Source organism: Juglans microcarpa x Juglans regia, chromosome 2S, assembly GCF_004785595.1.
Source record: "Juglans microcarpa x Juglans regia isolate MS1-56 chromosome 2S, Jm3101_v1.0, whole genome shotgun sequence".
NCBI classification, from domain to species: domain Eukaryota; kingdom Viridiplantae; phylum Streptophyta; class Magnoliopsida; order Fagales; family Juglandaceae; genus Juglans; species Juglans microcarpa x Juglans regia.
The window spans coordinates 9,818,573-9,950,330 of NC_054597.1; the positions used below are offsets into that span (position 1 = coordinate 9,818,573).

At 37.2% G+C, this 131,758-nt stretch overlaps 7 protein-coding genes across 12 annotated transcripts; 2 read left to right on the top strand and 5 right to left on the bottom strand.

Annotated features, from left to right (window-relative positions):
- Positions 1–19,138: 19,138 nt before the first annotated feature.
- On the top strand, positions 19,139–21,058 carry LOC121252972 (peroxidase 17-like). Its single transcript, XM_041152831.1, has 3 exons — positions 19,139–19,380; positions 19,502–19,693; positions 20,339–21,058. Exons 1-3 carry the CDS (start codon positions 19,183–19,185, stop codon positions 20,993–20,995), a joined length of 1,047 nt encoding a protein of 348 aa, XP_041008765.1. The 5' UTR covers positions 19,139–19,182; the 3' UTR covers positions 20,996–21,058.
- Positions 21,059–35,462: 14,404 nt separating this feature from the next.
- Positions 35,463–47,608, bottom strand: LOC121253341 (40S ribosomal protein S6-like). Its single transcript, XM_041153368.1, has 5 exons — positions 47,460–47,608; positions 36,445–36,502; positions 36,249–36,357; positions 35,788–36,060; positions 35,463–35,701 (listed from the first exon to the last, which is right to left on the bottom strand). The coding sequence occupies exons 1-5, from the start codon at positions 47,606–47,608 to the stop codon at positions 35,463–35,465; spliced, it is 828 nt and encodes a 275-aa protein (XP_041009302.1).
- Positions 47,609–62,084: 14,476 nt separating this feature from the next.
- On the bottom strand, positions 62,085–65,958 carry LOC121252973 (serine/threonine-protein kinase SAPK1-like). 2 transcript variants are annotated; one of them, XM_041152832.1, is made up of 9 exons: positions 65,584–65,958; positions 65,403–65,477; positions 64,075–64,176; positions 63,617–63,670; positions 63,399–63,491; positions 63,199–63,291; positions 63,004–63,108; positions 62,775–62,873; positions 62,085–62,645 (listed from the first exon to the last, which is right to left on the bottom strand). In XM_041152832.1, exons 1-9 carry the CDS (start codon positions 65,707–65,709, stop codon positions 62,358–62,360), a joined length of 1,035 nt encoding a protein of 344 aa, XP_041008766.1. In that variant the 5' UTR covers positions 65,710–65,958; the 3' UTR covers positions 62,085–62,357. The 2 variants fall into 2 exon arrangements, with proteins under 2 accessions (XP_041008766.1, XP_041008767.1); XM_041152833.1 differs by lacking the exons at positions 65,403–65,477; positions 65,584–65,958 and adding an exon at positions 64,951–65,005.
- Positions 65,959–76,328: 10,370 nt separating this feature from the next.
- Positions 76,329–79,100, bottom strand: LOC121252976 (WEB family protein At4g27595, chloroplastic-like). Of its 2 annotated transcripts, XM_041152835.1 has the most exons (3): positions 78,828–79,021; positions 78,589–78,701; positions 76,329–78,351 (listed from the first exon to the last, which is right to left on the bottom strand). In XM_041152835.1, exon 3 carries the CDS (start codon positions 78,329–78,331, stop codon positions 76,514–76,516), a length of 1,818 nt encoding a protein of 605 aa, XP_041008769.1. In that variant the 5' UTR covers positions 78,332–78,351; positions 78,589–78,701; positions 78,828–79,021; the 3' UTR covers positions 76,329–76,513. The 2 variants fall into 2 exon arrangements, with proteins under 2 accessions (XP_041008769.1, XP_041008768.1); XM_041152834.1 differs by having other exon boundaries at positions 78,589–79,100.
- Positions 79,101–80,131: 1,031 nt separating this feature from the next.
- On the bottom strand, positions 80,132–81,996 carry LOC121252977 (histone H3.3). Of its 3 annotated transcripts, none has more exons than XM_041152838.1 (5): positions 81,850–81,996; positions 81,034–81,105; positions 80,861–80,937; positions 80,646–80,736; positions 80,132–80,565 (listed from the first exon to the last, which is right to left on the bottom strand). In XM_041152838.1, the coding sequence occupies exons 2-5, from the start codon at positions 81,103–81,105 to the stop codon at positions 80,395–80,397; spliced, it is 411 nt and encodes a 136-aa protein (XP_041008772.1). In that variant the 5' UTR covers positions 81,850–81,996; the 3' UTR covers positions 80,132–80,394. The 3 variants fall into 3 exon arrangements, with proteins under 3 accessions (XP_041008772.1, XP_041008773.1, XP_041008770.1); XM_041152839.1 differs by lacking the exon at positions 81,850–81,996 and adding an exon at positions 81,701–81,722; XM_041152836.1 differs by lacking the exon at positions 81,850–81,996 and having other exon boundaries at positions 81,034–81,127.
- A 225-nt stretch (positions 81,997–82,221) lies between these two features.
- LOC121253342 lies at positions 82,222–82,935 on the top strand. Its single transcript, XM_041153369.1, has 2 exons — positions 82,222–82,367; positions 82,529–82,935. Exons 1-2 carry the CDS (start codon positions 82,289–82,291, stop codon positions 82,933–82,935), a joined length of 486 nt encoding a protein of 161 aa, XP_041009303.1. The 5' UTR covers positions 82,222–82,288.
- A 7,980-nt stretch (positions 82,936–90,915) lies between these two features.
- LOC121252978 (protein SCAI-like) lies at positions 90,916–97,710 on the bottom strand. 2 transcript variants are annotated; one of them, XM_041152840.1, is made up of 9 exons: positions 96,828–97,707; positions 94,969–95,175; positions 94,607–94,849; positions 93,835–93,901; positions 93,555–93,749; positions 93,302–93,393; positions 92,355–92,537; positions 92,132–92,268; positions 90,916–91,739 (listed from the first exon to the last, which is right to left on the bottom strand). In XM_041152840.1, exons 1-9 carry the CDS (start codon positions 97,323–97,325, stop codon positions 91,553–91,555), a joined length of 1,809 nt encoding a protein of 602 aa, XP_041008774.1. In that variant the 5' UTR covers positions 97,326–97,707; the 3' UTR covers positions 90,916–91,552. The 2 variants fall into 2 exon arrangements, 1 of the variants encoding a protein (XP_041008774.1); XR_005938313.1 differs by lacking the exon at positions 90,916–91,739 and having other exon boundaries at positions 93,298–93,393; positions 96,828–97,710.
- Between the last annotated feature and the right edge of the window lie 34,048 nt (positions 97,711–131,758).

Here is a 131,758-nt window from a genome sequence, read left to right on the forward strand (position 1 = left end):
TACTACGTAGTACACTTTACTACTAAGAGGAAATGCTTGAGGTTTGCTAAACTGAATAAACTTGTGGAGCAACTTAGTAAGCTGTACTTGAGGTATTTTTCACTGTGTTTTCTAAGATTGGTATCAGAGCTATTTTTTAGTTGTTCCCAATTTATATTTTTTCTTGCATATGCTTGAATTTTGGGTGCCATTTTTTGTCCTCTAGTTTTTTTTTAAAAAAAAAGTCGTTCAGTGTGTGTGCACCAATGGTGTTGCCACAGTTTTTGAAAATCTGGGCTGAGCCACCATGAGCAGTGAAGTACTGCACGCACCACTGCGAGGTGCTACACGCACCAAACAAGGTGTTGCCGCACCACGCAAGGTGCAGCGCACACCAAGCAAGGTGTAGCGCCACCTTTGTTTTCTCTAAATAATGCCTTGTATGGGTGGCTCAAGATGAGGTAAACTGCGAATGCAGTTGTCCGCGATATTTTCTGTGGTTGAGATGGTGACAGCGATTGCATGTGGTAGCGGCAGCTGTCTTACTAGAAGGAGTGGCACTGTTCACTTGCCAAGAGGTTGAAGATGACTTTTAAGTCATTTGGGCTTGGCTGGGCTGGGCTTGGGCCCTCCAACCCATTAGTTTTTTTTTTAAAAAAAAAAACATTTGGGCTAGGCGATTTGGCCCTTCTATGTTAAAAAAAAACAAAAAGGTGGCTTGGGCCATTTTCACGGCACAGCACTGTAGAGCCCATTTTTTTTAACACAGAATAAAATTGAAAGGGATGAAAGTGGCACCCTTGGGATTTGAACCCATAATCACTGGCTAAACAAAGATAGCGCACACCACTGAATTGCGACTTTCCTTTGGTTTAAGTGGGGCTTTAAATGTGTTTATTATACATTTATTTTGTATTATAAAAACAAAAAATTGCATGATTTAATATATGCTTATATATATTATTATATTACATGTGATCTTTTATTTAATGTTTTAGATTAAATGTGATTACATGTATTTGTGAATTGAATATGTGGATATGCGATTATTATATCATTTATGTAAGTTAGGCTTGAATGTTTAGACATTAGCCTTGATTTCTTTTAGTGATAAAATAGATAGTTCCCACTAAGTAGTCTTAGTTAGTATTTTCAGTGTGAATAATATGCTGATAGAATTGCAGTGGCCTCAGTAAGAACTGTAAATGCACTGATGGAACAAGAAAAATGGATTATAATGGTCTTAAAAGAATCATCTTTGTAGATTGGCCCAACAGGTTGCTGTAATCTGAGTAGCTATCCTTGTAGACTGGCCCAACAGGTTGTTGTAGTCTAAGTAGCTGTCATTGTAGATTGACCCAAAAGGTTACTACAGTTTTGGTAGGTTATGACTTTACATGTGACTAGGGCTAAATAACTACTTAAGATAGTGGGAGTATGGTTGAGATTCAAGAGGATTTGATCTCCCATATTTGTTTTAAATTTGCGCGAGAATTAGGTTAGAAATTTAATAATTGGATATTGTGGCGCAAGAGACTATTATGAAGCCTAGCGATTTTTCGATCTTGCGACATGTCTAAATTATTTTTTTTTAGCTTGGATGGATATAGCAGATTTCTTAGGTGTGTGTGTAATATCCATTCTTTATGTATTGTAATAAAATAGCATCCAAGAGTATAATTGTTGATTTAAACAAATCGGAGAAATTGGATAGGGAGAACTACAACATTTGACATTGCAAGATCCAATATATCTTAGATGAACAAGAGGTCCGGAATGGGCTAAGAAGAACCAGTGCGCGCGCATAATCATGTTGAGCAGCATGCACAATGATCTCATGTGTAAGTTAGACACCTATGACACTGCCTAAAGCATGTGGCAAGCTTTGAAGATGAAGTTTAGGGGGAACTTCAGCCACGAGGTTACATGGATTAACCATAAGGTTTGACTCTTATAAGATGTGCTCTGAGCACACAATGAAGCAGTATCTTAGGGCTAAGTTGACCATGATTCTCTAACTTAGGATAGCAAGAAACAACCTAACTGATGAACAACTAGTTCAGACAGTGATATCATCACTACCAAATCCTTGAGAGAATATGAGCCAGAATCTGACGCATAATGAGAATATAAAAGACTTTGATGATGTCTCGCGTCACTTGGAGCTGGAGCTTGAGCGCCTAGAGGCTGCTTAGCCTAAACATTCGGCCTATATGACTGAGTCTGGTTCGCGCAAGGCATCTAAGCCAAAGCGCAAGAAGTCCAAGATATGGATAGCTACAGGATAAGTTAAGAAAGTGTCAGGAACTTCTCATGGCAGTAAGAGGGGCAAGCGTGGGAAGAACAAGTTAAAATTAGAGTACTTCAACTGCGAAAAGAAAGGCCACTTCGCTCGTGACTGCAATGAGCCGAAGAATGTACACTCTGACTTTTCTGCATTATTTTTCTAACTAGCTATGTAATGGTTGCTCATTCCTATCTTATGTGGACTGTTGATTAAGGAGTGACTGAACACATAGCACGAGATCGAATCAGTTTTGTGGAGTATCGTCAAATACCAGCTGGGAGTCGTGATATCAAGGTGGGGAATGGAGCTAGTGTGGAGGTACTGGGACTTGGTACTTACAAGCTGGACTTGCTGGGTGGCCGGACTCTATTTCTCCACGATGTGCTATGCGCTCCTGAAATCCGATGAAACTTACTTTCTGTAGTTACTTATTAAGACTTGATTTTCGGATTGTATTTGAAAACAATGGTGTTTCCTTTTATTTGGGCAATGTGTTTTATAGTTGTGTTTTTTTATCAGATGGTTTTATAATTTTGGATTTGGATTATTCAAATATGAATGAGTCTATTGCTTTTCTTTCTGCATCTAATAATTTGGATTCATATAAATAGCATGCTAGGATTGGCCATATAGGGCAAGATAGAATGACTTGGTAGCTAGAGAAGGTCTGATAGGCAATCTCACTAAAGTCATCTTGCTCACATGTGAACATTGTCTTATGAGAAATGTCAAGAGAAAACCATTTAGAAAAGCCACTAGGCCATCTTTTCCATTGCAAATAGTCCACTCAGACATCTGTGGTCCAATGAGTGTGAGGGCAAGACATAGAGGTGTCTACTTCAGCACATTTATAGATGATTTTTTACATTATGATCATGTCTACTTAATCTCTCATAAGTCTGAAGCATTGAAGTGTTTGAGGCGATATCTCAGAATGATTGAGAATCAGCTAGACAAGACCTTAAAAACTCTAAGAACTGACCGAGGACGAGAATATCTCTCTGAGAAATTTAAAAGACTCTATGATGAAAAAAGAATCAAAAAATAGTTGGTGATGCCAAGTACGCCACAGCAAGATAGAGTGGCAGAAAGGAGAAATCGAACATTATTTTAGATGGTTAGGTTAATGATGGCGCAAGCAAACTTACCAATTTCTTTTTGAGGGGATGAACATTTTACTGCTACCTATATTCTTAATCGAGTACCCTCCAAATCAGTATCTTCCACCCCATATGAACTATGGACCGACGAGAAATCCAATTTGAGTAACTTGCAGCCATGAGGTTCAACGGATTTTGTTCACGATGTTTCTCATAAATATGGAAAGTTAGGCCCTAGAGGAAACAAGTGTATCTTCATAAGGTACTCAGAACACTCAAAATGGTATGTGCTAATAGATGAACAATCTGATGGAACTATTATTGAAATTGAGTCACGAGATGTAGATTTCATTGAGGATGAGTTTCCAAGTAGGGGTGAGGTTGATAGGAGTTTGGAACTCCATAAGATTATGGGTTAAGAGGAAGGCACTCCAAGAAGTTTAGTTGAGAATGAAGAAAAAATTCATCAAGCTCCTACAAATTGTGGGAGTGACTTGTCTCCGAGTGGGAGCACACCACTTATTTATGAACCACAACAGCCTCGGCCGTGTAGAAGCACGCGTGAAAGTGTTTTCCGTCGTCGTTTTGAGATTTAAGGGAAAGCTTTTATGGTAGTTCCGCAAGATGATGATGAGCCTAGAACAATTCAAGAGCCTCTCTCGTCTTCTAATAAAGATGAGTGGATGAAAGCTCTAAAAGATGAGATAGAGTCTATGAGGACAAATCAGGTCTGGGATCTAGTAGATCTATCGTTAGCGAGCAAGGCTATTGGGAACAAATGAGTTCTAAAGGTCAAGTGCAAGTAGGATGGATCAATAGAAAGGTACAAAACTCGCTTAATAGCGAAAGGATATACCCAACAGAAGGGTATAGACTATGAGGAAACTTTTTCACTAGTGGTGAGATTTGCCTCAATTTGCCTGATTCTAGCTATAATAGCATACATGGATTTGGAACTCTACCAGATGGACGTTAAGAGATCATTTCTAAATAGAGAACTAGATGAAGAGATCTATATGGATCAACCCACAGGCTTTGTGATCAAAGGTTAAGAGCGCGAAGTGTGCAAGCTCAAAAGATCTATATATGACCTAAAGCAATCATCTAGACAATGGTATTTCAGATTCCATCAACCCATTCTCTCGAATAGGTTTACGACGATCACGGAGGACTATTGTGTCTATGTCAAAAGGTCCAAAAAACATTTCATTATGTTATCATTGTATGTTGACGACATACTATTGGCTAGAAATGATATTGGGTTGATAGTCGTCACAAAAGAGTGGTTATCCTTCAATTTTAAGATAAAAGATATGAGTGAGACAGAATACATTCTGAGAGTTAAGATCTATAAAGATCGCTTAAAGTGATTTTTGTATTTCTCCCAATAGACTTACATAAAGAAAGTTCTTGAGAACTTCCAAATGAGTAAATGTAAACCCATTAACACCCTTATTGCGAGAAGAGAGAACTTGTCCAAAGAGTTGTGTCCTAAGACTCAAAAAGAAATGGAAAAGATGGAAAACTAGTTGACATCGTATCTTCGATTGTATTTTCCGACGTCGAACTATGACGTTACACATTGGTAGCGACTAAAGTTATGAACTCATTGAAATGATTTGGAGGTAGTCAAGCATTGTTCTGAGTTTTTTGAACTCAAAATGATTCAAAAATGCTTGATCTGATGCGATCGAATGAGTCTACGACCTGACAAGACATATTAGGGATGTTACTATACTGGTCTTCACAGTGAGAGATTTGGTGTAGTACTCTCACCTTTCTTTTATAAATGTGCTTGGTGGTCGCACGACCTATTTACTAGTATGAACGAGATTGAGAATATTAGAGAGATGCAGACTTGTGGTCATGCCCACTATGTGCGAGTGTGAGATGTTAAATGGAGGGGCACCCACATGGGGCTGACCCCCTCCTCTTTTGTGTGTAACACATTTGCTTGTAACGCATGGCTTAAAGGGCATGCATTACTACCATTTAAATGGCAATTGAAGGCTTGCCTTTAAGGCCAGCAGTGTGGGGTGGACTATATATAGCCCCCTTCAATTGGTTTTTTGGATTAATTGAAAACACAAAGCTCTCTCTCCTTTTGTTCTCTCTTGAAATAGTATTTAGGCTGTGGATATGTTGAGAGTGTTACTCTAGTCTATACTATGTAGTATATTTCGCAACTAAGAGGAGACGCTTGAGATTTGCAAAACTAGATAAACTTGTTGAGCAACTTAGTAAACTGTGCTTGAGGTATTTTCTAACATATATATATATATATATATATGACTAAGGATGACATTTCTCAACTATAAAGTACTGACATTTGAATCCCAGTTTGATATTCATAAGTTACAATGTATCTCACTACCAGTAATGTTGCAATAATGCAACATTCTTCTTGACTTTATTTGGGAATATGGAAAAATAAAATAAAATAATTTTTTTCTTGACTTATTAACTTCAAAATTGTAGGATTTAGGAGTACTGTAATCAATAAAACAACAGACCAGCTTATTTCACGTGAGAAATTGATGTCACTTGTATGGAAAATGCAAGACTCATATTATAAGTACTACTCTATCATAATTGATTTATATATGATATGAAAGGATAATTGCCCTTGATTATATTATGAAAAAGTAATATTTTCCAAATACCTCAAATTATCGGTGTTAACGTTGTGTTTCTCACGTCTTTGGGCTAGGTTCAAGCAATTCAGGTCTTCAAAATTTGGGCCAGCAAAAATAGAGAAGAAGGCAACTGGGAAAGTGCGGCCTTAGGGCCAGGGAGTCTCTAATGATAAAGCCAGTAAATTCTTTTAGAAGTTTGTAAATAAGAGAAAATCTAGGGATCAGAGAGAGTTTCTCATACATGAGAGTTGCTATTTATACCGGGATTTAGGAAGAGAACAGATCGTGTCTGTCCCTATAGAGTTCATGCCTTCGTACTGTTCTTTTGTCAGAGTTCTTTAATGCGGTGTGGCTCTGCGATGACGTCTTTAATGTAGCGTGTAGCTCGAATAGTGGCGCCATTAATGCAGCGTGGTTCCCTGACCTTGCTTTATCTTCGATGGTCTTTCGATGTTCCTAAGTGAGAGGATCGAGGGTTCTCCGTATTTTCTGCTCTACCTTGTACAAGTTCCCATGATCGAAGTGTGGCCGAGCAATGTCAAGCATTTCTGTCCCATCAGCTGTAACACCCCGTATTTTAGTGTATTTTTACTGAATGATTATTTTTATTTATTCGAAAATTTATTCTCTTATTTTATAATTATTAAATTTTATTTGGGTTATTTTTATGATTTTTAATTTTGTGAAAATTATTTTGAAGTGCTTTCTTATTATTAATTATTGTTATGCGTTTAAAATCTCTTTATTCTAAATTAATTACTGTTGGATTTAATTATTTTAGTTTCACTTACCATTGCGTTTGAATTATTTTATTTAACTTAAGGTTTTGAAATCGTTTCCGTTGGATCATTTTTGTGACCCAAGTTATGAGGATTGGACCTCATTTCTTTTCCCTCTATTTTTCTTTCCTCATTTTCTTTTCTTCCTTATTTCTCCTTCAGCCCTCTCTCCCGCGCGAACTGCTCCCCCTCCCTCTCCCCCGTGCATTTTTTCGTCCGCCCAGCCTACCGTCGTCGCGCCGCCGTGACCGTCACCGCCCACCCCATTTGGTTCCCCAGCCGCCGGCGACCTTACCCCACCAACCTCACCTCCATTCGCGCTGCCGTTAACCACCAGTAGCCCTTCAAAGCCGCGGCGTCACTTTTGCTCCAGCACCGCCGTCGCACCACCATTGGCCACCATCTTCTCACCACTTCATCCTCGACCTCTTAGCAACCCATTGGACCCAACCCCACATCCGATCTGTCACCGGTGAAGCATTTTTAACAACATTTCCTTTTTGGGCTTTTTTGTCTTCTACCGCCACCCACGCCGCCACCCACGGCCAACCTTCACCACCACTAGCTTCACCGACCTCCTTAGGCCCTACCCTATCAATCTTGAGTCTTCGTTTGAACCCGTTGAAAAGTTGGTTATTGTGACCCACGGCCACAGTGTATTTTACACTGTGGTGTTGCTCAGACGTCGCCTTTTTCAACTTCGTGATCCTTCAGAAATTGCTATATAGCGCTGTAAGTATTTCTCCAAAGAACTTTCGTAATTTAAATGTATTTTTGCACTAACTCATTTCACTGTATTTATTTGGCATGCCGGACTGAGTCCGAGGAGTTCGGGGGTCGGATGGATTTGTGATTGGAGTTGTTTGGTTGGTTTGGTTTAATTGGTTTGGTTGTTGATGGGTTGTTTTGATTGGATTTGTTGGGATTGATTTTGATGGATGTTAGATCAGTGTTGGTGCATGTTCATACCATTATTTCATGCATGATCATGTTTGTAAAGAAAACTGGGTTTTCGTACATTGCATTCATGCTCATGTGTGATTTGAAAGGCTGTAATTTTATGTGATATTATTTTTGGGTGCGTGTGTATCACGACCCCAAGCCGAGATGGGGCATTAACTCGGTGGAGCTCCTCTGGTTATTCGGGAGCGGAATATACTGAGTAACGTCCCCTGGGTTGTCACCGGGCGACAATGGGATCAGACGAGATGGTCTCGTGCCCACTCCGTGGTCCTTCTGTTGGCGGGGACTAGAGGATGTCTGGCCACGTACGCGCTGGGCGCGGAACTGGGCATCGCTCGTTGCGTAGTGTGGGTGCTTGGCCATGTACGCGCCGGGCGCAGAACTGAGCACCGCTACGAAGCCAGGACGTGCGGATGGTCCATAGGGGAGGCCATGGTGCATATGGAATTAATGCATGGTGCATATGGAATTAATGCACTATTTTCTTGGAAAATAGTGCGAGTTGGATTTTTGGGTAAATCATTTTCTGGAAAAATGTTTTACGGATATTTTGAGCCAAAATGGGATTTTGGCGTGTGTTGAAATAATTATTTTCGGAGAAAATAATGTGTTGAGTAAAATGCATATTTTTCATGTGCATGCATGTTAATTGCATTTAATGCATTTTATATTACGTTGTTATTTTAGGTCATACTTACCTGCGATACCATTTTGTGGTAACGCAGATTTTGATGCAGATGAGGAGGAGGAGGGCGAGCCTGAGGAGACGGCTCCGCCTGAGGAGTGATCTGGGATCACTCGTTTGTTTATTTGAAAACTATTGTATTATATTTTTATGGATGACTGTATAACTGCTATTTAAATTTTTACTGATGTTTGATTGTAAATAAATTCTAGTACTTAGTTGACTATCCGCTGCGTTATTTTATTTGTACACTGTTGCATGTACACACACTGGCGCTTCGTTGGAATGTGTGACCGTGTTGTCACCATCCTGGCGTCTCGATCCCTGTGTATTTATATAAGTGGGATTGGGGGCGCCACATCAGCCACTCGATTATTTTTCCTTGTAAACCCCTTGCTTCATGGGTGATCTTGGACCCTCGGGCTAGGTATTGGGCCGAGGCCTAATGGACTTGTGAAGTGGGAAAAATACCCATACAGTTACCCTGCCAATTCCCTTGGACAGGTTAGAAGGGAATTCTTCCTTTGCTCCCCTGATTAACTAGCCTTTTGCACTAAAGACTACGCGACCTTTTTGTTTATTAAGCTTGTATTCAAGGCGATTCATGTCCTGCTTCCCATCCTTGCCTTCACTTTTGCACGCTTCAGCACACAACCCTTTTTCTTAAGTTCCAAAATTACCGTCCTATCTTCATGTTGCCCTCTTGTCATCACCTCCTCTAACAATTCCTCACGCCCATCCTCGATGGGCGAGCAGCTCCTAGCGGCATTTTGGCGGTTGTTGTCACCATACAACTCGATTAATTGCCTCATTACATCCCTGTTGATTTTTTAAAGGTAACCTCGGGCGTTATCGACACGTCGTAGTGATGGAGATCTTTGTCTACCGCTTCTACTGGAATATGATCTCATCGGGCTTTGGTTTGTTGCATCTCGCAACTCTTTGTCATACCTAACTGACTTTTGTTGTATGTTATTGTAATGAGCCGCTTTACATTGTAACTTGTTTCTTGTAACTCTGCGACTTTATGTTGTAACTTGTTCTTTGTAACTCTACGGTTTCATGTTCTAACTTGTTCTTTGTAACTATGTGGCTTCATGTTGTAGCTTATGATAGTTAATGATATCACCCTTTATGGATTGTGTCCAGCTATTTGTCTCTGCGTATTTTTCTATTGTTTTCTGCTTCCTTTTTTTTTGTCTAGCCTGAGGGGTTTTGCCACAGGAAATTACAAGCTCGGCATTAGGGGGGTGTTGTTGTCATTCAGGGCCTCACGGTCCACCCCGCAAGCGCCTAGCTTATTCTCGACGCCACAGACCGAAGGCTCTCTTGCCCGTATTGCTTTTGTCCGCCTTTGTTAGGTAGTCATTCCCACGAGGCTTTTTGCAACTTTGTTTGACGAGGTCAATGTCTTTCCGTCTTTTTCCTATGTCGATTTCTTCTTTTCACCGTCTGCCTTCTGAGCGTGCTTTACCCCGCCTAGTCCTTTTGTTCTTTCATTTTTATGTTGTTGTGCTTTACATTAGCAGGTAACTAAAAGGAAAGAACATAGGTGTTGTCAGTATTCGTTGGCCCTTGCCCACTGCCGCCAGCTTAGTGGGGATGAGAATCCTCCCCTAAGAGTTAAGGTGTGCCAAGGAGATTTCAGCTACCTCCCCGGGGGAAAGGCTAGCAGCGCTTTGCTAACCCGCCTCTATGCCCCTCCTAAGTGGCACCATGGCCGCAAAGTTGAATATAAGTAGATCGGGTTGCTCTCTGTCGCAATAAGAGCCTAGACAAGTTTTTTCAAGTAGCCATGGGGCTGTTCCCGCTCTCGACCGCTGGGAGACAAAGATGCCTCTGACTCGACTCGTCTCCTTGGTCCACAGAGAGGTAAGTTGTCTGGGTAGTTTGTAACTGGACCTGCTCTCATCCGTTAGCATTGTGTATCTATTCCTTGGTTGCAAGATAAGAATGCCATCATCATTTTATCCATTAGCTTTGTAGGAGTTAGGCTCCACAAACCTGGGCCTCCTGGCTGATGTTGCAACGTGCTTGTTGTTTTCTGCCATGTTGCTGAAGCCTGTGTTCTTTGGTGTAATATTCGAGCGGTCAAAGGACCTGGCCCACTCTCCATCGGGGAGGGGTCAGGACGCCTCATGCCGACCTGCCCCTTTTAACCCCCAAGGAGGTAATTTCTCTGGGCAGCCAAGGCCAGCTTGCTTGCTCTTTGTTGCGATAGGAGTCAGGGTAAGTGTTCGAGCAGCCGAAAGGCTAGGCCCACTCTCCTCTGTGGGAGGGTCGGAGTGGCCTCTTGCTCAACTCGCCCATGTTATCCCATTAGGAGGTAGTTTGTTCAGGCAGTTTGAGACTGAACCCACTTTCGCTCGTTGACATCGTGTAGTCCATTATTTGTCCTTCGAGGTGGTTCGTTCGTCACCTTGATGCTTTATCTTTGGAAACTTTGTTCACTTCGGGTAGTCGAAAGACTAAGCTCGTACTCCATTAGGGAGAGGTTGGGATACCTCAAGCCAAACCCACCCCTTTAGTTCCCTAAGGAGGTAACTTCTTCGGACGAACATAGGGCCGGTCTGCTCTCTCGCCGCAATGGCAGTCGGGGTAAGTGTTCGGGCAGCCGAAAGGCTGGACCCATTCTCCTTCACGAGAGCGTCCTAGCGGCCTCTGGCTCAACTCTTCCCTTTTACTCCACGAGAAGGTAATTCGTTCAGGCAATTTGAGACTAGACCCGTTCCCTCTCGTTCACATCGCAGGGAAATGTAAGATTTGGGTCAGCCTAGCACTAAACCCACTCTTCGTTCACAGCAAAGGTCAGGGTAAGTATTCGAACCATCCAGGGGGTTGGATCAACACTCCTCTGCGGGAGGGGTAAGGCAGCCTTTAGCATGACTCATCCCTTTAAATCACACAGAGAGGTAAGTTTTCGGGCAATTTGCAACTGGACCCGCCCCCGCCTGTTGACACTTACTAGGAAGGTAAGTCTTTCTGTCTTCGGGTAGCTGAGGATTGACCCACACTCCACCGCATGAGGGATAAGGTAATCTTTTGGCATACATTTCTCTTTGTTATACCGCGGGGGAGGTAATTTGGACAGCGTCATTTCTAGTTCGCTCTTCACTGCGATAAGGGTCAGGATAAGTTGTTTGGGCCACCGGACCGGCATGACCCGCTTTCCATCGTGGGAGGGGTAGAACTGCTTTCTGTCTATCTCTCCCCTTGAGATTGGACTCGCTCCGGCCCGTAGACATTGCAGGGAAGGTAAGCATTGGGTCAGGCTGGCACTGATCCCACTCTTCATTGCGGTGGAGGTAGGGGTAAGGTGTTCGAGCCGTCAGAGGGGCAAGACCTACTCTCCATTGCGAGAGGAGTACAGTGACTTTCAGCCTAGCTCTCCCATTTGATCCCACAAGAGGTACGTTGTTCAGGCCGTTTGAGACTAGACCCGCTTCTGCCTGTTGACGCTCTCAAGGAAGGTAAGTTTTTGTCTTCGAGCCATCGAGGGCTGACCCACACTCCACTGCAAGACGGATAAGGCAACATTTTGGCCTATCTTTCCCTTTGGTATCCTGCGGGGAGCTAACTTAAATGGATAGTGATGTGACTAGTCCACTCTTCGCTGCGATGGGGGTCGAGCTAAGTGGTTCAGGCAACCCGAGAGGGGAGGCATGTAACACCCCCTTCCCGTAGGCTAGGAGTGTCACGTACTTTTCAAAAAAATAAAATCCGGCAAGAGATCTCAAATTTCATAAATGAAATCAGTAATTTATTTTATAGAAAAGGTCTAATAAAAAGTCTTCTAAAAACATTAAATGAAATAAACTGAACGAAACTCATGTCATAAAAACATGTTTTATTTTAGAAAGTCTGAACTAAAATTTAATGCTCCTTCTACTCCTGGCCTGCCTGCTCGTATTCATCATCATCACCTGGGTGGTTTAAAACATGAAAATAAACAAAAATGAGTCGAGACTCAGCAAGGAATCCATCACAACGTAAACATACTAAATATAAGGTTTTCATAAAAACTTTCATGCTGAAAGTTTAAAATCATGACTATTCATACTGATGCTTGTGCTATGCATGACTGTTTAACTGAATTAACTGACTGATCTGACTGATTAATCTGACTGATCTGATTTATCTAACTGGCCAACACACTTAACCTTGTGTGCGAGGTTGTGCACCTGCCCCACATCCCGCTGCCGCAAGGGGAGCCGCTAATAGTATTCTGGCATACTATGGTGGACCACGACTGAGTTCGTGGCTTGCACATCCACCCTGAAACTGAACTGCATTGGTACCATGCATCTAGATGGTCATCTTATTAACTGATCTGATCTTATCTTTCACTTGAACTTAAGATGGCTTACGTGTTTTATACACATGAGATGCATGACATGATACATACATAATTATAATTTCTGAATCTGAACATGATGCGGAATGACATGATCGTATGCTATGCTGGATGACATGTTTGCATATGACATGAGTGATTCATAAATAATGGCTGTCAATGAACTAGCTTGAATAATACTAATATATAAGCTAAACTGTGATGATCCTAATTTATAATCAAATTACTTACCTCACTGCGTGTCTTCTTGAATATCACTTCGTAACTCGACACCTATACGCAATAATAACTATTACTAAATCCGTCTAGGAACAATATGTACTAATATCCTTAATTAAATTCACAATCTAAAAGATAGTCAAATAAATATTGTTTTTAACACCATAATCAATAAATCCTAGTATTTAAATTACTAAAAATTCTAATTACATATTATAATTTAGTAGAATACTTGAGCTATTTTAAAATAAATCATAAAACTTCAACTCTTAAAATAAGTTTCCTTTCTTAACATAATTATTAAATCTTATAAGAAATCTAATAAATAATAATATCATTTAAATATTCTTAACATACTTCTTAATTTCTATTTAAAATACAACTTAATAATTTTATTAAAATCTAGCTAAATAGACAAAGGAGAATATTAACTAAAATAATAAACTCAATAGTATACTTTAAAATACATTTCAAATTCTTTAAGCATTTTATAATAAAAATGAGTTTATGACTAATATCTTTATTTAAGAAGAAAAAACTCATCTTTGAAATATTAAGCCCAACTCAACTTTAAATAAAATCCATAATTAACATATACTTAAATGTAAGGTTATAAATGTAATTATCTTTAAACACTCGTTCAAGATACTCTGGGAAGTGATTAAAAAGGGCATAAAAGTAATCTCCTTTAAACACCGCACTTAGTGAATTAAACCTAAAAAGTATCTAATACATTATGTAGAGAAACAGAGGCAACGGGAGAGGCGTGCGAAGTAGAGGACTCATCGAGAGGAAGTATACGACGGAGATGGGCTGCGCGGCGGTTCTGACTACAAGCAGTGGTCACGGCAGCGCAACCAGCGGCTTCTCTGTGGTGGTGCGACACCGAGAGAGAGAGAGAGCGTGAGAGAGAGAAAGAGAACTGTTAGACCGAAATCAACCGAAAACTTCCGAGAGGGAGAGGAGGCTAGCGGCGGTCATGGGCTTACCGGAAGGGAGTGGGTACGACGGGGTTGGGCTGGTCGGCTCTTTTTGTGGTGGCCAGGAGGTGGTTCGACGTCCCTCTAGGTGGCTACAGTGGAATCAAAAAATAGAGGCTTCGGCCTTCACGTCCGCCGCTGCTGCGGCATGCTTTGGCGGCTGAAGGTGGTCCGATATCTTCTAAGGTGGCCGGTAGTGGCGTCGACGTGATCTGAAGGTGGTGGTGGTGCCGTGTGGGTTCGAAGCTGGGCTACTCTATTTGGTTTTCGGTGCAACGTTGCGGCAGCACCTATTTTGGGTGCTCTGTTTTGGAAGTGGAAAACAGAGGCAGTTGGTGCCGTTTACATGGGCTGCGGGTAGTGTTTCCGTCGTGAACGTGGTTTGCACAGTGGCCTTCGGTGGTCGTCACGGAGGAGGTCTTGGGCGGTCTGCTGGACGAACTGAGGGGAGGTGGGGCGCAAAGGCCGTGTGTGCTGGTTGGTGCTGTGTGGGTGAAGTGGGTAATGCATATATATAGAGAAACTGACAAAAACCCTAGAGAAACAAAAGGTAGAGAAACTGCATAATGTGAACGTATATCTCCCATGCAAGTTGTTGCCGTGAAAGTCATAGGGATAGGAAGAAACGAGATATAAATCCAAACCAAAAACTCTAGTAATCAGATAAAATCTAATAGTAATTATTAAAATCAATAAATGTAAAATCCGATAATAATAATAATAATAATAATAATAATAATATTTATAGTTATAAGAAAAAAGAATACATAAAACTTATCCTATGGTTTAATCTTAGGATCGGGTTGTTACAGGGCAGGATAGCCCTTCCCGTTGACCCCGCGGGAGGTCCATTGTTCGGACAGTTTGGGACTGAAACCACTTTTGCTCATTGACATTGCAAGAAAGGTAAGCATTAATTCGGTGATGATTTTGTCGTTTCAGATTTCGTTAATCGTAGATCATCTTGTTAGTGTTTTATTGATAACACGAAATTTTGAAATAGACGTGTTGTATTATCCTGGAAAATCAAGTTTTTTCATTAAATAGCAGGAATTTACAATAAATAAATGATACATTACAAAATAAAGGGAAACAGAGTTTTCAGCCGGGGAGCTTTCATTCGTTCTGTCTTTACCTCTGGGGTCATGCACCCTCCCACTCCCTTTCGAGCCCAGTAGGGCAAGTCATAGACTAAGGCCTGTCAGGGCTCTCCAAGCGGTGCATGGCCTACTCTCTCCTGGAGGTGCCGTCTAGAGTAATCCCAGCATCTTTCTACTTCAGCTCTTTGATGTAGCATTCTCTTGTCAAGATCTGTTCATCTCAAATTTCTCCCACTCCGCGGGGGGTCAGAAATTTCATCTTGAGCTGGTAGATCAACGTGACAGCCCGCAAGCTTTTAAAGTTGGGCCTCCTAATGATGGCGTTGTATGACGACATGGTCCTCACTATCAGAAAGTCAACTATGACTGAGGCCATGCAAGGGGCATTGCCTGCGAGAACCGACAGCGTGATGGTTCCCACAGGTTGAACCATACACCCGGAGAAGCCCTTCAAAGGCATGGGGGCTGGATGCAGCTGGGCATCATCTATTCTCATCCTGGTGAAGGCCTCCCAGAACAGGATGTCCGCAGAAATCCAGTTGCCAATGAGGATTCTGCAGGTGGTGAAGCTGGAAACCAACATAGTCACTACCAGTGCATCGTCGTAAGGGTACAGGACCCCTTCCTCGTCGGCATCTGTGAAAGTGATGGCCAGGGTAGGCTCACCCCTTCAATTCTAGGCAGGATGATACTCGGTCGAGTACACCTCGTGGTACCAGGCCCACCTGGAGTGTGCTTTTCTGCTTGAGGAGGAAGCGCCCCCACCCACGAATCCTTCCACTATGGTTCGGATTTTCTCGAGTGGAGGTCCCCTCCGGGTGGTGAACATGGATGATCTTGCTGCAGCCTCCGCGCTAGTGGTCATCGCCAGGGGCTTTCTTCCTTCTTGTGCTGGTAGACTCGGTCCGCGCTCCTTTCTCTCGACCTTCCCCTTCTTTCCTACTCCAGTCTCCAGGCCGAGGGATAGCATTGCCTTGTCTGCTCCACATGCTCCCTTCTCTCTTACTGGGAGAAACAATCATTAATGTTATGCGAGGTGCACTTATGGTATGTGCAATAGCGGCTTGCAATACCCCGGTCATCCTCTTCGTGGGTGGCCGAGGTCTCAGCCCCCTCGTCGGAGCTTCCTCCTTCCTCTTGTCTTGGGGACTCTTCTCCGGCTTCTCGTGGGCCTTAGCCCTAACTAAGGCCCTCGCCTTTCCTTCTACTCACTCCAGCTCTTTCCTTCTTGGCTCCGTCAGGGCCCGAAGAGTTTCTTCGGTTGATGAAATTGTCAGCATGATCCATGAACTCCTGCAACATCACAGGGGTCCTCCTCGCCAGTTCAGCCATGAACTGGGATCACAGCCAAACCCCTCCTAAAAGCGCCACCAAAGTTATTTTCTCGTCTTGGTCGCCAGTGGTCATGCGCTCCTTGTTGAACTGAGTTAGGTAGGACTTTGGGCTCTCTTCCTCCCCCTATTTGATGGTGAGGAGATGCACTGGTGGCCACTGCCTTCTCTGACTCAACATGAACTGAGTCAAAAATATCTGGCCAGGTTGCCAAAGCTGTCAACAGATCCGGGTGCTAGAGAACTAAACCATACTCATGCTGGCCCATTTAGGGTCAGCGGGAATGCTCTGCATGCTACCTCGCCCGGGAAGCCATGCAACGTCATGTGAGCCCTAAAAGTTTCCAGGTGCTCAAGGGGGTCCCTCCCTCCATCCTACATTTCCATGGTCGGGACCCTGAACTTTGGTGTTAAAGGCACGACCATCACCTCCTCCGTGTAGGGTAGTCAAGTGGTCATGAGCAGTTGGTCCATCGATGACGACGTACCCACCCTTCTTTCAATCTCCTCATACTTTCCTTTGAGACTGCGGAGCTCATCCTGCATGTTCTCTTGCTCCTCCTCTTTATTTGCTCCAACATGTGTGTTCCGGGACCCCATGAGCTCGCTATCACTGCGCTCTGCTTCCTCATCCTGCACCCGTTGAGGTTTTATGAGTTCCTCATTTTCCTTACGAAGCGTTTGCACCTCGTCGATCAGCTTCGTCACCCACTCCTCTATGGTTTTCAACCTTGCCTCCATAGCTTCCTCTATGTCTCTTCTGAGTTGTCCAGAACAGGTTGTCGCAGGCATACGAAGTACACGTAAGATCTATAACGATCTCACAGACGGCACCACTGTTAATGTCGTGTTACGCATGCCTTTGAGCCAGGTTCCAGCAACTCAGGTCTTCAGAACTTGGACATGTGAAAATAGAGAAGAAGGCAACTGGGAGAGGACAGCCTTGGGGCCGATGACTCTCCGATGCCAAAGTCAGTAAATTCTCTTAGAAGTTTGTAAATAAGTGAGAGAGACTAAGGATCAAAAAGAGTTTCTCATACCTAGGAGTTGTGATTTATACCGGGGTCTGGGAAGAGGACAGATCGTGTCTATCTATATGGAGTCCGTGCCCTTCGTACTGTTTATTTTGTCAAAGTCTTTTAATGCAGCGTGACTCTGCAATAACGTCATTAATGTGGCATGTAGCTCGGATAGTGATGTCATTAATGCGGAGTGATTACCTGACCTTACTTTATATTTAGTGGTCCGTCAATGTTTCCATGCCAGAGGATTGAGAGTTCTCTGTATTTCTTGCTCTTCCTTGTACAAGTTCCTATGATTGGAGTGTGGCCGAGCGATGTCAGGCATGTCCATCCCATCAGCCACTCGATTACTTTTCCTTGTAGGCATCTTGCTTCATGGATGATCTTGGAACCTGGGGTTGGGTATTGGGCTGAGACCCAGTGGGCTTATGAAGTGGAGAAAATCTCCTTACAGTCGGTAATGGTATGCACTTTTTTGCAATATGTCAAATATACATATATATAAATCCAAAATAAATTAAGCATGATCTAGACTAAAATAAAATCAGAGATAAAAAAATAAAAATAAAAATTTCTTCGATCCACCATAAACCTATAATTAAGATTGTTTGGAACATAGAATGAATTGAGTCTAATTTTAAACTGATTTTAACATCTAAATACTCAACTCTCAAATCACTAAACTCATATCAACTCAAAACCTATTTACACGTGGGACTCACAATCATTTCAACTCAACACCTCTTTACATGTGAGACCCACAACCTTTTTCAACATCCCATAAATATATCTAAACTCGTCTTAACATCCAAACACATTCAAACACATCTTAGGTGGGCCCTACAAAACATACTTTATCATCTCAACTCGCTACTATTAATAAAGAACTCAACTCATCTCAACTCAACTCAACATCCAAACGGTTTCATATGTCGTCATTTTGAATTTTTATCGACTTTCCATATTCCACTTCAATTAAATTGTCTATATTTCATATTAAAAATTGATTGCTTTCTATTTTAAAGTCTATACCAATATTAGTGTAAATTATCATCAAGAAAATCCGAACCTTTCATGATCCATCTAGACCTCAAAATAATATGAAATTAACTGATCACTTGGTATAGTAACAATTGTCTAACTGAGTAACCAGCTATTGACTCTAAGATGTGTTATATGCTTTTTAATGGGCTCATTAAATGAATTTGTAACGTGCTATTTCATCACATTAAATATGCAATTTTGAAAAGAGATAGATCGGGTCAATAATATTTAATGCTAGTCGTAAATGAATTTTACTTGAACATTTAATATTGTATCTATCTCTACGACAAGGGAGAAAACGCAACAAAGGGCATGATGAGCTTTTCCAAAAAGCACTAGGTGTGGCAATAGCATATAATTAAACTGGATCATAACCTACCATATCCACAAACAACTATATAATATATATATATATATATATATATATATATATATATATATATATTTATGTGATCTTTCAGTTTCTAATTTTCAGTCTCGAATTTTTCAAACGATTGGCTTCTGCTTCTTCCTTCTGTCAAAACAAAACAGGAGAAAAACTAATAATAATGGTAAGAGGAGGGACCCACAAACATTTAGCCCTTTAATATGACATCCATAACTTCCATCCATAGAAACAAGCATCCAAGTGGGTTATAAAAGGTTCAGATACCAAGTCATTAAATTGGAGCATTCTACACACCCACCAACTAGTACTGCACAAATGATGCCTTCTCCATTTCTTCTCCTCCTCTTGCTCATATCCTTGGCTGCCGCAGGCCAACTCCGGCCAAGTTTCTACTCGGAAACGTGCCCGGATGCCGAATTCACCGTTCGGGAAGTTATGAGGAAGGCCCTGATTAGAGAACCAAGGAGCGTTGCCTCGGTCATGCGCTTCCAATTCCATGATTGTTTTGTTAATGTAACTTCTCAGTGTTAACTCTTTACGATTGCCTCGGCCATCTATTTATTTTATTTCCTCTGTTAAGCTTTTGAAATCTAGATGTTATATATATACACTAAGAGTTTTTTCAATATTGAAGGGTTGTGATGCTTCTTTGCTGCTGGATGAAACTCCTACCATGCTTGGAGAGAAAGAAGCCCTTTCCAACATAAACTCTCTAAGATCTTTCGAAGTCATCGATGAAGCCAAGGATGCCTTGGAAAAGGTTTGTCCCGGAGTTGTTTCATGCGCTGATATCATAATTATGGCCGCCAGAGATGCCGTCGCTCTGGTATGTATTCTTATTTTACGCCTGCAATATCTTGGTATCTTCTGAAACAAAAACAAAGTTGGTATATATATATATATATAGAGAGAGAGAGAGAGAGAGAGAGAGAGAGAGAGAGAGAATTCTCGCAAGGTATATAGTATGATCGAGCCAATTGCAGTTCTGTCGCGGAATTCTCGGCCAAATAGGGTCTTTTTGTCTTGCTTTTTTCAACTAGCTAGGTCCCTTGCCAGCATTATAATATAAACCTGAATGATTTTAACCCTACCCAAAGGTTTTTTTTTTTTTTTTAAATAACCCTACCCAAAGTTATAATGACGGCGACATATGTAATAAGATAATCCCACAGGAGCATGTACTTTATTTTAGGTCGTTGATGAGTGATGGGGCACAGTGGCACACCAATTCTGTGTGTGATGAGAACCTCGATTTGCATAAATATAATTAGGGTTTTTTCTTTTGAATCTCATATATATACTAAACCTAATTTTCTTTTTCGAAAGTGTTCATCTTGAATAGCGAAATTTGATACACATGATTTAATTAGGACCGATTTGGCTAAATGATGAAGTGGTTGAGTCCTAGTACTGTGCCAATATTCCTTTTGTTATAGGATTCTGTCAAAAATGAAATGATTTCGTAAAACAGACTGGAGGACCTGATTGGGAGGTGAGGCTAGGAAGATTGGATAGCTTAACTGCAAAGCAAGAAGACTCGAATGAAATCATGCCAAGCCCAAGATCCAACGCCAGTTATCTCATCGACCTCTTTGCCAAATTCAATCTCTCTGTGAAAGACCTAGTTGCGCTTTCTGGGTCCCATTCTATTGGCCAAGGACGTTGTTTTTCCATCATGTTCCGGCTGTATAACCAATCCGGCACCGGTAAGGCTGACCCTGCCTTTGAGCCAAAGTACAGAGAAAAACTGTACAAGCTCTGCCCTTCGGAAGTGGACCAGAACGTTACAGGAGACCTTGATGCAACGCCCCGTGTATTTGATAATCAATACTTCAAGGACTTGGTCGCAGGGAGAGGGTTTCTCAACTCCGATCAAACTCTTTTCACGTTCACTCCGACCAGAAGGTTTGTGAAGCTGTTTAGCAAAGACCAGGCTGAGTTTTTCAAGGCCTTTGTGGAGGGAATGCTAAAGATGGGTGACTTGCAAGTTGAGCAACCGGGGGAGATCAGAAGGAATTGCAGGGTGGTTAATGATCATCGTCGACAGTGGGAGAGATATTCTTGGGGTAAAGATCATAGTTTGATTAATGGCAATATATTTTGGAAAATAGAAAGACCACCTGGCTAGCTAGCTAGCTTGACAATTCAAATAAATTAATGCTAAATGTTTGCAAGGATGATGATGTTCTTTGACCTATTGGTTTTGGTCGGAGTCTAACAGATATCTTTTAAAATTAAATTATATCACGTGAATTAATTGAATCTGATCACTACGTCTAAAATGAAAAAAAAAAACATATTGATATCCCTATCATGTCTATAGGATTTCTACATTATTTTGTTTCATTTAAATAGCTTTCCACAACCCTTATAAATGATTGATTTCTAGGCATATGTTGTTACTCTCCCAGTGGTGACAAAAGTAAGGGTACGTAGATTTACGACTTGTGTCAAAAAAAAAAAAAAAAATTGAAAAAAATTGAAGAGATCAGTCAAAGAAATATAGGGGACCATCCAAAGCATCTTTGGACGTTTCACATAATTCTAGTGCCAACTTGTAAGGAACTTTGAAATCAGACTGGAAAGTACTTTCAAGAGGCACAGAAGCTAGCATATAGCGGTGGTCCCTTCTTTTGTCCCCTATAGAATGTCGAATAATTGAGGCAAATGAGCGAAGACAATGACGTTGAGATTGAGAGTGTTGTTTTGTCTTTTAGCAAATGAAATTACAAGTTTATTTATTTTTATTAGCATTTATTATTATTTTTAAAATATTATTATTATTATTTATTTATTTATTATTACTATTTACTATTATTTAATATTTTATTAATTTTTTACTATTATTTATAAAATATTTGAGAATATCTCACTATTAAAAAAAAAAAAAAAAAACAACCTTAATTAACACTATTCTGACATGACAACAACGTTTATTACATCCTACTTCCACCGGAATGGCTCGTTTCTGGGCCGGGAAAAAATATTCCTAATGGACATCCCGGGCGGATCGATATGGTCGGTAGTTGTAAAAAAGTATAGAGACACGATGACATGAAATTTTAACCTTATATATAAAAACAAACGATGGCAATGCGTTTCGCACCATATTCAAGGCCGTTCACTTGCTTAACTTTGCAATCTGATTTAAAAAAAGAAGTTCAAAAAGTAGAGTTGAATCCACCACGGACACCACGATTTCATATAATACTCCATAGTACTGTTTATTCAGATTCCAGAAAATTTAGATATACTCGAATCGAAATTTAAATTTTAAGTTCGGGTCGAAATCCAGATCGATGTAAATTTTAAAAAATCTGGATTTTGAATTGAACTTAAATTTTTTTTATTTTTTGAAAAGTAATAGGTGGCCAAGTTAAAAAAAAAAAAACTAAAGTATAATTAGTATATAGAAAGCAGCATGTAGATTTAAAAAAAAAATAAAAAAATAAAAAAAGCACGTAGAAATGTAAAGTTGGCCTTGAAGCTCGGAACAGCTTTGAGAGTTGGATGGAGAAATTACGTAATAAAAAAATCTACATAATCTCTTATTATTCATATATTTTTTATATATTATATTTGTTTTATTTTTTTTATTAAAAATTTAATATATAAATAATGAATAAAAAAATTAAATTAGTTTAAAAAAAATTTAAAAAAATATTAAAAAATTTAAAATTTTAAAAAAATATGATATATAGAAGTGAGGATGTTACGAAGCAATCCTCGTTACAGAAGCCCCATCTCTATCTTCTGCTGCTGCACTGAGAAGGAATGGCAGAACCCAAAGCCACGTCTAAAAGGGAATTGCGTTCCGTTTGTTTGTGCGATCGAAGTCTCGTCAACTCCAACAGCAGATCTCGTCCCCTCTCTCTCTCTCTCTCTCTCTCTATATATATATATATAAATATATATAGCCAAGACTGACAAGGCTAGCCATGGCAGAAACTAGTCTTATCAACTGCAAGGTTTTTCTGCGCTTCTTCTTTGGCTTTGTAATTCTCACCCGATCCGCCCTGCTCTTTTTACCAAGATTCCTGGCATCATCGACGCTCTCCCTTCCGAACAAGAGCACGTTCTCTTGTGCACTGAAAAGGGGTTGAAGGAAGACGTAAGCACTTATCTCATATCTGCATTTCTATAGTATACATTTTAAAGTTATATTTAGATATTAAATTGAATTGAATTAAAATAATTTATATTTTATTATTATTTTAAAATTTAAAAAATTTAAATTATTTATTTTATTTAATGTTAAAATTTAAAAAAATTGTAATGATAAGTTTATATAGATTTAAGCCTCGTTTGTTTTTAAAAAACATCTCATCTCATCTCACTTCATCATTACAACTTTTTCAAATCTCCACATAAAATAAAATAAACAATTCAACTTTTTCAAATCTCAAAACAAAAATAATATTAAAAAATATATTCTAACAATATTTTATTCAACTTTTTAACTTTAATCTCATCTCATCTCATCTCATCTCTGAAAACAAACGAGCTTAATAATCAAATGTACCCTAAAACTCTACACATTTAAGTTTAGTTTGTTTTGAATACTAAAACTTACAATTTTATAAATTTTTCAATCATCATTATAATCTTTTTAAATTTTATATAAAATAAAACAAACAATTCAATTCTTTCAAATTTTAAAATAAAAATAGTATTAAAAAATATATTCTAACAATATTTTATTCAACTTTTTAACTTTAATCTCATCTCATCTCATCTCATCTCTGAAAACAAACGAGCTTAATAATCAAATGTACCCTAAAACTCTACACATTTAAGTTTAGTTTGTTTTGAATACTAAAACTTACAATTTTATAAATTTTTCAATCATCATTATAATCTTTTTAAATTTTATATAAAATAAAACAAACAATTCAATTCTTTCAAATTTTAAAATAAAAATAGTATTAAAAAATATATTCTAACAATATTTTATTCAACTTTTTAACTTTAATCTCATCTCATCTCATCTCATCTCTGAAAACAAACGACTATGCAAAACTCTAAATGCATTGGGATGTCCACATTGTGCTTTTCATTCCAGTAAGGATAGCTCCCGCCATCCTTGTTCGTCTCTCTTCTACAAAGGGGCTATGAATCCATTTGGATTACGGCAAAAACATTCCACTTGAAGGGTTTCTGATTGTTTCGTATATCTTCACCAGAGATCACCCTAAACATGTCGATCGAAGAAATAAATAATTATATGTAAATAGCTAGCCGGCGAATGTGCACGTGTTGATAAAGCTCTTCGTAATGAGTCTGAGAGGAACGGGCTGATTGAAGTTTGAATTCTGAGAGCGGATGAGAGATATGGGGTCGAGGGCGTGGAAGAGAGACTGAAGCATGAGATTCGGTTGAAGGGTCTGCAGCAAAGAGTCGTTGGTCTCTGCCATTGTTGATGAGCTTGAGGTTCCAATGAGAGGGGAGACGAAATCCTTTTATTAGCGTTGTAATGGAGGAAACAAACGACCTAAGTCGAGAGAAGGAAGACAAAAACATGTACATGGTTTCTGTGTTTGTTCAAATTTTGAACTAACACAAAAGGTCTAGAATTGCTTTCTGTTTTTGGTACCCGGCCCGAATGTACCCGGGTATTGTTGTGCACATACCGACCTTGATTTAATCCACACCGGGCTGGGAAAAAATCCGGCCGGGATGAACAGTCTTATGCAATACTGCACAGTTGAATAAAAGCTACCACTAGCTTTGTCCAAACTCTTGATATCCAAGTGTGTTACCCTATGTCTTCGCTCGGATCATATAGATCATGCAACGGAGCTTTTAGTTCTCCAAACCAAGAAAATTCACTTTCTTGACATAACAGATAAATCCCATTGGAGGGGACATTTAGACCCCTAAGCTTCGAGCCCATCTCTAAGGCCAAGCTCATCCTTAAGTCTAAGAAGGCTTATTGGAAGCTTAAAGCTAGGAGCCCCACAGACAGAGGGCTCGTAACCACAATCACAGGATAAGATAACCCCAAAGAACTAAGGATGAGGCCCACAATTAGACATAAATATCCTGAATAAGATAACTCTTACAAAATATGAGGTATCTTCTTCATTTAATAAGGGATCATGAAGGATAAGCACAAGGGATTGGTGACCAGAATTAGTCGCCATCACGCCACATCCTTCTATAAATAACTTGCTAGAGGTAACGAACATTATCATCTTCATTTTCATAAACAATTTATCTTTATATTGTTACTGACTTAAGAATCGAAGTTTATACCGGGCGACCAACGTCCTTCCTTCATCGTCGCAGGGTTATCCGTACAGTTGGTAGTGTGAAACACGTCCTTTACAATGGAGCTGTCTGTGGGATCTTCACAGACTTCAAAGTGATTTTTATATGACAACAGTCACACAATCACAAGTCAACCGAGATCCAGGACCGAGTATGACGGAGGCGAAAGGAAGGTTAGCAAAAGCGGAGGAAAGGTTGAAACAAGTGATGCCGGTTGTTGAACAATTGTAGAAGGAAAATGAGGAATTAAAACGACAGAGGGATAATCCCCCTTCCCAGAACGGGCAACCTGAAGGAGATGCACATAGTATGCGGGGCGGGGCGGGGCGGGGGGGGGGGGGGGGGGGGGGGTTAATAGTGAAGAAATGGAGAAAAAAAATATACATGATAAACTACGCAATTTGGTAGACAAGTACGAGGAGATGACGAAGAGGATGGGTGGCTCATCTTCCTTGGAGCAGCTCCTCACGTGCACGAACCTCCCTTACAGTGAGAAAGTCACGACAGTCCCTCTACTGGCTAAGTTCAAAGTGTTGTAGATCGATATGTACAATGGATCTAAAGATCCTATTGATCACCTCAACAACTTCAAAACTCACATGACTCTCCGTGGCTTCCCAGGAGAGGTGGCTTTCTGCGCCTTACCGTTGATGTTGAATGGAATAGCGCAGGGATGGTTTGGGACCCTTCGCCTCAGATCAATTAGCAGCTTTGAAGAGTTTGCTAAGCAATTTATTACACAGTTTACGGCAAGTAGGAGGCGCCGCAAGCCGGCATCCTATCTATTAACCATAAAACATAAGGAATGGGAGAATCTGAAGACTTACCTAACGCACTTCAATAAAGAGAGGCTCACCACTGACGATCAAGACGAGAAAATTACATTGGCAGCACTGCTAGGAGGAATTTGGCCACGAAGCCCGTTCATGGCCAAGCTGGCCAGACGAACTCCATCTATATTAAAAGAGTTCATGGATAGAGCGGATGACTTTGTCAATGCGGAGGAAACCTCGTAGGCCTTACTTGAACCCGTAAGCAGGAGGCAAAATCGGAGAATAAAAACCAAAATAGTTCTAAAGACAAAGACAGAAAGATGAACGGACGAAGCAACCATGATGAAAAGCGAGATCGATACACCAATTGCTAAACCAGGGGCGCCGATTGGTATACAACAACCACAATGTATAGGAAAATAGTAAAAACTCGAGGAAGGAAGAATTCTTGCCTACCAAAAGCCAACGCCATTGCACTTACCATCAAAGCTACTCTCATTGGACCGAGGATTGCATCACCCTAAAGAGGCAGACTGAAGAAATGACTGAAAGCGGAGAACTGGAAAGAATGTTGGCTGATTACATCAAACCACAAAGGGAGGAAAATCGTGAGAGACGAGGCAAAAACCCCAAGTGCCAAAAACAAGAGGAGCAAAGAAAGAATAATTCTCCACAACCCAAGAGGAACCAAGAACAGGCCCTCCTAGGAGAAATCCGTACCATAGCAGGCGGATTTGCTAGGGGCGGCGCCACAGCGTCTGGCAAGAAAGCCCACGCCCGCAGGGTAAGATATCACAAGGTATACATGGCAAACAAGTACCCAAGGCTAGAAACAACGCCAACCATCTCATTCGAGACGAAGATTGCGAGGGGGTCATGTACCCCCATGACGACGCCTTAGTCGTGACATTGATGATAGCCAACTACACAATCAAACGTATTTTGGTCGACAATAAGAGTTCGCCAAAGTCTTCTTCTGGAACGCATTCATTAGAAAGGGGTTTAGTATCGATAGGTTACGACCATCGCTTTCACCATTGAAGGGATTTTCGGGAGAAGCTGTCCAACCAATCAGCGCCATCGCACTCCCAGTAACAGTAAGGCAAGGCGCCCACACAGTCACCATCATGACGAACTTCTTAGTAGTAAAAGCTATGTCGTCCTACAATGCTATAATAGGGCACCCAACCCTTAATAACCTCAAGGAGGTTACCTCTACATACCACCTTAAAGTGAAATTCCCAACAGAAGCAAGAGTCGACAAAATCTTAGGTGAACGGACATTGGCTCAAGAATGTTATGTCCAAGAATTGAAGATAGGGACGCTGGCAGTATGTATAACAGGCAGTCCAGGGGGCGTCCGCCACCACCCGTAAGTGAAGAACCGAACATGAAAGTTAAGGATGAAAATGATTTGTTACAAGCTGAAGCGAACGAGCCTTTAGAGATAGTGCAGTTGCACCCAAACTACCCAACCGCCACAACCAGGGTTGGTATGAACCTCCCACCTGGGTATCGACAAGCCTTGAAGTAGTTATTGATTGAACATAGAGATGTATTTGCCTGGAGCCACGAGGATATGCCCGAGACTGATAATTCAATCATAGAGCACAACCTCTGCGTTGATCCAGAGGCTAAGAAAGTGCGGCAGAAAAGGAGGTCGTTCAGCACAGAGAAATGCACAGCCATAGCAAAGGGAATAGATCAACTTTTAGCAGTAAGCTTCATACAGGAGGCACATTATCCGGAATGGCTCTCCAACATGATACCAGTCAAAAATGCCAATGAAAAATGGAGGATGTGTGTGGACTTCACTGACATTAACAAACCTTATCCCAAGGACAGTTTTTCACTCCCCCGAATTGACATCATCATGGACGCCACAGCCAGACACCAATTTATTGAGCTTTATGGATGCCCACTCAGGTACAATTAGATCAAGATGAACAAGATAGATGAGGAAAAGACAGCGTTCATAACCGACAGAGGACTTTACTACTATCGGGTAATGCCTTTAGAACTGAAGAATGTCGGGGCAACATACCAAGGCTAGTTAACTGGATGTTCAAGCACCAGATTGGGAAAACTATGGAGGTTTACGTATACGACCTACTAGTAAAAAGTAAAGAGGTCACTCAACACTTAACAGACCTTAAAGAGTCCTTCGTGGTGTTGCGAAAATACAGGATGAAATTGAACCCAGCCAAATGCACGTTCGGAGTAAACTCAGGCAAGTTCTTGGGATTTATAGTCTCGCAAAGAGAAATAAAAGCCAACACAGAAAACATAGAAACAATTTTGAAAATGGCGCCGCCCCGAACCATCACTCAGCGCCTAGCAGGAAAAATAGCAGCCTTGAACAGGTTCATGTCGCAATCAACAGATAAATGCCTCCTTTTTCTCGATAACTAAAACAGGTACACTCTTGGAATGAAAAGTGTGACCAAGCCTTTGAAGAACTAAAGAAGAATTTGGCTAGCCCACCCCTATTAAAGCAACCCAATCAAGGGGAGATTTTGTACGTATACTTGGCAGTATCCCCCAAGCCATAGCAGTCGTCTTAGTAAAAGAAGAAGAAGGAACTCAAACGTCCGTGTATTACACAAGCCGCACTTTCTGAGGCACTGAAGTTAGATACCCACAAATGAAGATACTGGCATTTGCACTAGTAGCCGCCACCAAAAGGTTACGACCATACTTCCAGGCCCACCCCATAAAAGTTCTGACAGAAAATCATCTTGGAAGAGTACTACAAAAGCTAGACTCCTCTGGGTGTCCGTTCGCATGGTCAATAGAAGTCAGCGAGTTCGAAATCAGCTATGCGCCTAAAAACACAGTTAAAGGCCAAGCCCTCGAATATTTTGTGGCCGAATTCAATGGGTTCCCTGCAGAGATTACGACACCCCCCTAGGCCAACCCTGGACAGTCTTTGTCAATGGTTCAACATGCCGAGCAGAGAGCGGCATAGGGGTACACATCGTCACAAAAGCAAAATATGAGCATTATTATATGGCAACGCTCATCTTTAGGACCACCAATAACGAAGCAGAATATCAAGTCTTAATAGCGGGATTATCCGCCGCCAAGGCATTAGGCGTCAAGTAGGTAGAGGTGAAAGCAGATTCCCAAATAGTGGTAAACCAGGTCACAGGGGCCTACGCCACTAAAGGAGAAAGGCTTAAGAAATACCTCAAGTTGGTACTAGCACTACCCAACCAATTCAAATACTTCTCTATAATGCAAATTCCAAGAGCGGACAACTCAATGGTGGATAGGCTGACAAAGGCGGCGTCGGCCAAGGATGAGGTAGAGTTACCGTGGGAAGTGCAGAGGAGGTTGATCGAAGTACCAGCCATCGAGATCGAGGTAGCACAGATAGGATCTGGGACACCAGAATGGGCCATTAAAATATAAGACTATCTTGAGACAAGGAAGCTCTTCGAAGGAAAAAAGGCGACAAGAAAGATTAAAAGGAAGGCGGCGCGGTTTGTCAAGATCAACGAGGTGTCCTATTCAAAAAGAGTTTCGCAACACCCATACTAAGGTGCATCTCACCAGAGGAAGCACAATATGTACTCACAGAGATACACAAAGGTGTATGTGGTAACCATTCCGGCAGGAAGGCTTTAGCAAGAAAAGCCCTAAGGATAGGGTGGCCCAACGCCCTTAGGGACACCAAACAGCTTGCCACGAGATGCGCCCAGTGCCAGGCATATGCCCCAGTTCTGCACTGCCCACCAAAAAAATTATCATCTGTCATCTCCCATGGCCCTTCGCCTAGTGAGGAGTTGACTTGGTCCAACCGTTCCCACCTAGAAAGGGAGGAGTAAAATACATGATAGTAGCAGTTGACTACTTTACAAAGTGGGCAGAAGCAAAAGCCTTAGCTACCATAACGGCTAAAGTCGTAACTAGGTTTTTGTGGAAGAACATCGTGTGCATATTTGGATTCCGAATGCCATAATCTCAGATAACATGAAGCAGTTTGAGTCTGAGCATTACAGGGCGTGGTGCTAGGAACTCGGGATAAAAGTGAAATATTCGTCACCAGGTCACCCGCAAGCAAACGGACAAGCAGAATCAACAAACAAATCCCTACTCGGGATCTTGAAGAAGAAATTAGGTGACTGGAAGGGCGAGTGGGCAGAAGAGCTACTAGGAGTCTTATGGGCTTTCAGGACCTCGGTGAAAACCCTGACAAGGGAGACGCCTTTCACTTTAGCATTAGGAAGCGAAACGGTCACCCCAACAGAAGTCGGTTTGCCAACTTACCTGACCAACCACTTTGAACAGGCAAAGAACGATCAAGCTCTTGCCGAGCAACTAGACCTCCTTAAAGAAGTGAGAGAAGAAGCGGAGATCCAGAACATCCTCAGTAAGAGGAAAGTTGAGCAGTACTTCAACAAACGAATCAAGCCAAGGTCATTTAAGGTCGACGACCTGGTCTTGAGAGAGGCGAGAGTCACTACCCAAAATGAAGGGAAACTCGGTCCACATTGGGAAGGGCCATACATAGTAACCGCCACCAACCACTCAGGATCATATCAGCTTAAAGACAGTGAGAGAAGAGAACTATAACATCCATGGAAAGCCGAGCACCTAAAAAAGTCTTATCCTTAGAAAGCTTATCTCATTATGCATTTACATTTATTTATATCATAAATAATTTTCTGCTTTTTGGAATGTACATTTTTCGAGACTCAAGGAAATAGAAACGTGTAAGTATTTGATCAATTACTACGTGAAACGGGCGCGGAGGTCAGAAGACCCCACGACCCTCTCCAATGTTAGCCACCGGAAGTCAAGTCACACACTCGCAATGCAATCGAACAGGCATGGAGGTCAAAAGACCACACGACCCTTTCCAATGTTAGCCACCGGAAGCCAAGTGACATACTTGCAGTGCAATCGAACAGGTGTGGAGATCATAAGACTACACGACCCTCTCCAATGTTAGCCACCGAAAGCCAAGTAACACTCATGCAATGCAATCGAACGGGCGTGGAGGTCAAAAAACCACAAGACCCTCTCCAATGTTAGCCAATGAAAGTCGAGTTACACACTCGAGGTACAGTCGAACGGGCGTGGAGGTTAGAAGACCACACGACCCTCTCCAATGTTAGCCACCAGAATTTGAGTGACACACTTGCAGTGCAATCAAACGAGCGTGGAGGTCAGAACACCACACGACCCTCTCCATTGTTAGCCACCGAAAGTCAAGTTACACACTCGTGATGCAGTCGAACGAGCGTGGAGGTCAGAATACCACACGACCCTTTCCAACGTTAGCCACCGAAAGCTGAGTGACACACTAGCTGTGCAAACGAATAGGCATGGAGGTTAGAAGACCACATGACCCTCTCCAAAGTTAGCAAACGAATGGGCATGGATGTCAGAAAACCACACGATCCTCTCCAAAGTTAGCCACCGAAAGTTAAGTTACACACTCGCGATGCAATCAAACGGGCATGAAGGTCAAAAGACCACACGACCCTCTCTAAAGTTAGCCACCAAAAGCCGAGTGACACACTCGCGTTGCAAATGAATGGGCTTGAAGGTCAGAAGACCACACGACCCTCTCCAAAGTTGGCCACCAGAAGTTGAGTTACACACTCGCGGTGCAGTCGAACGAGCATGGAGGTCAGAAGACCACACGACCCTCTCCAATGTTAGCAGCCGAAAGGTAAGTTGAATATTCGCAACACAGCCAGAGCAAGCACAAAGGGTGAAAAGGCCTTGGTAAACACACTCCTAGTGCAATCAATGAAAGGATGGAGGTCAGAAGACTCCCAAGTTCACAGACAACCACCCAATGGAGTCCAGAAGACCCCATGACTCCCAAGTTCACAGACAACCACCCACTAAACCCAAGTACAAAGGCAAGCCCGCAGGCGTGAAGGACTAAACAGTGAATAATACCGCCAAAGGAGAAGAACAAAAACACGAAAAGGAGTAAAGGAGCAAAACAGTATAAATCAACAACCCAAATGTTTAAAAGAAGTGCAGGATTTACAAAAGCCCAAAACAGGGGCCCAACAACCAAAATGTCTAGAAAAAAAAGTGCAGGATTTACAAGTGCCCAAAAACAGGGGCCTAATAATCAATACACATCAAAGCAAATTTTTGACACCTGAGGAGAGGGATGGGGAAAGGCGTCTGGCATCACGTCCTGACCCATAGAATCTGCATATTGACAAGTAGCTGCATCAGGCTTGAAATCTTCCAAGTTTAGACTTCTCAAGTCGGTCTGAGGGTTGGCCAACAGGTGCATCTTCAGGCGCGCCAATCCCGCGCCATACCCTTATCCAAAAGCTTTGTCTCAAATAGCTCTAGCGGCAGCTAGCTGAGGGTGCAATCGAAGAATTTCATTGTTCGTGGCAATTAGCTGAGACTCCAACCTTCCTTGCGCCTCCCGCAACTCATTCACCTCTCTAGCCAACCTTACCAGACTATCCAACGATCCAAGATGCCAAGGCCACTACATTTTGCACAAGAATAAAAAGCTAGATAAAATCTCATTGAAGCACCAAAAGGCACCTATATACAAAAATGAATAAAAAAGGAAAGAATGAGCCTTACTAGAGCTAACATTCTCCTCAGGCATCTGGTCAGTTCCACTACTACGTCTAACGGAGGCGCAGAAGCACGAGGGCCAACATCCTCCACCCGACTGTCATCCCTCATCGCATTGGCCTCAGCTCGCACTGGCCACCCCAAGCTAAGGTCTGGGGCCACAGTAACTTCAGGAGTGGGCGCAGACAAGACATCTTCAACACGGGTGCCAACTTGTTCCCACACTGATTCATCTTGGCAAACTCTGACTCGCCCACCAACCCGATCTTCAAGGGCATTGCTGCCCTCACGAGGGGTGATGTCCCCATCCCCGCCAAATGATGAAGGAGTTGGCGAAGGGATGGACACCCTATCCTGATCTGTGGGCAGAGTCTTGTTGCTCGAAATAGTTGTAGGCAGGGAGTGCAGAGAAGAATCTAGCCCCTCTCGGGAGGTTGCGCTGCCACCTACAGCTTCAGTCGTAGTGTCACAAACCGCGAGACAGGCACATCAAGCACCCATTCCCCATATACGCCCAAATCAAAGGCAGCGTATTTGTCGTTTAAATCACTCTCGCCGCCAGATGCGGGGTCCACAACAGGGACCGATGAGGATTCAAGGGAGGCGTTCACAAAATCATCCCCTAAAGGGGGTCCAAGATCATAGGCTAACGAGAGGTCCTTGATGGCCTGCTTCAAAGCACCCAGGTCGTCAAGACATGGGCATGCTGACGGGGAGGCTTTAACAGGGGATGTTGCCTGCGTAGCCTCGCCAGGAACAGTCACATCCACGTCCACCCCCTGCGCCAATTTCCCAGGAGAACCAAAAGCACTAACAGGCATCGTGCCCTCGCTACGAGGGCGTTTCATTTTTGGCCCCCCAGTCTGGGGAGCACTTCTTTTCTTTGGAAGGGGAACCGGTTTGAGTTTTTTCCCCATGACATGGGCACAACTAGGCACCGTCAAGAATCTATCAATACTTGAAGCAGAAAGAAGGTCTTCTAACCACAAACCATTGCAATCGTGGTCCTTCGCCCATTCACGAACAAGGTTCACACGATTTTGTTGACTATCAGTCAACTCCAATAACATGTGTTTATCATAAGGGATACGCCCCAGTTGGCAGAAACGAGGTAATCCCTTATGAGCATCTCATCGGCGGAATACTCCCAACCACTACCGGAAATCAAGAAAACCTTACTAGTCCATTCTTTGGCATTAGAATAACGCCCTTCAAAGGCCGCTAAGCGTTGCCCGCGAACATGGAAGCTACAAATATTCCCCGACAAGGACATCACCTCATAAAAAGAAACAAATTATTTCGCCGTAAGGTCGGAGTACCTCTCCCCAAGGGGCTCCAAAAAGTGGCGGAAGACAACGAAGGCGCACATCAGCACGCGCCATGCTTTACTTTGAAGATGGGCAGGAACAAGCTTCAAGAAATACCGGACATCATGCACTAGGCAGATGAAAGGAAGACGTAGCCCATGGGCTAGGGCACAAACTGTTAGGGCTACATCCCCGCCATAGCCCTCTTCCTTGATACACCCCATTTTCAGAATGTTCATATCTACCAACTCAGGGATGCAGAATAACTCCCTCAGTTCGACGAGGTCTTCCACGTCTAGAACTGAACGCCACGAATACCCATCAAAGGAAGTGGGTTGATGGGCGAGAGAAGATTCAGGCTTTTGTTTGAGGGATTTCTTGGCAGAGCTGCGACTAGCCATTGAAAATATCTTGAAGAATGAGATGTAAGGAAAAACGGAGAGGAGTACGAAGGAATCCAAAGAGAAAGGAAGAATGAAGAAATGGGAAGAAAACAAAGGGAAATATGAGGAAGATGAAAGAGCAAAGAAGAGTAAAGAAAAAGGTTACAGAAAGTAAATGGCGTGTAAAGCACATCCGAGAAAGGTAATAATGAGGTTTCTTGGGAATCTGAAAGGTTGGTTGCACCGGAAGTTACACTTCATTTTAAAAATCATTAAATTAGTGGGAATAGTTATGGCTGATGCAAGCCACGTCTTTCCTAGAAAAGAAAGGGTGGAGGCTGGTGCACACCACCTTGCATGGACTATAGCCAAAAGAAGGAAAAGAATAAATAAATGCTTATAGACTAGCGGGATAAGTAATAGATTAAAAAAAAAAGTTGTTTAATTTCCCATGGCAGGGTAACTAGAGGGGACATTTAGACCCTTGGGCTTCGAACCCATCTCTAAGGTCAAGCCCATCCGTAAGTCTAAGAAGGCTTATTGGAAGCTTAAAGCTAGGAGCCCCACAGACAGAGGGCTCATAACCACAATCACGAGATAAGATAACCATGAAGAACTAAGGATGAGGCCCACAGTTGGACATAAATATTCTGAGTAAGATAACTCCTACAAAACAGGAGGTATCTTCTCCAGTTAATAAGGGATCGTGAAGGATAAGCACAAGAAACTGACTGGTGACTAGAGTTAGTCGCCATCACACCACATCCTTTTATAAATAACTTGCTAGATGTAACAAATATTATCATCTTCATTTTCATATACATTTTATCTTTACATTGTTATTGACTTAAGTATCAAGATTTTCCTTCATCGATGCAAGGTTATCCATACGGTTGGTAGTGTGAAACACGTCATTTACACCCATGATCCCTCTTTGCGGAGAAGATTTACTAAAGTGTATTAATTGAACACCACCAGAAAAGGTATGCATCATTGACTAGTACTGTCGCATTATCAGAAATGAACGGAAACCATTGGGCAAAATATTTGGAAGTCAAGGCTCATGGTGCACAAAGCACAATTGATGGCAAAAAATAAAAAAAGGAAAATCCTCACAAAAAAATATCCAGATCCTCAACACTATAAAAGCGAACAAAACTTCAAAGGTAATTCACATTAGGAGCAACAGGACGTCCAATGACATCTCGCAATCTACAAACACTCGTATTAACCTCAGCTATCTATCATCCAGACAAGACTAAATCGACAAAAGTATAAAATATTGCACCTTAGTGATCTACAGATGGCTTAGAAGCTCCAGAGAGCTTGGATCTCCTTTTTGCCAAGCTCTCACTACGACGTTCACGCTGCTCCTTCAAACGAGTGGCAAGAAGCTTCTGATATTCAGCTGCTTCCGCCTTGGCCTTTGCAATTCTCTTCTTTTTCTCAGCAATTTTTCCCCGCTTCCTCTGTAAAGTCAAAGGAGTCACCAGCCTCTGAATCTTGGGAGCTTTACTGCACTTCTTGCCTGCAAATAAGTTTAACAAGTTTTTCAATAGCTTCTAACCAACTACTGAAACAAGGCATAATTAATAGGCTAATGAGAAAACTCACCAGACTTGGTCGTGAAGGTTCTGCGGTATGTGTTAACATACTTCCGAACATCATCATCCTTTGAAAGGTTGAACAGTTTGCGGATCTTTGATGCCCGCTTTGGACCTCTCATTCTAGGCTTTTCAACATCAGTCAGACCAGGAAGGTCTTCCTCACCTTTCTTCACAATAACAAGGTTTAGAACTGAGAGGTCTGGACTAACAATACATCCCCGGACAGACTTCCTTCTGCGCTCTCCATTCCTCCTGCCATAACCACGGAAACAAGTGGTTCCTGTACAAAAATAAAGGGGAAAAAAAAAATCCAAACCAGCTTGCATCACCACAAAAAAACTGCAACAACAAGAAGTTGCGCAACCAGCAATCCAGATATGGAAAACAACCACAAGGAATCCAAAACTTATGCACTTGGATACTTCCACTAAAAAACACGAGCATAAGACTGACACACAATAAACAAACCTCTGTGGAGCAACAGACGAACACGGCCTGGAGTCAGCACTCCTTGCTTCATTGGAAAACCTTGCTTATCACAGCCTCCCATTATCTTAAACACATAGCCTCTGAGCTCCTGCCAGAACATAGAAAAAACCTCCGTCCACATAACTTGGTACAAAAACATAGCAAAAGATTGAAAACAAAACTGGTAAAAGCATACATCACCCACTGCATCTCCACTGACTTCTTGGGAGATCCTATTGTCCCAAAATGCGCGGCTGAAATAGTAATCCAACAATATGCAATCATGGTTACTTCTCCATCAGAATAATTTTGGTAATGACGAGAAGAAAACAGAATGCTCGTAGTATAAATACGCAAGCAGACACATACACCGGACAAACTGCATGTATACACGTACTATATACAAACATGCATGTCAATCAAAATGTAATAATAAGTGTGGGTGGATGGGTGGGTGTATATGTCTATCCATATTCTTATAAAAAAAAAAAATGTCTATCCACATATCCACCATATAGACTGTAAGGCCCTGCCTCTTCATCAAAGTGGCCCGGATCAGTGCGTGAAAATGGCCCAGCCATTTTCGTGTTTAGTGAGAATCCTGAACGACGTCGTTTTTGAGGTGAGTGTTTTCTCCTTCAACTTCCGTTTCTTTCCGCATTTCTCTGTTTCAGTTTCAGTTTCTCCCGCATCTCTCTCGCGCACGTCTCTCTTTGCTTTTCGGTTTCATCTTTATTTCCTGTTGTTGGCATTAGTTTGAGTTTCTGAATCCCATGCCCTAGACCTCCTCACGTGGATTTCTGTTGCTGCGTTGCTTCTGGTTTCCCGAGTGTTGCCGTCTGCTATACTCTGTTTTTCCTCCATTTCTGCATTTTGGTTTCCGTCTGCAACTCACGGGCATCAATTCGCATCCCCTCCATTTTCGATTGGTAAGGGTTTCTTTCTCATCCAAGTATCGGTTTCTCCTTCTGTAACCGTGCGATTTCTGCTTCTTAGTTTTGGGTTTGGTTTATCTTCTTTTTGATGCAATATCTGTTTTGGCTGTGAGTTTGAGTAGTTTTTGTGAGTTTTTCTGGTTGTTGCGTGGTGAGTATTTCGGGTTGGTGTTTTGTCCTAGGTTTGGATTATTTGAAGTTTCATTGTAGTGGAATTGTTGGACTGGTGGTGGAGAAAATATTTGGAAGTGTTAGTTTATACTTTATGTTATGGAGTTGGGAATGGAAAGAAGAGTGCTTTGTGTAGTGTAAACTGGTTTTGTTGGCAAAATCTGCGTACTTCGCTCGAGCAGACTGTCGAGCGCGATTCGAGCGAACAGCCAAATGAGCATTGGCTTGAGCGGAGTGTCGAGCGAGACTCGAGCGAACCTCTCTGACTTGCATTCGCTCGAGCGGAGTGTCGAGCGAGACTTGAGCGAACCTCTCTGTCTTGCATTCGCTCGAGCGGAGTGTCGAGCGAGACTCGAGCGAACCTCTCTGTCTTGCTTTAGCTCGAGCGGAGTGTCGAGCGAGACTTGAGCGAACCTCTCTGACTTGCCTTCGCTCGAGCGAACTTGGCTCGAGCCAACTGTCGAGCCAACTTTCAGCAAACACTTTTTCAGTTCCGAATCAGTCTCCACTTATAGCCAACGTACTGAGTTTAGTATAGAATATTTTGGGTCGAAGTGTGGGCTGTCCGGATTGTTATTTGGCTAGTTAAGTTTGATTAAACTCGTTGAATTATAGTCTAGAGTTTGAGTTCTTGAGTTGTTTAAGACCAATTGTGTATTGTTGGACTTTAATATTTAGTTTATATTATCTTATAAATAGGTGGCGAGACGGATAGAGATCGTATTCAAGTCATAGATAATACGCTGCAGGAGTCAGGTAAGCGGGGTTCATATGCTAGGTTTTATACAAGTTAATAAGACTGAAGTTGATTTTCTGAAAACTTTGCATATTTTGTGTTGTGTTGGGAACTTGTGAAAATAAAGATCAACCTCGGTCACTCATCTGCATACTCATGAAATCTGTACGAAAAAGGAAAAATATGTTCTGGCATGCATTGTGTAGACATGAGCTAAATTCTGTCATGTGGTTTCTGAAATCTGAAAAATGAGCGATATTGAGAATATGAAAAGTTGTACATTTATTTAGAAAGATGTTCTGACTTTTGTGTTCAGTGTCGGTAAACTGTCTGATTCTGTTTCGGTACTCTGTATTATTTTGATATAACATTTGAAAACCTTTGGCATGGTGTACTGGTTTTCGTATCTGACTCTGTCTCTGCTTTGCTCTGCTCTGCTCTGTTATGCTCTGCTCTGTTTGGGTTGGTACCAACTTCTCTGTCTCTGAGTGCACCCACTTTGGAAACAAAGTGGTTTTATTGTGGTCTTTCCTGTGTGCACACTCGGGGCTCCGAGAAGAATAAAGGAAAGATTTCACCTCTGTCTCTGCCTGGTTTGGCCACCGGGGTTAGCACAACCCTACCACGGGGGTGAAACATGGTCTCTGCTCTGTTTGATGCTCTGTTTGATTTGATGATGATACTCAGTTTATATTATGCCAAAGTACCATGGGTTTTACTTGTTTTAAAACCATCGCTCTGTTATTTTGAAAATATGTTCTGTTCTGCATGATAACTCTGGAAAAATATTTTGTTCTGCATACTCTCCTTGATAAATGCTCATGTTTGCACGCTAGCATATGATTTCTGCTTACTGAGTTATTGATAACTCACCCCCTATCATTATAATATTTTTCAAATGATGTGGTGAGTCCAAATGAGGACCTGGATTAGAATGCTGTTTGTGTCTAAGCTGAGGAGATGTTGGTAGAAGAAGGACTTCTGGTGTTCTTAGTTTTAATATCTTTGAGTTTTATTTATGTCTTAAGTTTAGTAAGATTTATGAAAGATTTAGTTGGTTTGTTATGACTATCGGGAGGTTATGGACCCCTTAGATTTATTATTATAGCATTAAAGATTGTGTGGAGTTTGTAACGAGATTATTGAGAAGATTTGAGATTAATTTCATTTATGAAGTTTTTTTTTGAGTTTATTCTTTGGATGTGTTGGGAGATATGTTTATGAGTGACAAGTAGAAATTCTCCAAGTCACCCGGATTTGGGGCGTTACATTTGGTATCAGAGACAGGTTAGAATTCTGCATACTATAAACCTAGGAGGTTTAGATTTCTGTGGGTGCATAGGATTGAATATTGTTGAAGTGGGAAGTCTTAGAATTCGCAGGCTTTGCGAATAACTATGAAGTGTGGTATTTCATAGGTCTATGAACTAAATTCATGTTGATTAAGGTTTAGTTTAGTGGCGGAGCCTTCTTAAATACTCAGATGGAGTAAGATGTTAAATTTGGAGAGATTGACTATTACTACCGTTGTGCGTTCCTCTTTTGTCTCTGTTATAGATATTCCTATATTTTTGAATTCTAATATATATATACGTTTTGTTTTTACAAATACCACTAATTTTCTATGTTCTTATAAATTCTATTTTCGAAGCGATTTTTTTTAAAAATTCTAGTTATTTTGTCAGGATGCCACCTCGTCGTAGAGAACGAAGCATGTCGGATCTGAATGCGATCGAGAATGAAAGGGAAGCAAACCCGAGTGCTTCCGACGTGTTACGAGCAGCTGCACATCAGTTAATTGATGACCTTGTGCAAAATCCCACGGGTCGCCAGCGTAATTTCAATGAAGGGGGTTGTACTGTTGAGCAATTCAATCGTATGCACCCTCCTTTATTTGATGGGAGAGGCGATCCAACTTTGGCGGAGGATTGGGTTCAGGACATTGAGGAGATTTTGCGAGTCCTAACTTGTACTGAGGAGCAAAAAGTGGCGTACGCCACATTCAAGCTTACTGGGGAAGCGAAGAGGTGGTGGATCTCTGAAAGATCTATCAGGGAAGCTGAGGGGACAGAGATAGTCAGTTGGCTGCACTTCAAGCAGATCTTTCTTGAGCGCTTCTTCCCTAGCTCTTTCCGTGAGGACAAGGCTATGGAATTTGCCACCTTGGTTCAGGGAACCATGACGGTACATCAGTATGCTGCTAGATTTACTGAGTTATCCCGTTTTGCTACTTATTTGATTCCCGATGAGGAAAAGAAAGCACGCAAATTTGAGCAAGGACTGAATGAGAAACTGTACGTGCGTGTGGTGGGTTTCCAGATTCGGAACTTCTCAGAATTGGTGGATAAAGCAACAGTTTTTGAAAGAACCCTTCAAAGAAGCGCTGCAATGCATGAACAGAGAAAAAGGACTACTCCTACTGGGTATCAGTCTGGCATGGATCAGGGACTATGGAAAAAGAGGAATGAAGGTAGTAGTTCGGGAAAAAGGCTGGTTCAGAGTAATCAACAGCCCTACCAGTGTAGGACATGCAATCAAGTGCACTCCGGAGAGTGCAGAAAAGGGGCGGGATTGTGTTTTCGTTGTGGCAAAACAGGTCACTACATCAGGGATTGCCCAATGCAAAATAGGAACAACCAGACATTCATACCGCCACCTCAGAGGAATGAAGTATCAGCCCGGGGCAGCAATCAACGTCCTGCTGCGCCTGCTCGAGTCTTTGCACTAACACCTGGAGAAGTTGAGGGTAGGAATGACGTGATCACTGGTATGACTCTTTGGTTTTACTTCAAGGATTTATAGTTTCTATTATTTTCTTTTCTTTGATTGATTCTGGTTAAGACTTTGAATATTCTTGGTTCATGGATGAGTTTGAATGTGAATCACAGGTACTCTTTCTCTATTTTCTAGTAATGCTTTTGTGTTATTTGACTCGGGAGCGACACATTCTTTTGTTTCCACGGCGTACTCTAGATTTTGCACTTTAGATACTGAAAGGTTAAGGAACAAGTTAGTGATTGCGACCCCAACAGGAAATTTTGTAGTCTGTAGTGAGATTTTACCTGGATGCCCTCTTTCTATAGAGGGAAGACTGATGCCAGCAGATTTAATAGTTTTCCACATGGTTGGGTTTGATGTAATTTTGGGTATGGATTGGCTGGCTTCCTATCACGCCAGTATTGATTGTGCTAAAAAGGAAGTGGTTTTCAGACCCCCTGATGAAGGTGAATTTCGGTTCACAGGGTCAAAAGTGAGGTTGACTCCACCCATCATTTCTGCCATTCAGGTTGGAAAACTGTTGCATGATGGTTGTCAGGGATTCCTAGCCTGTGTGGTAGAAGCACCAAAGGGGGAAGTGATGTTGGAACAGATACCTGTTGTGAGAGATTATCCAGAGGTCTTCCCTGAAGATTTATCGGGACTTCCACCCGAGCGGGAGGTAGAGTTTGCTATTGAGTTAGTTCCAGGCACGGCACCCCTTTCGAAAGCACCTTATCGCATGGCGCCATCTGAATTAGCGGAACTCAAAGAGCAGTTGCAAGATTTGTTAGATAAGGGTTTCATCAGGCCCAGTGTTTCACCTTGGGGAGCTCCAATTCTTTTTGTGAAGAAGAAGGATGGATCGATGAGAATGTGTATCGATTATAGGGAACTTAATCGGGTGACCATAAAGAATAAGTACCCGCTACCCCGTATAGAAGATTTGTTTGATCAGCTTCAGGGTGCTCAAGTATTTTCGAAGATTGATCTTCGATCAGGTTACCACCAGTTGAAGATCAGAGCTGAAGACGTGGCTAAGACGGCGTTCAGAACCCGTTATGGCCATTATGAGTTTTTGGTCATGCCTTTTGGCCTGACTAACGCCCCAGCCGTATTTATGGACTTGATGAACAGGGTGTTCCATGAGTTTTTGGATAAGTTTGTGGTTGTCTTTATTGATGATATACTGATATACTCCAAAAGCGAGACCGAGCATGAAGAACATTTGAAGTTGGTACTTGGGACACTCAGAGACAAGCAGTTGTTTGCTAAGTTGAAGAAGTGTGAATTTTGGCTTGATTCAATCACGTTTCTGGGGCATGTAGTTTCGAAGGATGGTATTTCAGTGGACCCAGGAAAAGTGGAAGTCGTGGTTAATTGGTCGGCACCGAGGAATGTTCATGAGGTTAGAAGCTTTTTGGGATTGGCGGGGTATTACCGTCGATTCATTGATGGGTTTTCCAAGATAGCAGTCCCTCTCACTGCACTCACTAGAAAAAATAATAGGTTTGAATGGACAGCAAAGTGTGAAGAAAGCTTCCAAGAGTTGAAACAGAGATTAGTGTCAGCCCCAGTGTTAACAGTTCCCACAGCTAGAGGCGGATTTGTTGTCTATAGCGATGCTTCTAGGCTTGGTTTGGGGTGTGTATTGATGCAACATGGGAAGGTTATAGCTTATGCCTCACGCCAACTGAAAGTGTATGAGCAGAATTATCCCACTCATGATCTGGAACTCGCGGCAGTCATTTTTTGCACTTAAGCTTTGGAGACATTACTTGTATGGAGAAAAGTGCAAAATTTTTACGGATCACAAGAGTTTGAAGTATTTCTTTACCCAAAAAGAATTAAACATGAGACAAAGGAGGTGGCTTGAGTTGATCAAGGATTATGATTGCACCATTAATTATCACCCAGGCAAAGCTAATGTTGTAGCCGACGCTTTAAGTAGGAAGTCAGTGGGACCGACAATTGCAGCTATTACCACTCAGCATAGGTTGCTGATGTATTTAGAAATAGCCGGTATTGAAGTCTTTTCTAGTGATACAAGTGCTGTCATGGCCAGTTTAGTGGTTCAACCTGCTTTGATAGATAGAATCAAAGATGCTCAGAAAGTGGACTCAGAGTTGGTGAAGCTAAGGGAAGAGATCGGAAACGGGGACAAACCTGATTTTTGTATTTCCAAGGATGGAGTTTTGAGGTTTAGGAGTAGAGTATGCATACCTGCTGATGATGAACTAAAAAGGTTGATTCTTGAAGAGGCACACCGTTCTTTGTATACTGTTCACCCAGGGAGTACCAAGATGTATCGGGATTTGAGAGAGTCCTTTTGGTGGAATGGCATGAAAAGGGAAATTGCTAAATTCGTAGAACAATGCCTGACTTGCCAACAAGTGAAGGCGGAACATCAGAGACCTGCAGGATTATTACAGCCACTTCAGATTCCAGAGTGGAAATGGGAACATATCTCCATGGATTTTGTGACAGGTCTACCAAGGACCGTAAGCGGGCAAGATGCTATATGGGTGATCGTGGATCGCTTATCGAAGACCGCCCGTTTTGTGCCCATTAAAGTTTCTTATAAACTAGAGAAACTAGTTGAACTGTATGTGCGGGAGATAGTGAGGTTGCATGGAGTACCGGTATCCATTGTGTCGGATAGAGATCCTCGCTTTACCTCGAAGTTCTGGCGAAGCTTACAGGAGGCAATGGGTACTCAGCTAAGTTTCAGTACTGCTTTTCATCCTCAGACAGATGGACAGTCAGAAAGAACTATTCAGATTTTAGAAGACATGTTGAGGGCATGCTTGATGGATTTCAAGGGATCTTGGATGCAACATTTACCATTGGTTGAGTTTGCATATAATAATAGCTTCCAGGCTAGCATTGGGATGGCACCTTACGAGGTTTTGTATGGCAGGAGATGTAGGTCTCCATTGTATTGGGATGAAGTAGGTGAAAGGAAACTTCTAGGGCCAGAGATTATTCAGCAGACCACCGAAAAGATAGATATCATTCGGGCTAGAATGAAAGCAGCTCAAAGTCGACAGAAGAGCTATGCAGATAAACGCCGCCGTCAGTTAGAGTTTGCGATGGGAGATAAGGTTTTCGTGAGAATTTCCCCAATGAAAGGAGTTATGAGATTCGGAAAGAAAGGTAAGTTGAGTCCTAGATACATTGGGCCGTTTGAGATTCTTGATCGGTTTGGACCGGTGGCGTACAGGGTGGCTCTACCACCGGCGTTCTCGGGAGTGCATAACGTGTTCCATGTGTCCATGTTGAGGAAGTACATCCATGACCCCACTCACATCATATATCATGAACCCTTGCAGATTCAAGAGGACATGACCTACACCGAGGAACCATTGCGGATTCTGGACAGGAAAGAGCAAGTATTGCGGAATCGAACTATTTCTTTGGTTAAAGTATTGTGGAATAATCATGCTATCAATGAAGCATCTTGGGAATTCGAGGAAGAGATGCGAGTAAAGTATCCTCACTTGTTCGAAATAAATTATTATAGCTTGTAACGAATTCCGAGGACGGAATTCTTGTAAGGGGGGAGAATGTAAGGCCCTGCCTCTTCATCAAAGTGGCCCGGATCAGTGCGTGAAAATGGCCCAGCCATTTTCGTGTTTAGTGAGAATCCTGAACGACGTCGTTTTTGAGGTGAGTGTTTTCTCCTTCAACTTCCGTTTCTTTCCGCATTTCTCTGTTTCAGTTTCAGTTTCTCCCGCATCTCTCTCGCGCACGTCTCTCTTTGCTTTTCGGTTTCATCTTTATTTCCTGTTGTTGGCATTAGTTTGAGTTTCTGAATCCCATGCCCTAGACCTCCTCACGTGGATTTCTGTTGCTGCGTTGCTTCTGGTTTCCCGAGTGTTGCCGTCTGCTATACTCTGTTTTTCCTCCATTTCTGCATTTTGGTTTCCGTCTGCAACTCACGGGCATCAATTCGCATCCCCTCCATTTTCGATTGGTAAGGGTTTCTTTCTCATCCAAGTATCGGTTTCTCCTTCTGTAACCGTGCGATTTCTGCTTCTTAGTTTTGGGTTTGGTTTATCTTCTTTTTGATGCAATATCTGTTTTGGCTGTGAGTTTGAGTAGTTTTTGTGAGTTTTTCTGGTTGTTGCGTGGTGAGTATTTCGGGTTGGTGTTTTGTCCTAGGTTTGGATTATTTGAAGTTTCATTGTAGTGGAATTGTTGGACTGGTGGTGGAGAAAATATTTGGAAGTGTTAGTTTATACTTTATGTTATGGAGTTGGGAATGGAAAGAAGAGTGCTTTGTGTAGTGTAAACTGGTTTTGTTGGCAAAATCTGCGTACTTCGCTCGAGCAGACTGTCGAGCGCGATTCGAGCGAACAGCCAAATGAGCATTGGCTTGAGCGGAGTGTCGAGCGAGACTCGAGCGAACCTCTCTGACTTGCATTCGCTCGAGCGGAGTGTCGAGCGAGACTTGAGCGAACCTCTCTGTCTTGCATTCGCTCGAGCGGAGTGTCGAGCGAGACTCGAGCGAACCTCTCTGTCTTGCTTTAGCTCGAGCGGAGTGTCGAGCGAGACTTGAGCGAACCTCTCTGACTTGCCTTCGCTCGAGCGAACTTGGCTCGAGCCAACTGTCGAGCCAACTTTCAGCAAACACTTTTTCAGTTCCGAATCAGTCTCCACTTATAGCCAACGTACTGAGTTTAGTATAGAATATTTTGGGTCGAAGTGTGGGCTGTCCGGATTGTTATTTGGCTAGTTAAGTTTGATTAAACTCGTTGAATTATGGTCTAGAGTTTGAGTTCTTGAGTTGTTTAAGACCAATTGTGTATTGTTGGACTTTAATATTTAGTTTATATTATCTTATAAATAGGTGGCGAGACGGATAGAGATCGTATTCAAGTCATAGATAATACGCTGCAGGAGTCAGGTAAGCGGGGTTCCTATGCTAGGTTTTATACAAGTTAATAAGACTGAGGTTGATTTTCTGAAAACTTTGCATATTTTGTGTTGTGTTGGGAACTTGTGAAAATAAAGATCAACCTCGGTCACTCATCTGCATACTCATGAAATCTGTACGAAAAAGGAAAAATATGTTCTGGCATGCATTGTGTAGACATGAGCTAAATTCTGTCATGTGGTTTCTGAAATCTGAAAAATGAGCGATATTGAGAATATGAAAAGTTGTACATTTATTTAGAAAGATGTTCTGACTTTTGTGTTCAGTGTCGGTAAACTGTCTGATTCTGTTTCGGTACTCTGTATTATTTTGATATAACATTTGAAAACCTTTGGCATGGTGTACTGGTTTTCGTATCTGACTCTGTCTCTGCTTTGCTCTGCTCTGCTCTGTTATGCTCTGCTCTGTTTGGGTTGGTACCAACTTCTCTGTCTCTGAGTGCACCCACTTTGGAAACAAAGTGGTTTTATTGTGGTCTTTCCTGTGTGCACACTCGGGGCTCCGAGAAGAATAAAGGAAAGATTTCACCTCTGTCTCTGCCTGGTTTGGCCACCGGGGTTAGCACAACCCTACCACGGGGGTGAAACATGGTCTCTGCTCTGTTTGATGCTCTGTTTGATTTGATGATGATACTCAGTTTATATTATGCCAAAGTACCATGGGTTTTACTTGTTTTAAAACCATCGCTCTGTTATTTTGAAAATATGTTCTGTTCTGCATGATAACTCTGGAAAAATATTTTGTTCTGCATACTCTCCTTGATAAATGCTCATGTTTGCACGCTAGCATATGATTTCTGCTTACTGAGTTATTGATAACTCACCCCCTATCATTATAATATTTTTCAGATGATGTGGTGAGTCCAAATGAGGACCTGGATTAGAATGCTGTTTGTGTCTAAGCTGAGGAGATGTTGGTAGAAGAAGGACTTCTGGTGTTCTTAGTTTTAATATCTTTGAGTTTTATTTATGTCTTAAGTTTAGTAAGATTTATGAAAGATTTAGTTGGTTTGTTATGACTATCGGGAGGTTATGGACCCCTTAGATTTATTATTATAGCATTAAAGATTGTGTGGAGTTTGTAACGAGATTATTGAGAAGATTTGAGATTAATTTCATTTATGAAGTTTTTTTTTGAGTTTATTCTTTGGATGTGTTGGGAGATATGTTTATGAGTGACAAGTAGAAATTCTCCAAGTCACCCGGATTTGGGGCGTTACATAGACACAAACACACATAGATATATTTGTTATTCTATCTCTGTGCTTATATATAAGCTTCGAAAACAGTCTGCTGCACGCTTGTTAATTGTAATATATGATACAGGTTATCATAGACAAAATGGGCGATATGATGTACTGTCCATCGAAATGTGAGATATCATCTAAACTCAAAACTGTGAGGGATATGGTTTATTTGGAAGTTTGCATGGACTGTCACTAACAACAGTTTTACATACAAAAAATCGACTTCGATATTTTCCAAGGAACACCACGGCAACCAAACCCAAAATTCGGGAAATAAAGAAACAAATCCACAATCACAAGTACGAACGAAGGTATATATCGGATAAAAAAAAAGAAATCGATTCCAACACCATCCATAAAACTTAAAAAAGCAAAGGAAAATTGAGGTTCGAGAGAGAAAAAGAAACAGAGAGCATATGGTTCCTACAGCTTGGTATCGTCGTCTATCTCAAGCTTCTTCTGGCACCCAGTGGTTGGGTTTGCGATGTTGAATTGAAACAACAGAAAAACAAAGAAATTGAATAACAAAGAGGTGAGAGCTACGTTTCGGAGGAATAGAGAACGACCGGGTTTCATAGATGCGAACCTTCATTTCTGATGGACTCGCCGCTACGGCCGCCGATACGAAAAAATGCCGCCACTTGCTCTTCCTCCACTGGGGCGTCTGTTGTCAGGGTCGTGGGCGTGGGCGTGGAGAAGAGACTTCTATATTTACACAAGGGGACTCTTGGATGTTTTTACGATAGAGTGGTAATATCTGTGAGTGAATCTGATACTTGGATACTGTAAATCTGATACCGTATCCTTGGGGCCGCCATTTTAATTTTAATTAAGCGTCGTAGAAAGAAGATACGTTGCGAGTTAGTTTGGGCCCGATATCAATTTATTAAGGAAAATTGTACTCATATACTACACACTACATATGATTTTAAAAATTTTACTCATCAAGCTTAATGAAACGCAGTGTTTCATTATTAGAGGGAAAGTGAAATCTGCAACGAACAGCCCCCATCCCAGCTGGCTCATATATATTCGCACTGAATCTCCCCTTGATAGTTGTTGTCTTCTCTTCCCATCAAGCAAAACCGGCGATGCATTGCTTCTAGCATCTTCTGGTATCTGCCAAATACGACAATAAAGTAGCAAGAACCATGATCAATAGGTAAACTTTGTTAGGAATTTGAACCTACCAAATTCACCCCAGGATCCACTTTTTGGTGAAATATGAAGAAAACCAGAGAAATAATAACAACACAAAAATTTACGTAGAAACTCCCAAAAAACAGGAGAAAAACCACCAGACCCAGAGAAGAAAATATACTATGTGAAAAATTATTACAATCACACAATTTTTCTCCTCACCCCAAATGACACCCACAAAGCTTTCCCACTAGTAAAACTTTAACTCTCACCTCTTTCCTTTTTACAAGAAAAGGCTAATAGAGGACTTTTTTTAGAGTCACAAGTTACTAATTAAGCTTATGACTTGGTGTAATTAATTAGGAGGCCAAACACCCTATTTATAGGCCATGAGGCCTGCTCCTCAATTCTCTCCCACCGATGTGGGACTCCAAAGGAGCAAACCCAACAATCTTCACCTTGCGACTTTGGCTGGTCCCACAGTCACGCTCCACTGCAATGAAGATCTTCATAACTTTTGCTATCATGCTCCACCGTAAAAGCATACCCACTCAGAATAAATCAATTCCAAACATTTCAATTTCAGCCCATGTCGAAAATAACCTTGCTGAAAAATTATGGTGCAACTTCCACGTTTGGCTTTCCTGGAAGTTCATCAGTCATCGACATAAATTTCCACCACACACTCTGCATTAATGCCAAACCAATGCCTGTGTGCAAACTTGTGGACCCACTAACATTAACACATCCTCTATCATGGCAACATTGAGAATTAGCGACATGCCACGAGGATGTACATGTCCCTTTAACAGACATCGTCTTCCATGGAGAGAGACACAACGTTAGTTTCATTACCAGTATCTCCATTTACTGACTTGGAGCCACTTGCCGAACCTGCTCCTGCTCTTGGACAATTTTTCTTGACGTGCCCAGATTGTCCACACCCCCAGCAGACTACTTTCATCTTCATAGAGTTTTTCTTCTTCCCATTACCAGCTACTACTAATGCTAAGTTCCCAGGTGGACCATTTCTTCCACCGCCTAGTCTTCTCTCTTCAGAAAAGAGTTTACTGGTAACCTCTGAAAAAATTATTTTCTCCTTCCCATGTATCAAAATAGGCTTCATATGCTCATAGGAAGGTGGAAGAGACCAGATGAGTCTCAAGGCTTGATCCTCATCATCAATTTTAACTCCAATAGATTCTAGCTCAGAGACAATGCCATTGAGAACACTTAAATGATCTGAAATAGTTATACCTTCACTCATATGCAGTGTATGAAACTACTCCTTCAGGTACACCCGATTTGAGACGCCCTTCGTCTGATACAACTCTTCGAGATTTTCTCAAAGTTCCTTTGCCGTAGATATTCCATGCACATTTGCAAGAACATTCTTGGCCAGGCACAGACGTATCGCACTTGCTGCTCTCAAATCCAGATCCTCCCAATCTTCATCGCTCATTACAGATCTGCTCTTTGTTTCATCAGTCACGCTAGTATCACTGCTGACTTCAGGAATTGGTCTGCCCTTCAACGCCTTGTGTAATCCTGATTGAATCAAAATATCCTTGACTTGAACTTGCCACAAGCCAAAATTGATTCTCCCATCAAATTTCTCCACCTCATATCTGATAGAATTTGAAGCCTTACTTCCTGACATTGCTTCGATGAATTTTTACCGTAGAAATGAATAGTACTCACTAAGTAAGTTTCCAGGAAAGATTATTCTTTCCTAGACAGAACTTCAAGGTTCCCAAGAAAGATTGAAGGGTCTCACTGGACCACTTAAATACCAATCTCCTAGACAGAACCTCCTTAGACTATACGTATCCACACTACCACACTAAAGCTCCACCCACCAAAAAAGAACCTATTGGCCCTAATACCATTTGTTAGGAATTTGGACCTACCAATTTACCCCCAGGATCCACTTTTTGGTGAAATATGAAGAAAACCAGAGAAATAATAACAACACAAAAATTTACGTGGAAACTCCCAAAAAACAGGAGAAAAACCACCAGACCCAGAGAAGAAAATATACTATGTGAAAAATTATTACAATCACACAATTTTTCTCCTCACCCCAAATGACACCCACAAAGCTTTCCCACTAGTAAAACTTTAACTCTCACCTCTTTCCTTTTTACAAGAAAAGGCTAATAGAGGACTTTTCTTAGAGTCACAAGTTACTAATTAAGCTTATGACTTGGTGTAATTAACTAGGAGGCCAAACACCCTATTTATAGGCCATGAGGCCTGCTCCTCAATTCTCTCCCACCGATGTGGGACTCCAAAGGAGCAAACCCAACAATCTTCACCTTACGACTTTGGCTGGTCCCACAGTCACGCTCCACTGCAATGAAGATCTTCATAACTTTTGCTATCATGCTCCACCGTAAAAGCATACCCACTCAGAATAAACCAATTCCAAGCATTTCAATTTCGGCCCATGTCGAAAATAACCTTGCTGAAAAATTATGGTGCAACTTCCACGTTTGGCTTTCCAGGAAGTTCATCAGCCATCGACATAAATTTCCACCACACACTCTGCATTAATGCCAAACCACCTGTGTGCAAACTTGTGGACCCACTAACATTAACACATCCTCTATCATGTCAACTTTGGGAATTAGCGGCATGCCACGAGGATGTACATGTCCCTTTAACGGACATCGTCTTCCATGGAGAGAGACACAACGTTAGTTTCATTACCAGTATCTCCATTTACTGACTTGGAGCCACTTGCCGAACCTGCTCCTGCTCTTGGACAATTTTTCTTGACGTGCCCAGATTGTCCACACCCCCAGCAGACTACTTTCATCTTCATGGAGTTTTTCTTCCAGCTACTACCAATGCTAAGTTCCCAGGTGGACCATTTCTTCTACCACCTAGTCTTCTCTCTTCAGAAAAGAGTTTACTGGTAACCTCTGAAAAAATTATTTTCTCCTTCCCATGTATCAAAATAGGCTTCATATGCTCATAGGAAGGTGGAAGAGACCAGATGAGTCTCAAGGCTTGATCCTCATCATCAATTTTAACTCCAATAGATTCTAGCTCAGAGACAATGCCATTGAGAACACTTAAATGATTTGAAATAGTTGTACCTTCACTCATATGCAGTGTATGAAACTGCTCCTTCAGGTACACCCTATTTGAGACGCCCTTCGTCTGATACAACTCTTCGAGATTTTCCCAGAGTTCCTTTGCCGTAGATATTTCATGCACATTTGCAAGAACATTCTTGGCCAGGCACAGACGTATCGCACTTGCTGCTCTCAAATCCAGATCCTCTCAATCTTCATCGCTCATTACAGATCTGCTCTTTGTTTCATCAGTCACGCTAGTATCACTGCTGACTTCAGGAATTGGTCTGCCCTTCAACGCCTTGTGTAATCCTGATTGAATCAAAATATCCTTGACTTGAACTTGCCACAAGCCAAAATTGATTCTCCCATCAAATTTCTCCACCTCATATCTGATAGAATTTGAAGCCTTACTTCCTGACATTGCTTCGATGAATTTTTACCGTAGAAATGAATAGTACTCACTAAGTAAGTTCCCAGGAAATATTATTCTTTCCTAGACAGAACTTCAAGGTTCCCAAGAAAGATTGAAGGGTCACACTGGACCACTTAAATACCAATCTCCTAGACAGAACCTCCTTAGACTGTACGTATCCACACTACCACACCAAAGCTCCACCCACCAAAAAAGAATCTAGTGGCTCTAATACCACTTGTTAGGAATTTGGACCTACCAAATTCACCCCCAGGATCCACTTTTTGGTGAAATATGAAGAAAACCAGAGAAATAATAACAACACAAGAATTTACATGGAAACTCCCAAAAAACAGGAGAAAAACCACCAGACCCATAGAAGAAAATACACTATGTGAAAAATTATTACAATCACACAATTTTTCTCCTCACCCCAAATGACACCCACAAAGCTTTCCTACTAGTAAAATTTTAACTCTCACCTCTTTCTTTTTTACAAGAAAAGGCTAATAGAGGACTTTTCTTAGAGTCACAAGTTACTAATTAAGCTTATGACTTGGTGTAATTAACTAGGAGGCCAAGCACCCTATTTATAGGCTATGAGGCCTGCTCCTCAATTCTCTCCCACCGATGTGGGACTCCAAAACAGCAAACCCAACAAACTTTACTAGTGACATAAAAGATAGAACAGCAGTTGCTGTATCATACTTGAAGCAACTTCATGTGATGACATAATGGTTTTAGACTCAAAATAAAGTAGAAAGAGAGAAAATTTGGCATGAAACTAGTGCTTTCCTAGATACTTCTTTGAAGAACTTAAAGGCATTCAAAAGATGGATGACATCCAAGTACTACTTCACTGATAGGAATACGTACGAGTATAACGGAACTTTTTTTTACGTGTATGACACAAGTCAATGTGAATACAAGTAGCAGAACTGAGAATGCTTTGGATCATATGAGTGTTGATCAATACTCGAGAATTTTCCAAGCAATACAATTAAGCGCGCAGTTGAGGTTTTAAAGCAAATTTTTAGCAGAAGTTTTTTACAATCTTCTTTTTATGTTTTGTTGTTTGCTTCTTTTTTTTCAATGACAAGTTTACGAACTTAAGCTATATATAAGCTCTTCGGCCAAATTCGAATGGGTTTGATCCGAGAATTTTTGGAGAGGCAGTAGACTTGTTGAAATCGAACCATCCATCTTCACTAGAGACAATTATATATTGTGTCTAATATTTTGAACTTCCCATCAAATATCTTTGTCATCCCAATTGCACTCGACAAAATGGGATTAAGGATCTCCAAAACCCAGGTTCAAAAGAGGTTGCCAAATTGCCACTCCTACTAGAATATCTCGAGGTCTCATGATCACAAAAGAAGCCAAGGTTACATTTAAAGTTTAAGCCACTTTTACACGTAAAGCTAATTGTTTGTAGAAAAATATTAAGTCTTCACCATCAAGGCCATTGACCATTTGTGCTTCTTCCTCCTTTTCACAACCACTCAGTTTTTCTTATCAACAAGGGGCATTGCCAAAGTGATACTTGTGGGTTAGCATTCAAGAGAGCTTGGTGCACTACATCTATCTACTTCTTCGATCACCATCGAAAGGCCATTTTCGTGGGGTCAATGATGATCCAACACCCCAACATTTGTCGTTGATAGTGGAGGTGGTTGTTCCGTCGATGGTGGAGGAGATTGGGTTGTGGTGGTCGACGTCGAAGGTGAAGGAGATTGGATTGTGGGGTGCGCGGCAGAGAAAACAAAAATCTGCAATTTGTTTTGGCTTTAGGTTGCAGAAGAAAGAGGGGTAATGTAGTCAATTCAACCCTAAAAATGAGGACAATTTGATCATTTCATACTGGGATAGCAATACAGTCCTCTAAGGAGGACTGTATATAGCACTACTCTTTTTTATTTTTTATTTTCTTCCGTTACCAAATGTATGTTGTATGGAATCTATGAATAATGAGTAGAAGAATTCAATTAGCTTAGCAGGAATAAAACATAAAAAATAAAAATAAATATGGTGTATGATATGATGAATAGCAAAGCTCATTTATTAATAGTGTACTTTGAATTCCATCGTTCGGTATAAAGCAATGTGCCGACGAATGAAATCAAATTTTATCATTTTTTCTAAATCACTCTCATAATATAATTCTAACTTACAGTCTAATGCATGCAATGTATTTTAATAATACTAGATATAATCATGAGCTGTATAAATGTTGCACTCCTTTTAAAAATGGTAAGGTATACCATTAAAAAATTAATTTTTTTTATGGGTCCCATATTTATAGAGTGCACGACACTTGCGCACTCTATAACTGCAAATATCATTTCTCATATTTTAAACAGATGTCCAATTAAATGAAAAACAATAAAATCACTTAAAATATGTGTTACAAGTAGAGGTATCTCGATAAAATCTAAGATAAGAACATTACAAATATTGAGTATATATAAGGATTATGTGTTATATAAGCGTAAAGCTATATATCAATATATTTATAAAAATAATTTACCAGCCAATATGACCCTCCCTACTACAACAGCTTGATATAATATTATAAAGTGAGTTATGAATTTCTGACGGCGAGCAACCACATCAATGGAAAGTGACAGGAGATAGGGAAAGAAATGATATTTGAAATCTTGGAGTATCCATGTTGGCTTCTTCAAACAATATTTTATCTCTAAATTTAACTAATTTTATCAATAGTTAGCCCATATTAAATTAACTAAATACTTTTCATCTAAAATATTATTTACAGTAATTTTATCATTTTCTTCAAAGATGAAAAGAACTGTTTCACCTCCAAATACATTGTTTATTAATTTCAGCTCACTCTCTCGCGATTTCTTTCTCTTTCTTCTTCCCTCTTTCTCTCCCGCATTTCTTCTTCTCTTCTTCCCTCTTTCTCTCTCATGTCTCTTCCTCCGTTCTCTTCTTCTAGTTTTTTTTTTCTCTTATTTCTTTTCTTCTCTCTCCCGCGTCTCTTCCTTCTTTCTCTTCTTCTAGTTTCTTTTCTTTTCTTTCTCTTCCTCTTTCTCTTCTTCCCTCTTTCTCTCCCGCAACAACACTCCAACACGGCACCGCGGCAGTTTCTCTCCAGCACGACAAGCACACGGTAAGATTCGAAACCCTAGCGTTGATTTTACTTTTGATTTTTATTGTTTGGATTTTATTTTGTTGATGTTGTTTGGGTTTGATTCGAAACCCTAGCCTTGATTTTACTCTTGATTTTTATTGTTTGGGTTTTATTTTGTTGATGTTGTTTGGGTTTGATTCGAAACCCTAGCCTTGATTCGAACCATTGAGATTGAGGTGAGGATAAATAATACTGGAAAGTGTTGTAATGTTTCTCTAGAAATTCCAAAATTTGGTTTAAGGTACTGAGTTTCTTTAAGTTCCCCGAATGAATTTATATTTATTTGGAGTGTGATCAAGTCCAAAATGTTTGCACTTTCTATATGTGATGGGTATTAATTTGTTCTGCATCTGATTATAACATGCTTGAGTTTTTCATCTTTATACTCCAACAGGAATTTGACCTAAAGTTGCATTATGGTTTATTGTTTTCCAAGTAAATGTAAGGAAATTACAGAACACCTCCAAGCATTTATGGCAGGTTGCAGTTGAAATGATTGTTATGATGTTTGAAGTCTCACAATTCTTTTCCTATTACGAGAATGTTGGAGTCTGTAATTCATTTTGGGCTGTTATATATTGGTGAAATTCCTGTTTATAAATGTTGGAGTGTACAGTGTACTGTTTCTAAATAATTTATAGGGTACATCATTGAGTGTGCAGTGTTATATGATGCATATGTTGGAGTGTGTAGTGTACTGTTTCTAAATAATTTACAGGGTACATCATTGAGGGTTCCACAAGTTCATTGAACATGATTACAAATGCAAAACTTTTGGTGTTGGTTTTAATTTGTTGCCTAGATTAACCAAGGATTAAGAATGACTTGGCATCAATTTGAGTTTGTTTGATATTACTCTTTTTTTTTTCTTTTATTCTTTTTTTACTAGTCTTTTTTCTTTCTGGTTGGAGGCTTGCATGAGATTATGTGTGAATATGTCTAAATATGTGTGAATACTTGAGATTGTGGCTGATGTTCAGTAGCACTGTTTATTAGCCATGCTTGTAATGTTTAATAAACCTGTTTTTTTTTTTAAAGAAAGTATTGTCTTTAAGCAATGCAATATTAGACCTGCTTGCATGAGATTATATGTGAATACTTGAGATTGTGGCTGCTGTTCAGTAGTATTGTTTATGAGTCTAGTCCTATTTTTTACAATTATACTTGAATCAAGGATGGACACCACATTTGATGAAGATCTCTTCTTTACCATTCTATTGCAAAGTGGTGAACAAGGGAGATCCAATATCATAATGACTAGTAGCCATGATAATGTTGGACTCCAAGCAACACAATTGGAAGGTGAAAAAAGGCCACCTAGTAAGAAAACACAACGAGGTGTGTCTTTCACCTTAGAGGAGGACAATCTCCTCGTGTCGGCTCAATATTAGCATGGATGCTATACGGGGGAAGGATCAAAAATATTTTTAAATGTGGGAGAGAATCAGCAATTATTACAATGAGCATAAAAATACTAGCATGGAAAATCGTTCTGGGGGTCATTGACCAATCGATGGTCGGTGATCCAAAAATGCACAAATAAATTTTGTACTGCTGCAGCTCAAGTAGAATCTTTGCATCCAAGTGGTGCGATAGAGGAGGACAAGGTATGAGTTTCGAACTAAATTTCATTCTAAATTTTCTTGCTGAAATTCTATTCTCGCATTCTTGTTACATTCGCATATTTAGATTGAAAAAGCTAAAATCATGTATAGAGAGACTGAGAAGGACACATACAACATGGAACATTACTGGTGTCTATTGAGACACCAACCAAAATGATAACAGCATGTGTCCATGTTGTCTACAAGAAGGAAACCACATGGAAAACGCTCTGCTATGGTGGAGTCGACTCCCCTAGGAGACGACGCGATAGATAACAATGTAGAGGTCATTTTTTAGAGACCTCCAGGCAAGAAGGCTAAGAAAGAAAGGGAGAGAAAAATGAAGGCTGTAGAATCTTACGATTCAGAATTTGTTGAGGCCTTAAATTGCATGACAAATGATAGAGTTGTCTTCATGTCTGAAAGAAGACAAGCGACCAATAAATTAGATGCTGATAGGGCTCAATTACTAGTGGAGAAAAATAGGAGAAATGATACGGAGAATAGGAAGATCGATATGGAGATAATGAAGATGGATCTTGCTGGCATGAATGGAATGCAACGAGAGTATTTCCTAAATCTTCGAAAAAGAGGTTTTTGAGAAATCCAAGAAGCGATTTTCATCTCCATCTCTATCTTCATCTTTTGAAGGTGTAGCCTTTTGTTGGTGTAATGTTTTGGGGTTGTTTTATATATTGTGGTTGTATTCGTTTTGGGGTTGTAGCCCATGATTATTTTGTAGTTTTTTGTTATTTTGGATCACAAATATGGGTGTTTGAGAATGTGGACAGCAGCTAGGATGGCAGCCTCTAGGATGTTCTTAGTTTTATAGGTTGGTTACTACCCTATTCATTACTCTTATTTTACATTGGTTGTTATCAAAGCCTTGTATAGCCTTCAAATGATGGTAGCCAAGCATACTAGCAAAAACCATTTGTGAGCATCCTGTTTGTGAGATTTGCTTGCATGCAATCGACAATGAGATTTGTTTGCAACCTGCTTGCGAGCATAATCTTCTTTACATTGAGTGATGATGTTTGTGAAAATTGGTTTGGTTGCATTGAAGATCGATGTAATTGTTTTGATAATATTGATATCGTGTGATGAAATTTTGTTTATTGGATAGTAAAAATGAAAATGAATATGATTATTGGAGATTATAGGAGGTTATGAAAATAGAATTAATTATAAAATAAAAATTAATTATAAAAATATAAAAATAATAAATAATAATATTTTATTATTATAGAGAGTGTGATGACTAATCCAATGTAGATTTTAAGTTTTGAATGATTAGCTAAAAGTGAAAAAGTTACATATTAGTCAAAATTTAAAAAATAAAATAGCCAATCCAATGCCAATGCTCTTAGGATGCATAAGTTTCATGTATTTCATATGAAAAAATTATTTTATATATTAATGGTGGGTCTTATTTTTTTTCAAAAAAAATGCGCGAAACTTACACACTTTAAAACTGTATCTGATAGAAAATGCAAATGCCATAGATGAGTACGTAGCATTCCTCCTAATGTATCTATACTTCGCTTATAGCTAAGGGCTCACATGGATATGAAAGCATTGGTCATTCCAATCTTTAAAATTTAAAGAATATATAATTTTTTTAACTTTTAGCTAATCACTTAATACTTAAAATTTACATTGAATTAATTATCACATTCTCTACAATAAAAAAATATTATTATTTTTTATTATTTATATTTCTTTAATTAATTTTTTATTTTATTTTCATAATCTTCAATAACCTCCAACAATCATATTCATTTTCATTTTCACAATCCAACAATTTATAATATAATAATCTCATATATACATATTTGTGCATTATCACATATGTAAATAAAATTCTCATATGTACAATCTATAAAAATCTCATATCTATAATATAATAATCTCAAAATATAACAAAATAACATATGAGAAAATCACATGAAAAGAATGTGGATGATAGAATTGCTACAGTACATATTTCAAAAGAATGTGGATGATAATCTCAAAATATAATAAAAAAATACATTTAGTGTAAGACCCAACCCATTGTCAGGCCCAGGCCCGTGAAACACCTCCAGTTTTAACATCGCGTAGAATCACGTCCACCTTCCATTTTCTTGCATGCCGTTCATCCCTCTTCTCTCTAGGTTTTTACCATTTACTTCTTATAGCTTATATATATATGTTATGCATTCTTGACCTAGTTTCAATGCCACTAATATATCTTCATGCTCGCAGCCGCTCAACTGTCTGAGTCTCCACCTCTCACCGTGAATCTCAGCCAGACCGCATCGCGCGCACCAGCCATCACTCCCCCGTAAACACCAAACCAGTGAACTGCCACCACCAAGCCGATCCTCGTACTGCTGTCCCACCAAACGAAGCCTACGCTAGTACCTCAGTCGGAAATCATTCCCCAGTTGTGCGCCACCGTCTCTCTGACTTCCACGACCGGCTTCTCAGCTGCCTGTTAAGACTTCCCCTCCCCTGTTTTCACACCTAGAAACAGAGGGGTTTTCCTCCATCCGTGTGCCGCCAACCTGTCAATCCTCACCACCAACTGTCGTCGCACCACCCTCTGTCCACCGCGCGCCACCTCTACCCCTCGGTAAGCCACGGATACTCTCTCGCCATATCTCCCCCTCCACCTCTTCTCTCACTTTTGCTCTCTCTCTCTCGGTTTCAGCTCTATCTCTCTCTCTCCCCGTGCGACGCCGTCGAGGACATCACCACCACCTCAATCCAGCCTCCGTCGCACTCCCACGGTGCCACTGCCTTGGTTGGTCATGGGTAAGTTTCTGTCACAACCCTTGTTTGAGCCCCTGCAAGTTGTTTTTGGTAGTTGTGGTTAATTGTTTAAAAAGGGAAACAGATGATAGATAGATAGATAGATAGATAGATAGATATATATATATATATATATATATATATATATATATCGGTGAACCCAGTGGAAAGAAGAGTGTGTTTTGGGTATTAACCTTTCTACTTTTTTTAAAGGCATACTTTAATTTTCTAGAGAGGCCGTGAATGAACTACAAGACTTATACTGATAAGCTCAGTTTTATTTTTATTGGTGTTTAAATCTAGTGAGTTATTTTTTAGTAGTCTGGACTTAAGATTTATTTGATATTCATCATTTTGATAAACCCGTCTATTTTTATTAGACGTGATTTTCATTATGTTTGATAAACTGTTTTAAATCTTATTGGACTGAGATTTATTTTTTTAGCAAGCTAAAATTTCACTGTTATAGATATGAGTAGTTGGACTCAAATTCTTTTTTTTTTTTATCTAGTAGGAGATTTTATAGTTACACTTCAATAGTAAGTAAGTTTGATTTTTTTTTTTTTTTATTGTTTAGTCGAGGTATTAAAGGGACATCGAGGATTTTAGAAAGCGATGATATATTCTGAGATTATGAGAATTTTAAGTTTTGAGGAATTAAAATAAGTTATTCTAGAAGCTTAGGTTTAAATATTGAAATACATGTTCAATTGAAATTTACGGGAATTACGTGAATACCTTATAGGTGACGATCAATAATTGTTCGGCATTGGGAGGAAATTTTTTGGGAAAAGCTAAGAAGTCTAGGTAAGCGGGGTTCCTATGCTAGATTTGCATAAAAAAAAAAAAATGAACTGAGGTTGGTTTGTAAAAATGTGCATGTTGTTTTAAAAAGAAAAAGTGAAAAACAACCTCAGTATATGTTTTGCATTTACTCATGAGATACGTATGAAAGAGGAAAGAAATGTTTTTGACATGAAATGTATAGACATGAGCAATATTTGACATGTTTCTGAAATGTGCAAAAAAACGAATATGATATCATTGAGATTTTTTGTACATGTGATATGAAATATTTTGAAATTGTTATTGATTATGGGAATATGATATGAATATGTTTTGCACGTGTTTTGATATGATATGGATATGATAAACCTTTGGCATACTTATCTATTCTGAATCTGATTCTGAATATGGCTCTGATATGATGATACTAGTTCACGTGATATGGTTGGTACTAACATGATATGATATGATATGAGTGCACCCACTTTGGAAACAAAGTGGTCTTTTACGTGTTCTTTCCGGTGTGCACACTCGGGGCTACAAGATTGAAAAATGAGAAGTTTCACAACATGATACTGCCTGGTTTGGCCACCGGGGATAGCGCAACCCTACCACAGGGGTTAAACATAGTATATGACATGATATGATATAATAAGATGAAGATGTGCAGTTACGTTATGCCAAATCAGTTTTTTGTTTTAATATGAAATTGGTTTATGAGTATGAAAAGACTTTAAAAGTCGCTCATATTTTTCCTGACAATACGTTTTGAGATGTGCATATAAAAATGAAATGATTTATTTTCTGCATACCAAACTTCCTAAAATTGGCTCATGTTTACATACTAGTATATGTTCTCTGCTTACTGAGTTGTGGATAACTCACCCTCTTATCTTCATATATTTTCAGATGTCATTGATTACCCAGCCGGGGGTCAGGAATAGAAATTGAAGCTTGGCTAGATATGGATAGAAGGTTGGGTACCTAAGAGTACTATTGTTAGTACAAGGATTTTAACTTGAGTATTTGAAGTACTTTATGTTGTTTGGACATATTGAGACCTAAAGATGTATCGTTTAATTTCGTTGAGGTTATTGGGAGATTGTAGACCCTCCTTTGGTTTATGTTTTTGTAATGATGACTTATGGAGTTTGTATTATGATTATTTAGAAGATATGAGTTTGGGTGCTAATCATGAAGTCCTAAGAGTTTTGAGTGCTTGGAGAGACAGGTTTGTAAGTGACCGATAGTAATTCTCTGACCCTTCTGGATATGAGACGTTACATTTAGACTTGTTGTAATACATTTCATATTTGAAAAGAATTATAGAATTACTGTAGATGAAATCAATTTAACTAATTCAATATAGGTTAAATGTAGATGATATTAAATATAAAGATAGAAAAGTATTTGGCTAAGCAAATACCGATAATACGAGTAACCAGGGGAAGGGCATGGCATGGCATGATCCCTTCGGTTTGAAGATGTCATCGTTGATAACATCAATCATCCATGGTTGATGTGAACATGTCATCATCTTTTGTTGTTTCGTGCCTACTTTTGTTTTCTTTTCATTAAGTTTCAATAATAATAATAAAAGACGCATCCTACAAGTGATAACTACAGAGTGACGTACAATACTGCCCAAACCGATATGAAATTCAATGATTTCCATCACGTTCGTGGGAATTAAATTAGGCCAGCCAATCAGCAGCCTCCAAACAGCAACTAATTAAAACTTATACAACACGTTTCAACAATAAGTGGTTGACTTATGAAATGACTAAAATATATATATATATATATATATATATATATAAAGATAAAACATATAATTACTCTGTTATTATGAAAAAGAAAGTGTCATTTACTATCTCGGCAACAAGTTAGATACACTTTAAAAAAATTATTTATTTATAGTCTGTTATTTTCTATGAAAATAATTATTTTATATTTAAATAAGTCTGTTCTCATCTCAAATAATTATTATCGTTATAAATAATCCGTCACAAATATACATTTTTCTTGTAGTGATATACAGCTTATTAAACATAAGTACAAGAAAAACGCATAAAGAACAGATAATTTAAAGTAGCGACAAAATGTTAAAAAGCAAGATACCATGCATGCATGGCCTAACTACTTGATGCTCTTGATTACACAGAGATCATCAGAACAAGACAGCCAGCTTAATTCCGTGGACACAGGCAATCAACGATTCAACATCATGCACCCACCCACTAAACAAAAAAAAGTTGATTCCCCTTGAACATGAAAAGAATGCCTTTATATATATATGCGAACTTTGGCCTGCATCCATGCAAGCTAGCTAGCTAGCTAGCACTCACAATGCACAGACAAAATCCCCATTTGTCTCCATGTCGTCTGTGTCATCATCATCTGCTTCTATCTCGTCAAAATCCATGCTGCCTCCATCAAGAATATTATCATTCCCACCAAGTTTGGGTCCCTCACCTGGTTTCCTAGCCTCTTTAATTATGGACAGTATTTCTTCATTACTTTGGGACGAAATATCACCATTTTCCAAGCCACATAATTCATCTAATTCATTCTCGACTGTCAAGTCCTTCAAGAACCAGGGATGCTTCTTAATTTCTGGGATGCTTATTCTCTACATGATGACAACATGCACGCATGCAGCATGCATGAAACTTAAATCAATCACAAGGGATATGCTTAAATCTCAAGTTTGAAACGAAATTTGTACTAGCGTTTCTAATTCATGCATGCATGATCACACCTTTTCTGGGTCGGCTACAAAGATTCGAGATAAAAGATGTCTGCAATCCTTGGAAATACGAATATAGTCTGGAATTGAATAGTTGACGCTAAGAACCCTCTGCCATATATATATATTTGCAGTACTCAGCATAATCTTTAATTTTCCTTTTGAAAGCCATGCACGCACGACAAGGATATATGCATCTGGAATATGGCCAACTGGTTATATATACCCAAAATTAACTAACCTGAAGAGTTTCTTTGAAATTTCTTGGATTTTCTGGATCTTCAAAGGGATAAGACCCAACCAGCATCACATATAGGGTAACCCCACAAGACCAAACATCTGCGATCTTTAAAATTTTCGGGGACCAAAAAAGAAATGATTAAAGTGATAAGGAAAACCCATAAATTAAGAGAAAGAAGAAAGGAATATAAATTACTTTCCCATCATATTCTTTTTTTGACAAGACCTCCGGTGCAATATATGCCGGTGTTCCTACAGTGGATTTGGGCTGGGAATGTAACACAGATGACTGCAAAATAAGTCAGGATATATTATAACGAGAAGTGTTTTTATAAAAATAAATTAATATTTTATTGAATATTAAAACATGAATAATCAGTAAATTAATTTAACCACCTTGGAATAGCCAAAGTCACATATTTTAAGACGTGGTGCTAAGCTTCCGTCTAGAAGGGTGTTTTCCAGCTTCAGATCTCTATGGCAAATTTCCTGAAAAAATTAAAAGAAAAATAAAAGGAAATAATTAATAGATATAAGATAAACTATCCTTTTTACGATATTTTGCATATATATATATATATATATTTGAATTAAGAATAACGATATATATATACCATCGAATGGCAGTAACTAACACCAGAAATAAGTTGTTGGAAGAAATATCTTGCCTGCATGCATTATACAAACAAACATGAAGATCAATTAAATATGAGAGGAGAAGTAGCCCATGTTAATTTTTTTTCAATTGTATGCATGAAGATTCAATATTAGATAATAATTAGGTCCTAGCTACGTACTTTGATGTTAAAAAGTAAAAAAAACTTTGTCCATAAAATTTATAAATATTAAATGATCAAAAAATCCAACTCGATGAAAAGTTCAAGCTCCAGTAATATTGTTCGAACAAAAATTCATTAACGAAATTAAAGAGACTTGCTCACTCAAACTCGACTCGTTTATACCCTAGTATATATGCTCGCATGCCTCTCGATCAAGTCGTTACCATTACAATTAAATATGAAATTAATCTAATCGTCTCCTACAAATACAAACATTAATTTTGATTTAGTACCTCATCCTCGCTGAATCTGCCAGCATTGCATATTCTTTGAAATAGCTCTCCTCCGGCAGCATATTCCATGACCAAGGCTAGATGAGATGGTGTTAGCAGCACCTGCATGCATGCAATTCAAGACATGCCATGCCCCTCTGTTCTACTTAATATATATATATATATATATATATATATATATACATATATATATATATAATGCGTGTGTGTGTGTAAAACAATATCAATATTAATGCTGCAAGTGTGAACTACTACATCAATATTTATAACTGTAACTTGTTTTCGCTAATTATAGTGTAATATACGTATGTGAAGAACTACCTATCATCGATCGTGCCCCACGCATGAGCAAATTGATTGCAATGCATGGGCCAATAAATTTGATGCATGTGTGCCTAATTGACAACTCAATAATCACGTCAATTTAAAAGTCTTCATTTTGATTAGCACTCGGAATATTGTTTTATCAATTTAAAAGTGGTACTTAGCTAGTATAGAGTAAAAAACAAGCAATTAGCACACCAACATATATAATTAATAATTCTATCCAAAAAGATAAACTCCATGCAGCAAGGAATCTGATTCGTTTGAAGAATTCAACCTAAGTGGCACGCATGCATGCATGACCAATATCAAAATAAGTAAGCAAACAAAAGAATTAGTTAAAAGAATAATCTTTCTATGATTGATCATCACGTACGGCCTTGATTTCGACGAAGATAATTAATTTGGACAGAAAGCTTCAGCTCATGTTTGCTAGCTAGCTAGATTGTTCACATATATATATATATATATATATATATATATGAAAAATGATACATTCAATCGCCCGGAGTAAACGCAGCGGCTGATGTGGAAAAAAAAATAGAAACAAACCGTTTCACTCCATTGCCTTCCCTCAATTTTTTTTTTCCTCATTCTCTCCCTCTCTGCGTTTCCTATCTTCCTCATTCCCCCTCCTCAAGAACTTCCTCTCTTGATCCTTCCACGAAGTGCATCCCGTCCAAGACGGCGAATCCATCCCCTCGAAGTGCCTCCCTTCCCTCAGCGGCACGTCCCTCCCTCGAAAACCAAGGAAAACAAAAAAAAAACATGTTGAAAACTAAAGCACAATATTCTATGCATACGACCAAATTATTAAAGTGGTCGGGTACTTTTTTTTGAAGTAATTCTCTGTAGTTGGGAGAGAACTTTTCATTGAACAAGTAGTACTACAAGGCATGCATAATCACAAATGAGTAGCACAGGTGTAAATTTTGATGGAAAAATGGTCGCAATCATGCATATATAAAATTTGCATCCATCATGTGTAAAAAAAAATGATATACCTCCTTAAACCTTATTATATTGGGATGCTTCAAGGACCTGTGATTCTCTATCTCCCTCTGCACGTGTTCATCAATCTGCACCAATTTCACAAAAACCCAGATCAATATCTATCAAATTAAAGCAAATACCAAAAGCGAATTAAGTGGGAAGTGAAAGCTTTAAGCAACAAAAAAAAAGGACCTTTTGACCCCTCTCGATATACTTGACAGCGTAGAGCTGATCAACAGTACTCCATTTATCCCTCACCAGCTTAGCCACCCCAAAGTTTCCTGATCCGATATCCTTCAGTCTCTCATACCGCTCCATTTTTTCTTCTAAAAGCGCCTGTAAAAACTAAGAACTATTTCTATGTATGAATAGTAAATCTCTCTCTCTCTCTCTCTCTCTCTCTCTCTCTCTATTTGTTTGCTTCGAGCATCTCCATGGTTTTCTATGCCCGGCCTGCCCTCCTGTGGAAAGTCTTCGGAAGCGAGGACAAGGATGAGCAGGGAGTACACGTGGCTTAATACTAGATGATATTATAATTCGAGAGGAACTAAACAAAACTGTGACCAATCACATATGCTAGCTACTGATCTCTAGCGTCTGCCAAAACTGGTTTTATTGCTTTACAAGAGAGCAACGTGTCCACATGGGCTCTTCTAGTAATTATCAACATGATATAACTATAGAGGAGTGCTATTGGTTGTATTTTTCAAATGGTGGTTTGGATAATGAGATTATGAGATTTGGATAAAATAATGTTAGGATATTATTTTTTAATATTATTATTATTTTAAAATTTAAAAATATTGAATTATTTATTATATTTTACGTAGAAGTTATTAAATGGTGAAATAATAGATATGTGTTATCTATATACATAAATCTTACATCAAAAAATTTAATATATTATTTTATTAGATTTATTTCATACTAAAAAAATTACAATATGATGAATTACATTAAATCAGTATGCAAATTTTATTGTACGTATAAGATTTATGTGTACACCAAATATTTCTCTAAAAAATATATTAAGTGAGAATAAAAAGATGATGATTAAAATTAGGCCGATAATGACGGTAATATGGATGATGAATAGTATTTTTGATAATTTATACTTAAAAATGTGGAAGCTTTTTTTGCTCATTAAATAAATATTATAATATTATTGAAGGTCATTATCTTGAGAGTAATGGTTAATAAATTAATAGAATTGGTGATAGTTGGTATCCAAGGAAATCGCAATGTTTATCTACTGGTGGAAACGTGGATCACCATGCATGGACCTTGGACGTCAGTCTTATATTTCAATATTAGGGCAAGAAGAGAAGTTCGAATTAGAATCCAAAAAGCCAATGAGTAATGTTGAACAAAAAAGTTTTACAATACTAATTACATAAATTAATGTGGTTAGTTTTTTGGCTGGATATATGTGTGTGTGTGATTTGTGTGTTTTTCTGTGGATAGAAGAAGGTAAGCATATTATATAGTCATTATCTTTCATTTATTTTTTTTCCTCTAATTTAGCTTTCGTCGACTTTTTTAATAGAGAAGATCTAAGCATAAATCTTACACAAAAAATTCTATACACTGAAGTGGTTTAGATATAACCCCGTTAGGATATTGAGATTGTCTCATTTCATCTCATCTCAGCATCTAAATACCACTCAAAAATAAATACTTTTCAATAGCAAATCTTAACTTTTTCTCCCTTCAAAAAAAATAATCTTAACTTTTTTATCTAATCATTTAGAGTACTGCTACATCCAAAAGAAAATTAGACAAAATAATTGCACAAACTGTCATGACTTCATCTAATCTATTAGATTTACTTTACAATAAAAGTAATTTTACAATCTGACAAGTCACGTCAAGTCACATCAATTTGTAGAATTACTTTTATGTAATCATTTTGTGGCTTCAGTATTTCCCTAATCATTTATACCTAATCATTACTACTTGTCTAAACTTTCAGATAAAACACAAAAAATAATTCAATTTTTTCAAATCCAAAAAAAAAATTAAATTATAAATTATATTCTAACAATATTTTAACTTTATAATGTTTTTATTCAATTTTTTCTCTCTCATTTTTCAAATTTTCATAAAATATCTTAATTCAAACTATTCACTACTATTCACAAATAACTTAATTATTATTTACAAATTTCTCATGTCATGTCATCTAAGAAAGTAGGAGGTGATTGTTTCTGTAGTTACGTTTCAGGTGGTGCTACTCGACTTGCCCACAATTATGATCAGCTCGCGGGCCGAAGGTCCATTGACACAGGCGGGCTGGGCAGATTTTATTACAAAGCATTACAGGGACGGATGGTTCTTGCTTAATTATATTCAACTCAGTATGTACCCGTCCGCCCACATGATATATATATATATATATATAAAATAACATTAATGTCGAAACCCTAGTTATTAAGATAATCGCTCACCTCTTGTTCCAATTACTTCTTTTCTCCATTTCTTCTCCTTTTGTTATTCATCTTCACTCTTTCTTCTTCTTCCTTCCTTCGCCTCAATTCTCTTCTTCACATTGCTCTCATATCATGAGCAGCGCTCGAACAGAGATCCACATATAGATCTTTGGCATGTAGAGACCCATGGGCATTGATCTCTACTCTAGACTAGACTCACAAAGGGGTCTATCATGACCAAAAGACCCATGCATGGTGATCTCTATGCGAGCATATTTGTAATTTTTTATAGATTTTTTGCGTTTGATGTTGATTTATTGTGTTTAAAATTGCTTTTTACGGATTTGGAGATCAAGGGTGAATGACCGTTCAACTATGATGGGCAGAGCAGGTTAGTGGTGGGAACAGGAAGGATAGGGGGCATATGGCCACCCCACCCAAGCGGGGAAAGGGTGGAGAGGGGGCATCTACCCGCACATAAAAGACGGGTAGAAGCTCTAACGTTATCTTTGAATTATCAATTTCACCACTTATACCTAGTTTAGAATATCAATGGAAATATGCATTATTCATTTTTTTTAAGACATGTTCTACATTCACATACAGATTTCATAAAATTAAAACATATAAAATGGTGTCGCTTGCTGATATATTAAATTGTAAAGTTCTTTTTTATGATAAATTAGATCTAATATTTCACATCAAGTTATATCAATTTTTAAATTTATTTTTACTATACGTCTTTATGAACCAAACATGTCTCACCTTTTAAAGCTTGAAACTAGTCAAATTATTCTAGCCAAACATCTAAAAAGGAGACTGTTAACGTCGTGCTTTGTATACCTGGACAAGATTCTAGCAACTCAGGCCGAGATCTTCACCTGTAAATTAGTCTTACGTGTTTTCGGTATTGGCCTTAGAATAATCAAGTTCAAATAGAGTTCTTTGCACTTGGGATGTGACTTTTATACAACGTTTCAAGGGAACATTCAATTCCATGTGTCAGGGTTAAGGCAAAGCTTTCAATGCGGCATGGCTCCTAGGACGGTGCTTTTAATGTGGCATGACTTCCAAGGCGAGTCTCGACAGTGGGTAAAAGGCGCAATCATTTCAGGTCCCCTCCGTCAGAAAAGAGAAATGATATTTATAATTGTGGAGTACGCAAGCGCTACGCAATCCCTTTGAAAAAAGTGAGTCACTACTGGACCCACATGAAAAAAAAAAAGGGAGAGGAAAAAAATTAATTTTTTAATGGTGGACCCCACTCTTTTTCAAAAAAATTGCGCAGCGCTTTCGCACTCCATGAATGTATCTAGCATTACTCGTCAGAGAATAGAGGGTCGTCCACATCTTCCATTTATATGGTGACGCAAGTCCCTTAATGCTAGGTTTAAAAGGGGATGTCAGAGTCGATGTATCCTATCTGTCCCTTGTGTCTGGTTTCTTGCGATATGCATCCTTCTTTCTCTTATGCAACCTTGAGGGTTGGACCCCTTTGGCGACTCTAGGGCCTCAGAAGAGTGAGACTCGGGCTGGAACAAGACCCAATGTTGGGCCCAGGCCCAATTTGGATGGGTCGGGTGAAAATTCCCCTCCCAAAGACCATAACTGTAACGCCCCGACCCCGAGGATCCGGAGAGTTAACTCATAAAACCTGATAATCAGCTCTAACAAGACTAGAGTACTTCCAAATTCAAGAATATATCCATTTTCCAAACCTCAAATCGAACGTAAATACTTCAATCAAATAAATCAAATAAACTCATTTATTCAATATTCAATCCAACAACCCAAATAAAATCAACTCCTCTTCATGTCTCAAAACAACTAGAAATAATAAAACATTAACATAGTCTCCATAAACCATCTAAATCCATTGAAGCAAACTTAAGAAAGATAATTAACCTCCAACATCAATACTAATATCATGAGATACCCAACAACAAATCAATGATAATCTTCTCCATAGACTCTAATACTGATCTTCAGCTGAGCCATCGATGTCATCTGAAATATTATGAAGATTAACGGGGTGAGTTATCAACAACTCAGCAAGCAGAGAGCATATACTAGCATGTAAACATGAGCATTTATAACATTTGATAAGCCGAACAAACATTTACTTTTAGAATGCAGAAACAAAACTTGTACAAAAACATTAGAGCGAACTTCCAAAAAAAATATACGTATTCCAGAAAGAACATCCATTGGCATTTTCAAACTGAAATATTATAATTAAATCATCTCTTAGCATCACCTCGGAACAATACCATGTTTAACCCCCGTGGTAGGGTTATAAACCACCATTATACCCGTGGCTGGGCCATATTCCATGTTTCACCCCGTGGTAGGGTTATAAACCACCATTATACCCGTGGCTGGGCCATATTCCATGTTTCACCCCGTGGTAGGGTTATAAACCACCATTATACCCGTGGCTGGGCCTTAACAGAAACAGAACGGATTTCATTGAAAATCCAGTTACACACATATACAAAATCAGCACTCCATGCCAAGATTTTCAGATGACACATCATATCAAAACAAATCACTAAAAGCTTCAGATCATTTTACATGTTCGAGATAAACAAAAACAAAGTATTCTCATTTATTCATAACAAAACTTTTAGAATTTCTTATTCGCTCTTTTACATAGTTCAGAAGTACAGTACACAAAACTAGCTCATGTCTACACTAGTCATGACAGAAAAACACTTTCTCTTATATAGAATTTATGCATATGCAGAATAAACATCTGAGGTTGTTTTCAGATCATCTCTTTCAAAAGAAAATAAACACATTTATTCTCAAAGTCAACCTCCTTTTATTTATTTTATGCAAAACTAGTATATGAACCCCGCTTACCTGACTTCTTCGTATTATCAACACCTTGAGCCGGAACTCTAATAGTAACACCACCTAACCAAAAAGAACATATATCCAACAATTAATAATCAATCTAGTAGACTGCTATTTATTGAGTAATAAATCAAAACAATCCCTTCACAACTCAATAATTATCCTAATAATTAAACCCGAACAACTCTCTTCACCCATTCGCATTAGAAACCCAAAACAGCCACCTTCTATACCACTAAACCAATCATAATTATTTCCAAAACCAACAACCGCAACTTCAATAATTAAAAACATAACCCAACTCAAACTTCATTTCCAACCTTGGAATAAAACAACTTCAGTGTCCGCATCAATAATTAATTCATTCAACAATTTAAGCCTTGCATAAAAGTTCAATACAACTAGCTCAAAATACCCATAAATTTACACCAAATAGTCTTAATTAATAGTCCGAAACAGTCTCACAAATCCATCTAAAAATCATACTCCTCAACTTCAATAATTCCATCACCTCACCACAATCCACATATGAAATACCCACACAAACAATAAATATATAATTGTAATAGTTTGCCAAAAGTAACTGCGGGAATGCAAAATCTTATCCACGCCAGAATCAAATCAGTAACACTTTTACAATTCACAACCCAATCACAAAATCCAAACACTACCACAAGCTTCGGGTAAGATTACCTAACCAAGTCACGAAAGCTTCAAATCCACCCCGAACCAAAACAATCCGCTGCAGTCTACGCTCAGAAAAAAAATTCACAGCACTTCCTAGTCAAAGAAAAATGCTTCTGCACAAAGGGAAAAATTGAGTACTCCGAACATGATTTAGTGTTCCAAGCATGAACACTATGAATTCAGATGGAACGGGGATGTGTGCGAAAATTAAGCAACGAAAAAAAAATAAAAATAAATAAATAAAAGTGAGTCTGGAAATGAATGGTGGGAGAAGAGCAAGACTACCCTTCTGATGTGCGGCTCCGCAAGCCAAGCAATGTGTGTGTGTGCGTAACATCAAGTAAAGTAGAGTGTGTGTGCGTGTGATCAAAACATGGCAGAAACCGAAAATGGAAAGAGACCCGCACGACTAAGAACCAGCAGAACAGAGAAAAGAAAGAAGAATAATCATAAAGGAAAAAGAAAAGCCATAATAGAAGAAGAAATTACCAAGTTTTGTTCAAAAACTGAATGAAATTGCAGTGGAGAAACAGTTTGAAATTCGAAACCCTTGAGTCGAGCAGACGGTGAAGATATGGAGAAGATGAGAAGAAAAAAAATTGGATGAGAGGATCCGGTTGCAATGTCTGCCGAAGTGAGCCAAACCAATTCTTGAGTGTGGTAAGAGATGAAGATCAACTGCTAGGATTATGGGGGGGTTGGTGCGCACGGTTAGTGTGATGTGCAGAAAAATGAGGTGTAGAGGGGAGAAATCGTGAGGAAGAAAAACAGTGCAGCAGAGGGAAACTCACCTAAACGACGCCGTCCGTCCCTCCACTTGAGCTCATGGGCTGGGCTTCGTCCTGACCTCAAAGGGGCTGGGCCTAAAGCCCGGTTATCACAATAACCGTTGAGGGCAATTTGATTATTTTTCTAGAATTTTTTTCATTGTTTTCAACACACATCATGTTCTTTTCATGATCAAAGACACTTGGAGAAAACAACATATTCGTCATTTGTAAAGTGTTGCTAAAGGAAAGTAAGATTAAGATGTTTTACGATTTTTTAACTAAGTTTAAAATCCACATTAAGAGAAAAAATTATCCCCAATTCACACTTTTAGGAACTGCACTCATATTTCAATCATATAGAGAATTATAAAAACAATTATTTTGCAATTGACATGGCCTGATCTATATAGCAGATTATAAAGTAAATTTGATAAGTTAAATATATATATATATATATATATATATATATATCCAGCTAGTGTTGCTAGGAGCGGCACCGGCATCAGGCCCTCTCGACCCATCTACATGCCCCCACATGGGCCCGAGTGGGCAATCTGTCCAGCCCAAGCAGACGGGCAGGCAGGCGGGCTTTTTAAAAAAGAAAAGGGAGAGCGCGATGCTTCACCCGCCCGCCCATGGAGGGCCTAAACTATAAAACGAGAAAAAAAAAAAAAAAAAAAACCCTAGTTTCATGATTCACATATTTTCTCTCTCAATCCCTCCATTATCTACCCCCCCCCCCCCACCTCCCCACCCCACCCCACCCCACATCTCTCAATCTCTTATCTCTTCTTTTGTCGCCGACCCGAACCCTACAACAGTGCAATCATGAGTTTGTGAAGAGACTCACAGCCACAAGAACCACAACCACGACTAGCCATGGTTCTCTGCCCTGAGCCACAAGCAACTGTGTGGCCATGGATTTGCTTAAAGAACCAGAGCCACGATAGGTTATGGGTCTCTGCGCTAACCCATGGCCAGTCGTGGTCGTGGTTTGCATCGCAACTATCCTTTATTTTATTATTTTTTGTTGAAAATGATTTTTGTTGTTGGATGTATGTATTTGAGGTTTGATATGTGGACTTGATGGATAGATCTATGTGGCACTTGGAGCTGGTCGAGTGATAAAAACAATTTCACACCAGCCAATTGAAGGCTGCCACATAGGCATCTCCTTAGTTTTCATTTTGCACCCTCACACAGGTGATAAATACAATTTCTTTGGATCCCTCTCCCACCCACGTGACCGTCCCACTCACCCCTCATCTCTCTCTCTCTCTCTCTCCAATACGATCTGGTTCAAGGTTTGTGGGGCTTTTGGTTTTCAAGATTTGTGGTGCTCTTGTGAACCTTACTTAAAGGTAAAAGTTTTTGTTTGTTTATATCCTCATTTTTGTTTTGTGGGGCTATGATGAACCTCTCTTTCTCTCTCCAATTGTTTGTTTGTTTATTTTCTCAAATTATTATAGGGTTTATGAATTTAATCAACTGAAACAACCAGAAGACATTTCTTTGTCTCCTTTTTTTTATAATCTTTTTTTAGCTTACTTTTCTCACTATTATATTTTTAAAATCTAAGATCATATTTATTAATTTATGTAACATTCTTTTTATGTATCCATCATTTTTTGGACCTGGTTCGAACTTGCATAAGCCAAGAAGCAATTCCGAAAAACTAATTACAATTCGCTGTGGAATATGAAATGAATATTTAAGTGCAATGCGAATCAAAGTCTGATGAATGTTTGATAGTAGAAAGCTTTTCTGATAGTCCATTTGAATTGAATGATTATTATTTAATTAATACTCTAGTGACTATTGAGGGATTTTCAACATTCAATCACACACACACACATAAATGTGTTATGTGCCAACGGCTGTAAAATGAAAAAAAAATGGTAACATTAAAAATACGTTGGAATTTCGTGTGATTTTCTTAAGAGCTATGCATTCAAATATGAAGCAGTTCGTGTGCCATGGACATGAAGAAAAAATTAAGATGCAAGAAAGAACGTCTTTGATATATATATGAAGTAGTCCACTGATAACATTTCTTGGCCGATGTCTGCAGTTTGGAGGGAATGCCACAATAACATAGTGGTCTTTGTCCCGACATCATTTCATCTTCTACCCTCATGGAACGTAAACTAGATATGGTATCTCCGCCACTACTTATCATATTTCTGCAAAAGAATATAAAAACAAGAAGTAAACAAACGAGTTATATACCTCACTCTCTAACAACCATTTTGATGGCAGTCTAGATTTACAATGGTATTTGATAGTCTCAAAAATAAGGAATATGTGGAGGTGGACCACTTCATTCAATTGCTTGATTTTAGTACATTCAATATCTCAATTATGGTGGCTAGCTCACAAGATATTATTGCAAAGCCCCACACAACTCAATCCCCCTGAAATGATCTTAAACTACAGCTCCACTAAATTTTGCTTTACTGTCATATTATCTTCACAAAGATATAAACTGCATTGGGTTCTTCCTAATTTGAATGAAACCCAAATTCCCCAATCATATATTGAGCTACCCCACAACCCATTGGAGACAAAAAAAAAAACACAACCCAGTGCAAAAAGAAATACAAATTTGCATAGTTTACATAAATACTTCTTCATCAGTTTGTCTTCCGTCAAAAGTATTTCCTAAGTTTACATAAATTTGCATAGTTTACATAAATAATTATGTGAGAATCATACCCATAAAGCATATATCAAACCCATAAATCAAACCCTAAAATCCAACCCATAAATCCAATTCCTCAGTCAAGCACCAATTGGTCTCTTGGAGCATCAAAAGAAAAAGCAATGTCACGCATAAAGCATATATCAAACCCATAAATCAAACCCATAAATCAAACCCATAAATCAACCACATAGTTATCAGGAAAGGCCTTACTGAAAATGACATAAATCAAACCCTAAAATCCAACAGAAAATGGCATCTGAAAAAATAAAAACTTGCCCACGATTGTGCGAGGATATCGGCATTGCACTATGCGAGGGTGAAAAAATCGACGTTGCAATCGGTGTTGCGTGAGAGGAAGGGATGGAGAAATCAGCTGCATAAGGGAGGAGACTTCGGGAGGTTTTGAAGGGAGGGGAAAGAAGAGGAATGCGTTATGCGTGGGAGAGAGGGAGGGAGAAGAGAAACTCTGTGTGCGGGTGCAGATGTTTGGTTCTTGCACCTCCTACATGGCCAATTTGTATTGGTTGGTGTAAAAAAAAATATCACCCGACCGGTGCTGAGTTTTTCCCTAGATCTATTGATTTGGCAAATGGATTTATGGAATTTGGATTGTTTGGTGAATTCAGAACAGTTCTCAAGGCCATCTGTCTGCCCAGAAGTTGGGCGGGGTCACCCACCCATGCGGGACAGGATTGAGTATCGGGGTCATTATGCAGCCCCCCGCCCACTAGGGCAGGTAGCAAGCCTATATCAAACCATCTTTGTTTATATATATATATATATATATATATATATATTATATTTGTGTGTCTCTAAATTAATATCATGTCTTTATTTACTTGTTTTATTTTTTGTGTACAATACGTTCAAAACTAGATTAGAACTCTCTAAAGATGGAATTGAATGACTTCTTAAACCAGATTTTGATTTAGGTTGTGAATTTGCTTTTTATAGTTTGGGAGTGTTATTTTTTGGGTAATAATAAGTTTACTACATTCTAACATCATTTTACTACTCTACAGTATATCTGAAATTTTTATTTTTTATTATTTTATTTTTAAGTATTTTTTTAATATCCTTAATCATTAAAAAAATTAAAAAAATATATAATTTTAAAAATAGTTATTTTCTTAACCATTAAATAAAAAAATAAAAAGAGAATAATAAATAAATAGTAAAAAATAGAAAGCCTATCATTATTTTTTTCATTGGACTCCATATGAAAGGGCGCACTCAACAGAAATAATTGCAAAAAACTGCTTATAAAAAAACATTTGGAAAAAAAACTGATTGCCTGTCCCATCAAATATGACCAAATAGGATCGGTATTCACATTTTGGTAGAACCACAAAAGTATTGATTTTTTTTTTATTTTTTTACACTAAATAACCGCAAAGGGCAACAACCAACCAGCTAGATTGATAACTTTTTTAATTTCATAATGGTATAGTTTGACGTGATTTGTTAAATCTAATTCTATATTTTACAATTTGATGTATCGTATTATAATATATTAATTTGTAAATTTATTTTTGTAAGACATGTATTTGAGGTAAAACTGTACAATACTCGAGATGATTGGGATTATGTTCCCATTATCAAAACTAAGTGCATGGACAAGAATCAAAACCAAGTTGGTTGGAAAAGGTTTCTAATTCAATCCATGGTTCCTTTCACTGAAGACTTCTTCTCCTTACTAGATCTCCAAATCTTCGTAGTAATGCTCTCTTTTTTCTCAAGTTTCTATCATTATCCGAGTCATCAAAATGGTTTTCATCCAGATGTGCTGTTTCCTCGTCATCTTGGAATATAGAGGAGGGCTTTTTGCTGTTATGGGCAGTTGAATCTGGTGAATGATCTATAGTGTCGAATATTGAGCCCCCAAGTGACTCATCATTCTCAAGGTCACCCTCCACATGATCCTTATGTTTACTGGGAGGTTTCAGGTCCTTGAGACTGAAACCGAAAGCTGTGCACATTACAGTGCCATTGTAATGTTCCTTATCCCTGGAATTTTGAGTCTTCAGTTTTCTCCCCGTCTCCTTATGTTCTTCTTCTTTTGAACATCTATTCTTGTCCTCCTTCTTCACCTCCTTTGTTGTTAATGTTTCAGAAAGCAACCTCTTCAACTCTTTGATGTTGTCAAAAGCAGCGGAATGGGTAATCCTAAGGTTTTCATTCTCTCGAGTAAGGAAATCCAAGGCATCCTCCTTTTCAGCCAGGCTATCCTTGAGCTGGGAATTCTCATCCCGGGCAATCCCTGCTCCTTCTTTTGCAACATTAGCTTCATTCAGGGCTTGTTTAAGGATGTCACGCAGTTTCTGAGTTTCTTCCTTGGACGCCATGGCCTTATTCTCAGCTGCTGTGAGCAACTGAAGCAGTCTTCTGCTCTCTTCTTGTGCAGCAAACCTTTCCTCTTCGGCTCTTTTGATACAATCAACAAAGCCGGTTTCTTTCCCATTCCATGCCAAGAGTGAATCTTCAGCTTCTAATCTCAGCCTCTCTGCATTGTTTCTATATCGATCAGCTTCTTTCCTTGTCTCACCCAGAAGTTGTTCGTACTTCTCCTCCTTGCTCTTTAGCATCATTTTCAAATTCCCTGCCTCCTCTTTTGTGTACTCCAGCTCTGCTTGGGTTACTCCGAGTTTCTCCTTTATTTGGTTGGCTTCTGCCGCAACTTCTTTCAGTGCTAACGCTAAATCATCCATCGCCTTCTTCCCATTCTCCTCTGCCTCGGTTGCCAACTTCAGTTCATTTTTTAGCAAATCCATTTCCGCCATGAGAGTCGTTCCCTTTCCCTTCAAGGAAGCAGTTTTCTCACTCTCCTGTCCATGACCCAAACTCTCTAATGTTGTTTGCATAGCAAGATCATCGTCCATGCAACTTTGGGAATTTGGAACACTTTGCCCGGATGAGCCCTCCAATATTTTCAGACTCTCACGAAGAGAAGCAATCTCAAGCTTTGACTCTTCAAGCAGAATTTTGGTTTGCTCGAGCTGCTTTGTCTGCGCTACCAATGAATCAAACGTTTTCCTATCAGAATCCTTTTCTTTCACTACTTCTGCCTCTAATTCCTGAATTCTTTTCCTACTTTCGGGCAATAAGGCTCTTGCACTAGCCTCAGATCTTGTCAAGTTATTCAACTCCATTTTTAACCTGGCCAATGAGGCATCTCTCTGTGCTAGTTTTTTCTCCAAACCCTTTCCCTTTGCTAATTCGATTTTCAAAGACACGATATTCTTTTCTTTGATATCAAGTTCTTGACTTGCAATCGACAATGAATCCTGTACTGAGTTCAGCTCCATTTTTATCTCCTCAACTTTCGTGGTGGACAACGCCTCACTAAGCCTCATGTTGGCCTCCAAAGCCAGCATTTTCATCTCTTTCAGCTCATCAACTGCTCGATCCCTTTCTTTCTCGGTTACACTTAATTGAGCCTGCGACTCTTTCAGCTCCTCCTCAAGATGCCCCATCTGCTGCTGCTGCTGCATCTCCAAAACTCTTCAAAAATCTTTTGACACAAAAAAAAATAATAATAATAATAATTACAATTTTAAAAAATCAATGTTGTCTTATCAAAATCAAAGTAAAATTCGGTTTTCTTTTTTTCTTTTGGTTATTTATCAAAGGAAATCTAAGAAAAGAACAAATTATTTAAGCTCCTTGAGACCAATTATCACATTGATGTATGATTCAACAAATCTATTCTAAATCAAAGAAAAAATCACCCAAAAGAAATTATTTATACCTAGGGTAGTTTCGCAACCTCCAAAAGCTTTGGATTGATTTCTGATGTTACAGATGACTGGCTGATAGGTATGACTAATGAAGGATTTGTTTTGGAGAACACAAGACCCTGAACTAGAAACCAATAATGTTTTTCAGAGTCGACGCCAAATCCATGAAACAAATGGGTTAGGAAACTCGGATAAGCAATCAAAACGTGGGTGGAAAATTAAAAAAGAAAGAAATTGTAATTAAACCCACCAAAGATTAAGGCCTGAAACAAGCAAAGAATGAAAAACTGTCTGGAAAGGGAGAATCCCATAAAAGTGCAGCAAAGCATGGAATTTTCAACAAAGATTGATATTGTAGAATGGAAGGAAACAAAAGGATATCGGTTTAGACGGGAAACGTGTAATTCTTTGTACTACGTATTTTCAACTAGAGGAGAGAGACAGGTAGAGTGTATCTGTCTTCCGTGTGTGTTTATGGAGAAAAACCCGAGGTTGGCGGATTTTCCACTAAAGGAACCTACGGCTTGAATTGTAGTGTTCCGCAGCGGCAAATAAGAGAGAAATGAGAGGTGGGGGTGCTACTTGGGAATTTGGACACACACAAGTTTGTCGAACGTTGGATGATTAACAGGATTTTATCACCGCAGGATCGATCCCTCTTATTATTATTTATTATTGTTGTTTTTGTTTCATTTCATTTATTGATGTTAGCAATGTACTATAGTTTGTCAAATGGTATCATTTTCTTGTGCTTGGAACGGATCTTCGTAACCTGACCATGTGTGTATTTGTTGATGGGGAATGTCCAAAAACATTGTTTCTCTTTCTGACCGCCCGGCTATTGAAGTGTTGGGAGACGACTACACTTCTACACTTCCAACAGCGACCAACTGAAAATCCCATGACCCACCATAAATGAAGTGGGGCTTTAAGACTAGGGTTCTGACTTACAATTAATTATATGCTTAAACAATCGAAAAAGAGGACGTTTTCTTTCTTTTTTTAATTTTTTTTCAAAAGTCGATGAGTTGGATCGAATAAAGAAGAAGCATACACGCTGATGCGTACCGACTACTGGTTTTCTTTTTTTTTTTTTTCCCAATAACGTTTGAGGGTGCTTTCTTTTAGTACACATCCGCGTCCATAGCAGAAAGGGGAAAGCTTCATCATTCTCCCATTTCTTATTAGGTCATATGGCACAATGAACGAGCGTACTTAAAGAACCAGAATTACAGGCGGAGCTAACCCTGCCTTCAAAAAACAAGAGAGCCATGCACCAAAAAAGCTTGGAATGAAAATGGTAAAAGCAAAGTCTCAAAGGCTGCTGCCCGCCCAGCCCCAACACCGTCGAATCTCTCTCATTTAGTAGCGGCGCAATACGCACACGAAACAGGACCAGACCACACTGTTATCCTAACCACAATCAATTCCCCAACCTAAAGTGACACAATAACCCCCATTCAATTTCGTGATCATCATATTCACTGAGAGAGTTAACAATCATCCAACAACTACAATCTTAATAGATTTTGAAGGAAAGTGCAGCGGTCTAGGAATAATAAAAATACCAAACACATTAAATTATCAAATTGTCGAGACAAAGGCATCGCTATGAAATGTTTGCCAGTTATAACCAATATATATCCAACTACATCTATCAATATTAGACCTTCACCTATTAGCTGGCTACCTAACAGAATTTAATAGAAAAATAACAATGCACACAATCCCACCATCAACAACCACCAAAACCATATATTCAATTCACCCCACCACAACATCCACATCCAAGCCCCCATTCGAGTCATAATGTTTCTTTAAGCACGCTCACCCCTGATCCTCCTAGCCAGCTGGATATCCTTGGGCATGATGGTAACCCGCTTGGCATGGATCGCACACAGGTTGGTGTCCTCGAATAGACCCACCAGGTAAGCCTCGGCCGCCTCCTGAAGAGCCAACACCGCATGGCTCTGGAAACGCAGATCGGTCTGCAATGGCAGTCAAATGATTAGCAAAAACCATTTGCAAGGCTGCCTTCTTTACCCAAAAAAATAATAATAATAATTACCTTGAAATCCTGGGCAATTTCACGGACAAGCCTCTGGAATGGCAGCTTCCTAATCAGGAGCTCAGTACTCTTTTGGTACTTACGGATTTCTCTATTTAAAATGGAAAAGAAAAAAAAAAAAAGGACATTTAGGAGTAGAACAAACAAATCTTCCAACCCATGAAAGCCAGGGAAAGCATGTTCTCCTAACCAAAGAGGAAAATTACTCGACTTACCGAAGGGCAACAGTACCAGGGCGATAACGGTGGGGCTTCTTAACTCCACCGGTGGTCGGGGCAGACTTACGGGCAGCCTGTGAATAGTAGCAAAGCCATGGGATTACGGATATAATTAACAAAAATTTAAGAACGACAATCACAAGGGACAATTTAGATTCGAAAGTACAAACCTTGGTAGCGAGTTGCTTCCTAGGAGCCTTTCCTCCAGTCGACTTACGAGCAGTTTGCTTCGTACGGGCCATCTGCGAAAAAATACCCGTCATTTGAATGAAAAAGCGAGACTCAATAATATTGTCCAAGATCAAGTTGTCCTTCCCGAAACAGAGCGAAAATAATCTCACAAATAGAATATAGACAGCACCAAAAAATTTGAAAAAAAAAAAAAAAGAACAGGCTAAGCTAGACTAGATAGAATATAAGTTTTCCCAGATTATCAATGTATCTGCACACCCAAAAAAAACAAGACGAGATAAAAATTAAAGTTCAGCGCTTTTAAGATTGGAACTGCAAGTCCATATATATAAACGCGGACTTCCTGTTCGGTTACCAAGAAAATTAGAAGAAAGAAAGATAAACTCAAATGCTTCATGTTCTCCAAAACATGGCAAAAAATTCAGACAAAAATAAAGTTCTCGTGTCCTCTTCAAAACCCCATATTGAAAAACTCAATATATTTACAGATCAAGGACACTTTGACGCAAATTTCCTAGTCCACCAAGTTTTCAGAAACCATGGCAAGTCATCTAAGAAAAATCAACTACATCACAAAAGAACGATCCCAAAAAAACTCAAAACACTAATATTATGAGATCACACGACCACAAACCAGGCACATACCTTCTTGATTCAAAACCCTAACTCTCAAGGAATTCAAAAGAGAACGACAACAATACAGCGCAAAAGTTTAGAAAAACATGAAAGAGCACCAAATTAGAAAATAGATCGAGACAAAAACCAAAATTTCGAACAAAAAAATGAAAACGTACCTCTCCTCTTCTCTCTCGTTTCTTCTCTCAACTCAATGAGCAGTGTCTGCAACAACCAAAGTTTTCGATTTAAAAAACGTTGGGGGTTATATATAGCCTGTGACAATAGGATCGAACGGATAGAATTTAATATCCGTGTGTTTTCTCTGTAAGTAATCAAACGGTGGATGGGGGCATAACTTGTGTTTTCTCGACTGGAATGGACGGTAAGGATGTGGTTTTAGAGCTTTGACGCGGATTGTGTGCAACGAATATCCTTTTCCTATTGGTTGAAGCAACTTAACTCTTTTTCGGGTTTGCATAAGGCCTTTAGAAATTCCTGTATATAAAAATAAAAAAAAAATAAAAAAAACTCTCAACGTCGTGATTTGTACAGTTTTTATGTACGGGTCGGGCCCAGTGGCAGAGTCGCGCATGCACGCACTGAGAGAGAGAGAGGATGCGGGTGGCGAGATTGCTCTTTCCAAAAAAGGAAGGAGCACGGAGCTTCTGTAGTAAGAGAGAACCCCAAGTCCAAGGTACCTTCTTTCTCTAAAATCCTTTCCTTTTTTGTTTCTCTAGGTACAAGCTGAATCTCCTCATTTTTCAACAAGACAACAAGGGTCTCCCCCAGTAGATCTTTTCTTTTCTCAAACCTCAACGAACCACTCTGATCTCGATTCCCATCTCTCTGAGGCAGAACAACCCGCAGAGGGTTTTGCTGACAATGGTGATACCCGGTTGGAGAATTTTGCACCTGATTTGGAGATTCATGAGGTTTTGCACCAAGATTCTGTCGATTTTGATGACAATGGGGATGCCCAGTTGGATAGTTTTGCCTCTGGGGATGTGGTTTCGGGAACTCGGGGGAAGAATCGTGTGATGCTAAATTGGGATAGTTTAACAGCCGGGGAGGAAAATGGTGATGCTCGGATTGAAGCTATTGGTTTTGGGGATGAAGAGGGGAGGGTTATGAGATTAATGTGGAACAGTTGGAGAATCTGTTGTCTCTTTTACAGAGTATTGTTGAAATGCCAATTGTTTCGGGCGAGACGAATTTCAGGCAACGACATGTGTGGTGAATGCAGTTGTTCGTGGGATATGTAGTGATCTGAAGAAGAAAGATGCATATGCCTTGTGGGATTTGATTAAAGGAGGTAGGCGAGAAGGAGAAAAGCGTGTTGAATGCGGAGGCTCTTGATGATGTAATAGCTTTGTTTTCAAAATTGGAAGAGAAGGGCCGTGTTTAGAGGTGTCTATAACTCGTTTGGGGATGATTTCGGATGCGTCCCAAATGTGGATGCATAATTATTTCACAATCGAAGCACTGTGTAGGCGGTCAGTTTTTTGTTGGGCTTGGTCTATATGCGAGAAGATGCTCGAGGCAGGAAGCTTGGCAAGATCATTTCACTCTGTAGGGAGGATCTAACCGTGGGCTTGGAGATGATGAATTTTCTAATGCAGCTTGGAAAGACTGTTTCTGCTGTCGTTCGTGGCTCGTGTAGGATGATGAGAGATGTCTGTGGAGGCGAAACAGTTTTTAATTCAGTTGTCAATGGATATCCCGTGATAAGATTTGTAGATATTGTAAACTTGAATGGATTTTGGGGTTCAAGACAAAGGGAAATGCTACAAACTCACAATCTCTTTTGCTTAAAGGGAAAAATGAAGGAGAAAGGATTGCATCTCGATGGGCTCACAGGGGATCTGATAAGAGCAGTCAAGGAGATGAGAGAGGAGAGGAGAGGAGAGAGCTGGATTTTGGAAGAACGTTACAATTTGCATGATAGGGAGGGGGAGTTTATATATATTTTTTCCATTTAAACTTGACATTTTTCTTCACTTATTAGTTAATATTGATTTTTTAAATCCAATAGTAGGTACAATGATTGCATTATTTTTAGAAGATGTATGAATTAGAATTTTGTGAATAATAATAAAATATTTTCAGTTATAAGTTGTGAGAAATGAGAAAGGAAAAGTTTAATAAAAATATTAGAGATTTATTGTGCATCAGTCACTATTCACCCTCACACCTCACACCTATAGTCTTTTTATAGGGTATGGAAATATTTTTTATAAGGTATAGAGGTGTTTTTCATAGGATATGGAGGTGTTTTTCATAGAGTGTAGGGTGTAGAGTGGTGAATAGTAGCTGATGAGAAAAAAATTTCAAAAATATTATAAAGTTAAAATATTTTTTTAATATTATTTTTATTTTAGTATTATTTTTATGTTTTGTTTAAAAATTTATAAAAGTTGTAATGATTAGGTAATGCTTAGATGGAAAAGGTTGAAAATTAAAAATTAAAAAGTATTTATGTTTGAGTGATGTTTAAGAAGTAAATTATGAAAAAATTTAAGATGAGATGAGTATAATTTTCCAAACATGCCGTAAATCATTTAGCTTGCAAGTGGGTAAAATGTTTTTCTTTCTTTTTAACAGGAAGACCGTAATTGTAATATAAATCAAATCCTCATTTATGACCAAGAAATATAGTGAACTATGTCTATTTTTTTAAAAATAAAATAAAATGAAAAAGAAAACGGAACCTCCATAAACTTTATTACCCTTTATTTATAGTGGAGGAAAACTTCAAATATAACAAACCAAACAAAACAAAAGAAACTTCCCCCCTTGCCCATGTTACCAACTATACAATTTACCAAACAAAAGAAACATATAAGCTATACAATTTACCAACTATGTCGAACATATTCAGGGCCTATTTTATTTGAATTATACTACCCTCTAATCAATCGAGGAAAATAAAAATAATCTATGAACAACTTATTCTTCCCCAACGCACCACCTTTAGCCAAAGAATCCGCTACTTGGTTCCCTTCTCGAAATAAATGCTTAATAGAGAAATCAAAGCCCGGCAACGACATCAACTCATCTCAATTGTTCCAAAGATACCACACTGTACAAGTTCTAGCCAAAATCCATGAAACAACCAGCAAAGAATCGCACTATGTTAATGAACACATGCCCCAACTGTTGACATATTTTTATTCCTACTATAACCGTCCGAAACTCAGCTTCGTAAACCAAATTACCTCCAGAATCCTGAAGCAAACCACCCCCCCCCCCCAAGTTGGACCTGGGTTCCCAAAGCTACTCTCATCCAAATTTAGTCTTAAACGACCAGTACACAGTCTTAACCATCGCACCACTTTCACCTTCAACAAATTCTTTTCCACTATCGGCACGTTTAAACTCCTCAATATGCGCCCATCAAAAATTGAAAGTTTTTGAACGTTGACCATCCGACTAGCAAGCTATTGTGCCCAGAATTTGATCGAGCTCCACACTCCAGTAAGGACTCACCTCTCCCTTCCATCCTTGCCATGCATCTTCTATGCCAAAGTCTCCACACTACAATATAAGGAAGTAGCCCCCATCAACATACCCACTTGTGACTGTCAGGATGCCCTGTTAAACCAGACTTGGACCCTCTCCTTCCAACTCTGCTAAGGAAAAAACGGGATCCCTAACTCTGCCAACACCTTCTTCCAGACTGCCATGGCAAACTCACCATTGCCTAGGACATGCTCTAAGTTTTCTACGTGCCCACTCAGACAGCAATTGCAGCAAGATACTAAAGGAATCCCTAAACGATGAACCTGTTCATCAACACTTAGCAATTAAACACAGCCTTCCACATACACATCGATACCTTTTTCGACAAGAATTTATTTCTCACTCATTTCGCCCATTCAAACTTTGGCATCTTAACTCTAATTATCTCCCACACCAATTTAGTAGAAAAACATCCACTCTTCTTAGGTAACCATAACAAAATATTCTTTTTATTTTTCAAAGCCCCAATTGATTCCACGACTTCTAAAGCCTTCTGACTTCCAAGCATCAACTGAAGATATTGCATATTTCATCTATCATTAACAACCAAATCTTGAATTTTAATATTTTCATCCAAGACTTCATCCCTTCCTTCAAACAGCAGCCCAGTACCCAAAACATTGTCATACCACAATGAGACTCCCCCCTCCCCGGAACCTTCCATCTAGAATTTCCAAGCAACATCGACATCACCTCCATTATTTTCTTCCAAAACAGTGAACCCAAGCTTCTATCACCACTAAGCACAATATGACCATGCTTTACATGTTTGGTCCGAAAAAAATTCACTTGAAGCGAGTTTTGAGTCAAGAGATTCCAACCAAATTTAAGAAATAAATATCTCTGCACCTCATTTAAGTCCCTCACTCCTATACCTCCCTCCTCCACAGGAGCATACAACTTCTTCCATATTCTCCACTTCCACTTACTTTTACCACTTTGTTCACCCCAGAAAAAAGTAGCAAATAATCCATGCAATTTTTTAAACACAAGCTTAGGAACATGAAGAACCGACAGCAAATGCATAGGCATACTGGAAAGAACATGCCGTAATAGAATTAAACGATCCCCTTGAGAAAGCAATCAACTCTTCCATCCCGATAATTTCTTACCAATTTTTTCCAGCAAATGACCAAAGTGACTAGCATTTAACTTTCCATCCACTATCAGCACTCCCAGATATGTAAAAGGGAAATGTCCTTCCACAAAACCAGTCTCCAACAACAGCTTTCTCTTCCTGCACAAACTCAACTTCTTAGAGAAAAAAATCATTGACTTCTCATGGTTTACTTGTTGTCCAGTCCACCTCCCATAATCATTCAAAACACCCATTAAGCAGCAAATAGAGCCTTTACTAGCATTCGCAAAAGCCACCACGACATCCGCATATAATAAATGTGAAATTCTAGGAGCACCAACCGGATGAGAAAACTGTAAAATCCCTCTTTCAGACATCCTCTTATTAAGCATTCTTGAAAAAACATCTTCCAAAATAATAAATAAGTACGACGAAATTGGATCCCCCTGCCGAAAACCCCTTTTTGACTTGAAGAAGCTTTTATAAGTACCATGCATCATTATAGAAAACCATGGGATTGATACACAATTATGTATTAACCTGCAAAAAAATTCAGGAAAGCCAAGCGCCCGAAGAACATGTTCCAAAAACTTCCAATCTACTCGATCGTACGCCTTACTCATGTCTATTTTCAACATAATATTTCCACCTCTCACCTTCTGATGCAACAACTTCATCATCTCTTGCGTAAGTGACACATTCTCAAAAATATTCCTACCCCTTGCTCTTGCGAAATAATTTTTCCAAGAACTAAAGATAATTTAGTAACCAAAATCTTCGAGAAAACTTTGTAAATCACATTACAAAGACTTATCAACCGAAACTTGTCAAAACTTTGCAGATTTTTAAACTTACGAATAAGGACAATGAACGAAGAAGAGTAAAATCTAGAAAAGATCTCACCCTTATAAAACTCCTTCACAGCCTCCATCACGTCCTCTTTAATAATATGCTAGCAAGCCAAATAAAATGCAGAACCAAATCCGTCCAGCCTCGGGTTGCTATCCGCACTATAGACGACAAAGCCTCAAAGACTTCCTTCTCCAAAGGCTCCTCCCGTAGGCTTGAAGCATCACTTTCTAAAATAACAGGGTCAAACAAATGACTCAGATCAGACAATTCCACCGAATCCTCCTAAGCAAGAAACTCTATAAAGTATCTCACGACCTCATCATGAACCATTTCCATTGACTCTAACAACGTCCCATTTGTCAATCTCATAGATTTTACACTTGAATTCCTTCTCCTCTGTTCAATGACATTGTGAAAAAAATTTGAGTTTTGATCCCTTCCACCAACCATAATTTTTTTGCTTGCTGAGACAATCTCGCATCTTTCCTTTTAACCCAAATATCCAACTCAGCCTTAGTGACCAAAAGCTCCTCCTCGATTTCCTCAGGGTAAGACACCTGCAACTCAAAGTCAAGAATGTTCAACTCTCTCTTCCAACTCCCTTATCACTCCACCAACACGGCCAAAGACCTCCTTATTCCATACACGCAGCTTCATTTTTAGCCTTTTTAACTTACCGACTAATTTCAATAGTCCCAAGCTACAATCAATCAGTTCCTTCCAAGAAACTTCCACTGCTTCTAAAAAATTTCCGTGAGAGACCCATATGTTCTGAAATTGAAAAGGAGACGGACCATACCTCTCAAACCCTAAAGTCAATTGCAACAAAATAGGAGAGTGATCCAATGTTCTTCTACTCAACAATCTGGCATTTGCTTTATCGAATTTAGACATAAAGTCATTATTAACCAACACTCTATCAAGTTTTGCCCAACTTCTAGTCATAACTTGTTGTCTACTGCACCATGATAGTTGTCTTCCTTCTAACCTTAAATCCAATAAACCACACCTATTAATACAGGCATTAAAATCATTCATAGCCAATACGAGCCTCAGCCTACCACCCATCCTTTCCTCATTGCTTCTAATAATATTAAAGTCTCCCAACACCACCCATGCCACCCCCACACAAGACACTCCACTCAAATGAGACCAAAGTTCCTTATGCTCAATTTGAGTGCATTTGGCATATACAAACGTTGCTAACAAATTTCCACCATTTGCCTCAAATAAACTCGTCAAGGATTGATTAGTTATAGCTACAACATCCATCTCAATTTCATCTTTCCAACACACCCATATTTTTCCACCCACCTCCAAACTAGAAGCAAAATTTATAAAATGCAAACAAATAGCCCACCTCTCCAATTTCGATAGCTCGTGGAAAAATTTCGACAGCTCGTGGAAAGGTTCCGACATCGCTAATACTGAAATATCATGCTTCCAAACCAGTTTTCCTATCCTTCTTTTCGATGTACCCAAACCCCTCACATTCCACACTACTATTTTGTCCATCATAAATTCAATTTTTGAAGTTGGGCTTTGACCCGACGAGACTTCCTCACTAAAACTTCTTTAGAGGGATGATCCCCCAAAATAGAACCAGGATCTGAGCCATAATCCTTCTTAGCATCAAGAGTAACTTCATTCTCACCTTCCGACAAAATAGCAAAAGTATAAAACACTCAACATCCCCACCAGTCCGCCTAGTATGATCACTCTCTTCCTCCACAACTATCTCTCCCTCCACTCCTTTCAACACTTCTCCTACAGGTACAAGAGCAAGACTACTCTCTCCAACTTCTTTGTTCTCAATCGAAACCCCCACCGAAATAACTTCCCTTTCCTTAACATGATCTTCTGAATGAACCACCACATTCAAAAACTTATCAGCAACTCCATCATTCGGCTGCAAGATAATCAAATTCGCAGATATCCCCTCAACCTTCTCCTGATCCCCAACACTCAAATTTGCAGTTCCAATAACATTCTCCCCGGACACTACAGGCCGAGACTTCATGTGTTACTTATTCTTACAGCCAACCTCCTTCCAAATTTTATTTTCTCCCTCCTTGCCAGTCACCTTCACCCCTCCTTCCTAGTAGGCTTAGATTTAACTCTCACCAGACCTACATACCACCGAAGTATGACCATTTCGAAAACATTTTGTAAAATAAAAACCTCTTTTCGCATACACTACTTCCTGCCAAAGCTGATTTTTTAGATCTATAATCAAAGGGAAACCACCAACCAGCTCATCTTATAAATCAACTTCCGCACATAATTTTGCCCCCATTGCTCTTGTTCTATATAAGGTTGCATTATTCGTACCAAGAAACCTTTCAACCCGAGAAGCAAGAATTTACAAACAATCCAATCTATAAATGTGTAACAGCAACCTTGGCAGAAAAATCCATTGAAAGGCTCCTTATGAACATCAAAATCCACAGACCAATTAATTAAAAAGACGAAACTGACAATCTGCAATAATTCTTCATTTGCCCGCCCACGCATTAAGATAATCTTTCTCATTCACCAAATGCAAAAGCAAATGAAAGTTATCCATAAAACTTATCATCAGAACTTCACTGAAACCCCAGGTCGTAATGATTTGTAACCTCAAAACATCAATAGACGACCTTGAAGATAAAAATTTCAGCACCAGCACAAACTTTAAATCTTTTGCCGCCCTATCCATCTCTACGTCCGAGAACGCAAAACTCAAATCGCCGTTAATCAATTCAGGTTTCCACAGAGGCAACTTGAATTTCACAGACAGTAATGGCCTTTGAAGCACTTGGGCAAACGAATGTCGATCCCCCCCCCCCCCCCCCAATCACCAACGCTTCCTTCTACTCTCCTACCTCCAACGAAAAACCTGCCCCCTCCTACAGCAGAACTCACCCCAATCCCACCGGCAACAAGAGCCACCGGAGGGCAAGAAAGAGCGACCATAGGCAGACTCCCTAGCACCCACACAAGACGCACTAACCTTAGTAGAGCAAAATAAAATCGCACTGCCACCCCTAAAAGGACTAATTAATTCGGTTCCCTTTTTCTTTTTTTTTTCTTTTTTTGCATTCATTCTCAGTGAACCATCTCTATTTGCTTGATTAAAATATGATGTTATTAGCGTTTGTGAACTGGAATTGGCTTATTGTTTTCCTGCTGTTGGAGGCCATCGAGCTTACTTATATGGTCTGTTGGATCTAATTCTCGTACTCGGAGTGATATTTTTATGTTTTGACATCATCACATGTATGGAACATAACTTTGCTAGCCATTTTGAAGAAGCTGCTGCTTTCAACCTAAAAAGAGGGTTTTGACTTGGCAAATGCCTACCCAGTTTACTGAGGTTGGACAATGTAGTTCTGCATCTTGCTTTGAGCTAAGCATAATAGTGGCCACAAGCAAGATTTGCTTATTTTAATTCGAAAGCCTTTGAAACGATGGTTGTTCATATGGTTTGGGAGTAGCAGCTACTCTGGTGTCCTCGGCATCATTTATGCATACGAATTAACGGTAGCAACCTAATCCTTAAATAAAATTTTCATGTAACATCATTAAGATTTGCTTAATGCATGAACATTTTTGCTACCCAAAAAAACAAGTTTCAGTTCTCAACTACTAATAATTTGGAATATCCACCCAAAAAGAGATCAGTTAATCATTAGTAGATTCCCATCACATATCCGATTGAGACAGCAATGCCCAACAAGATAGCCAAGTCAGACTTCATTTCAATGCCCAAAAAAATAAAAATAAAAACAGCTCACCGAGTAAGAAGTAAAAGAAGTTGGAAAGCCAAGCGCATAATGGTATCAACAAATAACATTCAGTCATTCCTATATTATCCTAGAATATATTATCCTAGAATATTTGCAAAAACTACGCTGAAAGAGAATGAAGAATAATCCAACACCTCTAACAATGGGGGCATGAACAATTAGAACTAAATCGAAAGCCTCTAACAATTAATATGCAATGCTCAGACTAAACCTACAAATCATCCTACACCCCCTTGTCTTGACCAGAACACCAAAATCACCATACAAATTCAGCACTGTTGAACCAGCGGGGTTGCACATAGGCACAATAAAACAAGCAGAAGAAACCTCACTCGGACATATAGAGCATGCTTGCGTAACATAAACTTTTTTTTTTTTTTTTTGAACAAATGAAAAATTATTTTGGGGTTTAAATCATGTATGTGTGAAGAAAACTAAAAACAAATCTTGTTATGCAAACATGGAAATACCTCTAAACCGCCAGCTAAAGCTCCCCTTAACTAATTATATTCCTCCTAAAATCTCCCCAAAAACCTCTCGTATATATATTCAAATGGTCACTACCCCCATTAAACTGCAGAAGATATCAACGCCTGAAGGCTGCAATATAACTTTTCAAGCTTACTTTGATATGTGTGGTCATCACATGTCATCGAAGTGAAAATAGTCAGCAACCCTGAAGTGCTTTGCAAGCCGGACGACAGAAGACCGCACAACTTCAGAATTTGGAGAGACAGAACTTGGCAGATGGGGTAGGCAAGCAGGAAGATATTGATCACTATCTTCTGAAGGGCAGAATAATAAGAGCACAGATTGGCAGAATATGAATCTGGAGAAAACCAACAGGATATGACTATCCATCAAGTTAATTAAAAAAAATATAACAAGATTCAATTCCGCAGATATTGTAGTTGTCTTTTCATTATGAGTTGGCCTCCTAAATTATTATAAGGTCTTGATGACGTTCAACCTTACCCTGTAAACTGTCCAAGGGTGGACAGTAAACCCGGAAACACGACTCCGCCCACCAGAACCATGTACCAAATAATCCAAGGGAACTCCTAACAGGGAATCCAACCTAGAATGTCTGACTCTACACCCGATGGGTCACAAATGATTATAAGGTCAAGTTCAGTTAGGTCGGGCTGTAGGTATAATGAGCATAACAAATAATAAATAATAATAGATGCTACTTTGCTCAAAAATGAAAGAAAAAAATACCTTAGAATAAGCCGTCTAATAAATGGATCATTTAAAACTTGTGCCCAAACAATATCCACGCTAGTTGATGTACAAAGTATGACTTCCCACTTAGCGAAGGCAGTGGAGAGTATGTTTTCCGCATCATTGTAAACATCCTAAAAATAAAGCCTCGTTAACACATTGGAACAACTAGAATATAATGAACTTGAACAAATTTTAAAAAAATCAGCAATTAACTTACTGAGTCAGTATCAGAAGAGGAGCGCCCAACCATATGGCAAAATGCTGGTAGAGGAGCAGTCAAGAAAAAGGTAAACTGACTTCCATTTTGTGATAAATCAGCATTCGATGGGTTCTTGAATGCTGGCCTCAATGGTGAAAGGAGTAGAGCAGCTGGCTCTCCCCTTTCTGCACCATGTAAAACCTGCAAATCATTTATCGGTAACATGGAACTTAGAAGCAACTTTAGAGAAATAAGAATCAGATGTACTCATGGTCGCTCATTTAATCTTGCAATGAAGAAACACTATATGTTGGATAAAGGTATATGCTAATACAATTAAAAGGAACCTTAAAACATTTGCGTTTTACAATTTATCTTGGCACATACCAAATGTATGGGGTAAAAAAGGCAATGCTTGAATATATGTTAACAGGAGAGAATGAAATAGTAGAAATATTCTACCGGCTTTGGACGTACTTTTTCCATGAATTTTATCCCCAAACATTTCCTTCAGTGAAAGGGGTTCTCCAAATTTCATTAACATAGTTGTAGTTAAAACAAGAAGTTCAAATAAACTCTTTAAATAAGTTATAGTTGAACAATGCTTGTGGGGATGGGGCATATGCATCAAGGGGTGGTGGCGGTACTATTGGAAACCTTTCAATGAAAATCGCACAACTCAATTTGGTTGGAAACTTTGCTCAGTCATATGGGCAAAAATTAGACCTACAAAAACATGGAGCAATGGCACCATATCAACCCGGTGGACTTCCCTTGGGTTAAATTCCAAATCCCAGTCTTAACATATCGAGACTTACTCCAATATTAAATGTAGTGTAGATATTACAATAAGCACAAATTTTCATCATGACTTTAAAGCAGCAAAACCTGATTTAGAACATATATAATTATGTAGAATAAAGCACTAAGCCTATCAAATCATATAAAAGTTTTGACAAACCTGCCTTGAATGCATGGCTATTATCACTATCAATAATCAAGAAAAGAGGTCTACGGGTAAAAGGAATTATATCACCAGGGTAGAGATTATTTGAACCTGAAAAATACAAAAACAAACTATGTTAGTACACGGATGGTATGGGGATTATGCCACTCATAAATGGAATAGAAACTAAATAGCACTTAAATTAACAGGTTCTATGCACAAATGCTTCAAATACATAACATGCAGAGCATGCATTCAATATAGGTACCTACCACAATGTCCTCTTGAACCAAACCACAGACAACTATCATAATAGCCACTTGACTCTCCCTTATGATTAATACTCGATTCAGACATATAGCTATTCTGCTCTTGAGAGAACTGAAAAGTTACTTTGTTTTTTGAAGATTTCCGTGATCCACCGGAGCTTTCCATCTGAGCAATATTACTACTAGGACCAGCCTTCCCTGCATGGATAATCATGTAGGTAACTAATCCAGGATAACAAGAGCCATTCAGTTATTATTGTGGTTACATAGAACTGACAAAAACCTGAGGCCGATAGATATAGTAGCATAACACTATCTGGAGGGAGCTCCTCGGAAATTGTAGCCATAACCTGCCCATGCATCACTCAGTTAAAAGCAGACTTACTAATGAAAAGGCCATGAGAGAAGGAAGGATAAGTTTTTTTTGCAAGCTTGATTGCTGACTCAATGAACACACTACTGATGTGGAAGCTTGCCGCATCAATTAGTATAAAAAATCTATTTTTTTAAATTTTTTTATAATTGACGTGGTCCCCACAGTAAGCGGTGTGTTATCAAACTGGATTGTAAGCAGTAGAACCCTATAAGATAACTAGCTACAAATGAAAGTTGGTTCAACGAGGTGGGACTAACACAATGCTGAGATATGAACTCTTGAATACTAGAACATGGAGTACCAATGCAAAAAGGTTGATAGCATCTGCTTTTCACAGGATAGTATCCACACTGACACGACACCCCCCCTCCCCCCTCAAGAAAAAGTAGAGACAAAACATTGTGTTTAAGGGCACTCCATATAGAATTTACGCCTCGAGATATGATATCCAGATGAGCTTCATTAGTAGAAGAGCCTATATAACCAAGCAACTAGGCCACCTAGAGATAACTAAGCACTCAAATATGAATTCTCTTCTGATCACCAGACTAAAAACTTAATAGAATTTCCAATTTTCTACCAATCCAGAAGTATAAGCAACAGTTTAGTTGACTAGGAGAAACCAAGCAGGTGAATAAGTGATCACAGTATAAACAATTAAGTAATGCCTTAAACTCACCGCTATCAAATGTGCAACAGATGGTCGGTAGAGAATAGCTTTCCTTGGATTTGGAGTTAAGTTTGGATCAGTCATGTCTGCGGTCAACTTTATATCAATCAATCCAGATGCTCCAGAATGATCAATTGAAGTGCTATTCCCATTTGATTCAACTGGCTGCTTTTGATAGAAAGATTCACTTGGCTCCCATTCCAAACATTGTAGCATTCTAAAAGTATCCAAAGTAAGTTCAGCAAATTTGACCTGAATATAAAAAGACGTGAACGTTTGTAAGATTTTCCTAATGCAGGAATTAATTAATGATCCATCTAGTCTAGATGATCTCTAATCAAGAAAAATACATTTAAACATGACTTATTAACCTCATTTCGGTGATAGCTAGTCAGTAGTGCATCTTGAAACTTTAGGACCTTCTTTGCATGGAAGCGAGTCACATATGGAAGAGAAGCTGGATGTGAATCAAACATACCACAATAACGCAATGGTCTAACATCCATACATGCTGTATCAACTTTCACAAAGTGGACAACTTCTTGCACTATTTGCTTCCATTCTTTGAAGTTAGTTTCCTGACAGGAGAGTATAAATGCCTTTAATCATGTCAGTATACGACTGGAAAGTAGTATCAGTTGATAGATATTTAGAAAGATTGAAATTCTAATTAAAGATCTTAAACTAAACCGGTGAAATTTAGGAGGCATCAATGATGTCCATGGTGATATTCATGTAAATAGACTACCAAGAGATATACATTTAAAGACTCAATTTAATACCCCTAATCTTTTAAATTAATAATTCCTCAAGTCACATGCATCCAGTTAAACATTTTACATCTCCACAGGTTTATTTTCAGAAAGTAAATTTTAATAGTTTGATTTATAAAAATCTGTTAATAAGTGGAAGGCGACAATTGTCTTGTAAAAAGAGCAAATATTCAATCGTTCTACATTCGCTTATACACTATTTTTGCAGTTTAGGTGACCCGTGGAGCACCGTATTAAACAGTCCATGTCCTCTAATTTCTTGATGTTGGTGCCATGTTAATTTTTCCAAGAAACAGCATTCAGCCATTAGTTTTATATCACTGTCAGAAGTAACAAATTAGAGCACCCATAGACTTGCTGACAAAGGCAAGACTTCCTTTTTATTTTCTGTTTTCTTCTTGCCCCTTTCTCTCTTTACCCCTTCCTCTGTGTGGGTTAGTCACCCCGTCAACCAAGCAAATCTACTGTACAGATCAGTTTTATACATGGCAACTCGCTATTTAAGCCACATTTGGGCCAATAACGGAACCGCCATACTTTAAATAAGCATTAGTTCACACCATAACCTAACTTTATCATCTTACTTCAACTATAACACAACTTTACAGCTCAGGATTTGGTCATACAGTTCATCTATAGACAATATAAAAAGGTAATATCTATTAATTTCAAATTTATAAGTCATATTCTGTTATTCACGTTAGAAAAGGGCATAACATGAGCATGCGAAAGGTACTGCCAATCCAGATTCCATAATCTATATATCTTAGCTATCACGACAGCTCAAATAGCATCGTCTCAGTACTTCTAACCGAATCTGGAGTTCTTACAGACATAAACCTTTGAAAATTTGTATAAAATATAAGTTATTACTTAAAATTTCTTGAAAGATCCTTGCACAATTTAAACTGTTTTCTTTCTCTAAGAGTTTTAAAGTATTAATCATCGTCCGTGCTCCTACCTTCTAAGACGTTGTTTGGTTGCTGAGAAATTGAGGAAAATAAATGAGAAACTGAAACCAAGCACTTCTTATAATCTCTTAAATAATAAAGGAAAATGTAAAAGCGCCTCGCAAAAGTTTGTATACATATTGAGTTAAAAAAAACTTTGACAAGTAGAAATTGTGGAACAAGGCAACTCGAATTACTCGGAATTATTTAATCCATTTTCCCAGCAACCAAACAAATCGAAGTGCGAATAAATACATATTGAGTTAAGAAAAATTTTGACAAGTAGAAATTGTAGAACAAGGCAACACGAATTACTTCGAATTATTTAATCCATTTTCCCAGCAACCAAACAAATCCAAGTGCGAGTAAATAGAATCAATCCCGTTAAATTTTACAGTACATAAAGAACAAGAGAATATAAAGAAAGAAAGAAGATAAAAAGTCGTTCGCAAGTTAAGCTCCAAATTCACAAACTCCTCGTATAGCTAATATAAACGAATAAATTACCCGAAAAGCAGCTTTGCTATCCTCAACAACAGCCTTGAACCGGTCCACGAGAGTCTTCACCATGTCGGTCCTTTTCAAAATCAAGGAGACTAGTAAAAACCTGGCGTAGAACCTCAGTTCCTTGAACCTCACCCCGAGGTCCTTGCTGTAGCCTTTGGATTCCTCGAAATACCTCCGACTGAGAATCGCTTCGTAGAAGATGTAGGCCTCGACCAAGAACCTGGCCTCGCTGGTCCGCATGTACTGGGAAAAGTAGAGCTGGCCGATCCGGCTGGCGATCTCGCCGATTTCCCAGCGGTTAAGGCCGGACTTGAGAAGGTCCCCTCGGTGCTCTTGCTGGTACTTCCAGAGGCGCGTGTACGCCTTGAACACTTTGTGAAAGTAGTGGTGGCTCGTCACCCGTCCGTACGCAGGTACGTCCCGGACCTTCGCGAACTTTTGGTCCGCGCCCTCCACGAGCGCCCGGAAGGTCTGCGCAACGACGTCGTTCTCGGCCATGTCGAGCCCAAACCAAAAATAAAATAAAAAATCAATCCTCCGAACCGTAATGGTTTCCTCTCGCGGCCATTGGAAAATGAGGAAGTCTTGGAAGAAAGAGAAAACACCAGATAGAGATAGAGAGAGAGAGAGAGAGAGAGAGAGAGGTGGACTTTCTGCTATGAGATATTGGATGATTTGACAGTGGGACGACGGGGAAAACCGGTACTTGCTGCTATCCGACTCCTCCTGCTACAAAATAGAGTGCTCTCCTGCTCCTGTCTCCTCCTGGCGGGTGTTGTTGCTGTGATAAATGCAAGTACGCCTCGGCATTCTTTACCGTTGGATGCGTTTTTGGCTCTATAATACTATTTTCCTATATGATTTTATTTTCCCCCTTTTTTGAACTTTTTATTTCCAATAAATTTATCACTTTCTTTTTCTTTTTGCACGTTGAAACTTAGGTTTAGTTTGTTTTTAGAAAATATTTTATCTTATTTTATTTTATTTTATCTAATTATTATAATTTTTTTAACTTTTAATATAAAATAAAATAAACAATTCAATTTTTCAAATCTCAAAATAAAATTAATATTAAAAAATATATTCTAACAATAGTTTATTTAACTTTTTAACTTTAAGTTACATTTGGATGTTGAACTGAGTTGAATTGAGTTGAGTTGAGTTGAGATGATAAAATATTGATAGAATATTATTTTTTAATATTATTATTATTTTGAGATTTGAAAAAGTTAAATTGTTTATTATATTTTGTATTGGAATTTAAAAAAATTGTAATGATGAGTTGAGATGAGTTGAGGTGAGTTGAGTAACCAAACGAAGCCTAATCTCCTCTCATCTCATATCTGAAAACAAACGAGCCCAGGGGTCAAAAGCCCCCCCCCCCCCCCCCCCCCCCCCCCGGCGGCGACTTTCGACTCCTATCATAGTTTGGTATTTCGATTAGAATAGAAAATGGGCTCAAACGAGTAATCTGTATGATGTTCGCTTGAGCGTCAATCAAGCGAACATCACTTGAAACAACAACAAAAAAAATTTAACTTTTACAAAAAAGAAACCGGAGTTTCGAGTTAGAGTTCAGAGCCCACATGGGATCTGACTCCTACTCCGAATTCCGATTACTAGAGTCAATTCTACAAATTTCAACTCCATCGGAGTTGGAGCCTTGTCGAAACTCATAAAATTTGCATACCCTTAATCGAAACCCATAAAAAGAAAACATCATAAATTACATTTTACATATTTCAATTATTTTTTTCCTAATTTACGCATTAAATTGTCAAAATTGATAACTAACATATTAAGTAATCAATATAAAACAATATTTTAGCCACGTAGAGATCTTACAAAAATAAACTCGATGTACTTTGATGTCATATGTTAGATTATAAAATTACTTTTATTGTAAAATAAATAAATATAACATATCATATGAAGTTATATCAGTTTGTGAGTTTACTTTTATATGATTTCTTTGTAGTTGTACCATTCTCAATAATCAATAGTTGACAAATAAAATTTGGCCATTGGTGATTTGATCTTGAATGACTCCAAATTGAAAATTCGGTACATGGTTTCAATTGTCAAATTTGGTAGTTTATGACATAGTAAAAATGATGATGGTTTGTAATTATAAGTTTTGGTGATTTAAGATATATTTTAGGAAAAAAAATTGACACTTGAAGGATACAACATAATCCAAATACGAAAATATTTCATAATATAATTGAACGATAAAAAAATTAACTAGTTATAATTGGTACTCTTTATGCTAAAAACACAAGATACTATTGTATGGACAAATTAGGATAAGTCACTAAAGTTGGATGACAAGAAGTTCACCAATCGTTGCATTGGATAAAGAACATGAAAAATGATAGAATTACTAAACCATAACATTTTGTTTATAACTATTATTTTATTATGCAAATTAGGTAACAAAGTTATGCAATATACATCCTTAACCATTCACAAAAAAAAAAAATTAATAATATAAATTCACTTCTTTAACTATTAAGAAAAAAATTAAAAAATTAAAAAATATGAAATTATTTGGTAGGCACATTTAAGAGTTATACTAGAATTTTCCTTTTTGATAAGCTACTTATCAAGTCATAAGTCTTTTAGAAAAAGACGGAGGGATGAAATTAGAATGATGTAATGTCTACTTTATATGTCCATTTTTCTCTTATTCTAAGGTTGTGTTTGGTTCTCAAGTTCAGTTGAATTCGGCCTAATTTTAAGTTGAATTTAATATCCAAGTACTCAACTCTTAAATTACTAAACTCATCCCAACTCAAAACATTTTTACACATGAGACTCACAATCTTTTTTAACTTAAAACATCTTTATACGTGAGATTCACTCAATTTTTCATAAAAAGTATTAAATTCATCTTAACATCCAAACACATTTTAAACTCAATTTAGATGAGTCACACATAACTCACTCCATTGCTCAACTCACTATTATTTATAAAGAACTCAACTCAACTGAGTTCAACTCAGTATCTAAACACAACCTAAGTTTTATCATTTAGATAAAAAGTTTAAAAGGATTTGAATTTTAGAATATAAATGTTATATGCTCTTAATTTATACTATTCATTTTGCTCTCTTGATGTGGCGCTACGTGACTTATTAACATAATTAAAAACATAAACATAAAATAGTAAAAGAAATTTAAGATTTTAGTCCAATTAAAAGCTTATTGACATTTTATTTTGAATATATATTTTTTAAGTTTTTTTTAATAAGCCACGTAATGTGATGCTACGTCAATAGAATAAAGTGAATGTATAAATTAAGAAATATGATAGCATTATTCATTTTAGAATATAGGATTTTATTTCCTTGATTTGATTTTTTTTAACAAACGGATGCAAAAAGATTAGAATTGGATTGAGTGGAGTCTAGATAATGATAGGTCTATAGTGTAGGTTCACTAATCATGTCCTAATTATTTGTAGATCATACGGACTTATTTTTTAAAATTACGTTTAGATATTGAGAAGATTTTAAATAATTTGAATTGATAAATATTAATATTTTATAGATTATATTAAGATGTATTTAAATATAAATATGATGAAATATATATTTGAACCTATAAAATATGTTGAGATGGATTTAAAATTTTTTATAAAATATTAAAAAATAATAAATTTTATTAATAATTAATTTGAGATGAATTAAAATACACAGAAAATAACCTTAAAGTTTGCACAATGAGAAGACCACGTGTTCGTAATTTAGTATATATTAAAAGGAAGGGAAACGATTATTCTCTTGTATTTTTTAGTATTCCGAAATGGAAGTACTGTTGTTAGTGTTTTACGCAAACTCACCGACAACAATAAAAACAATGTCATTCTACCACTGAAAACGAGAAAACAGAAAAATACCACACAAGTAGAAGGTAATAATAAAATTATTTTTCATCAGTTACTATTTATTATCTCATATTCTATATCTTATAAAAAATACTCACATTCAATAAAAAATATATTCACATTTTATGAAAAAATTATAAATATGAGATATAAGAATGAATAATGACTGATGCATAACAAGACAATAAAAACAAACGGAGGACAAGAATAAAAACCACAATCCTCTCGAACTCAATACAAGAATCAAGAAAAATGATTTAACAAAGATTTTTTATAATACTTTACATAGCTATGTATTAAATAAAATGTATTTTTATAAAATATATTGTAAAACAAGAATCAAATGCATCACAATCATGCTATTACATTGATACATGTATAGGCAGAGATAGCTACAAAGCTATTTGTACTTGTGGTCAAGGCGTTTTGCCCAAAATGTATATACAATTATTGAACCAAATTATTTTCTTTTCAGTCCGGGAATCGACACTTACAGTAGTTTTCATAATGCCACTAATAATTTCTCATCGAGGCGTAGGCCGTAATTATTCATCCATTATTTTATTTTAAGAGAATAACTACGAAACATACGATGAGATCTGTTCCAGCTGAAGAGATTTATAAATTAATATAATTTATATTATATTTATTTTATAATAAAAATATTTTTATAATTTAATATATTATATCAAGTCACGTTAATTTATAAATTTATTTTTATAAAATCTCTCTATCACTAAAGTATTTCTCATGCACCCTTTATTGTAATAAATTATGTTCATAATATGACTTGATGTTATATATTAGATTATTAAATCTATTTTACTGTAAAATGATATCTCAATAAATCATATTAGTTTATGAACTCTATTGACAAATAAAAAATAAACGTAAAATAGATGTGAATGAATAGTAAATACTCCGGCCCTAACTTTTCTTAACGAGTGGTTCTACTCCCACGAAGCTTTCGCTGGGATTTTTGCTAGTTATTTTATTTTTTTGTTTTTTTACATGTATTTTTTTAATATTTTTAATTTTTTTATTAAAAAATTGACAATATTATTAAAAAATATTTACCTAATCATTCACTAAAAGCAAAGGAAAAAAAAAAAAAAAAACCAGCGATAGTCCCATCAGGAGCTACCAGCTGTAAGAGTAGAGTTTTCCTTTCTTACCGATCAAGTAATAAGAAAATGACTACCACAAAGGCAGTTAGTTCAAGGTCATGGAAAGCTTTGAGTTGTTGAAGCGATGGAGAACCACTTCAGAAAAGGGTGTCCTTCTACCACTTGTTCCGTAGATTTCATTGGATGTTTGATATGTTCTTCACTAAGATTCCTTGAGGGTTACGGCATAAAAAAATAAATAAAAATAATCTGATGGTACTATGCCGCCTGGCTTTTCAGAGCATTTCTAATGTAAATTGTATGTTTTTAAAATATTTTTTAAATATATTAATATTTTTAAAAATATATTAATATAGTAATAGTCACTTTTTTAATTATTAAATAAAAAAGTAAAATCAAATACATGAAAAATCAAATTAAAATAACAATTTCATTGGACATAGCATTAATTTCTTAAAAAAAACAAAATTATTATCCAAAGTCGTATAAGTTGGTTGCCTTTTGGTAAGTACAGGTCTGCACACAACCACCATGTGAATTGTGATCAGCTGTGCATCATTCTCGAATCTCGATCCCCTCTGTATTAACCAAAAGATATTTGGACAACCACCAAATGGCCAAAACGTGATGCTGAGATCTTCGTACATATATCAGCCTTTTGATCTGTTTGGAGAATATATTTTGTACTAATACGATCATTCCTCCATGTTCAGCTGGCATTTTTCAAATATTTTTTACAATTTAGACATATATAGATATAATTTATGAGTCTCTCTATATTTAATAATAAATATTTTATTCACAAAGAGATTTTATAATAATAAATCTACAAACTGTGTCGATTTATCTTCAAATTATAAAAATATGTTTAAATAAATAAATAAAAATTATAACAATCTCAATCACCAATATCATTGAGCCTGGTGTCTTGCCTTTTCTGCCCTAAGAGCATTGGCATTCGATTGATCAAATGCCAGTGAACTTCAAAATTTGTCTTCTTTTTCGTTAAAATTACTGCATTGGATTCATCAAAGAGTAAAAGTTGAAACTTTGAGCTACAGTGAATCACTCTCCCCAGTCATATTTGGCGAGCCACTGTTCATAGGCCAAACGTATATTTTATTCATTAATTTACATCCAATTACCCGCAGTTTATTTCCCATGTATTTCTCTCTATTTCTTTGTCCCCCGGTTCTCACTCTTTCTCTCACTTTCTCTATTTTTTTCTCTTCCCTCAAGAATTGTCTCTCTGTTTCCCTGAGCGATTTTCTTCCATTTCCTTCTGTTTCTCTCTCTTCCCGCTACAAAGATTTTTCCAGTTTCCTTGAGCAATTTTCTCTCAAAAATACGATCGAACTGACAAGCCTTAACCGACCAAGCTTCCACCCAACACCGCGTTCCACAGTCCAGCCCAAGAAGATTTGGTCACTTGTAGCTCCTCTAGGTCCAGTACTCACTAAAATAAAGATAATTTTCTTTAGATTAACTCATTTCTTTTAGATACTCGTGGTTCTGGAATGGGAGTCAAAGGAAATATGAGTTTCGAGCATTTTTTTGTTAAATTTTGGAATGTACATAGGCTATTTTGGTCTTCGCTGCATATACCGTGCAAACTAATTCTAATTTATTTGATTGGATGTTGCTATTTTTAATCTGAGGCGAGACTTTTGGAAACTCAATGTTTTTCACGACTAGTCAATCAACTTGAAATTGTTTAATGGTTGGGATTGATCGTGTTGGAACCATATGGGATGAGATTAATTTTTGTGGGAAGGTATTGGCTGTACGGGTATGATTGAAAAGGGGATGAATCAAAACTTCCAAAAATTGATGAGCTTATGACATTCTTTGGTTTGTTCGTTTGTATCTCTTCCTTGAATGCAATTGAAGATTAGAGTTGACTTTAGTTATGATATTTTGGAGTGATCTTCAAATATCTTCGTCTCTAGCTTTGCTTGGCTGGGATTATAGTTTCCTTTTACTTTCCTCAAGTTTCATGTTGAAAAACCATATATTTTTTAGAGCAGAAGTTGTATGATTTATTGGTTATCTTATTAAACTAATAATTTCTGAAATTATTGCCAATAAGGTATTTGGATGCTCCGGCTGAATGAGTCAAATATTTTTCATGTAAATCCTTTGCAGTTTTGATAGGCTTAAAGCGATTCTACTAGTTTTTTTTGGGGCCATTTCTTTGTTTTTTTTCCCTCCTCCTTAAGTACTTGCTTGTTTATGATTATTAACTCTTATGAATTTACTATCCATAAGTACTTGCTTGTTTTTGGAGCTTTCAGCTGCAATTGGTAGCAAGGATCTCAGTTAGCTTGGATCAAAGTTGGATTTGATACAGCTTCTAGTTCCTTCCCTCATTAGTTTTAGATGAAATCAATTATTTAGTTTTTCCCATACTCATTATTTTTTGTATTTAGTCATGTAAATCATCGAGTCAATGGCCTGGTTGGTAAAAGAGTATTTTCCAAACTCGTTGTTTTAATTCTTGGTTGGTAATCAAAACACTTCTTAGAGAGGGTAAAGGTCATTTGTATGAAAAGAATCAGAAACAGAATAAAAGGCTTTCTTGCAATCATTTAAACAAATATGTTTGCTAGTTTCAAAAATTATATATGTGATTGTTGGATTATTAGGTTGAGGAAAAAAATTAGAAGGAAACAATAATTTAAGTATAAATTAAATTATTAATTAACATATGACGACTAGTGTAATTGTAAAATATGAAAAAAAATTAAAAAAATTATTATTAAAAAAATAATATTATTTATATTATTATTTTAATAAATCTAATGACTATCTAATGTGGGATTATAGATAAAAATATTTTAGATTTATAAAAAATATATTTTTTTTATTAAATTTTAAAGATAATTTTAATGAAGTGAATGTCACTGATCTAACAAGGAAGGTACGACTGACCCTAGTGTCTTAACTTTGTTGCAGCAAGAAAGGTATCTGTTGAGATTGTTGGCTAAATAATTGTACCCACTTCTGAGAGTATCATCGTCATGTGAAATCCACGAAGCAAGCGCAATTATTAGGTAAGAAAAAATAAAAGAAATCTTGTATTTATTATCAAAATTGGACCGTAACCACTCACTCATTCATTCCATTATTATGCGGCACAGAAAAGGATGCCAAAAGTTGTAATTTGTTAAATAAAGGGTCCATTCAATAATAACAGCTATGTATATATATTTTAATTTTTTTATTAAGTAAAAAAACTATAAAATAAAACAAAAAAATGACAACGATAATTCCAAGCAATAAGAATAAATTGTAAGAATAGCAATTTTTTTACATAAAATTACTTTTTATTTTTTTTTATAAATTTAACACTTTTTATTAATTAATGAAGTAAATAAATTTAGTTGTATTTAACATCATACGAATTTATTGTATTTATGATATGGATAAAGATAAAGCTGATCTTTATTTTAATGCTCCAAGCATGGCTTTATCATGTTTTCCTATTTTCTATGGACGTCATTTTCTTTTGCTTTCAGGTGGAAACTTGTCCTATTTATTATTAATATTGCGTGCTTTTCCTGTACATGTCATTTCATCGACAAGGCAGAAGCTTTCAATTAGGAGGGTAGGAGGGAGTTGGGCGCACAAATTGAAATCCCCAACTTCAATTTTATTTGCCACATGAAACAAAACTTCAGTTTTGGCTGCAAAGAAAAAATAATAAAAATTTTAGCTATTTGTCCATAACAAAATGAAAAACAAAGTTTATAAATAGTAATTCTAATTATAGTTGTGAACTGTACAAAGATCCCGCAATTCTTTTAAAAAAAGAATAATACTAAATATAAATTTCAAGTATACAAGTTTCGTATAAATTTTTTGTAAAAAAAATAGGTCTCACTAATAAAAAATAATTTCTTTTTACACATTTTTAAAGTATGGTCTACTTTTTTTTTTTTTTATAAAGATTTGTTCGGAGCTTGTTTATTTGAGGCTTGTGCAAATTATTTTTCTTAAGAAAGAGGTGTCCACTATTAAAAATTAATTTTTTTACATATGTGTTCCGTATTTACTATTTTTTTTTTCAGAAGTATTGCTAGACATTTACGCACTCATGACTATAAATATCATTTATCTTTTACTATGAGATTTACTATCATCTTTCTACCATCTCTTGATGTAACATTCAATGAATAAAGGTTATTTATTATGTTCTATTTGCGGACCAATCATTTAATATCACGTTAATAAATATTAAAACGATGATAGAAAAAAATGATAATTGAATTTTTCATTTTTACTTCATTCTATTATTAGAAAAAAAGTCAAAACACTAATATTTATTAAAGTAAGTTAATGTGGAAAGGTTTCGCATAAGCAATGTGTTTAGTGTGTCACTAAACAAGTTTGCAAATATATTTATTCAAACTGAAGAAAAATATAAGATAAATGATTTAGGTTCTCATTAGAGATTAAAATATTAGTAGTCATGACACTCTTTCAAATTTTTCGTTTAAGAAATAATTTTTTTATTTAATAAATTTAGTAATTCGGCCCTCCTCTAGTGTCATGACTACTAAAAAATTAATAAAATATGAGATCTACATAAAAAAATTTAATTTTTTAATAATAGATCTAATTCTTTTTTAAAATAATTATTCAACGATTATATATTTCACAGTTATACATAAAATTATTCGAAAAACAAAGATGGCCCATCCATGTCAAGAGAAACAAGCTAAGGAACAGAACGGAATGGACAAGAAAGGCAGTGGAAAGCTTTCTTTAGTATTGTATGAGAGAATCTTCCAAAGCATTCCCGTTTGAGGAAGTTCAAAAGCGATTGATCCAAAAAAGTAAGGAAAAACATAAGACGAGCCACCTGACCTGACATACAAATGATGAATGGAGGGAATTAAGGAAAATTTTTACACTTTTTTCTTTGAGTGGCTGGATGTTTCATGGCAGTATGGGTCTTCCGGGATGTTTGGAAACATATTTCCTCTCATTCAATGTCATCTTATTTCTTCTTATTTATTTCTTAAATAATATTTAAATACAAATATTTTTAAATTAATTATTACAAATTTTTTAAATATCTAAATTAAAAAAAAATAATTTAACTTTTTTAAATTCTAAAAAAAAGTAATATTAAAATATTATATTTTAACAATATTTTAACTTTATAATATTTTTTATTTAGCTTTTGTTTTCCTCTCATCTCCTAAAATCTAATAAATACTTAACTCAAACCATCTCATTATTATTCACAAACCATCTTACTATTATTCATAAAATTTTTATCTCATCTCATTCCTCAAACATCTGATCTTATATATTTCACTGTAGTGCAGCATATGTTGTTTTAACTTTGAGTAATTGCTTATATATTTAGCCATAAGTATTGTATATTTCTTTTAAAAAGGAGTAATGCTATACATCGTACTCTGGTTTTATTTTTATCCTAGAATCATCCAATTGTGATAAATGTGTCATATTTTATATAATTTTTTTATATATAAATCTCATATTTATTAATTTTTTAAAAGAAAATATGCTAGACTTACACATTCAAGAACTACAAATTTCATTTCTTTTAGAGTGTCTATTTAATTCAATTTGACATTGTATCAAGTGTTCCCATACCAGATGCAATAACTTGATAATTAGAAATGATTTGGATATAGAGTCCTTTCACAGGTCTAACACGAAGAAAAGCAAAAAAATCATTGTTACTTTTTTGCATGTTTGGTCAGTCAAAAGATCATCTGATTGTATAAAAGCTTGTAAAAAAAAAAATATAAACTTGCCTTTCTTAATATATAAATCATCAAATGATTCATTCTCGCACAATTTATGTAATATGCATTGCATTTCATTGCTTCAAATTAAGATAAAAAAAAAATTGATATTTGTAGTTTTAGAGTGTGTAAATACTGTCAATTCTTTTTAAAAAAATAAATAAATTTGGGATCTACATGAATTTTTTTTTTTCAAATGGAGTACGTGTGACTTGCATACTTTAAGACTGCAATTTGAGACTGCTAGAGAACATGGTGGGATACACTGCCACTTTGGAGGCAAAACCCTTGAAATCTACCACCTCTTCGGTAGGGGAGGCACCTCGAGTTCCACAATCTGAGGAATCATGTAGGTCTCCCTCAATGACTCCAACTCGACGGGAGTCACCTCTAAATGCCATGAGAAGCTAGCAAACTTCTCTAAAACAGTGTCGTTCTACCCATTTGGGCATGGATAGAGTCAAAAGGTCTAGCCAGCCCAGAAGGGTTCAAAGATTTCTCAAGGGTCATTAGTAACTAGGGAGAAAGAAGAGGAATCAGAAAGAACAACGCAAAGAGAAGTGCTTGAAAGAGGAAGGGGAACACAAGATATTCAGCAGAAGAGAGAATAGACAAAGTAACCTGTTGCTAAGAAAGAATGAGACTTTATATAGGCAAGCTCAACGGTTGACATTCTGAGGCAGTGGGAACCCCCACACCTCACGGAGTACCAGAATCCCGCAATCGACGCGATTCCAACGGAGCATGTTCAGTGATACGATGTGGGAAAGAAGTAACCATCTGACCTGAATAATTATGAAGGGACTGAAGATGCACCATTTAATGCGAATCGGAACTGTCAAAATGCAGTCATAAAAGCTTAAGGCAAACTGTTGCCAGGTATTATGTAAAGACGAAAAGGCCACTCGGATGTGGCTGGAAAGCATAAGTGCGACACGTGAGCACCGAGAAACCCATGACTCCATGACCCCAAGGCCGCATAGCCACATTTGCAAAAGTTGGTTAATCAAGGAATGAGGAATTGTCGGGATAACTGTAAAGGGATTTCTCCCTCACTCATAAGCCTATTGGGCGCTCGACCAAGAGTAATGGACTTTGTCCCGATACTCGACCCCAGGATCCAAACTTGCCCGTGAAGCAACTCACAGCAAGGAAAAATAAACAATGATGGTTGATGGGACAGAAAAGCCTGACGCCACTAAGCCGTACCTCGCTCATGGGGACTTGAACAGGGCAGAATGTGAAAGACAAAAAACGTTTGATCTTCTGACATGGGAACGTTGATAGACCACTGAAGACACCAGCTGAGTGAAGCAAATCAAGGAACCATGATGCATTAATGATGTCATTACCCTAACAACACGCCACATTAATGACATCGTCACAGAGACACGCTGTAATTAAAGGACTTTGACAAAAGGAACAGTAAAAATGGCATGGGCTCCACAGGAGCAGGCACGATCTGCACCCCAGACTCTCAGTATAAAGAGCAATTTTCAGGTACGAAAAAGCCTTTTCCTCTGGTCTCTAGACTCTCATTATTGACAAACTTCCAAAATACTTTACTGACTTTGGCATCGAAAACTCCCCAACCCCAAGGCAACTCTCTCCCAGCTTATTTTTTTTTTCGTTTTCTTAAACTCAACTCTAAAGACCTGAGTTGTTGGAACCTAGCCTAAAGTAGTACGAAACACGACATTAACAAGAACAAATTGAAAAGAGAGAACCTGGTGTTGAGACACGTTGTGACAGATGCTTTCCTAAGGTTATGTTTGGTTGTTGAACCAAACTCAACTCATCTCAATCCAATCATTGATGAGACTAACTACTTTTTCAACTTCTGATAAAAAAAAGTTAAACTCATTTTAACCTACTTCATACATTTTAACTTAAAAAGTTAAATTTATCTCAATCTAAAAAAATTAAACTCATCTCAATGAGACTCATAAAATACTATTATTCACAGCTCAACTTAACTCATCTCAATATCCAAACGTAATCTTAGAGTTGATTCTGCCTCCAAATCTTGACATGGCTTATAAAGGAAAATGATATTCCTAACGAGAGTCTCCGCCGATTGTTTTTTTAAGTTAATGATTAAGAAAATATTTTTAATGAGATTGTGATTTTTTTAAAAGAAATGTTAAAAACAATGGGGAGAGTCAGTGTAACAGCGCCCTTAAACCAAAAAAAAAAAAACCTTTGGCTGGGATTGTCAGGAGAAATTTCTAAGCTATTATTCCTTTTTTCTGAATCTTGCCCATGCACATAGATATCAATGTATTTTCAGAATTTTCTAAATTATGTTTTCTTTATAAATTGAGAAAAAGACAGACACAATATGTGTATATTATCGCATTAAATGCTACTCGTGTATAATATGGATCTCAATATCAAATGAAGTAGATTTAATATGTATTTATTTCTTTTGAAATTATATAAAAAAAATTTCCTAATGGGATGTAAATATACTCTAGAAGTTCTGATATTTTTATGCTTATTTTTTCACAATTTAGTGGTGGTGATTGTCGACCAAACGCGGAATTCATCGGCTTGCCAAAACTAAAAAATAGATCTGTATTTTCATTCTCCGAAACATTAATCCAATAAGAGAAATCAGTGTAGGCCCAACACTTTCGGATGTGGGTTTTGTTTTCTTATTGTCATGTCAAGTCTCATGGCCCATGTAGGAGATTTCAAGTAAATAATACCATTAGAAATGGCCACACTGTTTTCATTATATTATAGATATTTAGATTATAAAATTGTAAAACAAATCTTATTTGTGTTGGATGCACCATCAATTCAAAAATCTAGGTATAAACGTGAGTTTACAAAAATAAATATTTTACATCGAGTGAATTAAGGTTGTAATTGAGCCGAGTTCGAGCGAGTAGTACCAAGTCAAACTCAACTCAATTATCAAATAGTCGGTTCGACTTGGACTCAAATCAAGTTGAGTTGAATGCTTGATTTTAGCGCTCGATTTGATTTTTAGTCGAGTGTTGTGTCGAGTTATTAGATACAATTAAAAAGAAAAACTGACTTCATTGAAATTAGAATAAACATTCAGCCATAACAATTGGCTAAAACCTCGTTTGATTGGTGGAACTTCCCATTTAATTGGACTTCATAGTTCAATACTTGATTTTTATTGAGTACCTCACTTGCCTTTGTCATAACCCTTCATAGATTCCTTTGCAGCAATAACCAATTGGTTGGGGCTTCCCAAAACACTATCAAGCGGCAAGGTGTTTCTCCTATGCCATAACTTACAATCACAATTATCACAATTATTTATAACTAGAATTAAACTTCTACAATACATGGTTGTTTGGCTCTTATCCAACTCTAATAAATTATTCTTATACAAGATATTGATATATTTATAGAGAAATGCACTAACCAGAAGAGATCCTACAAAAATAAATCAACAAACTAGTGTGACTTGATGTAATATAATATATTATAAAGTAGATCTAATGTATCATATAAAACTACGTCAATTTATAGGTTTACTTTTTGTAATCTCTTTATTATCATGATATAACAATTTTCATATTTATAACATTTATACTGGAAGGAATATTTGGGTCCTCTTGTTACCGGGCCCATGACTAATAAGCAGGCCCAACTTGCCATTTTCACCTACAAGGCTCACGGGAGCATAATATCAACAAGGAGACAACATTATTCGCAAGGAGATAACGTCATAAGATGAAGGGAGTGATCCTGAGATGGATAACCCCTATAAATTATAGCAGTTATCCCCTCCTCTGTTGTTAAGGGATAATTAGAGATAAATGTAGAGAATAGATGGTTATTTACACTCTGGACACATCACTGCGTTTCTATAAATGATACATGCAGGAAACAAATATTCTCCAAAATTTTATTGAGATATTATATATTAAGACTACTTCTCTAATTTAGGCATCAGAATTAATCCTGGGCACCTAGTGCAGTCGAATTGTTCATTGCAAGTCGTTTGAATGACTAGTGGTGTGAAACACATTCTTTACATATATATATATATCACACATACCTTATATATATATATATATATATATATACACACACACATACATATGATTAACAATATATATGTGATTATTTTAATATCTTCTGTCTATTATATAAGAGCCTATCTCGTTCTTGTTTTTTCGTATGCCATCCGTGTATAGCATGTTTACTGCTTTCTTTATTCTTTTATGTCCGTTTATATAAGGATAAATGTCCTTTTATTTAGTACGAATATATAAATGTATTAGTATATTATTTTAATTAAGAAAAGGGAGATGGATTGTGTCGGTGAATGCTTGTGTCAGTATAAATTGTCAGTAATTTTATGTTTCCGAATGCTTTGTCAGTGTAAATTTTTTTTATTTACTTATTTTATTCTAGTAAGTGTCAGTACATCATTTTAATCATGAAGGAAATAGTTAATCTTTTAACTATGGAAAAGGAAATTACTTTTATCAAAGATATTTGTATGCTCGTCTCAATAGGAGAAAAAAATTGCTTCTGTCAGTATCTCTGGATGCTCGTGTCAGTATTTTTTTCTCTCGGTTGCATTAGTGCATGCATATAAGCAATTTTGCTGGTTTATACATTTAAATATTTTAAAAAAAAAAAGAACCATGATCACCACAGAAGAAGGAAAACATTAAAAAAATATTATAAAAAAAATCAATCAAAATTTAAAAAACAAATAAAAAATCATTAAAAAAATATTCTTAATCACTGGGTATAAAAAATCTACTGCCCGTTCATGGTCCTATTATTGGGTCAAGTCTTCTACCAACACTTTTCTGATGCTCCAAATAGCAATTTCCTACAAATTAAAATAAAATAAAATACATGCCAGAAATTTTTAATTTAAGAAAATACATCTAAGTGGCTAAAAAAAACTGTACAAAAAAACCTATGCCCGTGTTACTGAACATAAAAAACACATGCATGCTTGATTTCACAAGTTTTTTTCCCTATATGGTTTGGAAGTTTTTCTCTTCTCATGTCTGATTTGGTTGATTTTACAGTTTTTGTTTGGTTTTCTAGTAATTTGATGGGTGATAGGACGCCTTCATAGGACGCCTAGGAGGAGAGCGGACATTGCACTTTAAAAGATGATGTTGTGTTCATCTTTAGGAGAGTTCCAAAATCTTTGGTGTTTTCATATTGTGTTCTTTGTTTGGATCTGAATATTGTTCCTCACTACAGGTGATTTTCTGAAAAATCATTTTTATGTTTTTTACTTCTCATCTCTTTTCTTATCCTCCATTTTGTTCTTTTACTGATTTTTAATGTTTACTGCTGATTTTTACTGATTATTTCTTTTCAGCTTCTTTCCCAGATCTTTTAAGGTGTTCTTAGCCGGAGATTTCCAAAGCTGAAACTTTTTTTATATTTGACCATTGTAAGTGCATGATTGTTTAGTGTAACATTTTCTATTAGTTGTTTAGGGTAGTATTTTTTTACTTCATTTTTTTTTTTTTTTGTTCATTGGTTACTGTCATGCTTAGTATTTTCTTCTGAGTTACTTTAATATTTTCTTTGAGTTACTTTTAATGGTTTGTTTTCAGGTCTCCTTGGTTGAGGGCTTTCAAAACTGGATGTTTTTTATTCTTATCTTTGTAAGTGTATGGTATAATTTATTTTATATTTATTTTTTCCATTTTTCATTTATTATTTTTCTATTTCTCGCTTTGTTGATATTTTGTTTGAGGACACTATTGTGTTCAAACAGAATATACAATAATAGAGACAATGAAAAGGCATCCAAAAATCATATGTTGTATTTATTTATCCAATTTTTCATTTATTATTTTTCTGTTTGATACTGTGTTTCTGGCTTCGTTGGTCTTGTGTTCAAGGACACTAGACTGTGTTAAAAAAAACCAAACACAATATTAAGTATACATAACCTAACAGAAATTGTGAATGCACTTTAAAAAAAATTTGACAGACAAGTAGAAATAAGAAAAATGTATCTGAAAGTGAGGATATGTAATAACCTTATTTACAATAGATAACCTTATTTACAATAGATAGTGAGAAATCAAACAAAAATTACTACAGAAATACTAAAAAAAATACATTAGAGCACACTTAACAGATAACTGGTTTAGTTCAAACCACACTTAATAGAAGATTATTTGTTCATTACTCTACACGAAGAAAGAAAAAAGATTATTTGTTCATTACTCTACACGAAGAAAGAAAAAAACCAACACTCAGATCTTAGAAAAGTTAAATGACCAATTACAACAAAAAAAGTTAAAAAAAAAAAATCTTTCAAATCTACTCAAATCTATAAGGAATGAAAAAGGTTTCTTCATTCTCCTACATCGAAAAAAGAAAATAATCTCCACATAGATGAAAAACAAATAACCCTATAGGAAAGCACAACAAAATTAGTGAAAGAGAAAAAACATCAAGCAAAAAATAATAATAATAACATTGAGATTTGAACAAGATCTCTTCAAATATATGAATATCTGTTCAGATTTATAGGAACAAAATAGAAAAAAAATGAAAAAAAAATCTACATCGACTCAGATATGTAGAAAATACATATTCATTTACCTATAGATCCACGATGGAAACAAAAATATAGACAACCGTGAACAGCAAATGTGGCAAAAAATATGAAAAGTGATAGTGGGCTTGAGGGAGGTAGAGAGAGAGAGAGAGAGAGATCAAACGGAAAGGGAAGAGACGAGAGAAGGAGAAGAGAAAATTGAGAAAAAGAAAGAAAGAGTGAGTGAGAGAGAGACGGAAAAATGATTTAACAGAAATTGTAAAGATGATTTGTTCAAAAAAAATTCAAAAAAATTGATAGCTGCTCTGATCTATAGCAAATGAAGATGATTTGTTCATTACTCTGCACGAAAAAAAAAACAACATTCAGATCTTAGAAAAATTAAACAACCAATTACAACAAAAAAAGTTAAAAAAAAAAAAAATCTTTCAAATCTACTCAAAAAAAAAATCTTTTAGATCTACTCAGATCTGTAAGGAATGAAAATGGTTTCTTCATTTGCCTACACCAAAAAAATAATAATATCCACATATATGAAAAACAAAATAACCCGATAAGAAAGCACAACAAAATTAGTGAAAGAGAAAAAAAATTAAAAATCAAGTGAAAAAAAAAAATAATAATAACACTGAGATCTGAACAAGATCTCTTCAAATATATGAAGATCTGTTCAGATTTATAGGAAAAAAAATAGAAATAAAACGAGTTAAAAAAATCTACATCGACTCAGATCTGTAAGAAATACCTCTTCATTTACCTGTAGATCCACAATAGAAACAAAAATATAGACAACCGTGAACAACAAATGTGGCCAAAAATATGAAAAGTGAGAGTGGGCTTAAAGGAGGTAGATAGATAGAGAGAGACGGGAAGATGAAGAAAAGTGAAAAAAATAAAGCAAGAGTGAGTGAGAGAGACGGGAAGATGATTTAGATGTTCAAAAAAAATTTTAAAAAAAATGATAACTTTTAAGATCTATAGCGAACGAAGATGATTTGTTAATTACTCTAAAAAAAAAAAAAGGAACAACAACACTCAGATTTTAGAAAAATTAAACGACCAATTACAACAAATAAAGTTAAAAAAAATTCTTTCAGATCTACTCAAGAAAAAAAAAATCTTTCAGATCTACTCAGATCTGTAAGGAATGAAAAGGGTTTCTTTATTCACCTACATCGGAAAAAAAAAAATAATCTCCACATATATGAAAAACAAAATAACTCGATAGGAAAGCACAACAAAATTAGTGAAAGAGAAAAAAATAAAGATCAAGCAAAAAATAATAATAAGAACACTGAGATCTTAACAAGATCTCTTTAAATATATGAAGATCTATTCAGATCTATAGGAAAAAAATAGAAATAAAACGAGTTAAAAAAATCCACATCAACTCAAATCTATAAGAAATACCTCTTTATTTACCTACAGATCCACGATGGAAATAAAAATATAGACAATCGCGAATAGCAAATGTGATCAAAAATATGAAAAATGAGAGTGAGCTTGAGGGAGATAGATAGATAGAGAGAGAGAAGGGAAGATGAAGAAAAGTGAGAAAAAGAAAGAGTGAGTGAGTGAGAGTGAGAGTGAGAGTGAGAGAGACATGAAGATGATTTAACAGAAATTGTGAATTGAGAGAGAGATATCAGACGAAAAGGGAAGAGATGAGAGAAGGAAAAGAAGAAAAGTGAAAAAAAGAAATAAAAGATTGAGATTGAAAGTTAGAGTGAGAGAGATGGGAAGAAGGATCTGGAAATGGTGATGGGGCGCATGTGTTTTTATCATATGAACACAATTGAAAGAAAAAAATAACAACACAATTTATTATAATCTTAACCAATATAGTATGCTTACATTTTGGTACAATAATAAATAAAGAGTAGTATTACGTCTACTTATAGTTTTACTTATATTTTTACTTATAAAATTTATTTTGTTAGTTTTCTTTTAAAATTTAAATTTTATGATTTTCAACATATCAATAACTGACATGTGGAGAAGTAAATTTTTTATAATTTTTTTAAGTGCATTTAGTATTTTTCATAAATAAATTTGTAAATATTTTTTTTAACAAATAAATTAAATACACGTACGTACTAGCCATTAATCAGTAGTTGTAGGTGCAAACCCACGTAATATATTTCACAATATATATTATAAAATAAGAATGATTTGATAAAATGATGTTATTTTTACAACTTGGTTTACAAAAATAATATTTATTTTTTAAAAAACATTGTCGTCTATAATAATGTATATTTTTTGAAAAATATAAATAATACAACTGACAAACTAATATGGAACTCTTCATTTTCTCCAAACTGAACCTATCAATTTCCCGTCCAAATAATAAAATATCATATTTAAGAAACTGAGTACCTAAAAATCAAATAAATTAAGAACAAAATAAAACAAAACTGATCCAATTCCCTCCCAAACAATAAAACGCCATATTATGTCGGTCGAAACCGATTGGCAGGGTTAACTCATAGACCTTGAGCATCCCTGGTTCACTCACTCAAACTATGGACTGCATGAGTACTGTAAATGCAATAGTACTTATCACTCAAACGTCGTTTTTTTGAAAAGCAATCAAACTTCATTCCTTGCTTTTATCACTCAAACGTACTTTAATATTGAGTTTATTTTAAATGTTTGATTTCTCTTTCACTGATAGTTAAAGTTTGATTTCTCTTTCACTAATAATATATGACATATTATGTCACTCATTGCTTGCTTGCCACGTCATTGTACGTTAATATTGAATTTATTTTATTTATTTAATCCGTACAGTTATCGTGCCAACTTGTCGATTGCAATTCTCATTATAATAATATTATATTATCGTTAATTAATTTAGAAATTAGAGTGTGTCTCCTGTCAGTCTCAACTGACTGACACCATTAATTAAGACAGTAGTAACAGTGATCTTAAATCATTGTGATTAAAGGATAGAAAGTATATTTTACGTTAGAATAATTTATCTGAACTCATTTTATCTCATTATTATAATTTTTTAAAATTTTTATATAAAATATAATAAATAATTTAATTTTTTTAAATTTTATAATAATTTTTTTAAATTTTCATATAAACTATAATAAACAATTTAATTTTTATTCTACTATTTACAAATTATCTCAAATTATCTTTAAATCCAAACGATTCTTAAATTATTGTACACCACATATTTGGTGAGTTACTAGGTTCAGAATTAATCCGATACTCTTAGCTCGGATTGCAGGCCTACTATATAGGTCATCTCAAAATCTATCCAACGAAACGAACGCAACTTACTGAAAATATGAAAATAAAAATGCAATAATACAAAAAAAAAAAAAAAATCATAACATTTTTGCTAATATTATAATTTTTTTTTTCTAATTATAGGTTTTACACATGCAAAAATTAAACAAAAAAATTGCAAGAAATGAAAAAATGCTAGTGAAGCCTTCAGATCCAAATATAGATCGAAAAATAAAAAACAAAAATACACAAACGACACTCCGAAGACCAACGAAAAAATATACCACATCTAGATCCAGATTCAGATGCAAAAATGAACAATGAAAATACAATAAAATGAAAATATATCCCAAATCCAGATGGAGATGCAAAATGAACAAACATACTAGAAAACCTTCAAATCCAGATCGAAATACAAAAATGAACAAGAAAAATATAACAAGATGGGAAAAAATCTCGGATAAATAGGAACCGAAACGATATACACAAACGGCACTTCAAATATCAACGATGTTATATATGTGTATATGTGTGTGTATATACAATGCAATCAAAACTTACAATGTCTTTTGTGTCTAAACAAGAATTATCCTCTTTATCAAGAGATCTAAGTATTAAAAGACTCTTCACTGTTCATTCCAAAACCTGTAAATACCTTTATATATATATATATATTATATCACCACCTTTGAGGTGTGGATTTCGCATTAAGTAGTTGTTAATTATTCATTTAGTTTGAGTTGTGTGGAGCAGTATCCAACTTTTAGAAGAATTGTTTGCTTCACTAACATAATTAGAAGTGATAAGATTGTGTTAATGAGTTATGTAACATTTGTTTTGAAATAGTAATATTAATTTTGTAAAAGTTAAGATTGGAAATTATTTTGTAAAGATCATGGAAAACAACCAGAAAAGAAAATCTCATATAAAGATTTACCAGAAAAGACAAAGGAAGAACTCCGTAGAAAACAGAGAAAGATATGCTAAAAAAAAGTATCTAAAAGTAATTCCATCCAGTTAAAAGATCCAACTTCATTTGGGGTGATCAAATGACTATGTCAATTGATGAACTTTCATATGATGATGTCCAACATATAAACATCATTCGGGACTTCACTGTTCTTCAAAAGTGTCAAAAAGACAACGAATTTTTCGCGCTGCTATTGACATTGTTGAATTGGTTTCGTCTCATGAAATATGTGTTCCTCCTGGTGTTAATGTCTGTATGGTTGATTTAGAGGCAACTTCATCATTAAACAATGTGTCGAATCGTTCTGATTGTCCGAGTGATTCTATAGATTTCCTGATACGTAAATCAGGAAACACATACATAGATGAAACAATCGTCTCTAATCAGTTTTTTATTCAACAGGTTTTCCTGAAACTATTTTTTCATCTTTTTTATTTAAACATTCTTATATTCTTTTTCATTGAAATTTGGGAACATCCTATTCAAATAGGCTCCATGTGTTGTTTAGGAAGAGTAAAGCTTTGAAACAATTATATCATCACCTTGTAGGAGTAAGAAACAAATATAATTATATTATTCATTTTTTTATTCCATTGTCAACTCTTGCCACTCTTCTGGTAGTGTCCTTAGTCAATCATTTAAAAAATTTGATGGGTTTACGCCTATTGTCTTGTGTTCATTTTTTAACTCAATAAGTGGGAGGCATCGTCGCTCTGCTGGACTTAGACAACTATTGCAAGTCGTGCCATCTGAAACATATTTTTTGCCATATGTGCCTTGTTGTTGACATTATAAAGTAAAACAATTCTATCATGAAACAAACAGATTTTGCTGTGCTGATGGGATAATTTCTTTGGCCACAAATGATGTCCCTGATTAGCTTTATGATTTTTTTACCTCGGACACATATGAAGTCGCACATTTTAAAACCTATGTTTGGACTTATAATAACAAGTTTGCGTTTACATCTTTTGGAGTTAAATTCGATAGAGATATTTGCAGACGGAACAGAAGGATTTATACCTTCCGAACTCAGGGACAGATCTATCACTATATCAATGATTTAGTCACTTTAAATGGTTGTCATTCTTATCTCCAATTGTATTTCTATGATACTGAGGATGAATTAAAAAATTGTATTTCTGATTTAGACAAAATGAATCCATCAATTATAGCTTAACTCATCGATATTCTTCTCATCAATCCATATTTTGTGTTTTTTCGGTCTCTTGGTGATTTGTCAAATTTGAAAAATCAAATAATCCATATAAAATCAGATGCTGGCCTGGATCAGCGTGTATTCAATATCGTTATAAGTTGGAGCAATATGGGTTGAAAATGAAGATGCAGATCAGTTGGGAGGACGAGACATTTGTGTCTGTAGTCATTCTAGTAGAAGTCATATAGTTCAATATTATTTTGATTGCTATGATCCACTTCAGTATCCAAAGTTATTTCTTATTGGGAATATTGGTTGGCACCAAACCATTCAAAGGGTCAATAGAAGAAGCACATTAATATGTAATGAAACAACCCGATCAATAAATCCTCACCAATCAAAGTCAGCAGAAGAATTACTTACAAGAGAACAACGATATTAGAATGTAATCTTAATCTTCCCAATTTGTACTTAGTTTGTACACGTCCGATTTTGTACTATTTCATTCCCATTCAACTTTTGTAGCATTAAATAGAAAAATGAAAGATCCAATTATTTCGTGCCGTAAATATTATTGTTACAAATTAAAAATTAGAGAAAATGCCAGATCAATTTTGTTGCTGCCTGGTCGTCTATTGCAACAATTCGTCGTTGATATGTATGTTAAGATCGAGATGTCAATATTAGATTATTTCCGTAGCAAACAACAACGTATTCGATCTAAGTTATATCAAGGTATTGTTGATACCATTACGCTTGAGGAAGCTAACGCTTCTAATACTGGAAAACGAATTATTCTACTTTCATCGTTTATTGGGGGTCCAAGAGACATGCGAAAAATATATATGAAAATAATGGTTTTAGTTCAGTGTTATAATAAGCCAAACATTTTTTTAACAATGACATGCAATCCGAACTGGCAAGAAATTTCAAATGAATTACGCCTGCATGAGGAAAGTCAAAATCGGTCTGATTTGGTTGCTCAGGTCTTCGTACAAAATTAGAAGAATTAAAAGGTCGATTATTCAAGCAGCATATATTTAGAAAAAGACTCTGCATATGTTTATGTTATTGAGCACAAAAAAAGAGGACTTCCACATGCTCATTTTTTAATTATATTACAGAAGGATTGGAAACTTTATGTGCCTGAATCTTTTGATGAGATTGTATCGACATAAATACTTGATAAAAATAAGAATTTGCATTTGCATAACGCTGTTGTCAAGCATATGATGTATGGACCATGTAGAGTGTTGAATCCAACAAATATTTGCATAAAAAAAAAGTAGTTATTGCAAAAGCCATTATCCAAAAAATTTTGCATCGAGTATGACTGTTGGAAATGATTGCTTCTTAATATATAGGCGTTCTGACAATGGAATAACTGTTAAAGTGAAAGGTCATAATTTGGATAATCGTTGGGTCATTCTATATAATCCGTATTTGCTTGCAACATTTGACTGTCACATTAACGTCGAGATTTGTTCTACGATAAAAACAGTCAAATACCTTTATAAGTACATTTACAAAGGGCATGATCGTGTTGCTTTCAATTTAGTTTCTGAATAAAAAAATTAACAAATTGATAAAATCCAACAATTATAATTGGCCCAATGGATTGCTCCGTTTGAAGCTATGTGCAGAATATATGGCTTCATTGTTAATGACCCAGCAGTATATAGCTTACATTTACATCTTGAGGATCAACACAAGTAACTTTTCGAGTAAATGAAGACTTAATCAATGTTCTCAACTCTGATCGGTCTGTAAAATCAATGTTAACAAAATTCTTTTCATTAAACCGAGTGGATGAGAATGCAGGACATTGTTATACAAAGAATTTTCAAAATTCTATGTTTGGAGCCAACAATACAAAGAGTGGATTTGTCGGAAAAAAAAAACTGTTATAGGTCGAATTGTTACAGCAAATCTATTTGAAGGTGAGAGGTATTATATGCGGATGTTGCTAAATCATGTAAGAGGAATTTTGCCATTTGAAAATTTTAGGACAGATGATGGTGTTATGGCTCCAACATTTCGTAAGACATTAACTATGCATGGTTTGCTACAAAGAGACAGTAGCTTATAAAATTGTTTACATGAAACATCTCTATATCAAATGTCGTCCATTTTGAGACGGCTATTTGCAACTATATTAGTTTATTGTAATCCAACCAATTCGAAAGAGTTTTAGGAACGTTTTGAGAAAGATATGTCAGTTGATTTTAGGTCAACTGAAGATTCTATGTTGACTGTAAGAATGCAAGTTTTGTGCTCAATCTCTTTTACATTTGAATCAATGGATAAAGACATTAATTCGTTCCATCTTCTTGATGACAAAATTTGTTTTGATGAAGACCAATTCGAATCTAAGGAAATCGATGATAAATTGGCTGTTGAAATTCCAGAAGAAGATATTACTGCATCAGAAGTCCTTAATAGTGAATAACGACATGTCTATAATTCAATTTTGGGAAAGGTTTTTACAAACAGAACTGTTACATTCTTTGTTGATGGCCCTGGTAGGATAGGGAAGACATTCTTGTACAATGCACTTCTCGCTGCAGTAAGATCATGAAAATTAGTGGCACTTGCAACTACTTCATCTGGTGTTGCATTTATCATTCTTGGAGGTCGAACATCACACTCGAGCTTTAAGATTCCATTAGATACTGATGAACATAACATGTGTTGTGTCAGTAAATAAAGTGCCATTGCAAAGCTACTACGTGTAGCAAGACTAATTACATGTGATGAGACCCCTATGTCTAGAAAACAGCACATCGAAATATTAGATAAAATGCTACGAGACATTAATGATTTAGAGTTAATATTCGGTGAAAAAGTTGCCATTTTTTGTAGATATTTTCGCCAGGTTTTATCTGTGGTTCGTAAATGAACAAGACAAGAACATGTTGACGCCAGTTTGGTTTCTTCCTATTTGTAGTTTACAATGATCAAGTTTCGTTTAACTGAAAATATGCGAGCAAGATTGAATCCAGTTTTTTCAGAATACGTGTTAGAATTAGGCAACAGAATGTCACCAATCACAGTTGATGAAACTAGAAAAATTCTTGATGGCATGCTTGTTCCCTATGAAGATGACTGTACTTCTTTGAATCATTTAATAGATATTGTTTTCTATGATATTTATAAATATTTAATAAATATTTCAGTTATGATGAATCATACCATATTAACACCGAAGAACAGTTATGTTGATAAAATAAATGCATTACTAATTTATAGGTTTCCTGGTGAGCTTAGATGATATTATAGCTTTGATGAAGTAATAAATGCATCTGAACAATTAGTTATAGAGGATTTTTTAAATACTCTAACCCCAAATGGACTTCCTCCTCATGAATTTTTACTTAATATAAATTGTCTCATCATGTTGCTTGGAAACATTAATCTTTCAGAAGGGCTATGCAATGGAACACGTCTAATTTGTTGGGGTTTGATCGAAATGTCATTGCTGCAGAAATCCCAGTTGGGCACCATAGCGGAAAAAGAGTATGTACTTCAACCTGTTTTTTTACATGATCAATTATATGTGGCTTTATCAAGGGCTAAGACTGCATTTACAGTAAAGGTTTTAATACGACCAGGGTCGATTGAACGATCAGAAAAAACTGTACAAAAAATATTGTGTATACGAAATTATTAAGATTAACATGCTCAGATTAATGTTATATAGGTAATAATTCAATTATATAATTTAATTTTAACTACTTAAACAAAATTACACATTTTATAGAATTCTCTTTTATTTACGTTTAATATTGTGTTCTTTAATTTATTGTATTCTTTATTTCTCATTGCAAATTTTTTTAAATTTAGTATTGGGTATACTATATTTACACATTTAATATTTTTGTATATGAACAGTTTTAAAGATCTGGATGGTTTATACATCGATAAAAGATATCACTCCAAGGACAAAGAAATGGAAAATCAAAATGATCATGGCAGACAAGTCATCCAAACGAACATGCCAACGCTCACAAGTGAAGTACTAAAGCCTGACATTGATTGATCCAGAGGTATAATATTTATTTCTATCTATTGTCTTTTGTTTTTTTGGGTGTGCCAACAACTGATAATAGATTTTGTTATTTTCGTATCCTATTTATTAATCTTTGCTTTTTTTTTTTTTTTACTACTGATTTGTAAAAAATCTTAAAAATATTATTTTTTTTAAAACCCAAAAACAATTTAAAATAAATAAAATTATTATACTCAATTATTCATTACAATATATATTTTTTAAAATTATTCATTTTAATTTCTTATACTATACAAGGAAATCGAGTGCAAGTAACAATGTTTGATAAAGATATTGACTCGTGAGATGATACTTTACATATTTTCTTGTCATATTACATCAGTAATGCATATGTAAGGTCATTGGATCTAAAGTATAGAATTGAAATACATGAATATCATTGGATCTTAAATTTCAAAACGATAATTGAGGAAATTCCAAAGGATAAAGAATAATTGGAGCTACCAAAGTACCAACTCATTCCGTTCAATGAATTAGACGCTTACAAAGACTCAATTGTAAAAATAGGTAATTCACTCTTTATTTTAGAATCTTTAATTATCCATATATTAAAAATTTAAATATTATTTGTCATATGTTTTAACTGTTGCAATCCATATCAAGCCATGTAGAGAGATAACTTCAGTGCATGGACCAACAACTATTCATGAAATATATGTCATTGATCAAAGGTAAAAATATTTTTTGGGTAGTTCACTCTTTTAGAATTATGTTTCAGTCTTTATTTCTTACATATTTTGTTAATTATTTTTTTATTCTAATTTTTGTAGCTTAAACCCCATATGTTTAACTATGTGAGGTCAATTTATGCAAGATGAATGCAAAAAACTCTAAAAAATAATTAGGACAAAGCCAGTTATATTTGGAACAAGGATAAGAGTTGGTTCTTATAATAATATTTTTAATAATTAACAATTTTATATTTTCTTTTATATTGTATATACTTGCATTAATCATGATCTTTATTTTCAATGAAAGATTGTCTCTTTCATCACTTCCGAAAAGTAAATTTATGATCAATCATGTTCTTCCTAAGGTGACTTCATTGCAAGAGTGGTAATCATAAGAAATAAGTCATTTTTGTTTTACGCCACTTGAATATTAAAATCTTCATATTTTTATTTCTTATATTGCATTTATTTTTATGAATTTTAAGGGCGGTGATTAATGATTCATTACTTGAGAGTATTATTGCAAGATGCTTGACATATCCGTCTACATCTCTGTCTTCTGTTGGTATACAGTAAATAATTAAGAATTGTGATGTTGCTGAGTTGATCAAAAGTTTTCAACCCATGGCGGTAAAATCCTATTCTTCATAATAAATTCAAATATTTATACAATCAATTTATTTAAAAAATTGTTTTTGATATAAGGTAGAAAGTAAAATTTTGGATAAATGCAAAGATAATTGTGGTTGACTTGCGCTAGATTTTTTTTACATGTCATGTATTTGCCATAATAAAGGAACTAGGTATGATTACAATGATAGCTTCATTTGTTACCATTGCAAACACAAAAGTATTTCCCAAGCACGGTATGTGTCTTTCAATTTTTTTGTTCTGTTTGATAATTTATGTAATAGATTTAATGTATAGCTTTTATTGATTCTAACTTATAATGATATTTCCATCAATTTTATAGTTGTCGAGTATATGTTCTACTCGACGATAGTACATAAAGACTATCTGCTATTATGTTTGGTGAAGTTGTAGAGGAAACATTCGGTTGTTCGACAGTTAAGCTAATGAATCATACTAGTGATGTATGTTTTCTTATTTTTCATTACCTTTATTGTTGTGAGTAAATTGAGGTTTATATTAAAAAAAAACTATTAAATGCAAATTATAACAAAAATCATTTAAATTGAATTTTATATACTTGTCTTTTATGCCAATTTTATTTTTAATTATAACATGCACAACAATTTAATTAAGAACATTGTATTCAAAGATTTGTGTTAATTTACAAGATATCAATTTCTAGCATATATGTTATTTAAATTTTTATTAATCATGCAAGGCTATTAAAAATTTTCTTTGCAGGAACATTTGTCATATATAGAAAATCTTGTAGCACAAGTTTCACAAAAAGAGTAGAAGATTGAACTTTTAGTAGACTCCAATCGACTCAACCACCAGTAACACAAGAATTTCAATGTCATCTCTATTGATGCAATACAAGATGATACAAAATGATAGATCATAGTAAAAATATCAAAGTACTCATATTTTGAATTGATGTTTTTGTTGGGTTTGTTGCTAAAACTATCGATGTTATAAATATATGTTGGACTATGTTATATTTTGAACTAATATTTTTGTTAGGCTTGTATTAAACTTATCGCGTGCAAATTTGCTAAACTATCAATGTTATAAATATGTGTTGAACTATGTTATATTTTAAACTAATGTTTTATCTTCTAATCTATGCAAGCATGTAATTGTAATGCTCTACTTAACTATCATTACCTCTAAATATTTGTTAGATTTTACATTTTTTCCTATATGCCTTAATTTATTGATTGAAATCAAATTTTTTATGAAATATATACTATTTTTTAAAAATAATTATTTCACCGAACTAGGCAAACGTGCTTTGCACGTTGTTCTGACCTAGTATTAAAATATACGTTTGTGTTAATATTTGACAGGTTAACGGGTCGAGCCAAGCTTTATATAAATTTGTTCACAAAGATTAGTTGAGTATGATGAATTTTATGAGTTTCTACAGTCTAATATTTTATTTATGAATAATCTATCTAATAAAAGAATCAAATCAAGTTTAATAAGCCTAATTTGAGCATGATTCAATTCAAGTAAATAAACACATTTTTGTTTAAAATAATAGCACTTTTGTTTAAAACTCAACACTTTTGTTTAAAGCTCAACACTTTTTTTTAAGGAAAATGTCACAATTCATTCATTCATCAAGAGAAATTTACATCCATGGCCAGATATATACGAGGATATCCTCATATCAACCATTTGGAGCTCCACCAGTATATTACTGGACTGATATGAAATTCACTACTACTGATACTCTCTACAAAAAAATGTCCAAGAGATAAAATTCTGCCTAAATAGAGATCCAACCTCACCCTTCATAGAAATGGAGGACTCAACCTCTACGGACAAACCGTCTAAGAGAGAAACTCATTTTTTATTTTTACTATATAATAAGGAAAATAAGAACGAAAAAGGATGGTTTACAGTTTGGACTAATTCCGGTAGACTTTGACGACATGTGTTAAGGATATTATCAACTCTTCACACAATACCAGCATGCAGCCTAAGGGCCATAATGCAGTTACGTAACAGATTCTGTCATTCCCTAGCAACGCCATCCTCTACGTGAGCTGCATCATGCAACAACATTCCATTTGTAACAATATTTGATTCTGGAAATAGTTGATACTTTCATAATATTCTTTCATAATTGTGTATATAAGGTAGATGATTGTAATAGAGAAAATGATGAATGAAAATACAATCAAGTGTTTATTTCAACATGGTATACAGAGCCACTGTGGATTAAACTCCAATGGCATCTCCTTCCTTCCCATCCTCTCCTACGAATCCCTTCGCTAACTTAAATCCATTTGCTTCAAATCCCAATCTCAATCCTCCCCACTCAAATGTCTCTCATACTGTTTCTGTTAAACTTACTCCCGATAATTACCTCTTATGAAAATTTCAATTGGTCCCATACCTTTGTAGCCAAAGACTATATCAGTTTGTTGATGGGTCTTTCCCCTTTCCTAAACCACTGCTAGATGGCTCCACTCTTAATCCTGAATATGAAACTTGGTTGCAGCAGGATTAACTGATTATGTCAGTCTTCATTTCATCTCTTTCCGAGCCTCTTATGGCACAAGTTGTTGGTTGTGCTTCATCTCGGGCTGTTTGGCTCTCACTTGAGTCAACTTATGCTTCGGCATCCTAAGCTCGCCTCCTTCAAACCCAGTTTCAACTGGCCTCCCTCAAGAAAGGTAGTGACTCAATCTCTGTGTATTATCACAGAGCTAAATCTTTGGTTGATACAATGTCTGTTGCGGGACGACCTCTTCCTCCATCAGAGTTTGTCCCTTATTTTCTTGCTGGTTTAGGACCTGATTACGACCCTCTCGTGCCATCAGTCACCACCCGAATTGAACCAATTACTCTTGGGGAATTGCTGGGTCATCTCCTTGTTCACGAAGCACGACTCCAGCACCATTATCAAACAAGTCTTTTCTCAAACGAGGTATCTACCAATTATACTGTAAAACAACATCCTGCACAACGTAATGGTCGAGGTCCTAATCGTGGTGGATGAAATCACTACAGAGGCCGTGGTGGTCAACGCAATCGTAGTGGTTGTGGCTCGTCGACAGGTAACAATGATAATGGTGTCTTCCCTCCAACTACTAATCGTTTTGTTTGCCAGGTATATAATTGACAAGGGCATAGTGCTCTCACTTGCCTTTACAGGTTTAATCAAGCTTATACAAGCCCTGCTCCTATCTCTGCCAATTACTCATCTATAAACTATATCACAGATTCAACTTGGTATCCGGATACTGCTCCAACAAATCACATAACAAGTGACTTGTCTACATTGAATCTCCAAGTGGCTGATTATCAAGGCGAGGAGAGTTTGCGTGTTGGTGATGGTAATGCTGTCCCCATTTCCCATTCTGGTTCCGCCTCTCTCTCTCTTCTCCAACAACCACTTTTCTTCTTAATAAAATCTTATGCGTTCCTTCCTTTCAAAAGAACCTTATTTCAGTTCAATAATTCTGCACTGATAATAACATCTTTTTTGAATTCTTTTCTAACTCTTTTTGTGTTAAGGATTGCCACTCGGGGAAGACGCTACTTTGCGAAAACATCAATAACGACCTCTACTCCTTCACTCCACCATCTCTTTCAGCTCTCACAACTACCCTCTCAGTTCCTACATGGCACTCTCGGCTTGGACACATCTCTCAAACTTGTTCGTTCCATCTTGCTGCAACTTGCTTTGCCTTTTGATCCTTCAATAACACCTTGTTTTGTGATGCATGTGACAAGGCTAAGTCTCATTGTCAACCTGCACTTTCAAGGCTTCAAAAATCAAATGAACCTTTGCAATTAATTTTCTCTGATTTATGGGGACCTTCCCCACATGAATCTCAAGATGGTTATCGATATTACATTAGTTTTGTTGATGACTATACTCGATATTCTTGGTTATTTCTATTGTAATCTAAGTCTCAAGCCTTTTCTGTTTTTGTTAAATTTAAAACTCATGTTGAACTCCAATATAAAACTTCTATCAAATAATTTCAATCGGATTGGGGGGGTGAATTTAGACCATTCTCTCAATTTCTTGCATCTCATGGAATCTTCCACCGAATTACTTGCCCACATAATCACACTCAAAATGGAATTGTAGAACGAAAACATCGACATATTGTCGACACTGGATTATCTCTTCTTGTACATGCATCTATACCACTTATTTTCTGGCCTCAGGCTTTCGCTCATGTAGTTTACTTAATTAACATTTTACCATCTGCCTCATTAAATAATACCTCGCCATATTTCTTGCTTAACAACAAACATCCAGACTACAAATCATTAAGGACTTTTGGATGTGCCTGTTGGCCACTCACCGCCCCTACAACTCTCAAAAGTTCAATTATCGCTCTATTGAATGTGTATTTTTAAGCCTCAGTCTAGGCCATAAAGGATACACTTGCTACCACATACCGTGTGGGCCGAGCCTATACATCCAACGATGTTAGGTTCAATGAGTCTTTTTTTTCCGTTCAAAACGTCTAACATCTCTAAACCCAATTTTAAGTCCACTCACGTAATGCTTCATACTTTCCAACCGTCCAGCTCACTACTGACCACTGGCCCATCAAATTCACCTTTTATCTTAGGCCCTCCTCCCTTTGTTCCAAACTTGAGTCCATCGTCTTCATCGTCTTCAACTCAACCATCACCCATGCATACTTCCTCCATGCCTGCTTCTCAGCCACCTACTCATTCGATGGTGACAAGGTCCCGCACAGGTGCCCTTCGGCCATGACAATTCACTAATGGTACTGTTAGATGGCCTCCAACAAAAGCTTTTTTTACTGATACATATGTTGTGCCCGAAACTCCTATATGTTACAGCGAAGCTCAAAAATATCCTAAATTGCGAGATGTAATGGCAAAGGAGTTCCATGCCTTAATCGCTAATAATACCTGGCCCTTAGTCCCTTCTTCTTAAGCCTCAAATATTGTCACCTGCAAATGAGTTTTTCGAACAAAGTGGCTAGCTAACGGTTCCATTGAACGACGGAAAGCCCGTCTCGTAGCAAATGGATTTCTTCAACATTCCGGCATCGACTTTGAAGAAACTTTTAGCCCAGTTGTAAAGGCTACCACTGTCCGCTTAATTCTTACTCTAGCTATTACGCATCACTAGAATATTCAACAATTTGATGTCCAAAATGTTTTCTTGCATGGGCCACTACATGAAACAGTTTTCATGTCACAACTGCCGGGCTTTATTCATCTTAACTTTCCCTTTCATGTTTGCAGATTACATAGAGCTATTTATGGCCCTCGTCAATCACCGAGAGCATGGTACTCCAGATTGAGCTCGCGACTAATTGATCTTGGTTTTTGCATTTCTTCGATAAACCCATTTCTTTTCATAAAGTCATCAACAACATGCACTACCTTTGTTCTGGTATACGTGGACGATCTTCTCGTCATTGGATCCTTACCACTGTATATTTCAGAACTTATTACTGCCTTGCGGGTTGATTTTCCGATCATTGATTTGGGCTGTTTGCATTACTTTCTGGGTGTTGAAGCTATATTTACCTCCAGTGGCCTGCTTCTAATACAACAAAAATACATCACTGATCTCCTGTTGCGAACCAACATGCATCTTGCAAAGCCAGTTAAAAACTCTGATGTCAACCACAGATAAATTAAGTATTTTTTCGGATAATCTGTTTGAGAACCCTACGCTCTATCACAACACAGTTGGTTTCTTGCAATACCTCTTGTTTACACGGCCTAATCTAGCATTTGCAGTGAATAAAGTATGTCAATTTATGCACTCCTCCTATGTTCCTCATTGGCAGGCGGTAAAACGGATCCTACGTTATTTCAAACACACCTTAACACTTGGTTTGCAACTATCACCATCTTCAAGCCTAAATATCACAGCTTTTTTCGACGCCGATTGGGCAGGATACCTTGATGATCGGCGTTCTATCAGTGGGTACTGTGTGTTTCTCGGCAACAATTTAATTTCTTGGTCGTCCAAGAAACAACCAATGATAACACATTCGTCCACTGAGGCAGAATTCAATACAATTGCAAATTCCACAGTTGAAGTAATTTGGGTCCAAAATTTGTGCCGTGACTCAGGCGTGACTCTTCCTCAAGCTCCTCTGATCTACTGTGATAACATGAGCACCATTTATCTCTCATCAAACCCAGTGTTTCACACCAGTACAAAACATGTCGAAATCGAATTTTATTTTGTTTGTGATCGGGTCCTCAACAAATCACTCCAGGTGGCTTTCATTTCAGGTCAAAATCAGCTTGCAAATACTTTGACAAAGCCTCTCTCATATGCCCGATTCAACAAGATGTGCACAAGTCTACACCTCAAGCATTTGCCGCTTGACTTGAGGGGGGACGTTAAGGGTATTATTGACCTTTCACACAGTACTAGCATGTAGCCTAAGGACCATGATGCAGTTACATAACAAACTCTGTCATTCCTCTGCAACGCCATCGTCTGCATGAGCTGCATCATGCATCAACATTCCTTTTATAACAATATTTGATTCTTCCAGAATATTCTTTCATAATCGTGTATATAAGGTAGATGATTGTAATAGAGAAAATGATGAATGAAAATACAACCAAGTGTTTATTTCAACAACGCGTGAATGCAACAAGTTTTTCTCTTTTCAGCCACCAAAGTCAAATCCGAAAAATCTGGTGCTGGAGCGTGAGGCTCATGAGGACCATGCATGGTGATTTCAGCAAAACCGCCACTATCCTCTGAAAAATTTGTGGGCTAGGAGTCTTCTCGTGTTGCACTTGTCTCTTGAGAGTTATTGAAAAACTGTAGATCTGATTTTTTTTTTTACTTTGAATGAA

What these genes read in the sequence shown, in the direction of transcription:
- LOC121253342 (XM_041153369.1), top strand. Translation starts at nt 82,289, where the DNA reads ATGCGGGTGGCGAGATTGCTCTTTCCAAAAAAGGAAGGAGCACGGAGC. An exon ending in GAGAGAACCCCAAGTCCAAG is followed by an intron (nt 82,368 to 82,528) that starts GTACCTTCTTTC and finishes TCTCTGAGGCAG; the next exon opens with AACAACCCGCAGAGGGTTTT.
- LOC121252977 (XM_041152836.1), bottom strand. Translation starts at nt 81,126, where the DNA reads ATGACGGGTATTTTTTCGCAGATGGCCCGTACGAAGCAAACTGCTCGT. An exon ending in CCTGGTACTGTTGCCCTTCG is followed by an intron (nt 80,737 to 80,860) that starts GTAAGTCGAGTA and finishes CATTTTAAATAG; the next exon opens with AGAAATCCGTAAGTACCAAA. An exon ending in AAATTGCCCAGGATTTCAAG is followed by an intron (nt 80,566 to 80,645) that starts GTAATTATTATT and finishes CTGCCATTGCAG; the next exon opens with ACCGATCTGCGTTTCCAGAG.
- LOC121252972 (XM_041152831.1), top strand. Translation starts at nt 19,183, where the DNA reads ATGATGCCTTCTCCATTTCTTCTCCTCCTCTTGCTCATATCCTTGGCT. An exon ending in TCCATGATTGTTTTGTTAAT is followed by an intron (nt 19,381 to 19,501) that starts GTAACTTCTCAG and finishes TCAATATTGAAG; the next exon opens with GGTTGTGATGCTTCTTTGCT. An exon ending in CCAGAGATGCCGTCGCTCTG is followed by an intron (nt 19,694 to 20,338) that starts GTATGTATTCTT and finishes TTCGTAAAACAG; the next exon opens with ACTGGAGGACCTGATTGGGA.
- LOC121252976 (XM_041152834.1), bottom strand. Translation starts at nt 78,331, where the DNA reads ATGCAGCAGCAGCAGCAGATGGGGCATCTTGAGGAGGAGCTGAAAGAG.
- LOC121252978 (XM_041152840.1), bottom strand. Translation starts at nt 97,325, where the DNA reads ATGGCCGAGAACGACGTCGTTGCGCAGACCTTCCGGGCGCTCGTGGAG. An exon ending in CTAGCTATCACCGAAATGAG is followed by an intron (nt 94,850 to 94,968) that starts GTTAATAAGTCA and finishes TTTTATATTCAG; the next exon opens with GTCAAATTTGCTGAACTTAC. An exon ending in CCTCTTCTGATACTGACTCA is followed by an intron (nt 92,269 to 92,354) that starts GTAAGTTAATTG and finishes CTTTATTTTTAG; the next exon opens with GATGTTTACAATGATGCGGA.
- LOC121253341 (XM_041153368.1), bottom strand. Translation starts at nt 47,608, where the DNA reads ATGAAACCCGGTCGTTCTCTATTCCTCCGAAACGTAGCTCTCACCTCT. An exon ending in TCGTCTGTTGCTCCACAGAG is followed by an intron (nt 36,061 to 36,248) that starts GTTTGTTTATTG and finishes ATTTTTGTACAG; the next exon opens with GAACCACTTGTTTCCGTGGT. An exon ending in AACCTTCACGACCAAGTCTG is followed by an intron (nt 35,702 to 35,787) that starts GTGAGTTTTCTC and finishes ACTTATTTGCAG; the next exon opens with GCAAGAAGTGCAGTAAAGCT.
- LOC121252973 (XM_041152832.1), bottom strand. Translation starts at nt 65,709, where the DNA reads ATGGAGCGGTATGAGAGACTGAAGGATATCGGATCAGGAAACTTTGGG. An exon ending in ATATCGAGAGGGGTCAAAAG is followed by an intron (nt 65,478 to 65,583) that starts GTCCTTTTTTTT and finishes AAATTGGTGCAG; the next exon opens with ATTGATGAACACGTGCAGAG. An exon ending in ATTTCAAAGAAACTCTTCAG is followed by an intron (nt 62,874 to 63,003) that starts GTTAGTTAATTT and finishes TATATATGGCAG; the next exon opens with AGGGTTCTTAGCGTCAACTA.